The sequence below is a fragment of the Sciurus carolinensis genome, chromosome 16, assembly GCF_902686445.1.
Source record: "Sciurus carolinensis chromosome 16, mSciCar1.2, whole genome shotgun sequence".
Lineage (NCBI taxonomy): Eukaryota > Metazoa > Chordata > Mammalia > Rodentia > Sciuridae > Sciurus > Sciurus carolinensis.
Genome location: NC_062228.1, coordinates 27997934 through 28129007, shown reverse-complemented (window position 1 = coordinate 28129007; position 131074 = coordinate 27997934). Strand labels below are relative to the sequence as shown.

General features: G+C 44.7%; 3 protein-coding genes across 7 annotated transcripts; all 3 read right to left on the bottom strand.

The window, feature by feature from the left end:
• Positions 1-15088: 15088 nt before the first annotated feature.
• On the bottom strand, positions 15089-43609 carry LOC124966860 (liver carboxylesterase 1-like). 3 transcript variants are annotated; one of them, XM_047528632.1, is made up of 14 exons: positions 43506-43609; positions 39505-39712; positions 36419-36563; positions 35587-35720; positions 33761-33914; positions 32158-32262; positions 31358-31462; positions 29354-29392; positions 26207-26347; positions 25478-25558; positions 25108-25255; positions 18153-18284; positions 16830-16902; positions 15090-16567 (listed from the first exon to the last, which is right to left on the bottom strand). In XM_047528632.1, the coding sequence occupies exons 1-14, from the start codon at positions 43555-43557 to the stop codon at positions 16384-16386; spliced, it is 1701 nt and encodes a 566-aa protein (XP_047384588.1). In that variant the 5' UTR covers positions 43558-43609; the 3' UTR covers positions 15090-16383. The 3 variants fall into 3 exon arrangements, with proteins under 3 accessions (XP_047384590.1, XP_047384588.1, XP_047384589.1); XM_047528633.1 differs by having other exon boundaries at positions 39505-39709; positions 43506-43593; XM_047528634.1 differs by lacking the exon at positions 29354-29392 and having other exon boundaries at positions 15089-16567.
• A 9612-nt stretch (positions 43610-53221) lies between these two features.
• LOC124966861 (liver carboxylesterase 1-like) lies at positions 53222-85675 on the bottom strand. 2 transcript variants are annotated; one of them, XM_047528635.1, is made up of 14 exons: positions 85521-85675; positions 81092-81299; positions 78687-78831; positions 75718-75851; positions 74083-74236; positions 72452-72556; positions 71585-71683; positions 68991-69029; positions 65978-66118; positions 64382-64462; positions 64004-64151; positions 54861-54992; positions 53856-53928; positions 53222-53593 (listed from the first exon to the last, which is right to left on the bottom strand). In XM_047528635.1, exons 1-14 carry the CDS (start codon positions 85570-85572, stop codon positions 53410-53412), a joined length of 1695 nt encoding a protein of 564 aa, XP_047384591.1. In that variant the 5' UTR covers positions 85573-85675; the 3' UTR covers positions 53222-53409. The 2 variants fall into 2 exon arrangements, with proteins under 2 accessions (XP_047384591.1, XP_047384592.1); XM_047528636.1 differs by having other exon boundaries at positions 81092-81296; positions 85521-85672.
• Positions 85676-103307: 17632 nt separating this feature from the next.
• Positions 103308-129880, bottom strand: LOC124966858 (liver carboxylesterase 1-like). Of its 2 annotated transcripts, none has more exons than XM_047528630.1 (14): positions 129772-129880; positions 125684-125888; positions 122307-122451; positions 119620-119753; positions 117378-117531; positions 115626-115730; positions 114837-114941; positions 112360-112398; positions 110294-110434; positions 109352-109432; positions 108962-109109; positions 105166-105297; positions 103938-104010; positions 103308-103663 (listed from the first exon to the last, which is right to left on the bottom strand). In XM_047528630.1, exons 1-14 carry the CDS (start codon positions 129878-129880, stop codon positions 103492-103494), a joined length of 1743 nt encoding a protein of 580 aa, XP_047384586.1. In that variant the 3' UTR covers positions 103308-103491. The 2 variants fall into 2 exon arrangements, with proteins under 2 accessions (XP_047384586.1, XP_047384587.1); XM_047528631.1 differs by having other exon boundaries at positions 125684-125891; positions 129772-129864.
• Between the last annotated feature and the right edge of the window lie 1194 nt (positions 129881-131074).

Genomic DNA, 131074 nt, shown 5'->3' with positions numbered 1-131074 from the left:
CCACTCTGGAAAGCAGTGTGGAGACTCCTTAGAAAACTTGGAATGAATCCACCATTTGACCCAGCTATCCCACTCCTTGGCCTATACCCAAAGGACTTAAAATCAGCATATTACAGAGATACAGTCACATCAATGTTCATAGCTGCTCAGTTCACAATAGCCAGATTGTGGAACCAACCTAGATGTCCTTCAATTGATGAATGGATAAAGAAACTGTGGTATATATATACAATGGAATATTACTCAGCCATAAAGAATGATAAAATTATGGCATTTGCAGGCAAATGGATGAAATTGGAGAATATCATGCTAAGTGAGATAAGCCAATCTCAAAAAACCAAAGGACGAATGATATCGCTAATAAGTGGATGATGACACATAATGGGGGGTGGGAGGGGTTAGTGTTAGGGTTAGAGTTAGGGTTAGGGAGGGGGCAAGAATGGAGGAAGGAAGGACTGTATAGAGGGAAAAGAGGGGTGGGAGGGGTGGGGGAGAAGGGAAAAAATAACAGAATGAATCAAACAACATTACCCTATGTAAATTTATGATTACACAAATGGTATGCCTTTATGCCATGTACAAACAGAGAAACAACATTTATCCCATTTGTTTACAACAAAAAAAAAAAAAGAAAAAAAAACTCAATAGAAAGGATCACCAATGGAATAGGTCACTTGGAAGACAGAATCTCAGACAACAAAGACAAAATATTTAATCTTGAAAATAAAGCTGACTAAAATGAGAAGATCATAAGAAATTACGAACAGAACCTTGAAGAATTATGGGATGTCACTAAAACACCAAATTACAGAATTATTGGGATTGAGAAGGGCACAGAAAAACATGCAATAGGATTCAACAACCTGTTCAACAAAACAATATCAGAAAATTTCCCAAATCTGAAGAATGAAATGGAAAATGAAGTACAAGAGGCATAAAGAACACCAAATGCACAAAATGACTGCAGATCCACATTAAGGCACATTGTAATGAAAATGCCTAACATACAAAATAAACATAGGAGTTTAAAGGCTGCAGGAGAAAAGCATCAAATTATAGCTAAGTGGAAACCAATACAGATATCAGCAGATTTCTTGGCCCAGACTCTAAAAGTTAGAAGCCTGGAACAATATATTTCAAGCTCTGAAATAACATGGATGCCAACCAAGATTCATGTAACCTGCAAAAGTAAACTTCAGATCTGATGATGAAATAAAATCCTTCCACGATAAACAAAAGGTAAAAGAATTTACAAATGGAAAGCCTGCACTACAGGCATTCTCAGCAAAATTTTCCATGAGGAGAAAGTGAAAAACAACAATGCAAGTCAACAAAGGATAAAACTACCCTAAAGGAAAAGTCAAGCAAAGGAGAAACCAAATCAAGTTAAAAACTAAAAGCAAGCCACAATGACCAGGATTACAAATCATATCTGAATAATAACTCTGAATGTTAATGGCCTAAACTCATTAATGAAAAGACATAGACAGGCAGATTGGATTAAAAAGAAAGACCCAACTATATGTTGCCTCATATATGAGAGAGACTCATCTCATACAAAAAACATCCACACACTAAAACTGAAAGGATGGTTAAAAACATACCATGCACACAGACTCAATGAAAGAGAGGGGGTCTCCGTCCTCATATCAGATAAAGTGGACTTCAAGCCTAAGATCATCAGAAAGGATAAAGAAGGACATAGCACACTGCTCCAGAGAACTGTAACCCACCAAGACATATCAATTTTAAATATTTATGCTTCAAACAATGGCACATCAATTTATGTTAAACAAATCCTTCTCAATTCCAGGGAACAAATAGACAAGAGCACAATAGTACTGGGTCACCTTAACACAGCACTCTCATCACTGCATAGATCCTCCAATCAAAAAATGAACAAAGAAACTATAGAATTAAATGATACAATCAACAGTTTAGACTTAAGAGATATATAGAGAGCATTTCATTCATCATTGAGCAAATACCCTTTCTTCTCAGCAGCTCATGGATCCTTCTCTAAAGCAGATCATATGCTATGCCACAAAGAAGCCATTAGTAAATATAAAAAAAATAGAGATTCTACCTTGAGTTCTATCAGATCATAATGGAATGAAATTAGAAATCAATGATAAAATTAAAAACAGAAACTACCCCAATATCTGCAGACTAAATCATATGCTAGTGAATGATGCAATGGTAACAGAAGACATCAGGGAGGAGATAAAAAATTCTCACAGGTAAACGAGAACAATGACACATCAAATCAAAATCTCTGGGACACTCTGAAAGCGGTACTAAGAGGAAAGTTCATTGCATTGAGTTCATACATTAAAGGAAGAAAAACTCAACTACTAAATGACCGAACATTACATTTGAAAGCCCTAGAAAAAAGAACAGATCAACACCAAAATGAATAGAAGACAGGAAATAATTAAAATCTGAGCTCACATCAATGAAATTGAACAAATGAAACAATTCAAAAAATGGACAAAACAAAAAGTTGTTTCCCTGAAAACGTAAACAAAATTGTTACACCCTTAGCCACAGTAATGAAGAGAAGGAGAGAGAAACCTCAAAGTACTAGAATTCGTGATGAAAAAAGAAAGATCATGACAGACACCATTGAAATACATAACATAATTAGAAGCTATTTTGAAAATCTATACTTCAACAAAATAGAAAATATTGAAGAAATTGACAAATTTTTAGAGACATAGGATCCTCCCAAACTGAATCAGGAGGACATACACAATTTAAATGGATCCGTTTCAAACACTGAAATATACGAAGCCATCAAAAGTCTACCAATCAAGAAAAGCTCAGGACCAGATGGATTCTCAGCCAAGTTCTACAAGACCTTCAAAGAAAAAGTAATACCAAGCTCCTCAAAGTATTCCATGAAATAGAAAAGGAGGGAATTCTTCCAAATTCATTCTATGAAGATAGTATCACTCTGATACCAACACCAGACAATGACCCATCAAGGAAAGAAAAATTTAAACCAGTATCCCTAATGAACATAGACACAAAGTTCCTTAAGACAATTCTGGCAAATCACAGAGAAAAGCATATTAAAAAGATAGTGTACCACGATCAGGTGGGTTTTATCCCAGGGATGCAACTTTGGTTCAATACCTAGAAATCAATAAACATAATTCATCACATCAATAGACTTAAAGTTAAGAATCATATGATTATTTCAATAGATGCTGAGATAGTTTTTGATAAAATACAATACCCCTTCATGCTCAAAACACTACAAAATATAGGGATAGTAGGAACATACCTCAACATAGTAAAGCTAAGCCCATGGCCAACATCAATCTAAATGGAGAAAACTGAAAGCATTCCCTCTAAAACCTAGAATGAGGCAGGGATGCCTGATTTCACCACTTCTATTCAACATTGTCCTTGAAACACTAGCCAGATCAATCAGACAGACCAAAAAATTTAAAGGGATATGAATAGGAAAAAGAGAACTCTAGCTATCACTATTTGCCAATGACATGATTCTATATTTAGCAGATCCAAAACACTCCAACAGAAAACTTCTAGAAGTAATAAATGAAATCAGTAAAGTAGCAGGATATAAAATCAATACACATTAATCTAATGAATTTCTGTTCAGAAATGATGAATCCTCTGAAAGTGAAATTAGGAAAACCACTCTTCACAATGGCCTCAGTAAAATAAAATACTTGGGAGTTAATCTAACAAAAGACATGAAAGACCTCTACAATGAAAATTACAGAACACTAAAGAAAGAAATTGAAGAAGACCTTAGAAGATGGAAAGATCTCCCATGTTCTTGGATAGGCAGAAGTAATATTGTCAAAATGGCCATGCTACCAAGGGTCCTATACAGATTCAATGCAATTCTAATTAAAATCCCAATGATGTTCCTCATTGAAATAGAGAAAGCAATCATGAAATTCATCTGGAAGAATATGAGACCTTGGAGAGCCAAAGCAATCCTGAACAGGAAGAGTGAAATAGGAGATGTCACATACCAGAACTTAAACCATACTACAGAACAATAGTATCAAAAGTGGCATGGCATTCACACCAAAATAGACAGGTAGACCGATGGTACAGAATAGAAGATACAGAGACAAACCCACATGATTACCGTTACCTCATACTAGACAAAATGTGCCAAAAACATACAATGGAGAAAAGATAGCCTGTTCAACAAATAGTGCTGGAAAACTAGAAATTCATATGCAGTAAAATGAAATTAAACCTCTATCTCTCACCCTGCACAAAATTCAACTCAAAATGGATCAAGAACCTAGGAATTAGACTAGAGACCCTGCACCAAATAGAAGACAAGTAGGCCCGAATCTTCATTGTGTTGGCTTAGGACCAGACTTCCTTAACAAGACTCCTGAAGCGGAAGAAGTGAAAGCAAGGATCAAGAAATGGGATGGATTCAAACAAAAAGCTTTCCCTCAGCAAAGATACAATCAATAATGTGAAAAGAGAGTCTACAGACTGGGAGAAAATCTTTTCCACACGTACCTCAGATAGAGTATTAATCTCCAAAATTCTAAAGAACTTACAAAACTTTACACCCAAAATACAAAGAACTCAATCAATAAATGGGCTAAAGAACTGGACAGACACTTTATAGAAGAAGTATACAGACAATCAACAAATATATGAAAAAGTGCTCATCCTCCTTAGGAATTGGAGAAATGCAGCTTAAAACCACCCTAAGATTTCCTCTTACTTCAATTGACTGTCTTTTATTAAGAACACAGGCAATAAGAGAGGTTGGTATGGATGTGGGGGAAAAGGCACACTTGTTCATTGCTGGTGAAGTTGAAAATTGATCAGCCACTCTGCAAAATAGTATGGAGATTACTCAGAAAAATTGGAATGGACCCACCTTTTGACCCAGTTATCTCACTCCTCGGTTTACACATAAAAGACTTAAAATCAGCAAATTATGGTAACACAGCCCCATGAATGTTTATAGCAGCTCAATTCACAATAGCTAGATTGTGGAATTAACCTATATGCCCTTCAATAAATGAATGGATAAACAAAGTGTATATACACACACATACACATATATACACACACACACACAATGGAATATTATTAAGTCATAAAAAGCATAAAATTATGGCACATGGAGGTAAGGATGGAATTGGAGAATATCATGCTAAGTGAAATAAGCCAATCCCAAAAAACCTAAGGCCAAATGTTTTCTCTCATAAGTGGATGATGATATATAATGGGGGGGTGGGGTAAGAGAAAAATGAAGGAACTTTGGATTATGTAGAGGGAAATTAGAGAGGAGAGGGGATGGGGGTATGAAAGAGGGTGTAATGAGACCGACATCATTACCCTATGTACATGTATAATTGCACGAAGGGTGTGAATCTACATGTGTACTACCACCAAAATGAAAAGTTGTACTGTTGAATTAATCAAAATACAGTCTGTGAAAATTAAAAAGATATCCTTTAAAAAAAGAATTTCTAATAAACTGAATTATGTCCCCCATTGTGACTGTAGACCAAATGTCCCCTGAAACCTCCTGTCTAACATAGAAATTTTTAGAAGTGCAATAATTAGATTATGACAGCTGTACCTGAGTCAGTCCATCCTAGTTTAAATGAACTAGCTGGGTGGTGACTTCGGCAGGAGGGTCATCTTTTCTGTGGCCCTGCCCTCTCTCTGCCTGCATGAATGAAGAAGCACTCCTCCACCACACCCTTCTGCCATGATCTTCGGCCTCACTTGGGCCCAGCAATGAAGTTGGCCTGCCATGGACTGAGCTTTGGAAAGCATCAGTCCAAACAAACTTCTCACCCTCTAAGTTGTCCTCGTCGGGTGTTTTGGTCACAGTGATGAAAAACTGACTAGCATCCCCCACCAAACTTCTTCTCTTGAATTTTCCAGCTCCACTGTGCCTGTTTGGAGATGCACCATCATGGAGGCACTAAGGTTAAATAGGTCATAAGGGTCAGGTGCTAGTCAGGGAAATTGGTGTCCTTACAAGAAGAGACACCAGACCGTTCTACCCCACCAACACCACACACCCAGAAGGAAAACCAGGCTGGGACACAGGGAGGAAGCAGCTGTCCACAAGCCAGGAAGGGCTCCCTCACCAGGAAAGGAGTCACCCAGCACTTGCATCTGGAACCTCCAGTCTCCAGAACTAGGCTAAATAAGTTTTTGTTGATTAAGTTGCCCAGACTCTAGTTCTTGGTGTCAGCAATCTCACTAGGTTATCACACCTTTCCAATGACCAACATGAGCAGACTGGACCAACCAGGGCACGTTCACCCAATGAACGACTTACAGCACTGAGCGTGAGCAGGTTACACCCACAGACCACAAGAAGGTGACTCCTCCAGATCCTGAGGGAGATAAGAGCCAAGTGGTAAGAGCCCATGGTTCTGTTAACAGAAGACACAGAACTCAGAAAAATGACATATGCTGCTCGAGTCAGGACAGTGGTGACCACTGAAGAAGGATGGGCAGGGAGAGGGCAGGGCCTGGGCTGAGCTCTGGAGGCCCTCTGGGATGCCCATGGCTTTCCACTTCTTGATCTGCTGATCACGTATGGGGTCAGTTTGCAAAAACACAGTACGCACGACCATGTGGATCGCATGTATGCACATGCACAGTCATACGTTGACTGTAGGTACCAACAGACACACCGTTTAAGTTTACCTAAAACATCGGTTGAATAAATTGCCTCTCCTTTATGAAAGTTCCAAGAAGTGATCAGAGCTTCAGGTCAATTATAGGAAGGGCCACAGAGAGAAAGTCAGGGAGACAGATGGACAGATGACCTTTCACCTATCATCATGGTTATAATTTGGTGTAGACAGGGTTTGAGCATGTTCCCCAGAGATTCATGCGCTGAAAATCCCAGTATAGCTTTGTGGAGAGGTGGTGACACTTTTGAGAGGTGGTCCCAGCGGGAGATAATGATGTCATTAGCAGGAGTCTCATTTACAGAAGAGATTTGCATAGTTCTTGCAGAATTGGGGTCATTCCTGTAAAAGCAGGTTGTTCTTTTTTTATTTTTTTATTGTAAACAAATGGGATACATGTTGTTTCTCTGTTTGTACATGGAGTAAAGGCGTACCATCTGTGTAATCATAAATTTACATAGGGTAATGTTGTTTGATTCATTCTGCCATTTTTTCCCTCCCCCCCACCCCTCCCACCCCTCTTTTCCCTCTATACAGTCCTTTCTTCCTCCATTCTTGCCCCCCTCCCTAACTCTAACCCTAACACTAACCCCTCCCATCCCCCATTGTGTGTCATCATCCACTTATTAGCGATATCATTCGTCCTTTGGTTTTTTGAGATTGGCTTATATCACTTAGCATTATATTCTCCAGTTTCATTCATTTGCCTGCAAATGCCATAATTTTATCATTCTTTATGGCTGAGTAATATTCCATTGTATATATATACCACAGTTTCTTTATCCATTCATCAATGGAAGGACATCTAGGTTGGTTCCACAATCTGGCTATTGTGAACTGAGCAGCTATGAACATTGATGTGGCTGTATCTCTGCAATATGCTGATTTTAAGTCCTTTGGGTATAGGCCAAGGAGTGGGATAGCTGGGTCAAATGGTGGTTCCATTCCAAGTTTTCTAAGGAGTCTCCACACTGCTTTCCAGAGTGGCTGCACTAATTTGCAGCCCCACCAGCACTGTATGAGTGTACCTTTCTCCCCACATCCTCGCCAACACCTGTTGTTGTTTGTATTCTTGATAATCGCCATTCTAATTGGGGTGAGATGGAATCTTAGGGTGGTTTTGATTTGCATTTCTCTTATTACTAGAGATGTTGAACATTTTTCCATATGTTTGTTGATTGCTTGTAGATCTTCTTCTGTGAAGTGTCTATTCATTTTCTTAGCCCATTTGTCGATTGGATTATTTGCATTCTTGGTGTAGAGTTTTTTGAGTTCTTTATAGATTCTGGAGATTGGGGCTCTATCTGAAGTATGAGTGGCAAAGATTTTCTCCCACTCTGTAGGTTCTCTCTTTACATTACTGATAGTTTCCTTTGCTGAGAGATAGCTTTTTACTTTGAATCTATCCCAGTTGTTGATTCTTGCTTTTATTTCTTGTGCTATGGGAGTCTTGTTAAGGAAGTCTGAACCTAAGCTGACATGTTTAGATTTGGACCTACTTTTTCTTCTATAAGATGCAGGGTCTCTGGTCTGATTCCAAGTTCTTTGATCCATTTTGAGTTCAGTTTTGTGCAGGGTGAGAGATAGGGGTTTAATTTCATTCTGTTGAATATGGTTTTCCAGTTTTCCCAGCACCATTTGTTGAAGAGACTATCTTTTCTCCATAGCATATTTTTGGCCACTTTGTCTATTATGAGAAAATTGTATTTATTTGGGTTTATGTCCATGTCCTCTATTCTGTACCTCATTGACCTACCTGTCTATTTTGGTACCAACAACATGCCGTTTTTGTTACTATTGCTTTGTAGTAGAGTTGAAGATCTGGTATTGTGATACCCCCTGCTTCGCTCTTTCTGCTAAGGATTGCTTTAGCTATTTTGGGTTTCTTATTCTTCCAGATGAATTTCATAATTTCTTGCTCTGTTTCTGTAAGGTCTGTCATTGGGATTTTAATTGGAATTGCATTGAATCTGTATAGCACTTTAGGTAGTATGGCCATTTTGACAATATTAATTCTGCCTATCCAAGAACATGGGAGATCTTTCATCTTCTAAGGTTTTCTTCAATTTCTTTCTTTAGTGTTCTGTAGTTCTCATTGTAGAGGTCTTTCACCTCTTTTGTGAGATTGATTCCCAAGTATTTTATTTTCTTCGAGGGGTAGAGTTTTTACCTTGTCTCTCTGAAGATTCATCACTTATGTATAAAAATGCATTGGATTTATGAGCATTGATCTTGTAACCTGCTACTTTACTGAATTCATTTATGAGTTCTAAGAGTTTCCTGGTGGAATTTTCAGGTTCCTCTAAATATATAATCATGTCATCAGTGAACAGGGATAGTTTGAGTTCTTCTTTTCCTATTCGTATCCCTTTAATTTCTTTGGTTTGTCTAATTGCTCTGGCTAGAGTCTCAAGGACGATGTTGAACAGAAGTGGTGAAAGAGGGCATCCCTGCCTTGTTCCAGTTTTTAGGGAAATGCTTTCAGTTTTTCACCATTTAGGATGATATTGGCCATGGGCCTAGCGTAGATGGCCTTTACAATGTTAAGGAATGTTCCCACTATCCCTATTTTTTCTAGTGCTTTGAGCATGAAGGGATGCTGTATTTTATTGAATGCTTTTTCTGCATCAATTGAAATAATCATGTGATTCTTCATTTTAAGTCTATTGATATGGTGAATGACATTTATTGATTTCCTGATGTTGAACCAACCCTGAATCCCTGGGATAAAACCCACTTGATCATGGTGCACTATATTTTTAATATATTTTTGGATGTGATTTGCTAAATTTTTGTTGAGAATTTTTGCATCGAAGTTCATTAAGGATATTCGTCTGAAATTTTCTTTCCTCTATATGTCTCTATCTGGTTTAGGTATCAGGGTGATATTGGCTTCATAGAATGAGTTTGGGAGGGTTCCCTCCTCTTCTATTTCATGGAATACTTTGAGGAGTATTGGAATGAGCTCTTCTTTAAAGGTTTTGTAGAACTCGGCTGAGAACCCATCTGGTCCCGGACTTTTCTTTGTTGGTAGGCTTTTGATGACCTCTTCTATTTTGTTGCTTGAAATTGACTTATTTAAGTTGTGTATGTCCTCCTTGTTCAGTTTAGGTAATTTATATGTCTCTAGAAACTTGCTGATGTCTTTGAGGTTTTCTGTTTTGTTGGAATCTAGATTTTCAAAATAGCTTCTAATTATGTTTTGTATTTCACTCGTGTCTGTTGTGGTATTTCCTTGTTCATTCTGAATTTTAGTAATTTGAGTTTTCTCCCTCTTTCTCTTTGTTAGTGTGGCTAAGGGTTTATCAATTTTGTTTATTTTTTAAAAGAGCCAACTATTTATTTTGTTAATTTTTTGGATTGTTTCTTTTGTTTTAATTTCGTTGATTTCGGCTCTGATTTTAACTATTTCCTGTCTTCTACTACTTTTGGTGTTGGTCTGCTTTTCTTTTTCTAGGGCTTTGAGCTGTAGTGTTTGGTGGTTTATTTGTTGATTTTTACTTCTTTTGTTGAATGAGCCCCATGAAATAAATCTTCCTCTAAGTACTGCTTTCATAGTGTCCCAGAGATTTTGATATGATATGTCTTTGTTCTTGTTTACTTCTAAGAATTTTTTAATTTCCCTCCTGATGTCTTCTGTTATCCATTCATCATATAATAGCGTATTATTTAATCTCCAGGTATTTCAGAAGTTTCTGTTTTTTATTCTGTCATTTATTTCTAATTTCAATCCATTATGATCTGATAGAATACAAGGTAATATCTCTATCTTCTTGTATTTGCTAACAGTAGCTTTGTGGCATAAAATATGGTCTATTTTAGAGAAGGATCCATGTGCTGCTGAGAGGAAAGTGTATTCATTCTTTGTTGGATGGTATATTCTATATCTGTCCATTAAATCCAAATTGTTGATTGTGTTATTGAGATCTATGGTTTCTTTATTCAATTTTTGTTTGGAAGATGTATCCAGTGGTGAGAGAGGTGTGTTAAAATCGCCTAGTATTATTGTGTTGTGGTCTATTTGATTTCTGGAATTGAGAAGGATTTGTTTGACGTACATGGATGAGCCAATGTTCGGGGTATAGATATTTATGATTGTTATGTCTTGCTGATTTATGCTTCCCTTAAGCAGTATGTAATGTCCTTCTTTCTCCCTTCTGACTAGTTTTGGCTTGAAGTCCACATTATCTGAAATGAGGATGGATACTCCAGCTTTTTTGCTGTGTCCATGTACATGGTATGTTTTTTCCTATCCTTTCACCTTTAGTCTATGGGTATCTCTTTCTATGAGGTGAGTCTCTTGCAGGCAGCAAATTGTTGGCTTTTTCTTTTTAATCCCATCTGCCAGTCTATGTCTTTTGATTGATGAGTTCATGCCATTAACATTCAGGGTTATTATTGTGATATGATTTGTATTCCCAGTCATTTGACTCATTTCTGTTTTTTGACATGATTTGGTTTCTCCTTTATTTGGCTATTGCTTTAGGCTAGTTCCTTCCGTTGCTGATTTGCATCATTGTTTTTCATCTCTTCCTCATGGAAAATTTTGCTGAGAATGTTCTGTAATGCTGGCTTTCTTTTTGTAAATTCTTTTAGCTTTTGTTTATCATGGAAGGATTTTATTTCATCGTCAAATCTGAAAGTAAATTTTATGGGTATAAGATTCTTGGTTGGTATGCGTTTACTTTCAGGGCTCGGTAAATGTTGTTCCAGGCCCTTCTAGCTTTTAGGGTCTGGGTTGAAAAATCTGCTGATATTCTTATTGGTTTCCCCCTGAATGTAATTTGACTCTTTTCTCTCGCGGCCTTTAAAATTCTGTCTTTATTTTGTATGTTAGGTATTTTCATAATAATGTGCCTTGATGTGGGTCTGTTGTAATTTTGTATATTTGGAGTCCTATTAGCCTCTTCTACCTTGTTTTCCATTTCATTCTTCAGATTTGGGAAATTTTCTGATATTATTTCATTGAATAGATTGTTCATTCCTTTGGTTTGTTTCTCTAAGCCTTCCTCAATCCCAATAATTCTTAAATTTGGCCTTTTCACGATATCCCATAATTCTTATAGATTCTGTTCATGATTTCTTCCCATCTTCTCTGTTTGGTCAACTTTGTTTTCAAGATTAAATATTTTGTCTTCAATGTCTGTGCTTCTGTCTTCCAGGTGTTCTGTCCTATTGGTTATGCTTTCTATGGAGTTTTTAACTTGGTTTATACTTTCCTTCATTTCAAGGATTTCTGTTTTTTTTATTTTTTCAGTATCTCTAACTCTTTATTGAAATGATCTCTTCTTGCTTCCCATATTTGCTCTTTTAACTGTTGATTGGTGTGATCATTTAATGACTGCATTTGCTCTTTCATCTCCTCCTTCAATGCCTGCATTTGCTCTTTCATCTCCTTGTTTGCTTCCCTGATTGTTTTAATTATGTACATTCTGAACTCCCTTTCTGACATTTCTTCTGCTGTGCTGTCATTGGGTTTTACTGATATAGTATCTACGTTTGTTTGGGACATTTTCTTCCATTGTTTTCTCATCTTGGTCAGATGTGAGTGGGACTCTGAGATATTGTAGATTTCCTCTTTGGCTTATAGTGTTCCTGTAGATTTCCAGTATATCACCTCCCAGCCTTCAGTAGGCTGAGGTCTTGGAGGAACTTGATAATGCAGTGCTTCCAAAGAAAGCTGCCCCTGTCAGGGACCAAGAAGAGGTTCTCATTTTGAGAACGTCCTGACCTTTACGATAAGCAGCAGCCCAGGGAACATTTTGCAGTTTCCTTGCCCTGCACAAATACCCTGCAACTGCCAACTGACAGAATTCACAAGGCATGCCCATCCCCCCTCTTGACTGATAGTTCTGACAATATGGCGCCTATGGCACCATCCCTGCTTCTCTTCCGGGATTTCACCTTCCCACCAGCATGAACTTGCACCCTATCAGGAGCACAATAGAAGCACACAACCAACCAGCCTGCATCTCGTCATACACCTCATTTCCTCAGCATAAATACCCGTGTGAACAATAAAAATTTGCAGCTTGATCAGAACTCCTGTCTTGCTGTCACTTCCTGTGTCTCTTGTCCCTTCATTCCTTCTCTCTTAGGTTCGCCGTCCTCCGTTGATGTCCCGCGGGTCGGGACATGCCCCTAGCCTGGTACTGGTTCCAGGGCTGGGGGCTGGCTCTGTGCAGAAAGGCTCTCACTGGGTGGCCTGCTCCAAGAAGCTGGCTGTGAATTGAGCCTGTCTCCGGAGGGAGCAGGGCTGCTTGGGGAAGTCTCTGGCTGCCCTGCCCTGGTCCCAGAAGCCTCCTGCGGACTGGGGTCCACCGCTGGGTGCGGGGTTTGGAGCTGACTCTGTGTGGAAAGGCTTTCACTGGGCGGCCTGCTCCAAGAAGCTGGCTGTGGAAGGAGCCTGTCGCCGAAGGGAGCAGGGCTGCTTGGGGAAGTCTCTATTTGCCCTGCCCTGCTCGAAGAAGCTGCCCCTGTCCGGGCCTGCCACCTGGGCTGAGCTTCACCTGGTGGGAGAGTCTCACCCCACAGCTCTATGTTAGTCCGAGTCTCTCAATGCCTCCCCTTCTTGAATCCTGGGTTCTGGAGCAATGGGAGATGCAGTCACCCTCTAGTCTGCCATCTTTGATTGCAGGTTGTTCTTAAAAAGTGAGCTGCGCCCTACCCATATCACTAGCTTCCTGTGCTATGTCATCTCTGCTGCACATGCGTCCATCTGCCGTGATGTTTGCACCACAGGCAGGAAGATGCTGATATTAACTCTCAAGAGCTAATGCCAGAATATCAAATTATATAAACTTCCTTTCTTTTAAAGTAACCAGCATCAGATGTTTTGCTAGAGCAACAACAACAAAAAGAAATGGACTAACATCATCCCCTGTACAAACAGAAATTAGTGTTTCCTGCAGGTCGAGGTATAAAAGCTGTCCCCTAGGTCCCCATGATGTGCCACAGCAACCTTGTCACATGCACCCTGCTGCCAGGTGGGCTGAACCCTCAGCACCCTGCACTTCCATGGCCATGGTTCCACCTGACTGTTGCTGGCCATCCCCTGTCCTGCCCACCCCTTACGTCCAGCACTGAGCTCCACCTTCCCACCCCCATGGAGCACAGCAAGTGCTTCTTCAGTGGGCACAATCCAGTGTCAAGCCTGGCCTTCTCCCCTTGCCCACCTTCCCAGGTGGGGCCCCTCCCCAGGTGCAAGGCCTATGCATGTCCCTCTCCCCACCTCTGCCCCTGGGAACCTGGATGGAAGTGGTGACTTCCAGCTACAACCAGAGACAGAGTGGGCTTTGGGAATGGGCAACAGGTCCAGAGTGGAAAGGGCCCTCCAGGAGAAGAAGGCGCAGGAGCCCAGGAGGAGGGACTGCTTTGTGCCATTATCTGAGGCTCGTGTGACACTGGCACAGGAGGAGCAAAGATGAGTCAGATAGACATCCAGGCCCAGCCTCGGTCCTGCCTGGGAGTTCAGTCTCATCAAGGCATGGATGGTTTCTTTTCCCCTTAAGCATTAGATAAAGGAAGGCAGTGTATGGCACTGGTTCATGATTCAAGTGTTTTGGGATCATTTCTACCAGTCCAAATTCTGTAGCATCTGATCACCCACTGCCCAGGGGCCTCCAAAGGAGAGAAGCATGTTTCCCTCTGACACAGGCCAGGATGGGTGGTTTGTTCCTAAGGTGGTTCTTCTTTGATTTCATGAACCAGATACAAATTTTTGGAGGAAAGAAAGAGGCTTTATATATTTTAAGGTCAATTATTTTGCAATTAGAATGTGATTGCATATTTTTTTGTTTTGACCATGATGGAAAAGCAGACCTAGGGCATGTCCTCAGGTTGCTGATGAGCATGAAGAGGTGTGGCTCTTTAGGGAAGGAAATTTGCAGAGCACAGAAGTGTCATGTTAAAAGGTCCTTGCCTTCTTTCCCAATTTGCTCTACTGTCCACCTCTCAGAGAAGATATTTGACCCTGTGTTTTCTGAGTCTGGTTATTTCCCGTTAAAGGATGTTGTCCAGTTTCATCCATGTACCAGCAAATGTCATTGTTTCCTTCTTTTCTCTGACTAATTTAAATATTCATCTATTGAGGGGCATCTGGGATGATTCCATGACAAAATCAAGCATGCATGTATAAATGTACCAAAGGGAATTTCATTATTTATACGTAGAAAGTGTCAATCAAAAACAAATAAATAAATGTGCAAAAGGAAGCAGGTGGGAAGGGCCCTCTGTCGGGTGACTTACACATGTGCTCCCCCTAGATTGACAACAGTCAGAGTTAGAAACACGTGTGCAGGTGCCAGGCCCGCCTGAGACACAAAAATGATGTGAGCAACGTTATTTAGCATGATCTTTATTTTTTATTTATGAATTTACTTTTTGGTACAGGATTTTAATCCAGGGACACTTTACCACTCGGCCACATTCCCAGCCCTCTTATTTTTATTTTGAGGCAGGTTCTCATTAAGTTGTTGAGGCTGTCCTCAAACGTTCAACCTTCCTGCCTCAGTCTCTCGAGTTCCTGGAATACAGTCATGGGCCAGCGGGGCCAGTTCATGTGATAGGATTGTTAAAAACGATTTCAAGGATATTCTCCAGCTGTTCATTTCCCCAAATATCAACGCAGAAATTGGCAGGTTGCAGCCACAGAAGCCGAGGAATTTCCAGATTGCCTGCCTGTGTCCCGGTCCTCTCCCTAGGGCCACGGAGCAGCCCTTGAGCAGTCCCAGCGGAAAGCTGTGTGGACGCACCCACGTTCCTCTCTTGTCTGCAGGGCCTCTGAAGTTTGCTTTCTACCAGCACCTTTGAGTCCCCAGTGGACTGACCACTTCCTCTGAGGAACCTGACACAGCCCACCTGCATCTGCTGACGTCCCTCCTTGTTCCCCTCTCCACTTCCCCCAGGAGCCCAGAAATCACCTGCCCCAAAGGAGGACACTCAAATCCTTGCTCAGGGCCTGCTCCTGGGGACCCAAGTCCAAGGCATGCCAGGCCAATGTGACCACTCATACGTGTGCACACACTGAGAACTGTCCTATTCTCCTGCTAAGGTGCCCCTTTGATGTTGTGTAATGCACCTCTTTTGCTTTTGTATATTCATCCATCCAATATGAATAAAGTCACCCAATTTATTTTGTTTTCTTGGAAGAACTGTTTGGTGTACGTTTTTCTTTCTACTTTCAACCTATCTATGTCCTTACATTTACAGTGCACTTCCAAAATTTGCTTAGGTGTTGACAATGATGATGTCACACAATGTCCCCCTCAGCCACACAGGAAAGTGTGACTTTCTAACAAACATTGCTGAGGTCTCAGTCTCAGGGGTGGGGCAGGGTGGGCCTCTCCTACAGATCCAACGTGGACTTAGGAACAAAAGGGGTGGCGGGGTCATTTTATGTGGCCATATGAGCTTCTGAGGTCTTCAACAGGTGACTCCTCAGCAGTTAAAAAGTAAACAGTGACCACGATGCTGCTGTCTTCGTCTCTCTCTTTCTGAGATGATGGACAAGCACCAGATGCTGATTTGGTCTCCAAAATTTCATTTATTCTCCCAATTGAGACAATAGGTACAAACATTCCCCACCCAGGCCTCTGCCACCCGCACCACTCAGTTCTCCAGCCTCCACAGTGAGACTCCTCCGGGACCTGCAAACAGCCCTGTCCTGCTGCTCCCATCTCCCGAGGCTGGCTCAGCCTCCTGGTCACAGCTCCGTGTGGTCGCTCTGGGGGCTTTTCTCTCCTGCCACCCTGGCCCTGAGCTCAGTCCAGAAAGCCACTTCCTTGTCCTTCAGCCCCGCGGCTGCCTGGTTGGTGGCACCAATCTGCAGGTACCCTTCCTTCTGGTCGTACTCTGGCCAGTGGGGCAGCCCGTCTCCATTGGGGTTCCTGTGAACAGAACCAAATAGAAACTCCCAAATCCACTAGTCGTCCCCGATTCCTGAGATCTGCAGGGATCCCCTGGCTTATCTCTTCATAAGACAGAGTGGGGAGCTCTCCATCTCTGGGGACAACTGTATGTTCTCAGGGGACCAGGGCCACAAGCTGGGGCTTTGTCGCTCACACTTTGGATGCTACCCCTCCTCAAAGGTGGGCCCCACCCCATGCCACCCACCCACCCACCCTGCTCCCTCTTGGCCACCAGCCTCACCCATTGCGAGCAAAGTTGGCCCAGAATCTCATCACCATCCTGCTGAGGTTGGTCTCCTCCTCTGAGGCTCCCTCTGAGGGGAAGAAGGAAAAAGTGCCCGGCTACTCAAGCTGTGCTTCCTGGGCCAGCAGCAGGGGGCCCCTGGGAGCTCCTAGGACATGCAGACCTCGGCCCTGACCCCAGCTGCCAGGTCCAAGTCTGCATTCCCCTAGGTGAGCTCCTCCAGATGGAGAACGGCTGCTCTCGTGCCCAGGCGTGGCCTGCGGTGCCTGCAAAGCTGACGGCCTTTGTCTTCCGTGCCCACCTGCCCTGTCCCTCCCCACTCAGGGTCCTAAGGCCACACCTAGGGTTCCCTCTACTTTGTGGGATTGCTGACTCTTAAGTCTTTCTCAGTAGGCAACACGTGCCCACATTTTCATATCTGTAAAACATCAGAACTGCAATGCTTCTAAGAAGTTACCCAACTGGGAGATACCCAGAGGCACTAGTAATTCATGAATGGTCTTGAGGTAGGTCATGAGTCATATGAAACTGGTGAGAATTTAAGTATTGAAGACACTTGTGAACGTCTTTATTTCAATGTCATGTTATTGAATATTTTATGGATTATTTATGTTATATACACATATAAGTTATATATTGTGGGTATACAGTATACATTACATGTATTATATGTGTATTATATATGTATACACACACATTCACATGCTTACAGTTGGATTTGTATGACATTTGTGCATGCCAGTCAAGGTTAACACCTCTCCTGACCATCCCCTGATTCACAATCTCATATGCTCTTTTTTGGGAGCAGTTATTGGGGATTGAACTCAGGGAAATTCGACCACTGAACCACATTGCAGTCCTTTTTTGTATTTTATTTAGAGACAGGGTCTCACTGAGTTTCTTAGCACCTGGCTGTTGCTGAGGCTGACTTTGAACTTGGGATCCTCCTGCCTCAGCCTCCTGAGTCACTGGGATTACAGGTGTGTGCCACCACGCCCAGCCTCTCATACGCTCTTAAGATCAGGAATCAAGCAGTGACCAACCTGCCCTAGAGCAGGGTCCTGAAGGTGACTCACCACCTTCTACTGAGGTCACAGAGCAGGACTCAGAGAGTCTGTGACTTGGGACACATGAATACTCATTCTCCTTCATGCACGGAAGACAGGAAACATTCTGGAAACTGCCCAGTGTAGTTCACCCCTGTTAGGGTGAGTGGAGCAATTAAGTCAGGAGAAAAAGAGACACTTGTTCAAGGACTCCAAAACAAGGCTGGAACCCATTCCTCCTAACTCCAAACTCATATATGAAGAGAGTTGTTACCTTTTAAAAATGGAGCACCAAATACTGAGAAGACTTCATCCCCGTGGTCTCCTAGCACCGTCTGAGGTCTCAGGTCTGATGCGAAGCTTGGGCGATACTCAAACTCATACATGTAGGTGGGAGCTCCGGCATCTGAGAAGACAGGAATTTGTGCCACAGTTCGCATTACCAGAGACACAGCTGGACGGTACCCAGGTCTTTGGTATCAGCACAGGCAAGAAATAGTTTCAGGAAAGCCCACTGACTAATAAGCTTCATAGCTGGCTGTTGGAAGTGGGATTTCAGTCAGATGGTTTTTTTTGTGGTATGCTTTTAATCCTTTCTATTTTTATTTTGTGCTTTTACTCAATATTTTTGTCTGCTGCTCAACAGAATGAATTAATAAAATCTATCAAACAAATGCACTAGGTGTGTTTCATCAAGAACACATTGGCATCCATCCCTTCATTTCAAGTTTGTCTATAGCCTGGTAGGTGTCTTCTCTTTGGTCCATTTTTGAACATTTCCAGTGCTGGCTTCAACCATTCAGAGAAGAGTGAAATAAATCCAAGCTGCTTCTTTGCAAGTGAGGATACTTAAATAAAAATCTATGTAGAAACAGAGCAATCTGTGTCTTGTGTTAAACCAAAGCTTATGGAATTTCTCCTCTGTACCTGTCTTGTAAGAATTGCAAAGGAGATGTCTTTAAAATGAAATAAAAAGACTCTAGTGACATGAAACACACAAAAGCACAATGTCAATGACATAAATAAGACAAAACAGTATTCAGAATACTCTAAGAATGTAATGGTAATGAACAAAGCAATTTTATCTCCAATATGAAGGTCAAAAGACAAAACTACTACTAACAAATAAGCTAATATAAATAATCACCTATTATTATGGTTTAGATATGAGGTGTGCCCAGAAAGCTCATGAGTAGATCATGAGAGCTGTTAGCCTAGTGAGTGGATTAGTCTACTGATAAATTAATAATGTGAAAGAACTACTGTACTGGGTGATAGTTAGGCAGGTAGGGTGAAGCCAGAGGAAATAGGCCATTGGGAGTATATTATTGGGTTCACATTTTGTCCCTCACACCTCTCTCTCTCTCTCTCTCTCTCTCTCTCTCTCTCTCTCTCTCTCTCTCTTTCTCTCTCTTCTTCCTGGCTACCATGAGGGGAACACACTCTTTTCCTTTGATGTTCAACCAAACCTCAGACCCAAGTCAACTGGAGTCAGCTGACCATGTACTGAATCTCTGAAACCATAAGCCCTAAATAAACTTTTCCTCCTCTAAGTTGTTTTTGTCAGGTATTGTGGTCACAATAAATGAAAAGCTGACTAACACACCTATAGCTAAAATTATTTGTTGTTACTAAATGATATAAATTCTGATATCAAAAATATAAAATGTTTGTGGGAAGACAAAAAGCACACAATTGGTAAAATACAATCAATGTTAAGTTGTTGTCAGTTTAAAATAGGCTTGTGTAAGTGTAAAATTCGTTATATATAAGCTTTATGGTAACCACAAGGCAAAAATCTTTAGAAGCACAACATAAAATTAGGAAGAAATCAAAGCAAACCACACAGAAAACCATCAAGCTTTAAGGGAAGACTTCAAGAGAGGAAGAATTACAAAAACAATCAGAAAAAAAGTAACAAGATGGCATTAAGAAGTCTTTGCCTATTAATAATTGCTTTGAATATAAGTAGATTCAATTGGACAATGAAAAGAAACAAAGGGCTTTTAACAAGAGCTCAGTATGTATGCTGCCTCCAAGAGATTCTCTCCACCTTTAAAGACACACAGACTGCAAGCAAAGGGACAGAAATAAATATCATACACAAATGGAAACCAAAAGAGAGTAGAGGTAGTTATAGTTATATCAGACAATAGACTTTAGATCTAATACTCTGAAAAAAGACAAAAACATATTGACAAAAGGGTCAATTAATTATGAGAATTGTAAAAACATATGCACCCAATATCAAAGCACCTAAATTCATAAAACAAATATTAGATAATTCAAAAGGAAAGATAGATTGCTACAAAATAGTAGTAGGGGACAACAATACCCTATCTTTAACAAGGGGGACATCACTCTGATAGAAAACTCATAAGGAAACATTGAACTTGAACACCACTTTGGACCTAACAGACCTAACAGAAATATAGAGAACATTCCTTACTATGCCAATAGAATACATTTTCTTCATAAGCTCACACACGACATTCTCCAGAAAAGGTCACATGTTAGGGAACAAAACAAGCCTCAACTACTTTAAGAAGACTCAAATTTTAACAGTTATCTTTCCTGGATGGAATCAGTAGCCAAGATGGTAGAAGAGAAGCACTCTTCACATGACTCATGAGACAGAAAGGGGAGACTGAATTCCAAGGCAGGAAAGAGAAGAAGGACCCTAGGAAATAGTAACCAAGTGATGGAAACCTAGACGGCACAGAGAATGGAGAATCAGAAAGGCAGCCAGAGAAGAGCACAAAGCCACTCAGGCCTTCCACCCTGGCTCCCCCGGTAGGGCCTAGAAGCCAACACAGAGGTAAGCTGGGAAGTGTGAACATGCCTGGCGTCCCCACTGCAGAGGAAGCGCCCCATTCTGACGAGCTGGAACACAGTGCAGGGGTTCAGTCCGAGAGCGACCCCTCCTGCCCGACAAGCTAGTGCTGTAGACCATCAAGCACTAGCTAGTGCATCAAGGACAAGCTAGTGCTGAGTCCATCACTCAGCGACTCTCACGGGGCCCCAGCCAGGCCCCTTTGAGAAGCGCCTATGGTTAAGGCCTAAACCCTCGGGATCAGAAACCTGGCATGATCAAAAGTCAGGGTCCCTGTGGATGCCCTGCCACATAGACTGGGTGGAAGATGGCTACAAGACACAGTCGCAGCTTGGGGCAGTGTCTGACACACACCCGCTGGGAGATTTATGCAGCAGGGAGCTGGTAGGGGGCTGTGCTGGGGAAGGGAATGGAGGGCACAACTGTCAGTGACCCTGTCCATTGTGAGGAGAAGCACCACCAGCTGCAGGGGGTTCCACTTGAGGCTGGATCTGAAGGCACTAGGACCAAGGCTAGCAAAGCACTTGAGCCCTGCAACTTCCTGTACAGCACAGAACTCTGAGGTTTGATTGGTGTCCTATATACATCCTCAGAAGCTTTCCAGGGACAAGCCACAGCTTGGACATTTATCCCAAGGGAACACAGACTAAACCGCTGGGCTGAACGTATGCACACTTGGCTTAGTCCACATACTGCCTAAACTATGTTGATGCTAGACCCCTATCTCTCATCCTATACCACAATCAACTTTAAATGGATCAAAGACTTTAATGTAACCAGATACCTTAAAACTATTAGAGGTTAACATTGGGGAAACACCGTAAGATATTGGTACAGGCATCGCATTTCTGAATAGGACTCTAATAGCCAGGAAACCAAAGCAAGAATGAACGAATGACATTACAAGTTAAATAGCTTCTGTACCAAAGGAAACAATCAACAGAGTGAAGAGACAGTCCACAGAGTGGGAGAACATCCTTGCTAGTCATTCATCTAATGGAGGATTAATATCCAGGATATATAAGGAATTCAAATAAATTAATAACAAACAACCCAATCAAAAATGGGCAAATGATCTTAACAGACACATCTCAAAGGAATAAGTAGAAATGACCAATAAACATGAAAAAGGGCTCAACATATTTAGCCATCAGGAAAATGCAAATCAAAACTACACGGAGATTCCATCTCACCCCAGAAAGAATGACCATTATAACAAAATAATAAAAGCAAATGCTGGCAAAGTTATGGAGAGAAAAGAACCCAGTTCCTTTCCCAAACACACTTTGGGAATGTAAATTAGTATAGCCACTATGGAAAACAGTATGGAAGTTCCTTTAGTAAACTGAAAATAGAACTACATTGTGAGCTAGTTATACCATTCTTGGTTCTACATCCAAAAAAAAAAAATTAAGTCAGCAAACAAAGGAGATATCTGCATTTCCAATCTTATCACAGCACTATTCACAATAGTGAAGATATGGTATTAGCCTAGATGCCCATCAACAGGTGAATGAATAAAGAAAATACAGAATATATGGACAATAGAGTATTATTCAGTAATAAAGAAGAATAAGATCATTTCATTTTTCAGGAAAATGGATGGAATTAAATAATGCCATGTTAATTGAAAGAAACTAAACACAGAAAAACAAGTATGACAAATTTCTCTTAAAAATTTTCTTTCAAAATTAAAAGGATGATGATTTGGAGAAAGTAGAAGACAGACTGGTGGTGAAGGAGAAAATGGGACCAGAAAGGGGTAGTGAGGGAAAAGTAAGAGAAAATGGAAGGGAGATTGGATATGATTGCAGCATGAAATGTGCATGCATAGGAATCTTTGGTGAAATTCATTCATAGGGACAATTAATATGTATTCATGTTTATTAGTTTAAGGAAATTATCTTTTCTGACCATAATTGGAATGAATTCAAAAATCAATAATAGTATGAATTTTGGAAAATTGGCAAATTCATGAAAATTAAACAGTAGGCCCCTAAATAATCAATGAGTCAATGAAGAAATTAAATAGAAATTTAAAAACATGTTTAGACAAATGAAAATAGAAACAGAGCACAACAAAACTTGTGGCACGCAACTAAAGCAATTGTAAGAGGAAATCTTAGGCCAGTAAATACCAACATCTTGAAGAATGTCTCAAATAAACAACCGAGGGTTAAACCTCAGGGGACAAGGAGAACAAACTAAGTCCAAAGTCAGAAGGAATGCAATAAAAATAGCAGGTGATAGATAAGTTGGAGAGTATAAAAATACAAAAGATTAACAAAACAAAGAGTCAATATTTTTAAAAGATAAACAAAACTGACAAATTTTTCAGTAGACTAACCAAGAGAAAAGAGTTCCCAGCAGATAAAAAAGGAGTCTTTGGAAATGCAAAGGATCACAAGACATAGGATAATGATACATGCACAGACTGAATAACCCAGAAGAAATGGATAAATTCCTAATCCATCACAACCTAACAAGACTGAATCAAGATGAAATAGACCATGTGAACAGATCAATAGTGAGTAAGGCAATGGAATCAGGGGAAAACGTCTACCATCAAAGAAAATTCCAGGACCCAATGGCCTCACCAATGAATTATATCAAACATTTAAAGAGATCTAATATCAACCCCTCCCAAATTCTTCCCAAATTTCTTCCAAAATCAGAGAGAGTACTTCCTTTATGAGGACTGCATTACCCTGACACTAAAATAGGACAAGGATGTTATAAGAAGAGAAAAATCACAGGCCAATATCCTTCAAGAACATAGTTGCAAAACTCTTCAAGAAAATACTAGCAAACCAAATTCAACCACACATTAACAGGATAATTCACCCTCAATGAGCAGGATTTATCCCTCAGAGGCAAAAATGGTTGAACAAAGTCAAAGCAATAAACGTGGTACATGACATTACAGATTGAAGGGCAAAAGAGATATAGTCATCACAAGGGGTGCAGAAAAAGCATTTGGTAAAAGCATATGATAAAACCACCATGATTAAAAAAGTCATTGAATCCAGGATAAAAGGAATGTACCTCAACATAATAATCATATACAAAAAGCCAAAAGCTAACATTACTCTCAGTGGTGAAAAATTGAAAGTCTTCCCCATAAAATGTGCAATAACACAAATACCCACTTCTACCACTTCTTTCAACATAGTACTGGAAGTCCTTCTCAACATAATAATCATATACAAAAAGCCAAAAGCTAACATTACTCTCAGTGGTGAAAAATTGAAAGTCTTCCCCATAAAATGTGCAATAACACAAGATACCCACTTCTACCACTTCTTTCAACATAGTACTGGAAGTCCTTGCCAAAGCAATCATGCAGGAACAGAGAGAACACAGGCATCCAAAGAGGAAAGGCAGACGTTAAACTACCACCATCTGCTTATGACATGGTCTTATAGAAAACCTTCCAGATCTCACCAAAAATAGATTAAAAGTAATAAATGAATACAGTAAAGCTGAAGGATGTTAAAAGAACATAGAAAAATCAGAAGCATTTATATACACTAACAATTAACTATTCAAAAACCCCATTTATACTAGCTACAAAAATACAACATATATAGGAATAAATCTAACCCAAAAAATATATTATTGGTACACTGAAAACTATAAAGCATTGGTGAAGGAAACAGAAGAAGACACAAATAAATGGAAATCCATCTCATGGTTAGGATGGAACCCTTAATATTGTTAAAATGTCCACACTACCCAAAGTGATATGTCAAATCAATGGAGTCCCTATCCATATTCCAATGTCATTCTTTATAGCAATAGGAAAAGTCCTAAGATTCATATGAAACTAAAAAATTCCCATTTGATCACAACAATTATGAGTGAAAAGAACAAAGCTGTAGGTATCACACTACTTGATTTCAAATTATATGACAAAGTTATAGTAACTAAAGGAACATGGTGTTTGCTATATAAACACACCACACAGGTTCATGTGTGTACATGCACATGTGTGTTCACACACACACACACACACTCACACACACACACACAGTGACCAATAAGACAGACTAGAGAGCTCAGTAATGAACCCAAAAATGTACATTCAACATATTTTCAACAAAGGTGCCAAGAATATGCACCAATCTTTTTTATAAATGGTACCAAGAAAAATGGATTTCTACATGCATAAGAATTAAAATAAATCCTTATCTTACACCATATTAAAATCAACTAAGAATGGGTTAAAGACAAAAACTTTAAAACTACTAGAAGAAAAACTACACATTCCTTTTGGAATCAGCCTTTGAGGCCTGACTCTCAGTAATTTTTACATCCATCTATGCCTGGAGTTATCAGATGAGACACCAAAGCTGGTGGATCAAAGTCCTTCTAACATCCAACCACTGGGACTCACCTCTGTGCCCACGGGCCACCATCACAGAAGGGACAGCAAACATGACATCTCCCATCAAGTCCAGAAAAAGGTCTTTCTTTCTGGCAGGATCATCTGTCCCTCCTAAATACTTCTCAGTGGCCACTGAAGTCAGTTCCTCAGGGATTTCCTGAAATGCATCAAGAAAGTTACCCCCCACCTGGTGAGCAATGCAGTTGCCCCTAAAAGTCCAGAAGGTTTTGTTGATCATGAACATCCTGACTCTGATGCAAATCCCTCCTGGGGTGGTGAAGTGGAAAAGACAGAAAAATGGGAACAGAATCCTCATCCCAGTCTTTGTTCTGCCATTCCATTAGTCTCAACCAACTTTCTTGACTCCCTATACTCTTACAACAAGGGGGTAGGACTTCCACAAGAGGGCCGTGGCCGTCTTCTGGTCCAGCTTGCCTTCAGAGAGTGGAAAGCCCATTATCTGTGAAAAAAAAAAATGATTAAGCATTTGTGAATCATCAGGAATTAAGAAAAAGAACCCACTGGCCAACCAACCAATCTAGTACATGAAGGTTCTCTTTGGACCTTGGTGGTTAGGAGTTTTTCATGAGTTTGAAACAAATGGACTTAAATTCGGAATCTAAGAAATGGAAAAAGAATTTCTTAAATATACAGGCTAGGGGCACATTGGTCATCCAGGCAGTGAGGGAAATTTAGACCAGTGTAGTGTTGAAGTAAAGGGCTCAGGGAAAGAGAACAGAGGATACCCCACAGACTCAGTTGCACGAGGAAACTGAAATTCACCATTATGATTTGTTCCTTTGGTATAACCCTAAGTCCTCTAAAATGAGAAGTGCAAAATTTTCAGAGTATGATGACCCTGTCCAAACCCCACACTCAAGACCTGACCCAACTCTACCCTTTCCTCTAGTAGCTTAAGTTCTAGAATGTCCCAGGATGACTCTAAAGTCCTTATAATGCTTCCTGAGAAAGCTCAATGCTTTCGGGTGGAATACTGTCTTCCTCAGAAGAGGATTGGAGAAGGAAGAATTCATGGGAGCAGAAATCGGAGGAAAGATGGCTGAGTTTTGAGAGGAGACCTCTGTCTAACATGCCTGCATATTCTCACCGTTGGAAGGATCCAGCCAAACTCTTGCTTGTTGATGCCCACCACGTAGGGGACAGTGTTGAAGTTCTTTTCAGCTAGAATCTCTTGAGGCATCTTTGGCAGCACCACGCCATCAACTACAGTGCAGAGGGAACGATAGCTCTAGCGAAGAAAGCAGGATAATTTGTTTGAATTTATCTCCACAGAAGACACTCATGTCCCTGCCTGCCTGCCTGTCTGGGGGATTGGACCGTACAGAGATCCATGTGACTCTGGGCACAAAAACCCAGGGTCCTAACAATAGGTTCTAAGTCTTGAGACACAGAGGCCAGGACTTTGGGGAGCCGGTGGTAATAAGGTGATGGTGGTTGGAAAGTGGGGAAGCAAATTCTCACCCAAATTTGACATAACTACTGTGAATGAGCAGAACTGACTTTGCATATTGAATATATCCTGGTTATTCAGAGTAGTTATGCCCGAAGGTTGCAATGAACACTGAATCAGTAGATACTGAGTCATCGCTCCAGGGTTATTCTAGAGTCAGGTCCTTGTGGGACTTCAGGACACACACTTTGATTCCCTTTTTCTAATGTGCGGCTTCCTACTGAAAGACACATCATGTGATACATCTTTCTTACAAGGATTAGTTACATGGAATATTGATTGAGAATAAAACACCAGCTGGGAAGGACTTGCTTTTGTCCCGACCCTGAGTAACATAGTAGTAAAATTTCTCTGACTTCTGCCCCACAATAATAGTTCACTAAGCTTTTTGAAAATCCATCATCCATGGATGCATGAGCTCAGCTTCCTTCCCATCTTTTCCACAGCTGTATCACACACCACAGAAGTGACCTCACAGCCTCACCCACACTGAGGCAAATCTCCTCTTCTGTTTTTGGATGTACAGTATTTAGGACTCCTTAGCACTGAACTCACAGCCAGGGCCACTGTCACCCAAGCCTAAACGAAGCTTATCTATCACATGTTTCTTCTTCCACCGGGCACATCACGGCCTCCTCTGGCTGAGGAACACAGGAGCAAGAGATGCAGTCTCACTTCCTCTGAGCTCAGAGGGGACCTGGCAGAATGACTCAAACTTCCCACTGCTCTGTGTGTATAACTGACCACGGAGACACTGCAGCTATTGATTGGGTGGTTCAAATCATTTTACCAAGCAATTGAATTCACAAGCACAGAATCTGCGATTAGTGAGGGTCTACTGCATCTGTTTCTATTTAAACTCTTTTAAACGTTTAGCTTTGAGGAGGTATTGGGTTCAGCACTCAAGGTGCCTAAATTGAGGCTTGATTCCCTATTTGAGGGGACTAAAAGATTAAGACAGGGGCCAAATCCTGCTCCAACAGGCTGACAGCGGGGGACAGGATCTGGGTGTGAGTACTGCCGCCTTAGCCTTAGCAAGGCTGTGCAGCTCAGAGAGGGCCGCCCAGAAGCCAGCAGGAGGGGCAACTCATCTGAAGGAAGGTTCTGCAGGCCCTGTGGAGCAGATGCTGACCATCTGCATGGGCTTTCAGGACGAATGGGGAATGGCAGGAGCAAAGGGACAAAGGTATGCAGGGCTAATCCCAGGAATGTCAGAGCCCTGGGCTGGAAGCAATGCCTGGGGGAGGAGCAAGAGGCAGGGGTGCATTTTCTGTAGAACACACAGCACAGCGCTGGCACTCAGGCGTGTTTTGTTGTAAGCAAGGTCAGCGTTAAGAAGGGAGGTGACACACTCTGGAAGGGCAAGTCTTGTGATACCATGGGTCGTGGGTGTGAGGAGGGAAAGTGCAGGCAGGAAATAGTCAGAGTCCAGGAGACGGACAGGGAGGGCCATGTGGGGAGAGTGTCCTCAGCAGAACCAGAAGGACAGTAGCTGCTGCCCTCCACACAGTGGGTGACCCTGGCTGACTGTGCTGAGGGCCAGGTGCTTTGCGGTGCTCGAGACAAAGACACTGGGGGCGTCTTGCCCTCCCTTTCCCTTACACCTCAGACATGGTTGGTCCACCACCAAGGGCAGCAGGCACTCCTTCAAAGGATGTTCAGAGCCCTCGGAGCACCTCCAGACCCCTGTGGAGCCACAGTCCAAGTCCTTCCAGACCACCCCACCCCCACCGGCAGGACCTCCTCAGCCTCCACCTCCTGCCTCGCTCATTACCTCCACTCCACACATAGGACTCCTGACTCAGGACCTGGCAGTGGCTGTTCGCTCCCCAGGAACACTCCTCCTCCAGTGGTCCTGACAGCTGGCTTCCTTCCCTCCATCGGAGTGTGACTCCCAGGTCACCTGCTCATCAGGCCTCCACTGACATTACTTTCAGACCACTGGCCGGCTCTCCCCACTTCCCAGTTTACTTTTCCTCAACCCTGACCATCTCTGCGCACCACGAGTGACTTATTCATGTTGCACTGCGTTCTCCCCCACTGGAGTGGAAGGTTCCAAGCATGCAGGGAATCTTGGCTGTCGCTGCTGCATCCCAGCTGCTAAACCAGGTCTGCCACTCGGGAAGTGCTTCCTATCACTTGGGTGAAGGGCCAAATAGATCTCTTTTCCTCCTCCCAAGACCTTTAAGGGCAGGGCTAGAATCTCCAGGAGGAAGAGAGAGGACAGGATTCTAAGATGCTGCACAGCTAAAGTCACCAGCCCCTGGCACAGGGTGGGAGGGGGAAGGGAGGGGGAGATGTGAGAGCACCCTGGCAGTGTCCCTGGGGCTGGGAGGAGGAGGTGTCCTCAGGACTGAGACCTTCAGGTCCCTTCCTGCCCAGCTGATCAAACCTGTGGCCTCCCAGGAGACCTGTCCTCCTAGTGAAGCCTCCTCTGCCCCTTTTCCTGTTCGCTCTGCATCCTGAGTGTGGAAGGGCTGTTGCTGGTCCTCCCATGGGGCCTTTTGGGAAGCAGCACATGTAAACATGAAGGGGAGAGCTTGGTCCAGGGGACACAGGTGCAGATGGGAGCAGGGCACTGGGATGCAGGGGAGCGGGTTCCAGTCCTGCCTCTGGCCCACTGGCTGTGTTACCCTGGCAAGGGACCTCCCCTCTCTGGGCCTCAGCAATATGCACACAGGAGTGGCTGGGATTCCACAAAGGAGAATTCTTTCATTCATAGTGAATTGGAGCTTAAAGGGCTTAAGACTCAAAACCTGTAATCAAGGAGCCAAAGGGCCTTACCTCTCTGGGATCTTCATGTACATTAAAACTAGAATGTTTCTGTGAAGATAAAGACAGAGGATGTGGGTGAGAAACTTCCTGGTATAAAACAGCTCCTCTGACCTGTGCCCTGTAGCTATCAGGTCCTCCACCTGGCGCCTCCTTGGCTGGACCCAGGGAACATGGACTCCACTGGCAGGAGCAGAGGGTGCAGTTGTGGGATTAGGGAAGGGCCGGGCACTAGCCAGGGAAGGAGACTCCCTGGAACCAGAGTCAGGGCCCTGGGGCTCTGGGAGGACCTCTGCTGTCAGACCATCCTCCCCTCCAGTCCTGTCAACTCTTTCCCTCTGGTAACATCTGCCACACTTCCTCTTGGGAAAGGGCAACATGGTGATTGGGGTGATGGGCTATGGCAGCTCCCAAGGAGAGGGACAGGAGGAGGGATGGGCAAAGGGAAGAAGACACTCCCCTGCCTGGGTTTCCCTCTTCTCTCCTCACACCTCATAGGTTCAGGCATCTGCATGTGACCAGGGTGCTCCCTATCTCTGCACACAGGTGTTAGTGCCGGGATGGATGTAAGGCAGCGTCAGCCCGACAGAGTTCACCCCAAGTCTACTGCTGAAGTTTACAAGGTAGACGGTGTCTCAGCAGATAGGACTACTGTTTCCAGATAAACTTGGTCCTGTGCATCGTATAGAGAATGACTAAAATATTTACCTTTTTCCAGGTATTAGAAAACAATTATGTCTTGATTCTTGGAATACCTTGGTCACCTAATTTGATTCTGATGAGTAAACCAGGACATAAGCCCCAAGGCCAAATTAGACTCAATCCGTGGAGATATGGGCAGAACACAGTGCTTGGGGCCTTCCCTGTTAGTCCAGAAGTATGCTCCATGTCCAAGATCCAGAAAGAGAGGCCAGGGACTCAGGCAATGCCTGAGCTCACAGTCACACCTTTCCCCAATTAGGGAATTGTTCCCATTGGTCGTGTGTGTGTGTGTGTGTGTGTGTGTGTGTGTGTGTGTGTGTGCATATGCATGTGTGTATGTATGTGTGTGTGCTTTCTGGAAGTTTGTCATGCAGGGTTTCTCTGGGATGACAGATTGGACTACTATGAGCATCCATCAATCCTCAAATGTCACCTTCCCTGAGAAGCACCCCTGATGCTACAGTGAATGGGATCCCTCTCAGTCCTCCCACCACACTCCACTCACTAAGTATATGGCAGACTAGGTACCAGCTCCCCTGACCTCACCTTCCACACACTTAGCACGCATCCATGGGTGGATGGGGTTGGTTAATACAAGCCCTACTGGGGACCTGCATGGATGCAGGATAAATGGGTGAAATCTGGTGGTTAAGTGATGGATGAATCATCGTTTTTGGAGGACGGGGTGATGGAGTGTAGATACATGCTGGCTGAATGACAGACAGGTAAGGGACAGATTGAAAACACATAAATACAAATTTATGGATGAATTGATACTAGATGGATGAAAAGATGCTCATGAATTAGATGGATGGAATGATGGATATGTGAATGGTACCGATTGGTGAATGGATCAGTAGATGTACAGCTACACTGGAATCATAACTGAGCCAGTTTCAAAAATCTGGAAAACCGGACTTGTTGTGGTTGTAATTCAGAAATCTTCAAGTCAACCAAGATAAGTTGTGGTACCATTCTGAAAAACTGCTTATTACTCCCATTCACCTAATTAAGGATGGTCCTTACTTGGGAATTCAAGGGATGCTTACTTTCCTAAAATACATCTGAAAATGAGAAGAGCAAAGTGTTAAGTTTTGAAAGAGGGTTGATTTTTTACAATGCTCTTGGGCATTTTTGACATTTGAGGTATTTTACAATAAAGGAGAAATGAAATTCCCCAGGGTCCATAGGTTGACACTGCTCAGCAGAGGTCAGAGCGTATCCAGGTATTTTCTCTTGGGCAGAAGGTCAATTGAACTGCTGAAGCCCAGGGCCAAGTACACAGAGGGGACCCACTGGAACGGGGGCACCTACCATTTTCAACGAGGTCTCCAAGAGCTCCTCCTCGGTCTTCTGGCGCAGGCAGTGAACCATGACAGCTGATGTGGTGGTTTTGCACCCAGCAATCATAGCGATTTGCTGCAGAGCATAAAAACTAGCAGTTCAAGAGCAAGGTCCCTTCCCTCCAACAAAGTGGGCAGAGGTGGGCAATTCTGAAGGCAACAGGGGGCTGCCCCAAGTCCCCTAGACCAGAAGGTGGGGTTCAGGGTTGCACAGAGTTGCCTCCTACTGACTGGAACTGTGGCCTGAACCAGTTCCACCGCATCTGTCTCTATTCACTTATCTCTGTTACAATTGGCAAGTGTCCATCTAGAACCACATACACACCCAAAAATGTGGCACAATAATTTCAAGGTTGAATGCCTTGGGTCAGTCATTTGAAGTAGGTGTTAAGAACTTGAAAAACAAAATTCCTTTGCTTTCAAATCTCACCTCCTGCATTTTGTAGTTATTTGGCCTTGAGAAAGCCATTTAATCTCTTTGTATCTTGGCTTCCCCAAACCATAGATGAGAACAATGATGACACTTATCTTAGGGAAAAAAATGTTCCGATTTGTGAAGCCATGAGGTGTTTACCAAGCTTCCCACATACTAGAACTTGTGCAGAAATACAGGGACCCTAGCGGAATGTGGCTTAAACAGGACCCTAAAGCAGCCCTTCTGACTTTAGTGACCATTGAGCTTCTCTGTCAAATCTGACCACAAGAAAAGATCCCCAAGGATTCCAGCAGAGCTCAGGAAGGGGCACAGGAATTGTCCAGGGAGAGACCTACCTCAGCCACAAGCTTGTTGTCCTTCCTGAGCAGCCCAGGTGTGAGGGCCACGCCACTCTCAGAAATGGCCCTGTGGAAGAGGTTCTTGGCCAGGGGAGACAACACCTGGCAGGGGAGTGGAGAGGAGGAGGTTCATGTTCGTGGGGCGGGTCGGCAACTCGCCTGCTCCCCTCCCTGACCACTCACCTGGAGCGTCTGGGGGTGAGGGCTCATGCCAGCTCCTCACCTGCCCTGGCCTCTCACCAGCCTCTGCCTGGATCCCTGCTTCCCCAGGGAACTCAGCAGAATGAAGCCAGAACACAGAGACGGGGACAGAACAGGAGGCGTGTGGCAGGGGCTCACCATGACTATCAGCACTATGGAAGTTACCCACAAATTCTATACTGGTCTTTCCATTACTCAAAAGTCTTCATGAGAAAAGTGATCATGGAGCCCATAAAAATTTCTAAGAATGCCCACACAGTTTATAAGAGTAAAATTTGAAAATAACCCACATTTCTAATATGACTATCTAATAGAATTAATTATCTAATAGGATTAAATAAAAAATGATTTTTCCTTCTTACCAGGGAATACTAGACACCCTTAAAAGATAGTGTTATGTAAAAACACTTCGTGTTTAGAGAGATATTGATGCAATATTAGAGGAATGTTTCTGTATTAAAAAAATAAAGTAGACGAGAGAGAAAGATGACAGACAAAATGTAAGACAAAGACTAGACAAATAAATATCCAAAGGGCCACAGTGACTACCCTTGGGAGGTGGAAATGCAGATGACTTTTCTTCCTTCAGATCCTCTATAGTTTTCCTTTTTCTCTAAAAATATGTATACAAGCATTTTCCTCTGGGTATTCAACTATATAATCAGTTGATGTTTGAAAAGTACAGTAATCAGATTGGCTCTCCGCTCAGCTCTGAGGAAGATGGAGGACTTCTGACAGCTCCCACCCTCCAATAGCTTCCCCCATGTCCCCCGGCCCAGTCCCCACACTACAAAGGCTTCTCACACCCAGGTTGGGTCTGTGACCTACGTCCCATGTGCCATCCCTCCCCATTCCACATCCCACCCCTGCCCCGCTCACCCTCCTCCCTCAGCCCAAGTGCCCCCCATTCCCAGAGACTGTGGTCCTTCCTCTTGGTCAGGAGCAAGACATCAGAGAAACTCAGAGGAAAACCTGGCCTCCTGTTGGTACGCAAGTCCCCTCAATGTGTGGATTTGCCCTGGAGCCAAACACAACCCTCGTCCTCGCCTCTTCTCACTATCATTTATACCCACCCTGCTTCCCGACAGAAGTGAGCTGGGTCCTGAGGTTAAAACGATCAGGAAGGGAAAGAGAACTCCATCAAACCAGAGGAGGAGGAAGGTCACTATCACAGATCCAGCTGGAGGTGCTGCTGGCCCAGGACAGAGAGCTGAGCTCAGCTTCCTGGAGGCCAGGGAGGGTCTGGCCTGGGCTCCCCACCATCCAAGGCCAGGCAGTGAGCAGAGTCAGCCCTGAATCCAGGTCTTGTAACCAAAGGTGCCGATGATGGAGTCGGCTCCAAGAGGTCCCAGCAGCAGCCTCGGCAGCCTGGGGAGGGGCAGGAGCCAGGAGCACTTACGAGAACAGAGACGCTTTCTCCTCCTGCGGACTCTCCAAAGATGGTCACAGAGCCCGGGTTCCCTCCAAAGTTGGCGATGTTGTCCTGGACCCAGCGCAGAGCAGCCACCTGGTCCAGGTGGCCCCAGTTCCCCGAGCAGTGCTCATCCCCAGTGCTGCGAGAGAGGGTGAGGTGGGGACAGAGGTGTCATGGCAGGGCTACAGGACCAGAGGTGAGCTGGGGGCTCTGCATCCGTGACACAGGGGTCTCCGCCTGCCTCTCATCCCTGCTGATTGTTCTCATGGAGTCTACATTCATTCTCCAGCAATGATGTACTGAGTGAGCACCTACTATGTGCCCTGCGCTGGCCTAAGAGTGAGCGCATACCTGGGAACAAAGCAGGCAAAGTCTGACCCCACTCAGCTCACACTCCAGACCTCAGACAGATGAAATGGGAGTGTAATGTTCACCAGTGAAGGTGATGTGAGGTAAGGACAGAGCAGGGGTGGGGCGGTGGGGTGACATTTCAGGTCTCAGGACCAGGGAAGGCCTCTGTGGGGCAGTGGTGTTGGTTGAGACCAGCATGAAATGAGCACAGGTCTTCTAATGTCCAGAGAAGGGATTCTGGGGAGGAGAAGCAGCAGGTGCAAAGGCCCCAGGGCCAAGGGAACGGAAGTGTGAGGGTAGCTGGTGTGAGAGGCAGCTTAGAGGGCACCCGGGGCCTTGGAGGGGACCTCCGTAGTGACAGGACATGATTTGGTCATCGACTGACACGATCACCCTGCCTACTGTGTGGAGCGTCACCATCCAAAAGTAACAGGGTTCAAAAGTAAGTGGCTTGCATTACATTTCTGACCAGAAATACGGGACTTCAATTAGGGTGGAAGTGAGATATAGGTGAGAAGTAGCTGAATTTTTCAGCATATTTTAAAAGCAGGAGCCACGAGGATCGGCTGGCCCACGGACGGGGGTGAGAACAGAGGAGCCTCTGGGCCGCCCAGCCCTTCATCCTGAGCGCCCAGGAGGACGGAGCTGCCAGCGGCGGCACAGGGGCCTCGTGGGGAAGGGGAGAGCCTGGGCTGGGGAGGGCGTGGTGTCGAGGGCGTCTGTCCCTGTGCAGGGGAGGTGCCCTGCGCACACCAGGGGAGGGGGAGGAGGCAGCTAAAGGAGCCGCTGGGTTCCAGGGATGGGCCACAGCAGGGAGCTGGGAAGTGCTGCTGGGTCACTCAGGGAGTCAGTGGAGAGGGAAACGCAGGCGCCTGAGCATGGGGAGCAGCAGGGGCCTTGGAGGAGCTGGGAAGGAGCAGCCAGCTGGGAGGTGGCGGTGACAGTGGTGTGAGTGTGAGTGATGCGCTGTGGCTGCTGCCGGGAGGTCACAGCCTGCGCTGAGCCCCTGTGGTAACGACTGGCCTCCTCCAGAGCAGCCTGGGGCAGGGCCCGCAATCCTGCCAGCGCGGCCTTCAGTGAGCCCCTCCTTCCTTTCCCGTGAGCAGTGCGTGGCACTGGACTCGGCAGCTGTGTGCTCACTGCCAACAGGGAGGACTGCTCGAGCCGGGGCAGCGCAGGTGGAAGGAGCAGAGTGTGTCGGGTGGTAACTGGAGGGCGGGGCCTTGCAGGGACATAGGATTGGGCAGGAAGAGGGAACAGCACATGCCAAAGCCCAGAAGCAAGTGGACAAGTGTGGCTCGGAGTGAGAAGTTAGGTCTGAGGCCAGGGAGATTAGGACCTTGTCCCAGGCGCCTCCCCACCTTGATGAGCAGAGCTGATGTGAGGCTAAGGACCTGCCTTAGCAGACCAACACAGGGACTAATGTGCAAAGGTGCAGACAGGAGAGTCCAGCGCCTTACCTGAAGAACCCCCAGATGCCCAGGCGGTACTGGATGGTCACCACCACCACATTTTCATGGGCAGAGAGCACCAGTCCATCATAGGTGGATGCCCCGCCCACCACCAGTCCACCTCCGTGGATCCACACCATCACCTGGACAAGAAGGGAACGAACACAGTGGTTTTAAGAAGCAGAATTGGGAAAGTCATGAGTAGTCTGGCTTGGTCACCGACATCTTGACTGTGCTGCATGAAGGTCATTGCCCAAACTCCAGCAAGGTTACAAAAGGCAGTCTCTTTCCTCCCCAGCTGGGAGAGCCCAGACCACCACTCCACTGAAATGCACCTGCTGTTCTACCTGTACCCTTGTGCAATGTCCCCCCAGGGCCCTTCAAATGGAGAATGTCATCATGAGAGCAGCAAAGACCAAGGCTATTGAGTTCCCACAGTACTCACGCCTGAGTAATTCAACCAGCTTTTGCACAAGCTTGAAGACTAATTTACCACACCTTTCGTGTGCAAACCTGGCATTTACAAGGAAGAGGAAACTTCAAATCACAAGCCATCCTGCTAATCTGACAAGAAGGTAAGCTTCATTATGGCAAGTGTCTTTTGGGTGGGGCTTCCTGGTCTGCTTCATTGCCCCATTGATAATTATTATTGGGTACCAAATTTGGGAATGATTTCCTGAAGGAGTATCCTGGCTACTTCTTTGCCTTCTCAGTAGTCTTGGCAAAGTCAGGTGGACTCATCATGGCCTGGGATGCCCCTCACCCAAGCTGCCTTCATCTCCTTCCCATCTATACCCAGAGATCCCAGATATTGAAACAAATCTCTGGGGCCCATTCTTACCGGCAGGCTGCTTCTCTTTGTCAGGTCTGCAGGAGTGTAAATATTTAGGTAAAGGCAGTCCTCAGAGAACTTGAGGTGAACGTTCTCCTTTCTATTGGTAAGGAGATCTGAGGTCATCTGCCCCGCCGCTGCATCTTGGGAACACCTGGGAAGGGAAGAAAGGAGGGCTCAGAGATTCAAGGAGATGGAGGCAGAAAGTGTCACCTGAGACCAGACCTGGCACTGCAGGGTTAAACCTCTAAGTGGAGCTGCTATCACTGGACTTGAGACACTGGAGTGGGTGAGAAGCTCACTGGGGGTTTGGTGGGGACCATGAGACTCTCTTAAGTCTCCCCAGCCCATGCAGAGAGGGACTTGGGACCTCTTCCCATCCTGAGCCTGTGGAATCCTCTGGGCTAAGAAAAGGGGGCTGTCCATAAACTCACCTACCCTGAGAGATGACATTTCCTGCACTCCTGGACTTGGGTACATTCTCTGCTGGGTTTCAGGGATACTTTGTTTCTCCACCAGGCAAACTTTCATCAACTAGAAGACCTCCCTTAATGGCAGACATTCAGCCCTCAGAAGGTGGGGAGTGGCACTGTTGTTGAACAACCTCAGCAGAACAGTAATCTTCTCCTGCCTCGGTCACTGAAATGCTGGGTGACCGTGGGTAAATTCCTGTCCTGCTCTCGGTTCCAGTCAGTCATATCTAAGTGAGGCGAGTGTTTTCTTTGACCTCTTGCAAACCTAGTATGCTAAGATTCCAACATCAGCTTATCCCAGGTAGTCATTTTTGGCTGCCCTGAGAGGAGGCCTCCAAGATTCAACTTAGAATGGAATTGGTAACATTAGAGAGTTCTCTCGATGTGCCGAGTCCTGATACGAATTCTTCTCAGGTACTCACTTCTTTCGGCCTCAGATTATTCCTAGGGCCTGGGTTATATTATTATACCCCAATTGCAGATCAGAAAACAGCCATGAAGGCATTATACAAGCTGCCCAAAGTCTCATAGCCAGGAATTTCCATGCTGTGTAGTTTATGTATTTCAAAGATTATAGGTAACATTCCTGGATCTCAAAGGACCCAAAGGGCAGGCATCTCAATGGTTCCCAGTATGCAGAAGTGACTGAGGCACTCTGGTGCCAGAAGGACATAGTTGTCAAGTAGCAGAATGGACCCAAAAAAGATGCCTTCTAGATTTCCATCCTTGGAAATCCTTGGAAATCTTTGCTCCCCAGAGCAAAGGAGATAAGAATCATAATGACAGAAATTTAAAATTAAGACATAAAAGGAGTCGTCCAACTTCACTAGCATTTAGATAGATACCAAAGAAAGACTGAAATTATGATTATCTTATAATGATTATTATATTCCTGTTTTGCATACCCAATAGTCAAAAAGCATTCATTGAGTGAACCCAAGACTGGGCCTGCTGCCTGAAGGTTTTCATATATCAGTAGAAGGAGGAGTGAAACATTTCTGGAAATATTTCTGGAGGGAAAATTGCCAAAATGTGCATCTTCTTGATTTCTTAGAAATGATCCTAAAATATCCATGAATATGTGTGATGATTTATTTACACCATGATGATCCGTGTTAATTATAATGTCAGGAACATCAAAACAACTTAATGACCCTACGTAAGAGATTAGTAAATTGATTGCTTTCAATACCCAATTAAACACAGCTATTTAAAGTCAGGCTGGGATATTAAGGGCGCAGAATGAGGTTGATGATGTACTGATCAGTGAGCACAACAGTCACGCATGTCATCTCCATGTGTGATCTACTGTCAAGGGGGGACATAGGCAAAAGAGAAAGACTGGAAACATGATCTGTGATGGCGTGGATACGAGGTGGCCCCAGAGCTCCTGTGCAGAGGCTTTGCACACTCAGAGGTGAAACGACTGGATGGTGAGGGCTGTAACCTCGTCCGTCCATCCTAGATTGAATGGACTGACTGGGTGGTAACTGTGGGCAGGCCTGGCTGGAGGAGGTGGGTCACTGGGGGTCACCCTGGAAAGGTGCATCCTCCCCGTGGCCCTTTCCCCTTCTGTCTTCCTCTGCTTCCTGGCTGCCACACCCTTCTGCCATGATGTGTTGCCTCACCTTGGGGCCGAGCAATGGAGCTGGTCATCCATAGACTGAAACCTCTGGAAACAGAAACCCCAAATGATCTCACCCTCCTCTAAGTTGTTTTTGTCACATGTAGCTTGGTCACAGCCATAAAAAGGCTGATTAAAACAATCTCCAATAGGAAGAGGAATATTCTCTGGGTGGTAGAAGTACACAATTGTAGTTTTCTTACTTTGCTTCCCTGTATTTCCTAACCTTTCTGAAACACACACACACACACACACACACACAAAATCAGGAAGTAAGAACAGTGCATCTTTTAAGAAAGGCAAAGAAAGAATGCAGTCAGAAGTGGGACATCCTGGACATCCTCAGAAGTACCTTGCTGAGGAGATGAACCATGTCAGGACTGACACTTGCACATGTCTGCGAGTTCTTGGGTGACTGTCATCATCAGGAAGGATTGGGTTTGTACCCAGGTGGCCAGGGTGCCAAGACACACCATCATTTGCTCAGTCCGTGACTGGTATCTAGACACGCCCGGGAGCTGAGAACTTGCCATGTCAACCCTCCAAAGCACGGTGCCCCTCCACACATGTTTTCCTAGTCTGCTCCCCGATCTCGCCACAATGTGGATGAAATGACAACTTCTTATCTCCCTCACCTACCCAACTCCCTCTTTATCAAAGCACAACTCATACTCTAACATATGACCTAATTCATCTATTACCTTGCATATTATTTATTATCTCTCTCCCCCTCTAGGAATGGAAGCCCCACGGAGGCAGAGATCTTTGTCTTGTTCACTAATGGACTCTAAGAGCCCTCAACATGCCTGGGAGGCGATGGTTGCTCAAGAACCACGTGCTGGATGAAGGGCTCTTGACATCCCCGAGAGGTCCGGGCTGTCTCAGGGCTCCGCCGTGTTCTCGAGCATTCCAGAAGAAGGCAGAGCCAAGCAGAGGACGGCCTCCACCCCTTCCTGCAGCACTGGGAGACCACCCCCGAGACAGGCCACCCCACTTACATAGGAGGGTAGGAGGTGGTGTTCTTCACGTAGCTCCAGGGCTCTGCAGGCTGCGGCGGAGCAAACCTCAGGGATCCCAGAGGGGGCTTGGCAAAAGGGACCCCCAGGAAAACGGCCACAGGCTGGGCAGATCCCTCCAGGCTGACGTACTTCCCCAGGACTTTGCCATGCACGGTGTCCACCACGGGTGGCGAGGACGGGTGTCCTGCTGGACATGGGTGCAAATGAGGACATGAGAGGGGAAAGGCTAGTCCTGGTCCCAGGTGGGTTTTGCCACATTCTAGCATGTGACATTGAAAAAGTCATCTATACCCTCTAGGCCTTAGGATAAGGAAAATAATCCAGCCCAACTAAAAGGGTTTAGTGAAGGACTGAGGATTAAGGTACAAATGTGTCCAGACAAAAGTCAATGAAAAAGGAGAGCTTCTGGGAATGAACAAAGCCTTTGTTTCCCTCATAGAAGTTTCTAGAAGCATGGACCCACTAGGCTCCTGGTGCAGAGCTGCATGCTGGTTGAGGAGATGACCACAAGGGGGCCCTGTTCTCAGGAGGGCTGACCTTCTGGGGAGAAGGAGCCCCAGACATACTTGATTTGATGCTGGAAAGAAGGAGGATGTTCTGGTGGGGGGACCAGCGAGGGGCTGCAGGAGGGAGAAGAGGGAGCGAGGCCTTCTGATCACAGGGAGCTGGGACTTGCAGAGTGTAGGGGAGAATGAGGGAGATGGAATGGGGGCTAAACAGGAATAAGAGAGAGTGCAGAGTCCAGATAATCAGAGACAGGGAGACACAGGGCCTGGCTGGGAACTGGTGATGGGTGTGGAGACAGGGGGAGTCCAGGTGGAGGGGAGCTAACTCTGAAATGAGCAGAGGCTGGTCAGGAAGGGCCTCAAGTGCCACTAAAAGGCACTTGGGTGAAAGTGAAAGCATTGGGTTTCACTTAGTGGACAAACAAGCCGCAGGAGCAATTCTGGAGTAAAGGACTCAATAAGTTTCTAGAACATTGTTTTGGAGGATTTGGCAGGGTCACCAAAGGGGAGAGAGACTGGGCATCAGTTTGTGTCTGCTCTGTTCTCTCTGTTCTTGTGGAAGAGATCATTGGTCCTCATCTCCCTGCACCTTCTCCCCAGACCTGGTTCCACCTGCTGTGGACTCACCTCATCTTTCCCAAGGCAGGTAGATTTCCATCATTCTATCATGGTCACCCCTGAAGTCGCCTCTTGTCTGGCCTCGATAACCTGAATTTGTCAGCATACCCATCACAGACATGGTGACCTTCCTCTTCTCCTCCCAATTAATCCCCTTTAGACACAGACAATATGTCAACACTTCCCATAAAGGGAATGGCCAGAAAAGAAAAAATTCTTAGTCCAGATTTGGCCTAACCAAAGAGTCAATGGTCTGGGAAAGTTTTTATGGGAAGCCAGTTTACAAAATAGTGTCCACATCTCATGGTATCAGCGACCAGTTCCACTCTATGGACATTTAACTTTGTTCTTGAGGCTAATTATTACAAAAAATACCAGGATGAGCTTTCTGCAGACATGGACATATGGTCGCCAACTTAAAATGTTCTGACTTATGGGCTGTTTTGATTTTATGATCATGTGCTTGTCAAGGCATAACAGCACCTTAAGGGAGGAGCACTTGAAAATCAAGAGAAATGGCAAATACACAGGAAATGCTATATGGAATGCCAGGTTACAAAACCATTTCCATGCCTCATGTGATAAAGAACAAACCTCATGATTGTTTCCTTTTGTCATTGTGGTTAAGTATTACCAACAACATCAAGATATGCTATCTGGGAATCAAGCATATCTAAATGTCTATGGTTGATGGGAGTGCACATCGCTGTTTAAAATTTTTATTATTTCTTTTTTTAATTTTTATTATTTCTGACAACAAATATATATATATACATATATAATTATGTTATATGCAGATGCCATTGCTTTTTAAATTTGTGCATGCAAAGATTTCTGTGCTGAAGATACATTTCTTTTTTATAATTAGGAGAATATTTTTATGGAGATATATCTGAGGAATTTGAGGAGGACTTGGGAGCTGACCAGATTATGAGGGCAGAGGAAGGGAAAGAACACTGAAGAGTAGGCGTGTGAACCTGGCTCGGTGTTAGGCAGGGTCCCAGGGGAAGTCAGTGAGATACCCTGGCAAAAGGCCACAGGACCAGGGCACCTCCAGACTGGAAGGAGGTTGGTGAGGGAGCAGGGGGTCGTCCCCCTGAAGGTGAGGGTGCACACCATGGCTGTGTGTGACTCACTGCAGGGGCCAGGGTGAGAGGAGAGCAGGAGCTGAGAAGGAAGCACAGAGGCAGCTTCAGCTGAGATTGGGAGCACCCTCCAGAGAGGTGGCAGGAGGAGGGCGGGGCCTCGGGAGCCCAGGGAGGAGGGGGAGGGGCTGGGTGGGTGCTGAGTGCTTTAAGGACATGGAGGAGGGTGAAGTCTGAGCAGAAATCACTGGGTGTGGCCTGAGTTAGCTCGGTGATAATCTTTTATCCAAATGTACAGGGTAGAAGCCAGATTGCCCAGAGTGGAAATATGGGTAGGTGGACTGGCATAAATAAGCAACCCTGGTTATTTCAAACATCTTGTGGAATGTGCACACACTGAGCACTTATGGTATGGTGTGCCAGATGTGGACTCTAGTTCTTTCACGTTATTCCTCAAAACATCTTGCTAGGTAGGTGTTAATATTCCTAATTAACAGATGAGCAGACAGGATTTGGAAGCAGCCAGTAGGGACTTCCTAAATATGGAAATGAGGTGGCATTCCCATGGGTAAATAGCACTGAGGGAATGTTCTTTTTCTTACTCTGCCTTGCCCTCAGTTCCAGACCTCTCACAGTGTCATGTAGTCAGAAAGAAGATAAAGTCCAGACCAGACTTGGACTGTCAGGCCACCATGGCCAGAGCTGGTTCTGGATTAAAGAAAATTGGGGCACGATTTGCCAGCTGAACTTGGGAGAATGTATTTCCCTCTGGGTCTCAAATCCTCTGCCCATGAAAAGGCACAGATGTATGCCGTGGTTCTTTGCTGCACCAGTGTAACAAACACTGATTTATTTTCTGTATATAATGCTTTGACCTATAAGTCTTTGCTCATCCTGAAAGAACTGTCTTTCCAGGGTCCAAACACTAAAGAGTTCACACACTTCTATCTGGTTCTCATACCTTGGGCCTGTATCCACCTGCTTACACCACCCAAAGCCAGGTACGGACACCCAGAGAAGTCCTTGTGCCCCAAATAACCCCAACTAGCCAAATCTCCTGTCTCACCTCTTCCTTTCAGGAAAAACCACAACAGAGGCCCTCCCCCACTGCCCCTTTCTCTCTCTCCCTCCAGCCTGACCTTGGTACATCTCCTTGTGCACCCCCACCCCAGTGGTCTTTGGAAATGTGAGTGGAAAACTATCTTTTCAATGGCCAAGGGCTCCTGGTCTGATATATGTCAAATTTCCTAATAAAACACTGAATTTTAGATTGATACCTTTACCCCTTTTCCACCTCCTCCAGATCAAGCATGTTCTAAGTGCTTTAGAAAGAAGCATCCATTCTATCTTCCCTATAGCCCAATGAGTGAGGTTATTTAGGGGTGGGGTAACTCAGGCACAGTAAAGTTAACTACCTCACCCAGTGACACCCAGCTCTGGCCAGATTGAGACTGACCATCCAAGGTAAAAGAAACTGAACTCATTAATTTCCCATGTGCGAAGCATGACATTTTCTCTTTGTTCTCCTGCATCTGACACCTGTAAATGGGGTCTCCCGATGTTTATCAGCCCCTCCACTGCATCTCAGCACAACCAGAGCTGGCTGGCTTTGGCTGCTCCCAAGTCCAACTCCAAAGGAAGAGCTGTAGGACCAAACACTCATGCCCTTTGCTCTACATGCATCTCTACCCACTTGGGTCCAGGACAAGGATTTTCATATATGACCTCCCCTGCCCTACCCCACAGATATTTGTATTTCAGATAGACTCACCCCAAGCAGTGCAAGCAAAGAGAGAGGCCAAGAACACAAAACAGAGGCACATCCTGGAAAGGCAGCAGCTTCTGAGATCAACAAGGACTCCATGTGACCCAGAAGTTGTGCATTGGCCCCACCCCAGGGCTGGAGACCCACCCTGAATCTTGCCCATCCAGCCCAACTGCATAATCTAAAATGATAGGCCTCCCTTTTTAAAAGAGCTCCCCTTTCTCCAATTGTGACTGCTAAGCCACGCCCAAGCAGAGTTTGTCCTTTTTTATCTCAAGAGTCCCTACCTAACTCTCAAATTATAGATGGCCACAAATTTTTCCAACAACTTATTACACATGGGTTTCTTCCTTGAAGAACTCTAACCTCAGTGCACTGGGAACTTCCCTCTGCACACAGGACTCACCAGGGGTAGTGGCAACAAGGGGAGAGACTTCCAGAAGCCAAGGAAAAAATCCTCAGAGAAAACCACCCTGCCGGCACCTTGATCTTGCACTCCAGCCTCCAGAACCATGAGAAAATAAATTCTGGTGATTTAAATCACTTAGTCTGTGGCATGTTGCTATGGCAGCAAAAGCAGACTGCAGCATGATCTCAACCCAACCCTTTTCTTCTTGCTCAGAGGAATCTCAGGTCCAGAGAGGAGTAAGGTTGCCTAAGTTCACACAGCAACTCAATGTGAAAGTCAGGACGAGAGCTCAGGCCTTTCACTTCTACTGGCTGGGGGCCAGTAACTACTTCTCAGGTTTAATGCACCAGGGAGCTGTTCAAACTCACAGCCTAATCACAAGGCAAAATACTTGGATTTTGAACAGAGTGGCATTATCTGTTCATTGACCCAGGATAAGGCTGGCAGGGTTGAAAGTTTACAAAAGGCCAGAGCAGGTGACAGGACCTAGGCAAAGTTCACTTAGCAAGCCCACCGTTGCCCAGGGCAGACCAATATTGACATAAGAGGTGCTGGGTAACCAACAATCAGAAAGCACACGCCAGCCCCAGATCAGCTCCTGGGCTCCTGCCCAACACCACAGGCCAGGCCAAAACAAAGGTTCTGGAGACCCAGATTCAAACAGAGATGCTCATTCCACCCCTGTGGCAGGAGGTGAGGAAGCCCTCTGTGGAGGGGAGGGCTTTGGGACACTAGGATGTGTCCCCAGAAGTGACTGACTCTTACAGAGGTTAACCTGGGTAGGGGTTCCTCCCTTACTTTTATCTGGGAAAGAGGTATAGTTCATAAAAAAATCCTAATCAAAAGCTCCCCATTCCTGTCCACGTGGGGTGATCTGATGGGTCCTTCTAAGTAGACAACAAGGCTGTTTCCAATTTCTGAGCACAACACACACACGCACACGCACACACACGTACACACGCATTTACCATCCTACCTTTTACACACACACACACACATAAACACACACATTTACCATCCTACCTTTTACACACACACACACACACATGCATTTACCATCCTACCTTTTACACACACACACACACATGCATTTACCATCCTACCTTTTACACACACACACACACGCATTTACCATCCTACCTTTTACACACACACACACACACATTTACCATCCTACCTTTTACACACACACACACACATTTACCATCTTACCTTTTACACACACACACATTTACCATCCTACCTTTTACACACGCACGCATTTACCATCCTATCTTTTACACACACACACACACATTTACCATCCTACCTTTTACACACACACACAAACACGCATTTACCATCCTACCTTTTACACACACACACACACACATGCATTTACCATCCTACCTTTTACACACACACACACACACACACGCATTTACCATCCTACCTTTTACACACACACACACACATGCATTTACCATCCTACCTTTTACACACACACACAGGCATTTACCATCCTACCTTTTACACACACGCACACACGCATTTACCATCCTACCTTTTACACACACACACACACACATTTACCATCCTACCTTTTACACACACACATTTACCATCCTACCTTTTACACACGCACGCATTTACCATCCTATCTTTTACACACACACACACACACACATTTACCATCCTACCTTTTACACACACACACAAACACGCATTTACCATCCTACCTTTTACACACACACACACACGCATTTACCATCCTACCTTTTACACACACACACACACACACACGCATTTACCATCCTACCTTTCACACACACACACACACACGCATTTACCATCCTACCTTTTACACACACACACGCATTTACCATCCTACTTTCTCTCTAGCCAGCTGCCCTTTGGAACCTGGCAAGGAGCCCTGACCCTCAGCCTGTGAACCCTGTACGGTGCTTTCCTAGCAAAACATCAAAGGCAGGACTGGATTACTCTCCGGATCTCCTGTTGAATGCAGGCCTGCTGGTGGCTCAAGCACACACAGGCAGCCTCTCCTCGCCCTCGCCTGCCCTGGCTGCAGCCCGATGCCCTGGCTGGCTCATGATGACTCTGCTGAAATGAGGGCTGAGCGGGAGCCTCCCAAGCCTCATGCCAGCTCTCACTGTCCCTCAACAGGCCTAATTCCCCTGAGTCACTTGAGCTACAGGCGACTCGTCCCTGTGTGAAGTTGCAGTTGGCTGGGGTCCGTGCTTTTCCTTTGGGGGATCTCTGAGCTGTCCCAGGTGGAACTATCTGACTGGGAGAACAATCTTCTAGGAACAATCCTAACGTCCTAAATTGTCGAGGAAGACTTTGGAAAATATTTGCTTCTCCAGGTTCCAAATTAACCCCCCATATCTTCCCACATCCATTAATTTACTCAACAAACATGGAGTGTGCTGAATAGAACAGGCATCAGACAAGAGCAAAGCCATGTCCTCCTGGACCCTTCACCCAGCCCTCCTGCTAGTCATGGGGTCAATGAGTTGGGGACTGTGCTGGAGAACCCTGCACTGGGAGACCAGAAGACTGGGAACCCACCAGGTGACACTTGGGGATACTTTCTAAGCAGGAGCTCAGGGGAGGGTAGCTCTGCACACGCTGCTTTCGCGCACACCTTACACCATGGCTGGAGCGCTGCGAAGCCAGAATCCCAGGGCGTCTCCCCAGGGAGCCCAGGAGACACAGGCCGTGTTTCCGGAACCTGCATTCTCCTCACACTAATGTCACATTTGTTTGCCATCCTGCAAGTTGCCAGATTCTAAATGGAGTCACTCATCTCAAGTCTCGACAAAATAAAATAAAGTAAAATAAAATTATGATAGAAAAGGAAAGGAACGAAAATCAAATAGCTGAGGAATTGTGAAGGGGAGGATCTTACGCCTGTGTGCCCAATGACAAGGGCTAACAGGAAAACTCTTCCAGAACCACAGGGCTGCCCAAAGGCCACCAAAACCTCATGCACAGAATATGCTGTAGCATCCCAGCCTGCTGCTGTCTGCCCAGCCCTGCCCTGGTGCCGCCCTTGACATTGGCCTTGAAACCTCTGTTGCTCATGCCGTGGTCAAAGACCATTGTTTCCAGAGAGCATGCGCAACCCTCCTCGCGTTGCCCTGAGTCTCCCTCCACCAGCCTCCATGTGCCACGCTCTCCACGTGGTGCTGGCTCCCACTGCGCTGCGCCCACTCGTGCCAAGCACATGCTATCCATTTAAGAGTCTCGCTCTCTGTTTATTTAAACAATGACACCATGTCAGTGTATTGTCTGTGGTATGGCTAGTAGTTTCTAAAACAGGTTTTCATTTTTACTTTATTTTAACAAGAGTCGTTTACACCATTTCTGTAGGTGGAAGACCTCTATTGCTTGCAATAAATTAAAGGTCAGCATGGAAAAAAAAATTTTTAATTAAAATCATGGTAAAATCAAAGGTAAATAAGGAATTATAAGTAATGATATATTTAGTTTACAGAAATGTAGATCTGAAAATGAGTCACTCGGTATGAAAAGGGAACTGCTAATGGTCATTTATTAACATAGACGGTGACGACTGTAAGGAATTTCCACGGGACCACGCCAGACACAGGAAATCACATAAGGGAATGTATTAAGCAAAACAGTGTCTCCCTGCAGGGTAAGAGGGAAAATGAGAGGAAAAGAGAAAGGAAAAGAAAGGGCGTGCGCTAGAGAGAGTGGAAAGCCAGGAAGATAGAGAAAAGTGTGTAGGATAGACAGAAGGATGAGGAAAGATGGCGGGGAAGCTACAGTAAAACAGTTGAATTCTGCCGGGCTAACAGGGGACCAATAAGGGAGAAGGATACTTGCAAGCTGACTGATGAACCAATAGCTAGCCAGGATGTTCACAGATTGACAAGTGGTTGGGAGGCGGGCAAAATGGTTGTACCTGGTGGGCGGGGTGGGGGGGGGGGAGGGAGCAGCTTTATACATTACAACAACCTTGACCACCATCATGGTGACATACTAGGTGACAAGTCTGGTTTTGTTGAGGGGTCTCATCACAGCAATCATTTCCTGGAGCTTTGGGAACTTCTTCCTGTTGACATTCAGATCATCAGACTGAAACTATATGGCATTTCCACCTTCCAATGCTCTTGATGCTGCGTTATAAAAAGTGGGTCAGACTCCCTGGGCTCAATCCAGTTCTAAGATTGTGTCAGAGTGTCTGAGAGAAATTTGAGCCTATAGGAGGAGGGGGAGCTGCACTCCTTATAACATCCTGAAGGACACAAGCTCCTGGCACTCAGTAAGAAGAAGGTATGAGTCAGAGGAGGGTCAGCTACAGTAGCAAATAGGCCCAAATTTCAGTGGCTTATTTGGCCTACGTGAAGAGCTGGAGTGCTGTGGCACCCCCCATGTGGTCATCATGGATCGTGACCCGGGTGCTGGCAGGCTTCCTGTAAAGGGAAGGTGGTAAATATGGAGGTTTTGAGGGCCACGCAGAGTCTGTGGCCACTCCCCAGCTCTGCTGCTGAAGTGCGAGCAGCCCTAGAGAGCACGCTAGCACATGGTCAGGGTGTGTTTCCATACAGCTGTGTTTTTATAAATAGACACTGGGCCAGATTTGGCCCTTGAGTTTCAGTTTGCTGACCCCAATCTAGTGACTTTGCATCTTTAACTTATCATTTCCTCCACTGTCATGGGTGGTCACTGCAGTCAGCTGGAAGCAGAGGAACATGGAGGAGCAACCTTGGGGGCTCCAGGGTCTGACCTGAATAAGGCTCTCTGGCCTGCCAATCACATCCCGTGGGAGGGACCCATCACAAGGGAGGCTGGGAAGTGTGGTCTGTATGTGGCTAAAGAAATCGGGACAGATTTAGTGAACTCCCAGGAATCCTTGCCACAAATATACATTAAATGATGGATTTCATATTAGGAATTGTTTTTCTAATACACAACAAAATAAATGCATATCCCTTATATTTAGTCTGTAGACCATCAGAAAGACCCTGCCAAACTCCAGGAATAAAGGCACTGCACTTTAATAGACAATGAATTTTCTATTTGTTTGAATCAAATCACAAGAACCTGATTGTAAAACCAGAGTTGCTCTCTCAAGGTTTTCTTCAGCCTTTTAATACAAAAGGAAAAAAAAAAAAAAAGATAATTGAGCAAGACATGCAAAAATTTAGATCTATACAAACCAGGATTGAATTGTAACCCATAAAGGGTTCCATAAAAGTTGACTGTATATTATAAACATCTGGGTCAAAAGTGTTCTCGAAATAAAAAAATGTTTTGTGTGTTTTCTTGCCCTGGTAATTCATCTGTGTTTATATTTGTTAATGCTCAAAACTGTCTATGATGTCACCTGAGGGTACTGGGGGGGAAGGGTTGGGAGAGATGGGAAGGACTTGGGAGGAGTAGAGAGGAGAGGACATTAGCAGTGGTGCAGGCAGCCTTGGGCACTTTCTGGGGGGCCAGTTGGACTGGAAAAATGAGAGATCTTGAATGCCAGCCTGTGAACAGACTTCATGCCCAGACAATAGGGGAACATTGAATGGCTTTAATTCAGGGATCTACAAGATGAAAAAGGGTGTTTCCAAAGGCAGCTTCTGGCAGAAGTGAGCAAGACTTTTGGAGGCACCAGCAGAGGAACACTAGACACTCACTGGGAGGGGGAAGATGAGCCCGCCTTTTCAAAAAAGGTTAAGTCCTCTGCGTGGGAAAGCGTCACTTTCGGCTTGCACAAGACTCAACAAGAATAAATGACATTCTCTTCTCCTAAGTTAGAGTGCACAAAAGTGCCTAATCCGGGATCCATTGGTGCTGATCGCTTTTCACTTTGGAAGGTCACAGGGGTGATGAAATCTCCAGAACATTTTGCAGGCTGATTGACAGTTGAGAGAGAATGCAACCCTTCCTAGATTCTCTAATGTGCTGTCTGTCCCCACTTTGTCTTCTATGGACACAGGCCATGAGCACCTCTGTGTCGGTATAGGGTGGTTGAGGGGAATGGTGGTCACTACACTCTCTTACTGCATCCTGTCCAACACGGGAGGTCCTCAAGGGTCTTCAAGTTACTCACGTACTTTTTTTTTTTTTTTTTTTTGAGATGGGATCTCACTATGCTGCCAAGGCTGACCTTGAGCTTCTAGGCTCAAGTGATCCTCTTGTTTCAGCCTCCTAAGTAGCTAGAACTGCAGGCAGGTATTGCTGGACCCAGACAAAACGTCACTTTGCCCAGCCACTAGCATACACACCAAGTCGTACAAATTCAAACCAGTTACTCAAATTGCACCTGCTGAACTGGCAAGAATTTTTTCCACTACTCTTGTCAGTCCTGGTGCCAAGTATTGACAAGAGTATGGAAAAACATACTTTTGAGGGGGCAATTTGGTAAAGGGGCATCTTCTTTGTGCAAGATAACTGTATTAACCATGTTCTTTATTTCTCTCTTCTGATGTTTTAATATCAAAATGCTTGCTGACCAAGAGTTGGCTAATTCCTAAAGACAGAGAATCTCTCACTTCCAAGCATTCCTTTTCTGTACAAACTATCCAATCCAGGGCCTTCATCTTTTATCAGGCTCTCATCCTCTGGACCACTGCCTGCCTTAACCACTATTGGGGTAGATACTGGATGGAACAGCCTCTATGTCCCAGAACCCATTGGAATTATTCAGTCTAACAAATCCTAAGCCTACTTTTCTCACCAAACCTCTCCCTCTCTCACAATAAGGCCTCTGGTTGACAGCCCCCCCCACCCCCGCTGTATGACCCCATTGCTTTCACATGTGGCCCCCTCCCCACGTGCACAGAGTGCCCCTTGACTTGGGAACCGTGAGTAACGAACTCTCTGTTCAACAGCAGCATCTCCAAGGTCTTGCCATGTCTACAAAATAATTAAACCTATATTTCAAAACACTGTTGAGAAGTATAATTCTGAGTGAGTCCAGTGATGTGTCAGATGTTCACACGAAGGAGATTGACAATAGCAAATAATCTGAACTGTTCTCAATGACCAACGACAGTAAATGATGGGATAACTTGTTGAGTATTCACACTCTGGGCTGCAATGTGGCTGTCAAAAATGCGAAGAAACATTGTTTTGAGATATTATATTAAGAAAACAAGTCACCATTTCCTATGAAAGAAGGGGTATCTGTAGATTTCTGTCCCAAGAAAGTAAAGTTTTTAGAAGTACAAACCCATCTGGACAAACAATGAGGAGACCATGACAGCATTTTGGAAGCTGGGAGGTCAATGGAGCAACCAGGCTAGAGCAGAGAAGGTGAAAGTCAGTGAGTGGGAAGGAGGAAGACCGCCAGCAAATACAAATGTAGAATGGAGACAGCAAAGGACTCTCTGGATTGCAAGGTAATAGGGACCCATATAAATGGGGGTGCAAGTAACACCCACACACTGGGGTGAGAAGTGCAGCTCTCTCCTTTGAGATCTACCACCAGGGCAAAGCCCCTCAGGCTCTCTGCTCCCCAGTCCCAGAACAGGCTTTTGAAACTCTAACCATCTAATTATGTCCAAGCATCAGTAATCCTCAGTAGGGATCAATATAATGTGATTCCTGTCCAGAGATCTGAGTTTCAAAATAAAGAAGTTTCCTGAAGTTCAAGGACATGGGCCGCAGTAACGATGATTCTTGATGAATTTCATGCCTGGTCACCTTGGTGGTGGTCATGATGATGGACAAGGGTGTCCTGATTCTTAAATTACCAACCAACCATCTGTGATCCTCTTTTCTAAGTAAGTGACCTTTTTAGGGGCATGCACTTCTGTAAATTAATTGTTTCATACAATAACACTAATCAAGGAGATCTACAGTATAAAAAAGAATCAAAGGGCAGCAGTTATTCTGAGAACACCAAGTATTGACAGCCTTATCAAATGATTCTTACTTTGCTGGTAGAGGGAATATTGTTGCAAACCCTTTAGGAGAATTTGGGGAGTGGTCTATGCCAGAGTAAATGTATGGAGCAACTCTGACCCAGCAAGGCTACTCTTAGGTATTTATCTAAGGGAAATAATATATGTATGTTCTCATTTGAAAATATGCTCTAGAATAATTATGCCATGATTTGTAATAACCTCCAACTAGAGACTATCTGTAATAAGCTAATTATGTATCCTCCTCAAATTCCTTTGCTAAAGACTCTAACATGACTGTATTTGAAGATAGAGCATTTATGGAGATAATTAAGGTTAAATGAGTCCTAAGAATGTGTCCGAATCAAGTGGAATTGATGTCCCTATGAAGAGAAATGACACCAGAGGATCAACATTAGAACCATATTTGAGGATGTTGGAACTGCTAGCAGTATATAAATGATGTACAAAATATCACTTAATATGATAGTATCCTTTTAAATGAGGTGAGTTCCATTTCCTAGTTGTTCATATTTCCCAGTATCAACGAAGCCTTCTGTAGCAGCAGAGGCTGTGGAATTCCCAGTTTGCCTGCCTGTGTCCTGGTCCTCTTCCTAGGGCCACAGAGCTGCCCTTGAGCAGTCACAGATGAGAGCTGGTATATACGCACCTGCCTCCTCCCTTCTCTGCGGTGTCTCTGATGTTGGTTTTCTATCATCTCTTGTGGGTCCCCAGTGGGCTGACCTCATTCTTCCTCTAGGAACCTGCATGTCACCCCTGCATCCATGGACTCCCACATGCCCCTCCTCCTTTCACTCCTTCCTCAGTGCTTCCTGAAATCACCTCCCAGAATCAACAACACTCAAACCCTTATCTGAGGGTCTACTCTTGGGTAAGAGGCCCATTATGCTGGGCCTCTGTGACACTGTTATGAGGTGTGTCCACATTGAAGATTTTCACCTATTTATGATGAATTGACCACTTTGTTTTCCTTATTTTTCTTTTTGATATTTATTCATGTGATATTAACATAGCCTCCCAACTTTCCTTTTGAGATCTGTGTGGTGTGTCTTTTTCCTTCTCCCAACCTGCCTGTGTCCTTACATTTACATGTATTTCCACAAAGTTTGTTTTGGAAGTCAAGACTGATGATTCCATTGGATCCCCAAAAAAGTGTGAGCTTTGTTACATCATTGTTGAGGTTTCTCTGGGGCCAGGGCAGGCCTCTCCAGCAGCTCCAACATGGCTTCAGAGAGCAAGGGAAGGACACTGGTTCCGGGGTTATGTGGTTAGGGTAAGGGATATGGTAGGCTTTAGGAGGCCTAGATTTTCTGGAGTTAATCATTCACCAAGCCACCCCTGCCCAGGCAGCTTCCTGTAACAGCACCTCCCTCTTCATCCTTCTCTCTCCGAGAGGATGGACTCATCTCCAGTCCAAGACACAGACATGGTTTTGGCCTCCAAAAGAATATTTATTCTCCATAACGAAGCCACAGGTACCAACATCCCTGCTCCCTGGCCTCTGCCCACTCCCCTGCACAATTCTCCAGCTGCCCAGAAGATGCCTTTCTGGATGGTTTTGGTGGAATGCACTGCCTGGTGACGCCAGTCTCCTGAGGTTGACTCAGCCACCCATTCACAGCTCCACATGCTCTCTAGTGGGAGGTTTCTTTGATGTCTCCTTGGCCCTGAGCTCAGTCCAGAAAGTCACTTCCTTGTCTTTCAGCCCCGCGGCTGCCTGGGTGGTGGTTCCGATCTGCAGGTACCCTTCCTTCTGGTCGTACTCTGGCCAGTGGGGCAGTCCCTTTCCATTGGGGTTCCTGCAGACAGAATCAAATATAAATTCCCCAAATCTGCTATTGGTCACCACATTTCTTTGAGATTTACAGGAATCCCTGGCTTATCTCTTCCAAAGACACAAACACATACAGAGATGACTATTTCCTCATTTCCTGGTGCAGCCTGTAGATTCCTTGTCAGAGGGCTCTAGTGACAAGATCTGGGATTTGATCACTTTCCATTAAATAGGCCCCACCACACTCAACCCCACTAACCCTGCTCCCTCTTGGCCACCAGCCTCACCCATTGCGAGCAAAGTTGGCCCAGAATTTCATCACCATCTTGCTGAGGTTGGTCTCTGCTTCTGAGGCACCCTCTATGGGGAAGAAGAAAAACATCCTTCATTATTCAAAGTGTGCTTCTTGGACCAGCAGCAACAGCAGCAGCTGGGAGCTTCTATGAAATGCAGAATCCTGACCCTGACTCCATAACTACTGAGTGGAGAAGACCCTGCCACCTGGTGTGCACTTTCAGCTTGAGAACAGCTGGGCTGGGACTCAGCAATGGGTGAGCTGCCTCTGTCTTCCCTACCCACCTGTCTACTCCTTCCCATTCAGGGTTGCTATGCTACACCCTGGAGTTTCCTCTATCTTGAAGGATTGTTGGCTCTTAGCTTCTTTTCTCCCTTAATATTCTACAAAGTTCTGAAAAATATCAGAATTTTCAATGTTCTAAGGAATCATCCAACTGGGCAATGTCCAGAGGTACTGATGTGTCATGTTGAACACTCATGAGAAAGCTCAAAAGTCATATGCAACTGGTGAGAGTTAATTTGTTAAAGACAATTTGTGAAAGGTTTTATTTAAACATTATAATTGTTAAATATATTCTAGACAAAAATATGTGGATTTTAGACATATCAATAGATGAAGACTCATGACACTGGATTCCAGGTTAGCAACAATTCTAACCTCCTCCTCACATTCTAATCTGCTCTTCTGAGTAGAAATCAAGCAGGACTATTTTTGCCATTGAGTAGGGTCCTGAAGGTGACATACAACCTCTCTTATTGCTGCCACAGACCAGGATTCTGAATGTGACTATGGCTCAGGGCACATGAGTACACATCATCTTTCATGCATGTTAGAGCAGAAAAAAGGCTGGGAACTGCCCCATGGAGCTCAATCCTGATATAGTGAGTCAGAAAACTAAGATCAGAAGAGAAGGACAAATGAGCTCCAGGCCACCAAACCAAGATGGGAACCCACTCCTCCCAACTCAAAGCTCATAGTCAGAAAAAGTCATTACCTTTTAAAAATGGAGACCCAAATACTGAGAAGAGCTCATCCCCATGGTCTCCTATCACTGTCTTGGGCCTCGCGTCTGATGCGAAGCTCGGGCGATACTGAAATTCATACATGTAGGTGGGGGCTCCAGCATCTGAGAAGACATGGATTTGTGCACAGTTCCTGTTATCAGACACACAGTTGGATGGTCTCAAGGGCTCTGGCTGTGCAGGAAACCCCTGAGTATCAGCATGGGAGAGGATCAGAGTTTCTAGAAAGTTCCCCAACTCAGTGCTGCAGAACTGATGGAGGAGGAAGTGGAATTTCAGCCATATTTGTATTGAATGATTCAATGAATGAAAACAATGCACCCAATAGATATACTGAATGTATTCATTGATAACACACGATTGCACATTCATTTCAAGGATATCTACAGTATAATAGGTGTTTTCTATTTCAGCCTAATGATTTCCAGTGTTATTCTCAATCATTCAGAGAAGAATTGGGTAAATCCAAGCTGCTTGTCTGAAAATGAAGATGCTTAAATACAAATATACATGCAGAGATGGAATATGCTCTTGTCTCTCGTGCTTCAGGAAACAACAAAATTCAGAGATTCATATTTCAGTTACCTTGCCTATCCTGCTTCCTGCTTCAACCCATAGAGTGTTAAGGCATTAAATTGATAAGTCAATTTAAAACTTGGAAGGGGTGAGAGAGGGCAAACTTGCCTCTCCTCACCTCTCTGCTCCTCCTCTTCCTTACCAGGCTCTACTAAAGCCACACTGTCCAAGTCCCAAGAAGACACCACTTTTCCGGCTGACTGGATCATCCAACACACCAATCCCTGCTTCTGCAGACTTATTCAGGGACCCCTAGCCTGAAAACCTTGATGCATTGGTCATAATTGCTCACAGAGGAGTGACTCAAGGAGAGGAAGAATTAGGCCCCAAATCAGGCTGTTGGAGAAATTTTACAACTCCGTGCCCCCATGGATACAGTAGGAAAATCAAAAAATGCAGAAAAAGTAAAAAAGGAAAACAATACTTATAATCCCATCACTCAGACAAAGCTGCTTCTGTATTTTAACACACATGCCTAATTGTGTAATATTATATAGGTTATTTTATAATATGACATAATCATTACTTCCTATTATTAAATATTCATCACCAAATGTATTTAACAATAGATGCTGTCACTATATAAGGATGAAGAATAAGTTACTTAATCATCACTCTTAGTCTGTACCACTGCACCCTTGGTTCATCAAGAAGTACTGCTTAGAAGAAGCATTATTCTGTGACTCTGTAATCCACTTAATGAACATCTACTTCAAGGTCAAGCAGAGCTTGCTGAAAGGAAGGTGTAACCTTGCCTCAGTCATTTGATCATTTTAGACAGGAATTCAGAGCTTAACCAGAAATGAATAAACTTTTGTGAATGAGAGAATTTACCGTAGGAAGCATACTTTGCCTAAAAACACTGATATTTATAAAATTCCTATAATCACAATGTAAGTCTTCAAAGGAAAATTGATTTGGGAAATTACCATTAGGAGCAACAAGAGAAGCAAAGACAATGGAACACTATCAAGAGGCTGTGGCCTTAGAGGGGTTGCAGAAGGAGAAGAGAGGGGAAAGGGCCCAAAAAGCATGTTTCAAGAAATGATTGAAAACTTCCCAAATCTGGGATAGATGCCAAAACCTAGATATGGAAATTATAGACGTCTCCACTCAACTTGAACCAATGCACGAAATGATCAAACAATCAAAAATCAAAGACAAAAAATATTCCAAGAGCATGAAGAGATGAGAAACAGGTCACATATGCAGATATGCCAAAACAACATCAGCACATTTCTTAGAAGAAATTCTGCGGTCAGAGGAGACTGATGGGAAAAAAATACCAACATAGAGTAATTTACCCAGTAAAAATGTGTTTCAGAAATAAGGGAGAAATAAAAAAAGTTGGAATAGATGAGGGTGAAGAGTCACAGACTGAAGGTATAGAAAACCTCTTTAGTGAAATAATAGAAGAAAATTTCCCAAAGCTTGGGAAAGACATGGGCATCCAGATACAGAAGGGTTTTAGAATCCCAAATGAACAGGACAGAAAAGAACCTCTCCACAGCATATAGTTAAACTGCCAAAAGTAAGAAACAAAGAAAAAATGTTAACATTTGCAAGAAAGATGTACCAAGTCATATTTAAAGGCAACCCTGTCAGAATAACAGTAGATTTCTAAGCAGAAACTCTTAAAACTTTAGCAAAGTAGTAGGATACATAGTCAGCATACCAAACTTAGTAGTTTTTCTATATACCAATAATGAACTTGCTGATAAAGAAATCAGGAAAATAATCCCATTAACCATTGCATAAATAATGCCTAGGAATAAACCCAACCAAGGAGGTGAAAGATCTCTACAATGAAAACTTTAAAACACTGAAAAAATTGAATAATACATCAGAAGAGAGAAAGAACTCCCATGTTCTGGATTGAGAATCAGTATAATTTAAACAGCCAAGATATCAAAAGCAATCTACAGATTCAATGCAATCCCTTTCAAATTACCAATGTCATTATTCAGAGAACAGAAAAAATGATCCTAAAATTTATATGGAATCACAAATAAACCCCAAAGAGCCAAAGCAATCCTGAGAAAAAGAGTAATGTCAGAAGCACCACAATACCTGATTTCAAAATATATTATAGAAACATAATAACAAAAGAGCAGATATTGGCTTAAAGATAGACGTGTAGACCAATGGACTATAATAAAGGACCCAGAAATAAACTTATGCATCTACAGCCTTCTGATACTTGACAAAGCTTACAAAATTCTACACTGGCAAAAAGACAGCTTCTTCAACAAATGGTGCTGGGAAAACTGGGTATATATGTGTAAAAGACCGAAAGTCGATCCATTCTTTTATTTTGTTGTTGTTGTTGTTGTTGATACAAAAAAATCAACAAAAACGGATCAAAGACCTTATTGTAAAACCTGAAACTTTTAAACTACTAGAGGATAACAGGGGGAATGCTGCAAGATCTTGGCACAGGCAGTGAATTCTTGAATAGAACTCCAATAGCTCAGAAAACAAAACCAAGAATTGACAAGTGGGATTACATCAAGTTATGAAGCTTCTGCACAGCAAAGGAAATAATCAACTGAGGGAAGAGATGACTCATAGAGGGAGGAAGTCTTTGCCAACTTTTATCTGACACAGGACAATATCCAGAATATATGAAGAACTCAAATAAAAACAATGAACAAGTAATCCAATCCAAAAAATTTCTGAACAGATACTTCTCCAAAGAAGTGAAAATGGCCAATAAATACATGAAAAAATGCTCAACATCTTTAGCCACCATGGAAATGCAAATCAAAACTACATGGAGAATCCATCTCCTTCCTAGACAGAATGTGTATAACAACAACAACAACAACAACAACAACAAAACAAACAAACCCAAATACAATCCTGGTGAGGATTTGGAGGGAAAGGAACTCTCACACACTATTGATGGGAATGTGGAAAACAATGTGGAGCTTCCTTAGAAAGCTGAAAATAGAACATACCATATGATCTGGTTACACCACTCTTGGGTATGTATCCACAGGAACTGAAGTTAGGACACAACTTAGATTCCTGCATACCCACATTTACTGTAGTGTCACAATACCCAAGATATGGAAACAGAATAGATTCATCAACAGATGAACTGATGAAGAAAATATGGTATGTGTACACAAAGAGGAATGATTCAGTCATAAAGAAGAATGAAATCATGTCATTTAATGGAAATTGGGTCAAACTGGAGGACATCATGGTAAATTAAATAATCCAGAGACAGAAGAGAAAGCATCATATGCTTTCACTTATCTGTGGAAACAAACAAACAAAAAAGACCTGAAAGTAGAAAAGGAACTGTTATGGAAAGGGAAGAGGAACGGAAGAAGGAAAAGAGAAGGCAGGGTAAGGGAGGGTAGAAAGGGTGGGTATGATCAAAGCATGATATATACATGTATGCATGTATGGAAATGTTGCCTTAAAAGCTATGAATTTGGACAATTAATAGGCATTAATAATTACAACTTTAAGAAAAGTATCTTTCATGACAACAATGAATGAAACTAGAAATCAAATTAGAAGAAATGAATAAATTCCTAATTCAGTACAACCAAACAAGACTGAATCAAAATGAAATAGATAGTCTGAACAGATTGATAATGAGTAAGAAGACTGAATGAGGGATAAAAAGTCGTCAATTAAAGAGAAACTCAAGACCAGACGACTTCACTGATGAATTACACAAAACATTTAAAGAAGAACTAATATTATTCCTTCTCAAATTCTTCTCAAATTCCTTCAAAAATCAAAGAATGCTTCCAAATTTTACCTGACACTAAACTAATACAAGGACATTATAAGAAAATCACAGGCCAATATCCTTCAAGAACATAAATGCAAAAATCTCCAATAAAATACTAGCAAAACTGAATTCAACAGCACATTAAAAGAATACTCCGCCATGATCAAGTAGGACTTATTCCTAGGATGCAAAAATGATTGAACAAATGCAAATAAATAAATGTGATACATCATATCATAGATTGAAGGACAAAATTGATCATCTTATTTGATATATAGAAAAAGTGTTTGATCAAATCAACATTCTTTCATGATAAAAGATTTTATCAAATTAAAGATAAAAGGAATATTCCTTGACACAAGAAAAACCAGATGAGAAGCCCCCATTAATATTAAACTCAGTCTTGAAACATTGAAAACCTTTCTTATGAAATCTGGAATAAAACAAGATGTCTATTCTTATGACCATTAAATTCAACACAGAAGTGGAAGTCCTTGCCGAAGCAATTAGATAAGAGAAAGAAATAAAAGGCATCTAAATAGGGAACATAGATATGATGTTGTCATTGTTTGGGGTCAACATAGTATTTTATACAGAACATCCTACAGACTTAACCACTGATAGAGAGTACAGTTGCAGGATACAAAATTAACACAAAAATCAGTAGCATTTCAATGCACTAACATTGATCTATCAAAAAAGAAATCAAGAGAACAACCCATTTTTACTAGCACAAAAATGTGAAATATCTAGAAACAAATTTAACCAAGACATTGGTTTAATACATTTACAATGAAAGCTGTAAAATAAAGATGAAAGAAATTGAAGAAGACAACAAATAAATAGAATGTTCATGGACTGGAAACGTTAATATTATGATGTTCATACTACCCAGAGATCTACTGTTTCAATACAATTCCTATCCAAATTTCAATGACATTCTTCATAGAAATAGAAAAACAATCTTAAATTAATTTGAAACCACAAAAAATCCTGAGTCACATATACAACCATAGAAACGAAAAGTTGTACCCATTTGTGTACAATGAATCAAAATGCAGTCTGTAAAAATAAAAAAAAAGAATCCTGACTCATCTAGGTAATTATGAGCAAAAAGAATAAAACTGGAGATATTACATAACCTGATTTCCAACTATATTACAAAACTATGGTGATTAAAACAGCATAGCATTGGGCACACACACATACACACACACACACACACACACACGAACCAATTTATACAGAATTGAGAACTCATAAAATGAACCCAGGCATATACAATCAACTGATATTCAACAAAGTTGCCAAGAATAGCCGAGTGTGGTGGCACATGCCTGTAATCCCAGCAGCTCAGAAAACTGAGGCAGGAGGATCCCAAGTTTAAAGTCCGTCTCTGCAACTAAGCGAGGCCCTAAGAAATTTAGCAAGACCCTGTCTGTAAATAAAAAATTTAAAAAGGACTGGGGATGTGACTCAGTGGTTGAGTGTCTCTGGGTTCAATCCCTGGTACCAAAAGAAGAAAAAAGAGTTGCCAAGAATACACTACACAATGGGGATAAAATAGCCTCTTCAATAAGTTGTGTTGAGAAGACTGGATATCGACAAGCCTAAAAATGAAACTGCACTCTATCTCACACTGTATAAAAATCAAATAAAAATGAATTAAAGACTTAAATGTAAGATCAGAACTCTACTAGAAGAAAACATAGAGGAAAAATTACATGACATTGGTCTGAGTCAATGACTTTTTGGACTTAAAAACTGCCAAAATGCAGGCAGTACATGTGAAAATAGACAACTGTAATTATATCAAATTAACAAGCTTCAGCAAAGCAAGGAAAATGACTAACACTGTGCAGAGACGACCTGCAGGTTGGGAGAAAATATTTGCCATCCTACTGTGATAGGAAGTTATAAGACAAAATGTAGAAGGAATTCGAATAATTCACCAGCAAGAGAACCAGCCAATTAAAGAATTGCTAAGGGATTTGAATAGACATTTCTCAAAACTGACAATATGCCCCTGTATAAATGGACCACAGATATATTAACAAATGCTCAATGTCGCTACTGATTGCAAAAATGCAAATTGAAATCACAGCGAGATAGCATCTCACACTGCTCAGGATGGCTCTCATCAAAGAATGAAAACAAGGATGAGGAGAAAAGGCATCCTTCTACACCATCGGTGTGAAGGTAAAAGAAAGCAGTTTCCTTGCAGGATGAAAGGTTTGATTGCCATATGATTGAGAAATCCCACTACTGAATTTTTACTCCAAATGCTTAAAGTTGGTGTGTTGAATGGTTGTCTGCACCCCAACATTCACTGCAGTCACAGTAGTCAAGTGGAAGAATCAACCCAAGTGTCCATCAACCAATGAATGGACAAGGAAAATGTGATATTATAGATGCAATTAGCCTTAAAAAGAAGAAAATCTAGATAATTGCCATTCTGATTAGAGTGAGATGGAATCTTAGAGTAGTTTTGATTTTCATTTTTCTTATTGTTAGAGATGTTGAACTTTTTTTCATATATTTATTTATGAATTGTATTTCTTCTTCTGTGAAGTGTCTGTTCAGTTCCTTAGCCTGTTTATTGATTGGGTTATTTGTATTTTGGGTGTTAAGTTTTTTACCTTCTTTATATATTCTAGAGATTAATGCTTTATCTGAGGTACGTATGGTAAAGATTTTCTCCCAATCTGTGAGCTCTCTCTTCACATTATTGATTATTTCTTTTTGCTGAGAAGAAGTTTTTAGTTTGAATTCATTGCATTTATTGATTATCGATTTAACTTCTTGGGCTTTAGAGTTCCTTCAACAGATGAATGGATAAAGAAAAAAATATATACATACACTTATAAATACATATACAATAGAATATTACTCAGCTTTAAAGAAGAATGAAATTATGGCAAATGAATGGAGTTGGAGAATATCAATGCTAAGCAAAATAAGCCAATCCCAAAAAACCAAAGGCCGAATGTTTTCTCTGATAGGCAGATGCTAATTCACAATAAGTGGGTGGATAGGGAAGAATAGTTACTTTATATTAGGTAGAGGGAATGAAGGGAGGGGAAGGGGTATAGAGGTCAGAAAGATGGTAGAGTGAAACAGACAAGATTACCTCATGTACATATGACTGCATGACTGATGTAGTTCTGCAATATGCATAATCAGAAAAAAGAGAAATTATACTCCATTTATGTAAGATTTAATAAAATGCATAAATGCATTCTACAGTCATGTATAACTAATTAGAACAAATAAAAAATTTTTTAAAAAGAAAAAAATTCATTTGTGACAATGTGGGTAAAATTGGATAACATGAAATGTCAGATACAGAAAGATAAAAATCACGTTTTATCACTCGTGTATGAAATCTAAAACAATTGAACTCATAAATGCATGAGAAAAAAGAGCAGTTAGATTGGTGAGGGGAAGAGGGAGATGACGGGAAAGGATACCAAATGTCAGGCTAATGCTCTCTTTTTGCATTTTATCGTGCAGTGTGGTGAGTACAGTTGATAATAAAGGACCATCCATTCAAAATTGCTAAGAGAGGAAATTTCAAGTCTTCTCAGTGTGAGAAGCATTAGGACTTAAGGACCTGGTATGTCAATCAACTTGATGTAATCATGCTACACTGGATTCGTGAACTGCAGTGTCACCCATGCCCTGTGAATTCATACAAATATATTTTGTTGTTTTGATTTTAAAGTTCTGTGAGGGTCCCCTCTCTTTCTCTCTCTCTAAACACCCTGCACCCTCTTCACCGTACTTGGCCTTCTTATTTGTGGTTGCTCTCAGATAACTGCAACTGCAGAGAAACAGTGAGAGTGGGCAATCAAAAGGGGACACCCCCCAAAGGAGCTCACGCATCCCTAACCTCACACCACGGCAGCCTTGGGTCCATGTTGGGAGGCCCTGGGCTAGCCCCCACGGGCACACCCCAGGGTAGGCAAAAGCCAGCACAGACATCGAAAATCACCGCCCCTCCCCTGCTCTTCCTGCTGACCCTTTCTTTTGTCCTCTTGTTCCTGGACACCTTCCTGATCCTGTACCTGGAGCCTACTGTTACCCCACCTCCACTGGTTAGCCCTAGTTCAGAACAAGCCTGACCCTGAGAATCTTCCAAGACCCATCCTCCGACATTCACCCTCTAGACCCACATCCCACCAGAAGCTCAGGGAAGGAGCCCTGCCGCAGACGCTGCCAGGGCCTCACTCAGCCTGTTCCTGGGCAGGCTGCCCTGACTTCCTCCTCCAGCATCTATAGCTCTTTGCTCAGGTTTTTCTCCCGCCGTTAGAAATACTCTGCCCATGTCTTCAGGAGCTCATAGCACCCCAGAATTAACCCATGGAACAGCCTCCAACCAATGCCAACTGTTTATTGGAGACAAGCACCCAGCTCTCGTCCATCAACAGGACACTCCCGAGGTGTCTGTCTGCTTGTTTCCCAGAGCTCCCAGCCCCACTTGTCCACAGTGGACATGGGCACGGCAGTGCATCATTGATGGCTTCCATCTCTTCTGCCTCAGTTCCTCATCTGGTGTCTGCTGGGCTCAGTTCCCATATTAACTACCTGCATTTGGATCCTCTTCTCAGAGTCTGCTGCTCTGGTCAGTACCCCTTCCCAGGCCCTGTGGAAAATCAGACGGAACCCACCCAAGGCTCTGTGCTGACCTTCAGCAGTTTCCACATCTGTCCATGCTGGGAGGTGGCAGGTTGAGCACTGAAGTTGGTGGGCTAGTCCGCCTACCGTCCAACCTCTGGGACTCACCTCTGTGGCCACGCGCTATCATCACAGATGGGACACCAAATACCACGTCAGCAATCAGATCCAGGAACAGGTCTTTCTTTCTGACAGGGTCGTCTGTCCCTCCTAAATACTTCTCAATGGCCACTGGAATCAGTTCCTCAGAGAGGTTCTGAAATCATCAAGAAAGAGACACCCCTGTCCAGTGAGCAGCACAGCTACCCAGCCAGTTAAGAAGGCTTCCTCCATGAGACCCTCCTGGGTGGCGAGGAGGGAAAGGCAGGAACACGGGATGCAATCCCGGGTCCTAGGCTTTCTTCTGCATTGAATTGGTCTGTAATTTGGGGCAACCGCCCATCCCTCTGTTTCTCAACCGATTCCCATGATTCCCTGGAGCCTTACAACAAGGGGGTAGGACTTCCACAAGAGGGCCGTGGCCGTCTGCTGGTCCAGCTTGCCTTCAGAGAGAGGATAGCCCATCATCTGTGAAAAGATGATTTAAGCATTGTGAATCATCAGGATTATCAGAAAGAACCGAACTAAAAACCAGCCAACAAACGATAAAGAATGAAGGCTCTTCATTGGCTTGAGATGTTCATGGGTCTTTCATGAGTTTTTAAAAAATCAAAAAAAAAAAAAAAAAAGAACTTATACACAGAAACTCGAAGAATAGAAAGAAGAAGCCTTAAATAAATATGTTTATCAGGCAAGGGGACACAGCGTTCATCCAGGCAGTAAGGAAAACTGAGACCAGGGTAGTGTTGAAGCAGAGGGCTCATGACAAGGCACAGACTGTACCCCACAGCCTCAATGGCCAAGAAGGACGACTAAGTCCACCATTATGGTCTGGTCCTTTGTCATAACCTCTGAAATCCTCTGAAGTGAGAATAGCAAAACTCTCCACATGTTGACGACTCTCAGCCTCTGCACTCAGGACTCGACCCAACTTCAGCCTGGCTTCTAGTGGCTTAAGAGCATGACCCAGAATGACCCCTGTTCCCTAAAATGCCTTCCTGTGAAAGCACAATGCTCTCATGCCTAAATATGGTTTCCTCTAGCCCAAACCTGGTGATGGGCACAGAGGCCCATGAACCCTTCTTAGAGCAGTTACTTTAGAAAGCCTACAATTATCAATACTTTCTCTTTTCCTTTGTGATGAAGGCTTCTTATCACAAACTGTTTCCTTGAGAATCAGAAAGCCATTAAAACAATTTTTAAGAAATTTTTTGAAATGTATACATTTAAGGAGATGACTCCTTTTGCTTTTTTATTTTTTTATTTTTGTGCAGTACTTTAGGGATGAACCTGGGGCACTCTACTACTAAACTACCTCCCCAGCCCTTTTTATTTTTTTATTTTGAGAGCATCTCACTAAGTTGCAGAGGCTGGCCTTGAACTTGCAATCCTCCTGCCTCAGCCTCCCAAGTTGCTGGGATTATATGTATGTGCCAGTGTACCTGGCTGAGAGAGATAACGCTTAAATCTCCTTTCCAATCCTGGTGGCAGGATGAAGGCCTAACTTCAGTTAACACCTCTCTTTCCTCTCATGAAGAGAAGTCTGTTTCTCCTGCAGATGAGCATGCATCATGAACTGCTGTGCTCGAGACAGGTGGACCCACCCTTCACACCCAAGCTGCCTCCTCAAGCACACCCCAGTCTTGAGATGTCTCCAGCCTTTGCTGTCAGGGATCTGAGTTCGGGTCATGCTTGGATCTTTTTGCTATTACAGTCCTGTTACTGAATAAAGCCTGTCCTGTTTCTTTGACCAGGGTCCAGCTTTGACTCTTGCTGTGGGTTTGCAATAGACAGTTTATATATGTAAGCCAGTTTCAACTCAAGAAGAAGCAAATCCTGCTGAATCTTTCCATCAGGTGCCTGAGTGTGGGACCCATGAGCCCATGCCCCAGGTGAAGGCTATTGCACCCCAGATTTAACTGTCCTGAATTCCCCAGCACCCCCTTTCCAGAAAGGCTTCCCATATGCACAGTTATCTCTCACCATCGGAATGAGCCAGCCGAACTCTTGCTTGTTGATTCCCACCATGTAGGGGACCCTGTTGAAATTCTTATCAGCCAAAAGCTCTTGCGGTGTCTTGGGCAGCAGCTTTCCGTCAATGACGGTGGGGAGGAAAGGATAGCTCTAGGGAGAGAGCGGACAGTGTGTGTTGTCACCCTCCCGGGACACCTGCGGTCCTCTGCCTGTGTGGGAACTTGGCCAGCACTTAGACCCTCGTGGCTCTCAGCAGTGACCACAGAATCTCAGGGTCCTAACAAGAAAGTCTGAGTCTATGAGACACAGAGAAGAGAGTTTAACTGGGGAGCTTTAGTGATAAGTGTGGGTTTTATACACATATAAATGTGATTCTGGCTCATAGCAGTTACCTGTCACGCTCCATGAAGCCTGAATGAGTGGATACCAAACCTCCCAAGGATTGTTCCTTAGTGAAGGTCTCAGGAGTCTCTGATCATAACATCTTCATCACCCTGGTTGTGTGTGTAGGTTTCTATTTAAAGATGCTTTATGTAATACAGATTTCTTATAAGGAATTAGTTGCAGGTACTATTTATTGTAAGACACCAGCTAAGGAGTGCTTAACATCTTCTCGATCCTGCAGGGTGAACTGACATTTCTATAGCTTCTGTCTCACAAATCTGCTGTCCACTATGCTTTTTTCAAAATTCAGTATCTCATGGATGCACACAGTTCCCTGCTTTTCCATCTTTTCCACAGCTGTATCATACACCATCAATGTCATATCAGCACTTTTGAGCATGGCCTCACCTATGATAGGCACATCTCCACTTCCTCTCTGGATGGACTGTGTTGTTGACTCATTGACTCTGAACTCATGGCCAAGAGCACCATCCACCACATGCATTTTCTCCCCAAGGCCCATCCCAGCCTTCCGTGCTCAGCGACACCAGGCAGCACTTCTTCACTACACTTGAGAGTCATTGTAAATAGAAAAATCACCAACGAAAGAAAATAGTGCAAAAGATGTGGCAACCAACACCTCACAGAAGGGACATGTGTCACGAGGAGAGAAGATGCAAGGAGAGCATTTCCTTGTTTGGCCTTGGAGGGGAACAAGGGCATCGTGGGACCCAAATGCCTCACTGCTGTGTGCATATGTTGCAAATGGCCACGAGCGTGCCACCAGTGTTGATTTGGTGGTCGCAAGTACATTTTAGCAAGTCAACAAATTCACAAGCACAGAGATCACAATGGATGAAGGCCAAGGGCATACGCCTGCCTACATTTAAACATGAGCTGTCTCAGGGAAGAGGTTAGCTTTGAGGAGACATTGACCTCACCCCTCCAGGGGCCTGCACTGAGGCTGGAGCCCCAGTTGGAGGGAAATACAAGATAAGAGCCAATCGTCCTTCAATAGCTGACGACAGCAGACAGCAGGATGGAGGTGACCCTACTGCTGCCTCGGGAAGGCTGTGCAATCAGAGGGCTGTGCGGGGAGCCAGCGGAGGAGAGCTCCTCTGAAGGAGGGTTCCTGCTGGTCCCCGGGACCAGGGCTGGCCGTCTGCCTGGACTCCGGGAGCCAACGCTCTAGACCAGCGAAGAAAAGGCTGGGAATGTCGCACAGCAGGAAGGGCATGATCACATGATCGCGTCAGTAGGCAGGCCTAACCCAGGAGCCTCAAAGAGATGCGGTCGTGGAACATTTTCTGCACTATATCTGGCCCATCCCTGGCACTCAGGTGCGTTTGGAAGAACCAACTCCAGGGGGGCAGGCGGATTTGTCTTGGAAGCAAAGTCAGGCTGTTAAGAAAGGAGAGGACACCTTCTTCCTTGGGTTCGGAGGGCACATCTGCCATGGGACATAGAAGAGGGAAGAGAAAGAAGAGACAGGACAGGATAGAAATCCAGAAGATAGATGAGGGCCTGGGAAGGGCAGCCCCTGGGAGGGGAGGAGTGGCATCAGCAATTGCGAGGACCATAGTAACTGCCTCTGTGCACCAAGGGGGTTCTAGGGGCTGCCCTGTGAGGGCCGTGTGCTCTGCCTGCCAGGCCGGGTTCAGAGAACCCAGGGGCATCCTCCACTCCGCTCTTCTCACACCTCACTGTCCATGGCAAGTCCTGTCACTGTTCCTTCAAAAACGTCCAGACTGTAACCACTCCTCACCACCCTGCTCTGGCTCTGGTCTAAGCCACCAGGATTCCTTGCCTGGGTAGTTGAAGTGCATTGTCCTCCCAGATGGTCTCTCTGTGCCTCTCAGTGAAACAGACCTGGGTAAAGTCTACAATCAGCTCACTGCTGTTCCAGCCCTCTGAGCCCCTCCCAACTCCTGCCAATCAAGTCTTTCCAGGGATCACCCCACCCCACCTCCATGACCTCCTTGGCCTCCAGCCTGCTCTCTCAGCCCCACAGCCTCCACTTCACACACAGGGGGCTCTGCAGCTGCTGTTCCCTCCCCCAGGAACACTCCTCGTCCTGTTGTCCTGACAGCTGGCTTCCTTCCCTCCTCCAAGTTCACCTGCTCACCAAGCCATCCTCTGAATCTGATATTTATTTTCAAACCACTGGACTTTCTGTCCCCATTCCCTAATTTATTGTTTGACCTTAATTCTGACCACCATCAACACATCCCTCCCTGCACAGCTGATCAAACCTGTGGCCTCCCAGGAGACCTGTCCTCCTAGTGAAGCCTCCTCTGCCCCTTTTCTGTTCACTCTGCATCATGAGCATGGAAGGGCTGGTGCTGGTCCTCCCACGGGGCCTTTTGGGAAGCAGCACATGTAAACATGAAGGGGAGAGCTTGGTCCAGGGGACTCAGAGGTGCAGACTGGACTGGGAGTCAGGGGAATGGGTTCCAGTCCTGCCTGTGGTCCACCTGGCTGTGTTACCCTGGCAAGGGACCTCCCCTCTCTGGGCCTCAGCAATATGCACACAGGAGTGGCTGGGATTCCACAAAGGAGAATTCTTTCATTCATAGTGAATTGGAGCTTAAAGGGCTTAAGACTCAAAACCTGTAATCAAGAAGCCAAATATCCTTACCTCTCTGGGGTCTCCAAATAAATCAAGGCTAAACATATTCTGTGGAGACAAAAGTAGAGAATATGGTTGAGAGAGAAGTCTCCCTGGCACAAAAGTTGATCCTGTGAGCTGCGCCCCACAGATATCAGGTTCTCCCACCTGGTGCCTCTTTGGCTGGGCTGGGAGGAAGTGGACACTGCAATGTGGCACAGGCATGCACACAGGTAGCGTTGTTGGGGGAGGGGAGCAGGCACCAGCCAGGGAAGGAGAGAGCTGGGAACCTGAGTCAGGGTCCCTGGGGCTCTGGGAGGACCTCTGCTGTCACTGCCATCCTCCTCTTCATCCTTTGCCCTACTTGTTCTGTCTGGCAACAACACCCCAGTTTTCCTCTGACAGAAACATATAAACAAGATGGCAGCCTTGACAGAGACGGGTCAGCCTCAATGGGAGATGGGGCTGGAGGTGCAGTGGGCCCCTGGGAGAAGGCAGTCCCCTCCTCTCACCTCCCACCCCAATTCCCACTTCCCTACTTCCTCTGCATGCATGCAGGTCTCTAAATGTGACCTGGGGTGCTCTGTGTCCCTGAACATACAGAGTACCAGGATGGTACAAGCCAGTGCCAGCCCAAGAGTTTACACCCAACTACACCCGAAATTGTTGAGTTAGGCAGTTTCTAAGAAGATGGGATATGAGTCCGAGGTACTTATAAGCATTAAGCTCCCCAGGAAACAAGTCTACTTCAGAGAAAAGCCAACAAAGAAGAATGGCAGACTGAGGCATAGAGGCAGGCTGATCGTCCACACTACCTTCAGAGCAGCTGGAGCCATCTGCTCATGAGCTCTTCACTTACCTGAAGACACTGTTACTATATATATATAAATATTTTTTTCCTCCCCACCAAGGGATCTCGAAGTGGGTTTTCTCATCCTGGGTGAGAAAATCTTGATTCAAACAAGCTTGAAACTCATGCCAGGCTATATTTGTCTTTGCTATGTTCACCAACATTGCAGCAATTGAAAAGCTGTGCTAGACCTCTCGGGTCTGACATACATGTGGGAAGGGAGCACTAGGGATTTCTCCATCATGGTTTGTAGCCCTCCAGGAAGGGATGAGTGTGTGTGTGTGTGTGTGTGTGTGCGTGCGTGTGTGTACACCACGAGTAGCCAATAATCATGGAAGCATGTCTACAAGGAATTCAATGATCCAACAATCTCCAAAAGAAGTCCTCAGATCTTAGGTTCTCTAGATTTTCCTGAAGTCACTATCAATTCCCATGTTAGCTTGGCTGCTTTGTGCTGGAATGAAAATGAGTGGACTATTTGCCTCTTTCCAGGTATTAGAAAACAGCTTTATCTTAATCCTTGAAATACTTTGGTTACCTCATTTGAGCCTCATGAATCAGAACCCAAGCCCTGGAGCCACACTGGACTTGATACACAGATACCTATTCAGAACACAGTTCTCGCAGCCTGCCCTGCAGGTCCAGAAGTATCCTCCGTGTCCGAAGTCCAGACAAACAAGCCAGGGGCTCAGATGACTCTTGAGCTCATAGTCATACCTCCCCACACTAAGGGAATAGTTCCCCTTGCTCCTAATTAGAGTTTTATCTGGATATGTGTTCTGCAGAACTTCTCTGTGATGACAGACTGCTATGATCATCCATCAATCCTCAATGTCACTCAACCTGGGAAGAACCCCTGTTGGTTACAAAGAATGTTTCCCTTCTCTGTCTTTCCACTACACTTTTCCCATTAAATATGTGGCTGTGTTTCTCCTTGGATAGTTCTTTTGAGCAGGCACTATGCTCATTTTACATATGCATCACCTCTCCTGACACCAGCTGTCCATATTTTTTGGGTAGATGGATGGATGGATGGATGGATGGATGGATGGTGGTTAATATAAGCACTATAGTTGAACTGGATGCATATATGAGAAAATGGATGAAAGCCAGCAGATTGGTGATGGGTAGTACATTGCTTCTGGAGGACGGGATGATGTAGTATAGACATATGTTGACTGAATGACTCATGGATAATGAACAGGTTGAAAATGAAAAGCTATGGATGGATTGACACTAGGTTGATGAGAGGATATTAGTGAAGTGGGTGAATGGGTAGCTGACAGATGAATGGATGGGCTATTCTGGAGTCCTAATTGAGGCTGAGTCTTATCAAATCTAGAAAACTGGTCTATTACTATGTTTTAATATATGAAGTTTCTCAATCAACCAAGGAAAATTATGACATTGTTCTAAAATTTTTTTCAGTTAATAGTCTCATCCCTAAAATTCAGGATGACAGTTACATGTGGATATATGAACTGTTCAGTTTCTTAAAATACATGTGAAGAGAAGAATGGCAAAATATTAAATGTTGAAAGATCTGGAGGACATTATGCAATTTTCATCATATTATTGTTGGACATTTTTGACATTTGAGGTATTTCACAATAAAAGTGGAAAAATAAATTTCTCAATTTGGATTAGGCAGCTGACACTGCTGCTGAGATGTAACACACTGTCCAGGTAGTTTGTCCTGAGCAGGGAACAGCTCAGCCAGTGAAACTCAGGGCCAAGTGCACAGGGGAGGAGCCACCAGAATGGAGGCACCTACCATTTTGGTCTCCAAGAGCTCTTCCTCTGTCTTCTGGCGCAGGCAGTGAACCATGACTGCTGACGTGGTGGTTTTACACCCAGCAGTAATAGCAATTTTCTGCAGAGATCACAGGTAACAGCAAGTTGAAGAGGCATATACCTTCCCTCCCACAACCTAGGCAGAGGAGTTTCATGCCACTGTCAACTTCTTTAAGGAGGTAACTGGCAGCCAAAAATACCTTAGACCTGTAGGTGTGGGTTCTGGGTTCCATGAGTGTTATCTCTATTAGTAATTGGAATGGTGGCATAAGACTCTTGCATAACATCTCAGTATCTTCCACTTATCACTATTAAAATGAACACAATATCCATTCCCAGCACGATAAAAGTGAATGAATAACTAAATAAATCAGGCACCATGTGCTCAGAGTTCAATGCCTCAAAATAGGCTTTGTGGTTGGGGATTAGGAACTTGAAATAGGAAATTCCACTGTCAAATCCACCACCTCCCTTAACTTGCTACTTGACCTCATGCAAGCCATTCCGTCTCTGTGTGCCTCATTTCCCCCACCCATAAATGATGGTAATGATTACACTAATCTAGTAAGAAGAGTTCATATATGTGACATGCTGACATTTGTACCATGTCTCCTGCATGCTAGAGCTCATGTATAATTGTAGGAACTCTAGATGGGAAAATCCCCATGAAGAGGCTTCAAAACATGTGCAAGGTGATTTAAATATGAATTCTAAAGGAGGCCTTGCTACTCAGTCATTCTCGCTTTACTGCTGCTTGGAGCATTTCTGGTGAGCACCACAGGAAAGTTCCCCAAGGAATTTAATAGAGCAGAAGAAAATTCCGGGAGATGTCCAGGATGAGACCCACCTCAGTCACCGGCTTGATGTCCTTCCTGATCAAAGCAGCAGTGAGGGCCACGCCACTCTCAGAAATAGCCCTGTGGAAGAGGTTCTTGGCCAGGGGAGACAACACCTGGCAGGGGAGTGGAGAGGAGGAGGTTCATGTTCACAGGGTCAACAATTCACCTGCTCTTTCAGGCTCCCTCTACTTCTTCCTCTGCCCTGACCATTCACCTGGAGAGTCTGGGGGTGGGGAAACAGCTCCTCACCTATCCCAGCCTGCTAACCAGGCCTGCCCTGGGGCCAGCTTTCCTAAGAGAACCTCTGCAGCATGAAACCAGAGCACAGAGAGAGGCACAGAACAGGAAGTGTGTGGCACAAGCTCATCGTGACTATCAAAACAGTTGGAAGACAGCTGGGCCTTCCTACCCACAAACTCTCTTTTGGCATTTCTGTTACTCAAAATGTGTCTGAAGAAAAAGGATCGTGGGAGCTCACCAAAGTTTCTCAGAATGCCCACACGGTTTATCATAGTGACAATTGGAAATAATCCAAAATATGTTTTAATATGATGAGATCAGATAAATACATAATTTTTATTCTTTACCATGGAATACTAAACAATTATTAAATTATTAATTAAAGATAATACTATGTAAGATATCTAATATTAAGCTAAATCTTCATGTTACCCTAGAGCATTATAAAAATTTGGGGGGTAAAAAACAACAGATAGATGACAGAAAGAAAGAAAGTGAGAGTTGATGGATGGATGAAAGAGACAGAGATGGAAAGAGATAGAAAACTGTGGTTAAAAAAAAAAACAAAACAGAAATACGTGTCAAAATTTCAACAGTAATTGCCCCTGGGTAGGAGGATTATAAACTATTTTCTTTGGGCTTATGTGTATTTTTCCTTTTTCTCTACTTTAAAAAATATGTAGACATTTTCCCCTGAATATTCATTCAACTAGGAAACCAATATATGTTTGAAAACGGCAGAAATCGGGCTCACACTCGGCTTAGCTGAGAGGGGAAGGAAGGTTTCTTTGGTCCCTGCACCTTCTGTAGCTTCCGGGTCCACACGGTCTCTTTGCCAACACTACCAAGACATCTTCCATCCCTGGGTTCTTTCCCTACCCACATCCCAGGTGTTATCCCTCCCCCATTCCATTTCAAATTCTGCCCTACTTCTTGGGCAGGGACAAGACATAAGAAAAACTCAGAAGAAGCCCTGCCCTTTCTTGGCTAACAAGCCCCCTCAATGTGTAGATCCTGCCCTGGAGCCAAACGAAATCCCGTCCTCGCCTCTTCTCACTGTCATTTATACCCACCCTGCATCCCAACAGAAGTGAGCTGGGTCCTGAGGTTAAAACGATCAGGAAGGGAAAGAGAACTCCATCAAACCAGAGGAGGAGGAAGGTCACTATCACAGATCCAGCTGGAGGTGCTGCTGGCCCAGGACAGAGAGCTGAGCTCAGCTTCCTGGAGGCCAGGGAGGGTCTGGCCTGGGCTCCCCACCATCCGAGGCCAGGCAGTGAGCAGAGTCAGCCCTGAATCCAGGTCTTGTAACCAAAGGTGCCGATGATGGAGTCGGCTCCAAGAGGTCCCAGCAGCAGCCTCGGCAGCCTGGGGAGGGGCAGGAACCAGGAGCACTTACAAGAACAGAGACGCTTTCTCCTCCTGCGGACTCTCCAAAGATGGTCACAGAGCCCGGGTTCCCTCCAAAGTTGGCGATGTTGTCCTGAACCCAGCGCAGAGCAGCCACCTGGTCCAGGTGGCCCCAGTTCCCCGGGCAGTGCTCATCCCCAGTGCTGCGAGAGAGGGTGAGGTGGGGACAGAGGTGTCATGGCAGGGCTACAGGACCAGAGGTGACCTGGGGGCTCTGCATCCGTGACACAGGGGTCTCCGCCTGCCTCTCATCCCTGCTGATTGTTCTGCATGGAGTCTACATTCATTCTCCAGCAATGATGTACTGAGTGAGCACCTACTATGTGCCCTGCGCTGGCCTAAGAGTGAGCGCATACCTGGGAACAAAGCAGGCAAAGTCTGACCCCACTCAGCTCACACTCCAGACCTCAGACAGATGAAATGGGAGTGTAATGTTCACCAGTGAAGGTGATGTGAGGTAAGGACAGAGCAGGGGTGGGGCGGTGGGGTGACATTTCAGGTCTCAGGACCAGGGAAGGCCTCTGTGGGTGGTGGTGTTGGTTGAGACCAGCATGAAATGAGCACAGGTCTTCTAATGTCCAGAGAAGGGAATTCTGGGGAGGAGAAGCAGCAGGTGCAAAGGCCCCAGGGCCAAGGGAACGGAAGTGTGAGGGTAGCTGGTGTGAGAGGCAGCTTAGAGGGCACCCAGGGCCTTGGAGGGGACTCCTGTGTAACCTGGGAGCCCTCAGCAGAGGCAGGGTGACCTCAACCTGTGCCTCCCGTGATCTCTCTGGCCACCGTGGAACAGTCACCATGTCCAGTCACAGGTTTGTGAATATGATCATAACCGTGATCCAGGCCAGAGACGTGGGCAGCGACGCGGGAGTGGTGAGAAGTAGCCGGATTCTGAGCACATGGGGCAGGAGCCATGGGAATCGGCTGGCCCACGGACGGGGGTGAGAACAGAGGAGCCTCCGGGCCCCCCGGCCCTTCATCCTGAGCGCCCAGGAGGACGGAGCTGCCAGCGGCAGCACAGGGGCCTCGTGGGGAAGGGGAGAGCCTGGGCTGGGGAGGGCGTGGTGTCGAGGGCGTCTGTCCCTGTGCAGGGGAGGTGCCCTGTGCACACCAGGGGAGGGGGAGGAGGCAGCTAAAGGTGGCCCCTGGCAAAAGACGCCATGGGTTCAGACGTGACAGAGCTGGGTCTAGTTTGCATGTGGTTCACCTCAGGGTTCATGTGGGACAGCCTCGGTCCCTCGTGTGGCAGGAGGTGTTTGAGGCTTAAAAGGTTCAGCCTAGTGGAGAGTGAGCAGCTCACTGGGAGGCAGTCCTTGGAAGGACTAACGTAGAGCTACAGACCCCTGGTCAGTTCTGGAGAGAGGGAGCTGTGGAAAAAAGATTGTGATGTCTCCTCTCTCTTCCCAGCACATGACCTCTCCTGTACCCTGTGGATTCCCTTTCCGTTTCCCCCACCATGTAGAGCCCAGGGACCCACACCAGAGGCCCATCTAGTGAGACCACCAACCTTGAATTGGGCTGAATGAATTTATGTTCTTTATATTTATCCAGCCTCACGTACTTTATTATATCAATAGAAAACAAATCAATGCAGGGGCCCCTGTGCAGAGAGGGGAGTCCAGCACCTTACCTGAAGAACCCCCAGATGCCCAGGCGGTACTGGATGGTCACCACCACCACGTTCTCATGGGCAGAGAGGGCCAGTCCATCATAGGTGGATGCCCCGCCCACCACCAGTCCACCTCCGTGGATCCACACCATCACCTGGGGAAAACAACAGTGCAGCCATACATGTGATAGGAAACAGAAGGACTCCAGAGGGTGTCTGGTTCGGTCACCCACATCTTGGCTGTGACTTGTGGAGGCCATTATTCAAATTCTTGTAGAACCCAGCAAGGTTGCAAAATGGGCCACTGCTCCACCCAGCGCACCTGCCTTTTCTCCAGATCTATGTGCCCTGTCCCTCCTGAGTTGCTGAAAACTGAAATGTCGACAGCGCGGGGCAAGGATGCTGTGTTCTCCCCTTCACCCCGCAGTCCTGTTGCTTCACATGACCGTGGGCAGCACTTGTATTTCAGCATCATCTTGGGTAACATTTTGTGAGGAATTAAACTTCTGTGTGTGTCATCCTTGGCTTCTAGGAGAACAGTCAAACATCATGTACCTAAAATGCCCAATTTTGTTCCCAGAACCCTGCCAACCGGGGAACGATGAGAGCTGGCCTGGGCCAGACTCCTAGATAAGCGCCGTCTTGAAGGGCCCTGGCTTGCTCTCACACATGCCAGCGGGTGCGTGTCGTCCGGAGAGCTGCTTTCTTGCAGGCACGCCAAGTTCCTCGGGATGCTGGTCATACAATGGAACAAAGTAAGCTCAACTAACTTGCTCTGAACCTTAACCTGCAGAGCCCCCTCCCTGTGGTGACTAAGGAAGAACAGAGTGCTTGTCCAGCTGGCCATCACTGGACAAAAGGTTGCCATGAACTCAGATGCTCCTTTCTAGAGAAGCAGAGTAAGCACCAGTCCAGTCCATGGCCACTGGAATTTCTAGAAAAGTATATACCCAACAGGACCTTCCCAGGAGGTGTTTTTTCAGTAAACCTTATATCTCACCTCCTATCTCTGGGGGTCTCCTTTGATCTCAGCAACCTACCCCACTGGCCTGGCCCGACTTGGGCTGTGGGTAGTGAACTTCTCAAGGCAGGAATGGTCATTGTGGAAATCCCATGCAGCTCCAATGGTACACCTTCCTGATGTGACTCCCTCTGCCTCTTCTGCAACCCCAAAGGCACCCCAAACTCCTAAGCCCACCTCACATCCACCTCCTCCAGGAAGCCTTCAACCATGCCACGAACATTACCTGAGGATCCACCATGGGCCAGGCACTATGATGAGACTTAAAGAAGAGAGTGGACAGTACAGTTCTTAATTCATGGTTCTTGACTTTAAAGAACTCACATGACAGGGAAGAAATGAGAGTGGACACAGTGATGTTGTCATAATACTGCTAACAAGAAGCAAGTGCGCGCAATGGGAAATGGGCAAGAGAAACTGTCCTAAGTCCTAAAAATAACTTATCCATGCAGAACGTGTTAATGCTGTGCTATTTGACAGGAAAGCTGGGTCACTTCACCTGCCTGAGACTCTGTAGCTAATAAGTGCAAGCGCGACTTGAACCAGACCAAATGTTCCCAGAGGCCACATGCTGAGCTGTTAGGGCAGGAGGAAGGTCCCGCTGCAGCTCTGAGCCGCGTTCCAGGAGGCTCGCTCTGCGCACTCAGCCAGCCCTGAGGTGCAGCCTGACCATCAGCATCAGATGCTCTCAAGGGATTCTTGCCACTAGAGGAAGCAGAGGCCGAGGGAAGTTGAGAACTTGCCCAAGACTCTCAGCCAGGCCAAGGCAGACCCAGGATCTAAACCCAGACCCTGAAGTTCTAGAACCTGTGTCCTCAACTGGAGGGTCTCCTGCCTCCAGGGGCTGGACTGAGTCAAGTTCATCCATGAGTGAAGGCTGAGCCCAAGGACTAGCTGGCAGTGACATCACGGAGAAGCTATAGTGCTCCTGTGCAGAGCAGATGGCAAGACCCTGGAAGGCAGGGGCTGTGTGGGAATGGTTCCACACCCCTCCTTTCCCTGACCCCAAGTCTAACCGTGGCCATATAGAAGAATGAATGAATGAACAAACAAGGGAATCGCTGTCCCCACCTCCTTGTGACTTACAAAGCTCCTGTAAGACCAACTTTCATCCCCAAGTTCCAACCTCCTCCACCACTCCTGGGAACCATGCTGGGGGGTTCCTGGGGGCCTGGCTGGGTGCTGACGCCCCTCCTTCTTCTATCCCAGGTGTGGCTTCTTTACCAGCAGGTCCTCTCTGCCTGCCAGCCTGCACCTGGCAGCCTGCCCCATCTCTGGCCCTCCCTTTGCTGGGGAAATGCTGACTCATGGGCATTGGACAATCAGGAAGGGAATGAGCTACAGGAACCTTCCAGATGTTTGGCCAAAGGCGAGGAATGGGCTTCCGAGACGGTCCCAGGCTCTGCTGCCCATGCTCCTCTCAGGGGACAGGGAAGTGGTCCACAGGGGTTTTGCTGTGAAAAGGTGACCCACGTGCTGCACTTCCAAGTCTGTGTTCAGGGACATTGGTTTAAAGATGAGGAGCCCGAGCTCCTGTCCTGTCACCCTTCTATGTGACCTCCCTCCCCCATCCGGGCCTGTTTCTCTACCTGAAAAGGAGGGTTGGGTTGTTTGAGTTTTCTCCAAGGTCCTAAAGCTCTGACTTATTTGAAATTGTCTTATCTGCCCTGAGGTTCAGAGTCTTAATCTAGTGACGAAGAGTAGCCATTCTTGTCTTTCTGTGAGTGTGAGAGAACATGGAAAGATGGAGATGTGCATTCCTGATGTGCGGCACTCTCCCCCAGACGCTGAGGTCGCCGGGGAAACCAAGGTGAAGACAACTTGTCTTTCCTGTAGTGAAGGAAGCTTGGGACCCCTGACTCATCACGGCCCGGGGTGCCCCTCACCCCAGGCCTTCATCCCTGTCCTGCCTGCACTAGTGGCTCCCCAATGCTGGGGCTCACAAGTCCTGGCGAGGGGCCACACTTACCGGCAGCCTGCCTCTCCCTGCCAGGTCTGCGGGAGTGTAAATATTCAGGTAAAGGCAGTCTTCAGAGAAGGTGAGGGGAATGTTCTCCTTTCTGTTGGTAAAGAGCTCGGAGAGCACCTGCCCCGCCACTGCATCTTGGGAGCACCTGGGAGGGGAGAAAGGAGGATTCAGAGATTCAGTGAGGTGGAGGCAGAAAGTGTCACCTGGGGCCAGACCTGGCACTGGAGTTTAAGCCTCTAAGTGGAGCTGCTGTCACTGCACCTGAGGCACTGGAGTGGGTGAGAGGCTCACTGGGGGTTTGGTGGGAATCATGGGACCCCCTTGAGTCTCCTGAGATCATGCAGAGTGAGAGGGGCCTAGCATTTCTCCTCTTCCTGGATCCTGTAGGACATTCCGGTTGCCTGCTTCAGCCACTGATGTGCTCTGTGACCTTGGATGAATTGCTATCCTGCTCTGTGTCCCCTCCTGCTCAGAGTAAATGAGGAGAGTGCTTTCTCTAAGGATCCTGCAACCCTGGAATTCTAAGATTCTGTCATCAACCTATCCCAAGCAACCATCCTGTTAAGAAATCTCTAGAATCCAACATAGAATGGAGTTGGTAACATTTGCTGAGTTCTCCCAGTTGCCAGGCACTGACTGAAGTTCTTCAGATCTAAAGTTCTTCTGATCTACCAACTCCTTGAAGCCTCAGATCAGCCTTGGGCATGGGTTCTATCACTACACCTATTTGACAGAAGAGAAATTTGAGTCACAGGGAGATTACACAACCTGCCTGAGGTCAGGTAGCCAAGAACATCCACTCTGCATAGGACTTATATTTCCAAGTCCGTTCTAAGCAGGGTCTCCCAATCTCAAAGGATCAGAAGGCAAGTGTTGCTACCCCCTGTAAGAAGAGGTAACTGAGCCACTTGGGTGTCAGGAGGACACAGCTGTCAACTGGTAGAAGCGGAACCAGCAAAAGTAATGTCCAGATTTCCATCCTCAGGAATTTTTCCTAGATCTCCAAAAGCAATGGACGTAGGATTTGCAAAGATTGAAATTCAAATGTCAAAGGAGAGGAATCACTAATATCTAGATAAATGTAAAATAAAGACCAACATTATATTTATCATTGTTATTACATGTTATTATTTTGTTGACCCAAGAGCCAAAAGGCATTCTTTTATAAACCCAGGCATTTGGCCAGGGTCTCCTGAATGAAGGTTTCCATATGTCAGTGTAAGGTGTGTACACAGTTGGAATATCTCACAGTTGGGGGGAATTACCAAAATGTGCAGATGCTTTGACTCAGAAATGTCACTTCTTGGGACTTATCCTAAAATATCCATGAATGCATGTGATGATTTAGTTACAACATGTTCATTGTGGTGGTATTTATAATGTCAAGAACATTAAAAACAACTTGATGAATCCAAATCAAATGTTAATTTAATCAATTACATTTCAATACCCAATTTTATGCAGCTATTTAACGTCAGACTGAGATACTTAAGGGCGCAAAGTGATCTTCATGATTCATGAGCAAGGTGGTGATTCCCACTGTGTGTACGTAGGATCTGTTTCCAAGGGAGGAAGGATACAGCCAGTGACAGACTGGAAACGCGACCAAACACGTTGGGAGCAATTCTCCCTGGCAGGTGAAATTACATGTGAATTTCCTGCTTCTGCCCTCGCTTCTCTAAGTTCTTCTCTAACTTATCTGGAATGTGTATGTAGCACCCTTACAACTAGGAAATAAAAACAGTGCATAGTATTTTGTAAAGAAAGATAAGGGAAGAAGGTGCCCGGAAGAGGGAAACTGGACACCCTCGGAAATACTTGGCTGAGGGTCTGAGTGCTCTGGGGGTGTCCGGGAGGCCATTGGAAACCTTGGAGCTTCTGTGCCCAGGTAGCCAGAGTGACTGGGCAGACCAACCACTGCTCTGTCATGACTAGGCCTCTAGATCAACCTAGGAGTTGAGAAGGTGTCAAGTCAGTGCACCCTGCCAGTGCCTTCGCCCACCCCATGTCCCCACCAAACCAAGAAGAAACAGACTTCACGTCTCCCTCACTGGCTCAATAACTCCTTTTACAAAGCACTAATCACATTCTAACATAGCACATGATACACTTTTTACTTTGCACATTGTTTATGAGCTGTCTCTCCTTTCCGGAATGCAAGCTTCACCAAGAGAGGGATCTTCCGTCCACAAATGGATTCTAAGAACTGAGAACAGGGTGACACAGAATACTCAAGAACCACGTGCTGGATGAAGGGCTCTTGACATCCCCGAGAGGTCCGGGCTGTCTCAGGGCTCCGCCGTGTTCTCGAGCATTCCAGAAGAAGGCAGAGCCAAGCAGAGGACGGCCTCCACCCCTCCCTGCAGCACTGGGAGACCACCCCCGAGACAGGCCACCCCACTTACATAGTAGGGTAGGAGGTGGTGTTCTTCACGTAGCTCCAGGGCTCTGCAGGCTGCGGTGGAGCAAACCTCAGGGATCCCAGAGGGGGCTTGGCAAAAGGGACCCCCAGGAAAACGGCCACAGGCTGGGCAGATCCCTCCAGGCTGACGTACTTCCCCAGGACTTTGCCATACACGGTGTCCACCACGGGTGGCGAGGACGGGTGCCCTGCTGGACATGGGTGCAAATGAGGACATGAGAGGGGAAAGGCTAGTCCTGGTCCCAGGTGGGTTTGCCACATTCTAGGCATGTGACATTGAAAAAGTCATCTATACCCTCTAGGCCTTAGGATAAGGAAAATAATCCAGCCCAACTAAAAGGGTTTAGTGAAGGACTGAGGATTAAGGTACAAATGTGTCCAGACAAAAGTCAATGGAAAAAGGAGAACTTCTGGGAATGAACAAGGCCTTTGTTTCCCTCATAGAAGCTTCTGGAAGCATGGACCCACTAGGCTCCTGTTGCAGAGCTGCATGCTGGTTGAGGAGATGACCACAAGGGGGCCCTGTTCTCAGGAGGGCTGACCTTCTGGGGAGAAGGAGCCCCAGACGTACTTGATTTGATGCTGGAAAGAAGGAGGCATGCTCTGGTGGGGGGACCAGCAAGGGGTTGCAGGAGGGAGAAGAGGGAGCGAGGCCTTCTGATCACAGGGAGCTGGGACTTGCAGAGTGTAGGGGAGAATGAGGGAGATGGAATGGGGGCTAAACAGGAATAAGAGAGAGTGCAGAGTCCAGATAATCAGAGACAGGGAGACACAGGGCCTGGCTGGGAACTGGTGATGGGTGTGGAGACAGGGGGAGTCCAGGTGGAGGGGAGCTAACACTCTGGAATGAGCAGGTGCTGGTCAGGAAGGGCCTCGAATGCCAGGCTAAGGCATCGGGTTTCACTTAGTAGACAAGTAAACATTAGGAATATTTTTGAAATGAAGGACACAAGAACTTCTAGAATATTCTATGAGTTCTAAGACGGGCCATTTGTAAAGAGAGAAAGACTAGGCATCAGGTTGTCTGCTCCATTCCCTCCTTTCTTGGACAGGAGATAAGTGCTCCTCATCTCTCTGCAGCCTCCTCACCTGACCTGGTCCCACCTGCTGTGGGACCAGAGTGAGCTAAGCTGTGGCAGGTGGATTTCAGACACTCGACTGTGGCCACCCCTGGAGTCCTCTCCTGTCTGGCCTCAATGACCTCAGGTTCTCAGAGCACCCATCACGGGACACAGTTACTACCCTCCTGTCCTCCACAATGCTCCTCTTTGCATACAGATGTGTCAACATTCCCCTCAAATGTGTGGCCAGAAAAGAAGAAGAATCCAGACTTGTTCTAACAGAAGAAAAATTAATGGAAGTCTTTTATGGGAAATCCACTTACAATAGCATCAATAGCCAGTTTCATACTGTAATTTTTGTTGTACACATAACACCAGGATGAGCGTTCTGGAGGCATGGATGTACAATTTACAACGTCTTAGGATTTTTAAAAATGTTAAGATTATGAGTTTTCTTATATATCAAGATGAATAACTAATAGCACTGGGAAACTTGATGGAAATCAGGATACGAAACCACGTGCATGTCTCATGTTGTAAAGAGCAAAGCCCACACTTTTTCCTTTTCACATGTAACTAATTATTACCAATGACACTGAGATGTCCTTTTAGGGAAGCTTATTCAGGGAGATGTCTATGGATACAGACTGTGCAGGTTGCTTTTTTCTTGGCGCATAGCCAGATTTCTGGACTGAAGATAGATTCCTTTTTTATATTTAGGAGGAGAAAAATTATAAAGAAATATGGAGACACATATGAGGACTTTTGATGGAGGACTTGGTAGCTGCCAAGACCAGATTATGGGGGCCATGGAGGGAGAAGACTGAAGAGCAGGCGTGTGAACCCGGCTCAGTGTTAGGCAGGGTCCCTGGGGAAGTCAGTGAGATATCCTGGCAAGAGGCCACAGGACCAGGGCACCTCCAGACTGGAAGGAGTTTGGTGAGGGGGCAGGGGGTTGTTCCCCTGAAGGTGAGGGTGCACACCATGGCTGTGTGTGACTCACTGCAGGGGCCAGGGTGAGAGGAGAGCAGGAGCTGAGAAGGAAGCACAGAGGCAGCTTCAGCTGAGATTGGGAGCACCCTCCAGAGAGGTGGCAGGAGGAGGGCGGAGCCTCTGAAGCCCAGGGAGGCGGGGGAGGGGCCAGGTGGGTGCTTCAAGGAGGTGAAGGAGGGTGAAGGCTGAGCAGAAATCTCTGGACTTGGTCTGTTACCTCAGTGATCACCAGATGAAGTGGGTAGAAGCCAGATTGTCCAGGATGGAAATATGGGCAGACGGGGTGGGAGGCATAAACAAGGTAGTACACCAGCAGGCACCTCTTACGTCATATGGAATGTGCACATACTGAGCACTTTCTTTGTACCAGATGTGCACTTTAGCTGCTTCACATCATTCCTTAAAGAAGCGTCACCAGGTGTTACAATGCCCACTGAACAGATGAGCAAACAGGATTTAGAAGGCCTATATTAACTTCCTAGATGGAAAGGGGGTGGCATTTGCTGGGGTAACCAACATAATAGCTAAACTATGAAACCAACCTAGGTGCTCTTCAACAGATGAATGGATAAAGAAAATGTGGTGTGCATATGCAACGGAATATTACTCATCTTTAAAGAAGAATGAAATTGTGGCATTTGTTGGTAAATGGATGGAGTTGTAGAATATCATGCTAAGTGAAATAAGCCAATCCCCCAAAAATAAAGGCTGAGTGTTTTCTCTGACATGTGGATGCTAATTCACAATGGGGGGTAGACTAGGGAAGAATAGAGTTACTTTAGATTAGGTAGAGAGGAGAGAAGGGAGAGGAAGGGGTATGCAGGTCGGAAGGACAGTAGAGTGAAACAGACATTACCTCATGTACAAGTATGACTGCATGACCATGTGACCCTACAACGTGTACAATCAGCAAAATGAGAAATTATACTCCATTTATGTATGATTTATCAAAATGCATAAATGTATTTTACTGTCATGTATAAATAATTAGAACAAATAAAAATTTAAATAAAAAAAATGTATACAAAAAAAAGAAATGTTCCACTCCAACTTTGGATCTTTTCCTCCTCTGCCGAACACTCATTTCCTAGTCCTCCTAAATGTCACACAGCCAGAGAGAAGATAATACACAGACGGGGCCTCAGTTGCCAAGGCACTGATATCCAGAGCTCTGGTTCTGAATGTTAGAGCCAGAAACAGGCCAGCACAAGATTTTCCAGGTGAACTTGGCAGAGTACATTTCTCTGAAACTCAGTTTCTCTGTCCATAAAATGACCCAGACGTATGCTGAGGTCCATTGCCGAACCACTGTGTGAGCCATGCGTTTGTTTTCTGTATCTAATGCTTTGATTTGTGAGACCTTGCTGGTCCTTGTGGAACTACTGCTCTCGGGATCCCCACCCCAGTCACCTCCTTTATCATGGTCTCACACCCTGGGCCAGTACCCTCCTGCTCAAATCACCCAGAACTAGGAATCAGACAGATAGAACAATCCCTTTGCCCCAAAGTCCACTAAAATAATTCCCACCAGCCAACCCATACCAGCTTCCTCTGTCTCTTCCTTCCAGACAAAACCACAGCTTTATACACAGTGGCCCGCTCTCCCTCCACCTCCTGACTGAACTCAGTGGGTCCTTTGTGTGTCCTCTCATCCCAGTGGTGTGCCCAACCTCCTGGGAACTGTGAGTGATGAACTATCTTTCCAAAGGTCAAAGGCTTCTGGTTCTGATATTACCATATGTCAAATTTCCTAATAACACGCTCCATTCTAAATCAACCCTTTCATCCTTTTTCTGCTTTCTCTAGACCAGACACCGTTCTAAGTGCTCAGAAAGCACCACCACTTCATCCCCACTGCAGCCTGATAAGGTGGGTCCTGTTTCATGCCTATTTTAGAGACAGGGTGACCCAGGCACAGCTAAATTAAGTATCTGACCCAAGGACGCCCAGCTTGGAAGTGCTGAGCTGGGATTCACTTAGTCGAGTTCCTGAGTTGATGCTTTTAATATTCTGCTAAGCCACTCTCCATGGGCCAGATCTGCACTCACAATGGAGGGGGAAACCTGTGCTCTCTTAATTCCTCATGTGTGAAGTTTCGAGTTTATCTTATTGCCCTCCTGACCCTGATGCATGCAGCAGGTGGGTCAGGGTGTTTATCCTCCCCTGAGTCTTGTTGTGGCCAAGGCTGGCTGGGCTGTGCTACTCCAAGTCTATTTTCAAGTCCAGGTCCAAGTCCAAGTCTAGAGGGAGAGCAAGGCTGTGGAACTGAAGCTGCAGGTCTTGGCCCTTTATGTATCTCCACCCAGGACAAGGATTTCCAAAAGTGCCCCCTGGTATTCGTATTTCAGAGGAACTCACCCCACGCCGTGCAAGCAGAGAGAGCGGCCAAGACCAGAGCACAGAGCCACATCTTGGAAGGACAGCAGCTCTGAGGCCAGTGCAGTCTCTGTGCTGCTTGGAGGTAATAAACTGGTACCACCCCAAGCTCAGGACCTGCCCCTGAATCCTGCCCGCCCAGGCCAGTTGCATAACCTAAAATGACAGAAAAGCTCTCCCTGGCTCTGCCATCCCTTGGGACCTCTAAGCCACGCCTTCCCAGAGCTACCCTCTTGTTTCTGAACAGTCCGTACCAAACTCTCAGATTACAGATGGCCACAGACTCGTCCAACAACTTCTTACATAAGACCTTCTCCCTGGTAGAACTCTAACCTCTGTGCACTTTGAGCTTCCCAAAGGAGGCACCAGCAAACTGAACCCTAAAGCAAGGCAAAATTTAGGTCTGAGGACCTCAGAACAAGCTGGGACACTTTAGAGCAACACCCAGCTCCAGAGCTGCTCAGCTAGGAGATCGGGACACCATCTCCTCGCCTCCCTGGGCTGCTGTCTCCTAGCTCCAGGCTCGGACTTTGGAAGGGATCTTACACTTCATCCAGTCCTCTTCTGGTGTCTAAATTAGCTTTGCAATGTTTCTGCATGGTGATCCAGGTGTCCATCACCCACAACCGTGGTCAGGAAACTCACTACCTTTCGGTGCAGCAACTTTGGGGTAAAATATTCTCCCAGGAAATGAATTCCATATACCTCAAATCCTGCAGTCATTCATTTTATCCATTCCTTCTTCAAACATTAACCCACCTACCTGGTAAGTACAGGTAAGTACAGAAACTGGGAAAGCAAAACCTTCAGGCTCCACTCTCTGCTCTGTGAGAAACTTTAGCCTTTGCAGGTCATGGCTGCTTTCCCCGATTACAGAAGTTACAGAGGAAAAGGACGACATATAAAATACTGGTTTCTGTCTGTCTGAAGTCTACCTGATCAGCAGCTCCAGAGCCTGAGTGGAGATCGGCTCGTTATCCCTGTTACAGTGCTGCCCCCTGCTGGACATTGGTAAATGACACAGGTGAAGATTAGTCTGGTTTTTCCCTAAAGTTTTTTGCTGATTTAATTTAATGAATCCAATCAAAGATTGGGGGCAGGAAAGACACTTTCTGAAAAATATTAAATTGTTTACAATGAAAGTAATGATAAGATGTTTGAGGTTATTACATTAATGGAAAAGCGGAGCCGACTTTGAACTGTGACACTTACTTGCGTTACTGTTGCATCTGAAGTGACGTGACTCTTCAGGGCAGTGAATATATAGATAGAACATTTAAAAAGTAATTTAAAAAGGACCTGGATTTATTTATTTTTAAAACTTATTTATTTTGATTCATTGTACACAAATGGGGGTACAACTGTTGTTTCTCCAGCTGTACACAAAGCAGAGTCCCACCATTTGTACAATCATACATGTACATAGGGCAAAATGATGTCTGTCTCATTCTGCTATTTTTCCTCCCCCCACCCCTTCCCCACCCCTATTTTTCCTCTATACAATCCATCCTTCCTCCATTCTTGCCTCCCTCCTATCCTCCCCCCATTATGTATCATCATCTGTTTATCAGAGAGATCATTTGACCTTTGGTTTTTTGGGATTGTGTTATCTCACTTAGCGTGTTACTCTCCAACTCCATCCATTTACCTGAAAATGCCATAATTTTCTTCTTCTTTATGACTGAGTAATATTCCATTGTATATATATATACTACAGTTTCTTTATCCACTCATCTATTGAAGAGCATCAAGGTTGATTCCACAATCTGGCTATTGTGAATTGAGCAGCTATGAACATTGATGTGGCTGTGTCACTGTAGTATGCTGATTTTAAGTCCTTTGGGTATATATAAACCAAGGAGTGTGATAGCTGGGTCAAATGGTAGGTCCATTCCAAGTTTTCTAAGGAATCTCCACACTGCTTTCCAGAGTGGCTGCACTAATTTGCAGCCCCACCAGCAATGCATGAGTGTACCTTTTTCCCCGCATCCACACTAACACCAATTGTTGATTGTATTCTTGATAATCGGCATTCTAATTGGGGTGAGATGAAATCTTAGGGTAGTTTTGATTTGCATTTCTCTTATTACTAGAGATATTGAACATTTTTTCATATATCTGTTGATTGCTTGTACATCTTCTTCTGTGAAGTTTCTGTTCATTTCCTTAACCCATTTATTGATTGGGTTATTTGTATTCTTGCTATAAAGTTTTTTGAGTTCTTTGTAGATTCTGGAAATTAGTACTCTATCTGAAGTGTGCATGGCAAATATTTTATCCCACTCTGCAGGCTCTCTCTTCATGTTATTGATTGTTTCCTTTGCTGAAAGTTTTTTAGTTTGAATATATCCCAATTATTGATGCCTGCTTTTATTTATTGTGCCTTGGGGGTCATGTTAAGGAAGTCTGGTTCTAAGTAGACATGATGAAGATTTGGATCTACTTTGTCTTCTATTAGGTGCAGGGTCTCTGGTCTAATTCTGAGGTACTTGATCCATTTTGAGTTGAGTTGTGTGCAGGGTGAGAGATAGGGGTTTAGTTTCATTTTACTGCATATAGATCTCCAGTTTTCCCAGCACCATTTGTTGAAGAGGCTATCTTTTCTCCATTGTATGTTTTTAGCAACTTTGTCTAGTATGAGAAAACTGTATTTATGTGGGTTTGTCTCTGTGTCCTCTATTCTGTACCACTGATCTATCTGTTTATTTTGGTGACAATATCATGCCATTTTTGTTACTATTGCTCTGTAATATAGTTTAAGTTCTGTTATTGTGAAACCTCCTACTTCACTCTTCCTGCTAAGAATTGCTTTAGCTATTCTGGGTCTCTTATTCTTCCAAATGAATTTCATGATTGCTTACTCTATTTCTATGAGGTACATCATTGGGATTTTAATTGGATTGCATTGAATCTGTACAGCACTTTTGGTAGTATGACCATTTTGACAATATTAATTCTGCCTATCCAAGAACATGGGAGATCTTTCTATCTTCTAAGATTTTCTTTAATTTCTTTTTTTAGTGTTCTGTAGTTCTCATTGTAGAGGTCTTTCACCTCTTTTGTTAGATTGATTTCCAAGTACTTTTTTTTTGAGGCTATTGTGAATGGGATAGTTTTCCTAATTTCTCTTTCAGAGGATTCATCACTTATGAATAAAAATGCATTCGATTTATGAGCATTGATTTTATATTCTGCTACTTTATTGAATTCATTTATGAGTTCTAGAAGTTTTCTGGTGGAATTTTTCAGCTCCTCTAATTATAGAATCATGTCATCAGCAAATAGGCAAATAGGGATAGTTTGAGTTCTTCTTTCCCCATTCATATCCCTTTAATTTCTTTGGTCTGTCTAATTGCTCTAACTAGAATTTCAAGGACAATGTTGAATAGAAGTGGTGAAAGAGGGCATCCCTGCCTTGTTCCAGTTTTTAGGGGGATTGCGTTCAATTTTTCTTCATTTAGAATGATGTTGGCCATGGGCTTAGCATAGATGGCCTTTACAATATTGAGGAATGTTCCTACTATCCCTATTTTTTCTAGTGTTTTGAGCATGAAGGGATGGTGTATTTTATCAAATGCTTTTTCTGCATCTATTGAAATAATCATGTGATTCTTCAAGTCTGTTGATGTGGTGAATTACCTTTATTGATTTCCAGATGTTGAACCAAACTTTCATCCCTGGGATGAAACCCACTTGATCATGGTGCACTATCTTTTTAATATGTTTTTGTATGCGATTTGCTAAAATTTTGTTAAGAATTTTTGCATCTATGTTCATTAGGGATATTGGTCTGAAATTTTCTTTCCTCGATGTGTCTTTGTCTGGTTTGGGTATCAGGGCGATGTTAGCTTCATAGAATGAGTTTGGAAGGGTTCCCTCCCTTTCTATTTCATGGAATACTTTGAGAAGTATTTGAATTAGTTCATCTTTGAAGGTCTTGTAGAACTCAGTTGAGAATCCATCTGGTCCCAAACTTTACTTTGTTGGTAGACTTTTGAGGACTTCTTCTATTCCATTGCTTGAAATTTATCTATTTAAATTCTGTATGTCCTCCTGATTCAGTTTGGGTGGATCATATGTTTCTAGAAACCTGTTGATGTCTTCGAGATTTTCTACTGCTGGAGTATACATTTTCAAAATAGCTTCTAATTATGTTTTGTATTTCAATAGTATCTTTCAGGATATTTCCTTTTTCATTCCAAATTTTAGTAATTTGTGTTTACTCTCTCCTTTTCTTTGTTAGTGTAACTAAGGGTTTATCAATTTTGTTTATTTTTTCAAAGAACCAACTTTTAATTTTGTCTATTTTTTGATTGTTTCTTTTGTTTCAATTTCATTGATTTCAGCTCTGATTTTAACTATTTCTTGTCTTCTACTAGTTTTGGTGTTGATCTGTTCTTTTTCTAGGGCTTTGAGCTATAGTGTTAGGTTGTTTATTTGTTGACTTTCCTTCTTTTATTGAATGTGCTCCATGCTATGAATTTTCCTCTTAGTACTGCTTTCATGGAGTCCCAGAGATTTTGATATATTGTATCTTTGTTCTCATTTACCTCTAAGAATTTTTTTATTTCCCCCCTGATGTCTTCTGTTATCCATGCATCATTCAATAGCGTATTATTTAATCTCCAAGTGGTGGAGTAGTTTCTGGTTTTTATTTATCTTTGATTTTTAATTTCACTTCTTTATGATCTGATAGAACACAAGGCAGTATCTCTATTTTTTTGCATTTACTAAGGGCTGCTTTGTGGCATAACATATGGTCTATTTTAGAAAAGGATCCATGTGCTGCTGAGAAGAAAGTGTATTCGCTTATTGATGGATGGAATATTCTATATATGCCTGTTACATCTAAATTATTGATTGTGTTATTGAGATCTATGGTTTCTTTGTTCAATTTTTGTTTGGAAGATCTGTCCAGTGGTGAGAGAGGTATGTTAAAGTCACCTAGTATTATTGTGTTATAGTCTATTTGGTTCCTGGAATTGAGAAGGATTTGTTTGACATACATGGATGAGCCATTGTTTGGGGCATAAATATTTATGATTGTTATGTCTTGCTGATTTATGCTTCCCTTAAGCAGTATGAAATGTCCTTCTTTATCCCTTATAACTAATTTTGGTTTGAAGTCTGCTTTATCTGATATGAGGATGGATACTCCCACTTTTTTACTTAGTCCATGAGTGTGTGGTATGTTTTTTCCCATCCTTTCACTTCTAGTCTGTGGGTATCTCTTTCTATGAGATGAGTCTCTTGAAGGCAGCAAATTGTTGGGTCTTTCTTTTTAATCCATTCTGCCAGTCTATGTCTTTTGACTGATGAGTTTAGGTCATTAACATTCAGGGTTATTATTGAGATATGATTTGTATTCCTGGTCATTTGGCTTATTTTTGTTTTTTTAACACAACTTGGTTTCTCCTTTATTTGGCTGTTCCTTTAGGGTAGTTCCTCCCTATGCTGACTTACATGGTTGTTTTTCATTTCTTCCTCATTGAATATTTTACTGAGAATGTTCTGTGGTGATGGCTTTCTAGTTGTAAATTCTTTTAGCTTCTGTTTATCATGGAAGGATTTTATTTCATCATTAAATCTGAAGATAAGTTTTGCTGGGTATAAGATTCTTGGTTGGCATACATTTTCTTTCAGAGCTTGAAATATGTTGTTCCAGGCCCTTCTAGCTTTTAGGGTCTAGGTTGAAAAATCTGCTGATATCCATATAGGTTTCCCCCTGAAAGTAATTTGATTCTTTTCTCTCACAGCCTTTAAACTTCTGTCTTTATTTGGTATGTTAGGTATTTTCATTATAATGTGCCTTTGTGTGGAGTTGCTGTAATTTTGTACATTTGGTGTCCTCTAAGCCTCTCGTATTTGATTTTCCATTTCATTCTTCAGATTTGGGAAATTTTCTGATATTATTTCATTGAATAGATTGTTCAGTTCATTCCTTTGGTTTGTAGCCTTCCTTAATCCCAATAATTCTTAAATTTGATCTTGTCATAATATCCCAAAATTCTTGGAGGTCCCATTCATGATTTCTTACCATCTTCTCTATTTGGTCAATTTTGTTTTCAAGATTAAATATTTTGTCTTCAATGTCTGAGGTTCTGTCTTCCAAGTGATCTAACCTATTGCTTATGCTTTCTATGGAGTTTTTAATTTGGTTTATTGTTTCCTTCATTTCAAGGATTTCTGTTTGGTTTTTTTTTTTTTTCAGAATCTCTAAGTCTTTATTGAAATGATCTTTTGTTTCCTGCATTTGCTCTTTTTTTTTTTTTTTTTTTTTTTTTTTTTTTGTGGTGCTGGGGATTGAACCCTGGGCCTTGTACTTGCAAGGCAAGCACTCTACCAACTGAGCTATTTCCCCAGCCCTGCATTTGCTCTTTTAACTGTTGATTGGTGCATTTGCTCCCTTATCTCATCATTTGCTTCTCTGATCATTTTAATTATGTACATTCTGAACTCCCTTTCTGACATTTCTTCTGCAATGCTGTCATTGGATTTTATTGATGTATCGCCTAGGTTTGTTTGGGACACTTTCTTCCCTTGTTTTCTCATATTGTTCATGTATCTTCCCCTCTAGGAGTGGAAATCTGAGGTAGTGCAGTTTCCCCCCTAGAGACTTATAGTGTCCCTGCAGGTTTCCAATACCTCACCTTGAAGTGTGAGATCAATATTAGCAACACACCATACAAACAATGTGCATCCTTAACTCAAATAGTCCCTTTTAAGATATTAACCATATTGTCTTAATAAACAGAGATTATGAGTCCAATTATTATCTACAGCTTAGCCAATAGGTTTTCAATAAAGACCACAATTTCTATTGGTGGACAAAGAGGATAGGGAGGGATGTAGGATATAATGTTATTGAGATAAGAAGTGCATCTATAGAGGTACTATGTCATAGGAGTAGTGAAAGTGGAATCAAAAGAAATTGGTTGTTAGCATGTGAAAAGGGAAAAAGAGTCTCCAAGGAGACAGATAGATAAGAGGAAAATAGAGAGGATGAGAAAAATACTAATAAAAGAAAAGTAGGAATAATAGTAGGTATAATAGGAATAATTGTAATATTACTACTAAAAAAAAATCTTCAATAAAACTATACAATACTATTCAAACTTCCTAGTCTTCAGTAGCCTGATGCCTGGGAGGAAATTAATAATGTGGTGACCCAAGAAGGGTGATGCCCCTCTAGGGATGGTGGCTCTAGGTGGGATATAATTCCTGCTGGTGGGCAAAGGAACCTCCACATGTTGACAGATGGTTAACTGCAGCTTGGGTGCTAGACAGCAAGCTGGGGCCCGGCTGGGCTGGGCCTGGTTTTCTGGGCCAGGCCTCCTAGTCATCGGACCTGGATTTAATCCAACTCCATTTTCTTCTGAAAACTCTTGATTCCATAACTAATATTTAAAAATTGTCAAGTAAGGTGGTAGATAAAATTCTCAGCTAAGATGGGCAATCTCTTCTCAGAAGCACACCAAGTTGAATAGCTATTTGTGCCTTCTCCAAAAGTCAAGAAAATTGGGTGAAATATCATAGTGCCTACTTACCGTATAAGAAAATGAAAATACATTCAAAAAACAAGAAGGATTATGCTACCAGCAACACCTTTTCCCAACTCCAAGTAGCCTGGTGTGGAGAGAGGCGGCTCCCATTTGGAGGAGTCTAGAAGCACAGGACCAGTTCTTCCATTGTGAAATTTGGCAGTGGGCCAAGCCCCACAACTCCTATCACTGAGCTGAAACCCACAGATTGAACTTCCAAAGCTGTTCATCCAAGTGATTTACTGCCTCTGCAACCAATCAACTAAGGGTACTTCGCTTAAATTCATTAAAAAAATCACAAATAGGCAAAGTGAAGCTCCCAAAGTGTTGACAGCTCTAAGCTTTGAGGGCCTAGCAGCTCTCAACTCTTAATGTTAGGAACTCTTACTGCTGATCTTGTTACAGCCAGAGTTGATAGCAATTCTTGTAGTTCTCCTAGCAACCAGAGCTAACAGCTCTCTAGTTTGTCTTCTAGTCAAGACAAGCAGCTCCCTCACAGTTTTCCTGCAGCTCTTGGCAGCTCTCTGGCTTGTAACCATTCCCAAGTCTACCACCTCTTAGTGTTACCAGCTGTTAATGCGACCAACTCACCTTGCTCTGCTTGAGATAGAAATTACAGAAAAAGTAAAACCATATGAAAAAGACTTTATTAGGACTTAATGCTGCAGCATTAAGGGAGCAATACATGGGAGGGAGGTTTACACAGACCAATCTGATGAGGGTGAGAAGAGGGATACTTATACAGACCAAAAGGGTGGGTTCATGCATTCACAGTCTCCTGTCTGCTAACTTCAGAAGTTTTGCACAGTCATGCCCATCTTTCCAGATGTATTGGATCCACCTGCCCTGGCTGTCCTCGATGGGGGAGGTGCTCCTCACAGACCCAAGTGGAGACATCTGAATGGGCTACGGAGGGGAAGAATCATTCAGAGAAGTTTTAGAGCCTCTGAAACTACTGCAGCCAAAGCAAAGGCTCCCAGAACATTTATGGAGCATGTGATGGGGCCATATCTGTTGTGATAGCAGCCTGGCTGGACTGCTAAAGAAGCAGTCACCTGACTGTGCTTCAGGGCAGGAACTGCATTCAAGTGCCTGGATGTTGAGGGGGGTTGTGAAGGCTGTCAGGTATCAGCTGAGCAGGCCAGCACACTAATACCCATTCCCTCAGCCCCAGGCAGCTTCAGCCAAGAGTTAAAAAAAAGCATTAACATATATACAGAAAGCATAAACAAAGTGATATCAGAAAACATGCTTTAAGGAAGATTTGGACTTTCTAGTCTTTTTCATGTCCATTGCCCCTCCTCTAATCTTGAGGACAGAGCAGGGAGTAGGGCACAAAAGCTAGCCCAGGGCTTTGTCTTGGAGCCCAATTTTAGGCCTTCCACCCTGCAGAAAGCAAAGTCCATACACAGGACAGAGCTCACAGAACCTCTAGACTGGTTCTAGCATCAGATGGAGACCTGTGCCCCAGACCCACACTTTGACCACATCAGTTCAGCCTCTGTGTGGGCCTGGGGCACACTGCCCTCCTCCCAAGACTGCACAGGCTCCCACGGCTGTGAGACACAGGCATAACCCAGCTGAGATCCAGACTTTATGGCCAATAGACTATTGCCCAGCATTGGGCAATAGCTATCGCCAGGCCAGTGCTTGCAGACAGTGTTCTAGAACTCCCTTGGCACCAGGCAGAGACCTGTGTGTCAATGGGACAGACTCATATTTTGGCCTGTGCCACCATCAGCTAGGGCATAGTGAGGGTAAGAGAAGGGATGCTCATACAAACCCAATGTATCCTTGAGAATGTGGAGGTTCTTGCAGTTGTGAGATTCAGGTATGAGCCAACTTAGCACCAGCCTAGAGAGCCAAGGGACTATCTTCACCAATTTTACCCCAACCTCAGGCAGCATAGTGTGGTGCAAGAACATATTTCATGGGGATAAGACAGGGTAGCAGGCACAATAATTTGTCTGGAAACTTAGTACTGCACTGATGAAACCTAACGAGAATATCCTAATAGCTCCTGTCTATTGAATTTCTATTCTAGTTGTTATCACTTGTGACTGGTTAAAGCACTCTTGGCCATGAGTCCACCTCAGAGATAGGCAGCCCACAGAAGCATAGGCCTTGGTCATGACACAATGTTATGGGGATCTTGATAGGCTGTGAACTCGGCATGTGACACAGTTCGGTGCATTGGTGCTCATAGGCATGACATAGGATTCTGGGGCTGGTCCACCCAGTGACTCTGCCCAGATCCAGCAGAATCCTACAGTGTTAAACCACAGGTTGATAACTGTAGATAAGACATCTAGGACTACCCTAGACCCAGGGAAAGGCTTGCGAGGACAGACTACTCTTTCTAAGTACTCTCCTGTTTCTTTCTGACCAATATTACAACAGTCTATTTGGGACAAACCTGGCCTTGGACCACCATCTAGTACTGAAACAGTGACAACACATCAAAAGCAAACTCGCAGCAAATCTGGACAGGGACCTCATCTAGTGCTGAAATAGAATAAATGACCACAGGCTCAGAGAAGTAAACCCAAGAAAATTTCTGAAAAGTCAGGCACAAATAAGTCATATAAGGAAGACTAGAATAAATAACTAATCTTCAGTACTCAGATGATGTTGCATATCGAAAAGTATCAAAAGCTTTCAGGTGCCCCAAACTGACCAGGCAGTAATTAATATGGAATAACTCTCACAATGTAAGATGATTTGTTTTAAGGAAACCCAATAAGCATGGGGTGGGGGAGGAGAAATATTTCAATACTCTAACAGAGAAATTTAACAATGAGAAGCAATTTACAAAATCAAACAGGAATCCTCAAACTGAAAACACACTTGGCAAGAAGAAAGTATCAATATCAGGATAGATCAAAGAGACTATTTGAAAATATACAACCATGAGAGCAAGAAGAATGAAGAAAGTATATGGGAACTCTAGGATAGTATTAAAAGAGTTAATATTTGGGTTATTGGGGTTCAAGAAGAACTTGAAAATGCCAAAAGGGTGGGAAACTTATGCAAAGAAATAACATCAGAAAATTTGCCAAACTTTGAGAAAGACACAAATATTCCAGTTCAGGAAAGTAAAAGATCACTGATTAAAATAGCTGAAAAACACAATTTTAGAAGAGGAAAAGTTTATTTTGGGGACTCACAGTTTCAAAGTCCGTAAATAGCTGGCTCCATTCCCTGGAGCTTGAGGTAAGGCAGACCATCATGGTGGAAGAGTGTGGTGGAGGGAAGCAGTTCCTATGATGATCAGAAAGCAGAGAGACTCCACCTTGCCTTATACAAAATATATACATTTGAGATATAGATTCCCCCAGGGACCCCCTCCTCCAGTCACACCCTACCCACCTTCAGTTACCACTCAATTAAACTTGTCAGGGCACTGATTCACTGATTGGGTTAAGGTTCTCAAAACCCAATCATTTCTCCTCTGAACCTTCTTGAATTGTCTCACACATGAGCTTTTGGGGGACACTTCACATCCAATTTCTTTATTATGAACATTAAAAGCAAAATAGTTAAAATAATAGTAACTACATTGATATGTTCAGCAATAGGTAATTAGAAAGTTGTAAAATGGAATATCAAAAATGCAAAATTCAAAAACATAACTGGAGAACTTTCTTATTACTTATTACTTATAACTCTATTTTCTTGTTCTTTTGTTTGTTTCTGTTCTTATTGTATGATGTTAAGTTGCTATTATTTTGAAATAGATTGCTATAGTCAAAAGATGCTTTTAAAACTTTATGGTAACCACAGGCAAAAATCTACAATAGACAAAAATAATAACAAACAAGGAATCAAAACACTCTACTAGAATAATTCATTCAACCACTAAAGAATATAGGAAGGAATTATAACAAAACTAGAGAACAAATTACATAATCCCTATAGTAAGACCTTACCTATCAATAATTATCTTAAGTGTGACTGTATTAAATTCTCCAATTAAAAGACAGAGAGCAACTGAATGGATTAAAAAAATTAAAAAAAAAAAACTAAAACCCAACTCTATATTGCTTACAAGAAACTACCTTCAAGGACACAGAGACTGAAGTGAAAAGATGCAATAAGGTATTCCATGCAAATCCAAACAGAAGCAGAAGTAATTATACTAGTATAGCAGAAAACAGGTTATAAATCAAAAGCAATATAAAGAGACAAGAAATATCAGAGTACTCTTGCAAAGTATGATAAGTATAGATAACAATAATATATGGTACATTTCAAAAAGTTGGAAGAAAAGATTTTGAAAATTTTCACCTTAGAGAATGGAGCAAGGAAGGACTGTATAGAGGGAAAAGAGGGGTGGGAGGGGTGGGGGGAAAGGGGAAAAAATAACAGAATGAATCAAACAACATTACCCTATGTAAATTTATGATTACACAAATGGTATGCCTTTACGCTGTGTACAAACAGAGAAACAACATGTATCCCATTTGTTTACAATAATAAAAAAAAATTTTCACCTTAGATAAATGATAAATGTTTGAGGAATTAAATGTGTTTAACCTGATTTAAACATTATGTAATGTATATGTGTATGGGACATTACACATATGTGGTACTCCATTAATATGTATAACTTCTGTATTTTTGTAAGTTAAAGTAAATTAAAAATGAAAGTACTCATTCTCAAAGTTTCATTAAAGTATGTCCTTAAATGCCACAATATTTAGGAAGATTTTATTTATTTCTTTAGAGCACCTAACAACATGGAGAGTACATAGGTCACACTGTCCAGAGATCGTGGCTCTTAGCCATGTGTGCATCAGAATGACCACAGGCTGAAAGTATGGATGTCTGGGTCCCATCCAAGAACATCCTGCTTCATTTGGACTGGGGTGTGGCCTGGCCATTGGAATTTGGGGGAAGCCTTTTAAGCAATGACTCCATATAAACCCCTGATGGAAAATCTTGATTTAAATGAAAAACAAAAAGCAAACACTGTATTCATTTACATGCCAACTGTAACTCTGAAACATCTGGTTACCTGTAGACAGGAGGAGGGAGGGAAGAAGGCCCTCTGGAAATGGGTTCCGCCTGGCAAGATACCTGCTAGAATTGCAAGCATATTCAAGGATCCTGGAACTGTGAGCCATACATACACAATGTGTGTAATGTCATTTTTAAAATGGGTTGACTGATGATTTCCATTAGTTCCTAAGTATCAATGTGGAAGTTAGCCTACTCAGCTGCGGAAGCCATGGAGTTCCTACCAGTGAGCACCTGTCATGGCTCCACTTCCTGGGGTGGTAAAGCAGCCTTTGGTCAATGACAGATGGAATTGGTGTATCGATATCCACCTTTCTCCACTCTCTACGGAACAGCTCTGGGTTGGTTTTAGACAGTCTCCCGTGGGTCCCCACTGGGACAGAGTCCCAAGTGTCCACTAGGAACCTGCTCACAGCACACTGCAGCTGCTGGCTCCCTGCCTGTCTCTCTTCTCCTTTCTGCTCTGAGTGCTTCCTGGGGTCACCTTCCCCCTGAAAGTGGCTGTGCTCAAATTCTCCCAGCACCTGTTCTTAGATGTATAAAACCCAAGAGCCTCTCCTTAGGTGTGTCTTCGTTGAGAATAGTCACGTCTTCTCAGTGAACTGACCCCTTTGTCATTACCTGAAGGGCCTTTTTATCTAATATTCACCTCGTGCTAGTTCTAGAGACACCCAGCTTTCCTTTTGAACATCTATGTGGTGTATCTGTTTCTTTTTAGCCTATTTATGTCCTTACATTTACAATTCCACTCAAAGTTTACCTGGAAAGTCTGAGCTGATGGTGCTACTCCTCAGCCCTTAAGTAAGAATGAGTTTGGTTACTTGCATGATTGAGGTCTGTCATGGCTTGTTATGTTCGGTGTGAGGTGTCCCTACAAATGCTCCTGTGTCAATGCAGGAATATTCAGAGGTAAAGTAGCTGGATCTTGAGAGCTGTAATCCAGTCAGTCCATCCTAGTTCGAATGACTGTGTGGTGACATCAGCAGGTGGGACATGACTGGAGGAGGGTGGGTCACTGGTGCAGGCAGGAGGTGCATCGTCCCTGTGGTCTTTCCCCCTGCTCCCTGGCCCTGCCATGATATGAGCAGCTTTCCTCCACTGGATCATTTACCCGTGACGTGCTGCCTCACGTTAGGCCCAGAGCAATGGAGGTGACCCTCTTTGGACTGAGACCTCTGAAACAGTGAGCCCCAAATACACTTTTCTTCCTCTAAGTTGTTCTCGTCAGGAATTTTGGTCACAGAAACACCAAAGATAACTAAAACAGAAGTCAGTACCAAGAAGTGGGATCACTGCTGTGTCTGATTTGACCGTGTGGTTCAGAAGAATTTGGACCTGGTTTGTGGAAGGAATTGTGAAGAGTTTAGAGATGCAGGTTGGAAAAACTTCAGAATGTTCTAAGCAGAGCTTAATGAGTGGTTCTGGTGGGAGCTCAGAGGAACAGAATGCTGATAAGAACGCAGACTGTGCTTGTAAGGTTTCAGAGAGAAACAAGACCCTAGGAATTAAGAGATGCCAGTAACATGGTCTGTCCACCAAGAAAAACTGCTGATTGCAGAGAAAGCCAAGCTGGAAGAGAGGCCTTTTGCACGGTAACCAACAGAGCCAAAGGGGCGGGGCTGCCCACATCCTTTGACAATAACATCAGAGCCAAGTGTTCTAGAAGCTGGTGTGGGAGTTACAGGACCTGTTTGCCTGGCTGGGTTTGGTCCCTTTCTTTTTTTGGTTGCACACCTTCTTTCTATGCCCCTATGTCTCCTTTGCAGAAAGGGAATGTTTAGTTTGTGCCATTGTGTATGGAATATATCTAACTTGCTTTTGATTTTTACAGGGACCCACAGTCTTGAGTTTGCCTTAGTCTCAGGTGAGTTTGAACTTGGACTTTTGGGCAATATCTAAACTGTTGAGACTATGGGACTCAGAGAAGGACTACCTGCATTTTGCACTGTGAGACGGACATGAAGGTTTGGATGTGAGTCGACCTCCAAAGTGTTCCTGTGGTGCAGGAATGTTCAGAGGTAAAGTAATTGGGTAGCGAGACTGTAACGTAATCAACCTTCCTAGTTTGAACCAAATGACTAAGTGACAACTGTAGGCAGGAGGGATGTAACTGGAAGAGTCGGGTCACTGGGGCGTTCCCTAGAAGGGTGCATCTTCCCTGGGACTTTTCCCTGTCCCCTCGAACACCTCTTCCCAACCTTGCCATGAGCTGAGCAGCTTTCCTCTGCTGGACCCTTCCCCCCATGATGTGCTGCCCCACCTTGGGCCCAGAGCAATGGAGTCACCATCTGTGAACTGAGACCTCTGAGACCAAACAAAATTCCCCCCCTCCCCAAGTTGTTCTTATTGGATGTTTTGGTCACAGCCACCTAAACACTGTCTAAACCAAGGTCTCTGCAGGGCTAGGATGGGCCTCCTAAGAAAGTCCAACATGGCCCAAGAGAGCAAGAAAAGGACACTGGCTCAGGAGCCTTGTGTGGGTGTGGTTAGGGATGGGGGCCATCACAAGCTTTATGAGGTTTAAATATTCTTTTGGCACACATGCACAGACCAAGAAAAAACAACAGCACCTGCACCCAGTCTTGCTTATCAGCTTTTCCAGATAAGGGCAAGAAGGGTTGGGAGAGGCAGGTGGCTTAGAAGCTATCAACAGGCAAATACCAGAAAGGAGAGTCAGACACCTTATTATACAGCACATGGTTGGGTTTTGCTTTTTTAATTCAATCTGCCAATTTCTTAATTGTTGTGTCAATTATTTTTATTTATTATAATTAGTGATGTGGTTGGATTAAGCTCAGTCATCTTAGCAGTACTTTCCTTCTTGTTTTTGGATTAAAGATTTTTATAATCCCATTTTTTCTCAACTATCAGGTTATTATTCAGATCTCTTTGGGAAAGTCTTCAGCAGTTATCCTGTGTATTATTCAATATTCATCCTTGAATGATTATTCAATATTCATCTTTGCACAATCACACTGTACCTTCAAACAACAATCTCAGCTACAAGTATAAGAACCTTAAATTTCCATCTTGAAACCCCTGCACTATTTCAATGTAATTTTGCCCTTACATATGCTCCAAACCTGCAGCTCATTGGTATCATTTTGCTTTAGAGAGTGCTTGATGACAATATGGACTACTACGAGTTATAAACTAGTTCAAATAAAATAAAAATTCTCAAAACAAACTAAGGAAGAAATAGAATATGTTAATAGATAATAATGACAAGTAAAGAGATTAAATTGATTAGAAATCTTCATGTAAAGAATACTCCAGAACCTTTGGGCATCACTGAAATATTTAGCCAACCTTTGATGGAAAGTAATACCTATCCTTCACAAACATTCGAAACTGTTAGTAAATAGAAAAGACAAGAACACTTCCCAGTCCATACCACTGTGCCAGACAGAAGAAATCCTCAATATAATACTAGAAAACTAGACCTGACAACACACAAAATCAACTAGATCTCATTAAAGTTTCAAAAACAATTACTGTAATATACCATACTAGTAGAATAAAGGAAATTTTTAAAAAACTCTTTGTCAACTGTGATACTTTTCTTTCTTTTTCTGTAGGTATTTTTTTTTCTCTCAAGCTGTCTTCAGTGTTTTCTCACTGGGTGTCTGGACATGTATGTTGTTCTTGGTTTTTAACTCCTACTCAGCATTCTGATCTTCTTGGATCTATGCTTTGATATCTTTCATTCATTTCAGAACATTCTCTGCTATTATCCTTCCAAGAAAATTTTTTTCTGCCCCTTTTTTCTCTGTTTTCTTTCTGAGATGCAAGTTACAAATAAGTTAGACATTTAGTTATTATCCCACAGTTCATTGATCCTCTTTCCACTCCTGTTCTTCCTTTTATTTAAATTGTGTAATTTACATTGACTAAAATTTACCTTTACTTATCTTATGGTTCACTCATTCTTACCAAGCCACAGAAAGTATATTGATAACTAGCTACCTTAAAAGAAGTTACCACCCGTTTCTATTGTTCTTAATTTCTAACATTTGGACTTGCTTGTAGTTTTTCTGTCTCTGCTGCAAATGTCCATGTGTTGGTGTACATTTCCCACATAGTCATTTTAAATTCCCGGTCTGTTCGTTCTGACACCTAGGTCATCTCTGAATGTAGCTCTGCTGATTACTTTGTCTCTTAGGAATGGTTTTCTCTTGCTTTTTTTATGAGTTTGTAATTTTTTATTTATTACTTGACATAATGCCATGTGTCATAATATGAAATACATGATATTAGGAATTGAAGTGAGTGTGAGTTAAACTGGTGCACTCGTGCACTTGTGTGTGTGTGTGTGTGTGTGTGTGTGTGTAAGTATATGTGTGTGCATGCGCATGTGTGTTGGAGGAGTTGAATCAAACTAGAACAGGAGATGAGCAGGGCGTGGGTTTTGCTATCGCCTTGGATAACTTAAGTGCACCACCTGCTTCAACTCTCCTGGTGTGACCTTGCACTCTACTTGTTCTAGAGCACTAGTGTGAGGAAGGGTTTCTGTTTGTTTGTTTTTAATATCCTGTCCCAACTACAGCGTCAGACCACCTTGTGCACCTGCTCTTCATAGGGGGGCCTCCACACTTCCACTCTCCCCCAGCAGATTTCTGGTACTTGGTACCTTGTATCTGCTGACTCAAGGTACATTCTAGAATGGCTCCAGGCCCAGGGACCCTGTGATCCTCAGATGTGGAGATGTGGAGATGGGGTGTTCTCAGTGATGCTGACCCTTCCGGGCAGGAAAAGATCTCTAAAGATCTCAACCCAGGACAGTTTCCTGCTGGTTTTCCTACAGATACAGATTTTTTAAATTTTTCTTTTCTTTGATCTCAATAGAATCACAGGGATCTTGAAGGAAAGTTCATAGTTTTTCTCCCTAATGGTTATAGGACTTAGGATATGGAAGGCAGGGTGGTCTGAGCAGGACTTTATGTCTCCACCCCTGGAGATAGGCCTTCTCTAGTTTTACAATCTGTCCCCAGTCCTTCTTAAGAGCCCCTGGAGATGTCGTTGGAGATGAGTCTGTGGGAGTGAGCTCCCCCATGGGACTGTGGCTTCCCATGATTTTATATTCTCATATTAGCCCACATTTGGCCTTTAGCACTGGACTAAATGTTTGACAGTGATTCTTCTCACATGTATGATGACATCTGAGAGGATGGACTCATCTCCAGTTCAAGACGGACTCTGTTTTGGTCTCCAAATGAACATTTATTCTCCAAATCAAGGCCGCAAGTACAAAAATTTCCCCTCCCAGACTCTCCTCGCCCACACCACACAATCCTCTAGCATGCACAATAAGATGTCTCTTAGGTCTACACACGCCTCCTGCAGAATACCCCTGTTGTGCTCCTCTGGTCTTCCAAGGCTGGCTCAGCCTCCATTCACAGTTCCATGTGTCCTCTCTGAGGAGGCTTCTGGACCCTGAGCTCAGTCCAGTAAGCCATTTCCTTATCTTTCAGCCCCTGGGCTGCTTGGGTGGTGACACCAATCTGCAGGTACCCTTCCCTCTGGTCATATTGTGGCCAATGGGGCAGCCCCTCCCCATTTGGGTTCCTAGAAATGGAATCAAACAGAAATCACACAAAGTTGTTAGTGGTCCCAACAATATTCTGACACTTGCCTGGATCTTCTGCCAAGAGGCACAGGCACCTCCAGGGACAGACAGCTCTCTATCTCTTGGAGCAGCCTATGCACTGTCACCATGCTGTGGTCACAGGGTCAGGGATTTGGTCAGTCAAACTTTAAAAGCCACTCTTTCCCAATGAGTAGGCCCCACTACAGGCCACCCCACCCCCCAACCCTGCTCCCTCTTGGCCCCCAGTCTCACCCATTGCGAGCAAAGTTGGCCCAGAATTTCATCACCATCTTGCTGAGGTTGGTCTCCTCTTCTGAGGCTCCCTCTGAGGGGAAGAAGGGAAAAACTCTTTGCTATTTCAAGCGAGCTTCATGGGCTAGCAGCAGCAGCATTACCTAGGAGCTTGTAGGAAATGCAGACTCTTAGAAGAAGGGGGGGGGGAGGAAGGTACTAGGGAATGAGATTAATCGAATGATGTTATGTGCCTACATAGATATGGCATAATGCACCCCACCATTATGTATGAGTATAATGAGAAAGAAAGAAAGAGAGAGAGAGAGAGAGGGAGGGAGAGAGAGAGGGAGGGAGAGAAGGGGGGGGGAGGGAGGAAGAGATGAAGGAAGGAACGAAGGAACGAAGGAAGGCTCTTTGCCTCCTGAGTCAGTCTGTATTTCAGGAAGACCCCGTCACCTGGAGTGCACTTTCAGCTTAAGAATGGCTAGTCTGGGACTCGGCCACAGGCATGCAGTCCATCTGTAAGCTGACCGTCTTCTGTGCCCACCTGCCCTGTCACTCCCCACTCAGTGTCTAAATGCCTCTACTTTGAAGGATTGCTAGCTCTCGGGTATTTTCTCAGTTTTCAAAACACACTCACATTTTCATGGAGTCTGAGAAAGATCAGACTGCAACGATACTAAAGAGTCACCCAACTGGGGGACCCCCAAAGGTGCAGGTGTGCCATGAACAGTCATGAGGTGGCTCAAAAGTCACGTGCAGCTGCTGAGCGTTCATTTATTTAAGACACTTGTGAAGTGTTGAAAAGGTGTTATACTATCAAATATAGGTAATAATGTGCACAATTGGATATATTAAGACTTACTGACAGATACATATGGCACTGGATTCAAATTGAGCACAGTTCTGACCTTAGCCCCACTCACATTCTAATATGCTTCTTTGAGTGGAAAACCAAGGAGTGGTGTTCTTGACCTAGAATAGTGCCCTGTAGGTGACCCACCACCTCTCTTATTGATGTCACAGGTCAGTATTCTGAGAGTGACTCTGGCTCAGGGTACATGAATACCCCTCCTACTTGCACAATAGTAGGAGAAAAGCTGGGAACTGCCCTGTGTAGCTCCGCCCTGTTACAGTGAGTCAGAAGTGAAGCCTGGGACAACGGGAGAACTTGCTCAAGGCCACCAAAGCAAGACTGGAACCCATCCTCCTGACTGCAAGCTCACAGCCAGCACAGAGCTGTTACCTTTTAAAATTGGGGCCCCAAAGACGGAGTAGACTTCATCTCCATGGTCTCCTATCACAGTCTTGGGTTTTATGTCTGATATAAAGCTCGGACGATACTCAAACTCATACATGTAGGTGGGGGCTCCAGCATCTGAGAAGACATGGATTTGTGCACAGTTCACATCACCAGACACAAACTGGAGGGTCCAAGGTCTCTGGCTGTGCAGGAAACCTCTGGGTATCAGTGTGGGAGATAAACAGTTTCAGGAAAGCACAGTGACTTACTTAGGGCTGCAGAGATGGTTGAGGTGGAAATGGAATTTGGGTCAGATGTTTCTGTAGGGGTATGCTTTGAAGTCTTTGTAAATTTTACTTTGCATTTCTGCTAAAAATTTTTGTCTGTTGTTTTACATAACGGAAGTACATAATGTATCAACTAAAGACTCTGGGTGTGTTCACTGAAAATACACTAGAGCTCATTCATTTCAAGACAACCTGGTAGGTGTCTTCTCCTCAGCTCCATTTTGAGCATTTCCAGTGTTGTTCTCTCCCACTGAGAGAAGAGTGAAACAAATCCAAGTTGCTTATCTAAAATGAGGATATTTAAACGAAAATACATGCAGAAATGCAATAATTCATTTCTTGCATCTCAGGAATACTGTGTCCAAGAAAGTCGTCTTTCAGAAATGAGGAAGAAAGAACAACTTTTCCACACAAAAGCTTATGGAGTTCATCACCTCTGGATACACTCTATAGGTTGTGTACAAAACAGTTCTTGAAACTGAAACAAAGACACTATTAAAATAAAATATATGAAAGTATAAAAGTCAATGATATAAGTAAAATGATAAGTTAAATAAATTATGACAAATTCAAACATAAAATTCATATATGAATTCTGATATCAAAATATAACGTGGGGATAAAGTACAGAATTGTTATATGTGATAAAAGTTATCTTAAAATAGGCTGGTGTAAGTGTAAGATGTTATAAATAAGTTTTAGGGTAACCACAAAGCAAAAATCTTTAATAGAAGCACAAAACAGAAATAGAAAGAATTCAAAGCAAACCACAAAGGAAAATCCTCAAGGAATAAAGGAAGACAGTGGGAGAGGAAGAAAGAAGAGGATATTTTAAAAACAACCATAAAAACAACTAACAAAATAGACTGAGTAAATCCTTCCCTATCTTTAATTGCCTCAAATATAAATGGATTAAATTCTCCTACAAAAAGGTCAGGGACTGGATTAAAATACAGGAACATATATATGTTTCCCACAGGAGACTCATCTCAGCTTTAAAGATGTATGTAGCCTGAAGGTGAAGGGATGGAAATAGATATGAAACAAAAACCAAAAGAGAGTAGAGGCAGCTCTCATTACATCAGAAAACAGACTTCAAATAAAAACCTAGAAAAAAGAGACATCCTACCAGGAAAGACAGATATAAAACCGTTTCTGTTCAATGATGACATGATTTTATGTGTAGGAAACCCTACAGATTCCCCTGAAAGATGGTTAGAGCTAGCAAATACATATGGTAAAATTGCAGGATACAAATTCAACACGCAAAATTCAGTAGCATCTCTATACCCTCGCAATGAACTATCCAAAAAGAGAAATCAAGAAAACAATCCCATATATAGTAGTTACATAACACCAATGGGAATAAACTTAACTGAAGTACTGTTTTCTGTACGCTAAAATCTGTAAGACATTAATGAAGGAAACTGAAAAAACACAAATGCGAAAAAAGATACTGAATGTTCAGGATTTGGAAAAAGTAAGATCATTAAAATATCCATGCTACCCAAAGTGATCTACTGGTTCCATGCAATTGCTATCAAAATCTCAACATCATTCTTCAGAGAGATAGAAAAAAAGGTAAAATTCATATAAAGCAAACAAAAAAACTGAATCAAGGTAATCACGAGTGAAAAGAACAAAGCTGGAGATATAACACTGATTGATTTCAAAGTACGCTAAAAACTATGATAGCTAAAATAGTATGGTATTGGAAGAAATGGAAAAAAATCTACACATTGACCAATGGAACAGAATAGAGAGCCCAGATATGAACCCAGGCACACACAGGCAACTGATTTTTGACAAAGGTATTAAGAATACAAAATGGGAAAAGACAGTCTCTTTGATAAATAATATAGGAAAACTGGATTTTGACCTGCAGAAATAAGAAATTGAACTCATCTCACACCATAAACAAAAATTACTAAAAAAGTAAAGACTTAAATTTAATCTCAGAAATTCAAAGACTGATAGAAGAAAACAGGAAAAATTCTATGACATTAGTCTAGGCAATGACTCTGAATTTGATTTCAAAATTGGGGGCAACACAAATGAAAATTGACAAATGAGATTTCATCAAACTGTACAGCTTCTTCAAGTGAGGAAAACAAGTAACAGTGGGCAGAATCAATCTGCAAACTGGGAGAAAAGGTTTGCAAGCCATACGTGCATTAAAGAGTTAAATACAAGTTATGTAGGGCTTGCAGACAAGAGCAAGGAAAGCAAAACAAAACACCCAATTAAAAAGTGGGTAAGGGACCTGTATAGATGTTTCTCAAAAGAAGATGCATAAAAGGACAACAGATAGATGAAAACGTGTTCAACATCACTAATCACTAGAAAAAAAATTATAATCACCATGAGATATCATCCCACTCCAGTCCCAAGGACTTTTATCAAAAAGAATGGAAGAGGAAAAAGGTTGACCTGGCACAGTGGTGCACACCTGTAATCCCAGCAGCTCAGGAAGCTGAGGTAGGAGGATTGCAAGTTCAAAGCAAGCCTCAGCAACTTAGCGAGGCCCTGTCTCAAAATAAAAAGGTCTAGGATGTAGCTCAATGGTGGAGCACCTCTGGTTCATTCCAGGTAGCAAAAAAAAAAAAAAAAAAAAAAAGAATAAAGAATAAAGAAAAAAGATGAACAAGAATGAAAAGAAAAGGGAACACTTTGGTACTGTTGGTACAGATGTCAAAGAAGATGGGGGTTGTTGAAAAACTAAAAACGGAATTACCTTGCAATCCAGGAAACCCACTTCTGGTGCCCAAAAGATTTGAAAGGAGTTTGTTGAAGAGATGTCTACAACCCCATGTTCACTGAAGAACCACTCACAAAAGCCAAATTATGAAATTAACTATGTCTATCAACAGATGAAAATATGGTAGAGATACGTAATGGAAGACTATTTGGTCCTAAAAATGAAAAGAAAAATGCCATTCGGGAACAACATGCATGCAAATGGGGACCAATATGCTGAGGAGATAAGGCTCAGAAAGACAAGCACCATAGGTGACCACTTACAGCTCGAACAGAACTAGCAAAAGAAGAACAAAACGGTGGTAACAGGTAAGAGAGGAGGAAAGGAGGGTAATGGTAGAGTAAGAAATATCAACTGGAGAAAACTTTTTCTTTTTCTTTTCTTTTTTTCTCTGTTGCACAGTATGGAGAACACAGTTAATAGAGTGTTTGGCATTGAATTGCTACTGAAAGGAAATGTCAAGTGTTCTCAATGCAAAAAAACAGCAAGGATTTGAGGAGATGGATCTGTTAGCCAGTACGATGGAATGATTGAAGCATGTATTCGAACATCTTAACCACACTGCACTCATACAAATGAGTACACGTGGTGTCAATTTGTGATTTTAAAAAGTCACATGAATGTGTCCCCCACCCCCAGCCCCTCTGAACAGCTTAGTGTACTATACTTGCTCACCCTCCACTTTCTTTGCCCTTAGGTGACTGAATGTTGGGAGGTGGCAGTGTCCCTCTCCTATGCCACCTCTGTGACTCACCTCTGTGGCCACGGGCCACAGTCACAGATGGGATACAAAATATCACATCTGCTATCAACTCCAGGAACAGGTCTTTGATTTGGACAGGGTCGTCTGTCCCTCGAAAGTACTTCTCAGTGATCACTTGAGTCAGTTCCTCAGGAATTTCCTGAAATGCATCAAGAAAGAGACCCCCACCCCATCTGGAGAGCAATGCAGAAGGCTCACTTGATGTGAATCCCCCAGTCCCTGGGCAAATCCCTCCTGGGGTGTTGAGCAGGGAAAGGCAGAAATATGGGGCTGGAACCAGGTCTCAGACTTTTTCTGCCACTGAGTTGGTCTGGGACTCGGGCAAGGACCCAGCTGTTCGTTGTTTCTCAGCCAATTCCCATGACTCTTTCGACTCCTTACTAGAAAAGGGCAGATCTTCTGCATGAGGGAGGTGGCCGTCTTCCGGTCCAGCTTGCCTTCAGAGATGGGAAATCCAAGCATCTATTAAAAAAGGGGTGACGCATTTGTGAATCATCTGGAATTAACAAGAAGAACCAAGCAAGCCAATGCCTGTGAAGATTCTTTTGGGGGTCTTGATGTGCATGGTTCATTCATTAGTTTGAAAAAAAAAATCAAAAATCAAATGGACTTGTATATAGAAACTCAAGGCGTACAAAGGGAATGGCTTTATACATATACGAGGCTGGGGAGCACAATGGTCATCCAGGTGGTGAGGGAAATTGAGGCCAGGGTGGTGCTGAAGCAGAGAGTCCAGGAACAGAGAGCACAGACCACACACCACGCACACAGATTCTCAAAAGCCGAAACCCATCGTGAAGAATTTTTTTCCTTTGGCATGACTTCTGAAATTCTTCTGAAGTGAGAACTGCAGAACTCTTAACCTGTGAAGATCCTGTTCAACCTCTGCACTCAGAGACTTGACCCAACTCTAACCTGGCTTTTCCAGCCTAAGGCCATGGCCTAGGATGACCCTAGGCCCCCTAAATCGCCCACCTGAGAAATCTCCATGCTTTCAAGTCAAAACAGGATTTTCTGCAGCCAAAACCTGTCTTTTAGGAGTCAGTTTTAACTCAGGCACAAGCAACTTCTTCTGACTATTTCCAGAGAAGTACCTGAGAGCAACCGTGGAGATCTCTAGGGCCCATGAATCCGAGCCCAAGGAGGAAGTTGCTGTGCCCCAGATTGAATCTTCCTACTTCCCTGCTAGACGTCAGTTTTTCCTTCTGCACAATTATCATTTCCGCCCTCCCATTCTGGACATTTCAGTATTCTTTAATAGGAAGACAATCACGGAGTGTTTGGGGAGAAGTGTGTCCGTCTGAGAGATCTGAACATTCTCACCATGGGCAAAACCCAGCCGAACTCTTGCTTGTTGATTCCCACAATGTAGGGGACAGTGTTGAAAGTCTTCTCAGCCAGAATCTCTTCTGGTGCCCTGGGCAGCACAACTCCATCAATCACAGTGGGCACGAAGGGCGTGCTCTGGGAGAAAAGAGCAGAGAGATGAATGAGATTCTTCCTCCACAGGGGACTCCACGTCCCTCTCTGCCTGCCTGAGGACTCGGCCAGCACCATAGACTTCCGTGACTGTGGGCAGTGCCCACAAAACTCAGAATCCTAGCAAGAGACCTAAGTCTGTGACACACCGAGGGCAGAAGTTCTACAAGGAAGCCAGGGATAGTAACGTGATAGTGGCAGGGAAAGGGGAAATCCTCACCCAAAGTATATAGTGCATTAAATAATTATAATATCTATTTCAATTTGAAATACACATTCAGTCATTTCTCACACTAGTAGTCCTGTTTGTCAAGTTGCAATGAGTGCTGAATTACTAAAAAACTGGGCCATTGGTCCTCAGGGAACTCCAGAATTGAGGCCCCCTGAGCCGCTGGCCACAACCTTCTCATCACTCTTGTTTTCATGTGGGTGCCTGTTTAGACATGTCATATAATACAGGCCTCTTACAAAGAATTTGTCACATGCAGAATCCATCTATAATAAAACACCAGCTGGGAATCACTTAACGTTTTCTCAGTCTTGGGTAACATAACTGCAAATTGCTTCTGCCTCACAACACGGCTGTCCACTCTGCTTTTTGAAAATGCAGCTGCTTCTCCATCTTTTCCATGGTTGTGTCTCACGCTAAAGATATTATATGACAACTTTCTAGACTGACCTCACTTACATTCAGGCACACCTCCACTTCTTCATTGGATGTACTATATTCTTGATTCATTAATACTGAATTCATGGCCAAGAGTACCATAACCCAGCCTGAACAAAGTTTATCTGTCACATGTATTTTCTCCCCAAGGACACAGCTTCCTCTGCCTAGGAACACCCTTGGTCTGAGTTGACCTGAAAGGAACATGAACCTCATGCACCTCAACTTCTTGCCACTCTGCACACACAGGGCATCAGGGCCTTTGCCGTGATTGTTCCCTCTCCCAGGAACACTCCTCCTCCTCCAGTTTTCCTGACAGCTGGCTTCCTTCCCTCCATCAGAGCTCACCTCCTAGGTCACCTGCTCATCAGGCCACCCACTGATGAGCATATGCAAACCTGATGTTTATATGCAAACCATTGGCTGACTCAGTCCCTGTTTCCCAATTTCTTTTTTTATCTTAACTCTGACCATCCTCCAACACACCACCTAGTTTATTGATTTTTCTATTGCAATCTCCCCCCACCAGAATGGAAGGCTCCAGGAAGGCAGGGAATCTTGTCTGTGTCACTGGCATGTCCCTGTTGCTAAATCATCTCCTTCAACAGATTAAGTGCTTCTTAACACTTTAATGAAAGTCTGAATAGATGTCATTTCATCCTCATAAGATCAAGAAAAGTACTAGGATCCCCAGAGAGGGAGGAGAGAACAGGAATCGCAAGATGGCGCCAAGCTAAGTTCTCCAGACCCTGGCAACTGTTGAGAGGTGGGAGGGGAGGAGGAAGGAGATGGGAGGAGACCTTTGAGGTTTCCTGGATCCTGGGAGGAGGTGGTGTCCTAAGGCATGAAATCTTAGATGTCCCTCCTGCATAGCAAATTTGCCCTGTGACCTCCTAGAACATCTGTCCTCCTTAAGGAAGGTTTCTAAGCCCCCAATCCATTCATCTCTGCATCCTGAGAGTGTTCTAGAGTAGACTTATCCCACAGGAAATGTAAATGAGAAGAGGGTAGCTCGTCCCTGCAGATATATAATGTGTGACTGGGAACACTGCACTGAGAGTCATAAGGAGTGGGTCCCAATCCGGCCTCCTCTCCTCTGGGCTGTGTTACTCTGGCAAGTGATTTCCACTCTCTGGACCTCAGCAATGAGTCCACAAAGGAGAATACTTTCATTCATAGCAAATTGGAGCTTAAATGCACTAATAAGATTTGAACCTGTAATTAAGAAGCTGAAGGTCCTTACCTGTCTGGTGTCTCCAAGCAAATCAAGAGTAACAAATTTCTGTGAAGATAAAGGCAGAAGATATGGGTGAGAAGCTTCCTCGTGTAAAAGCTGATCCTTTGAACTGTGCCCCTGAGCTGTGAGGATCTACCACCCAGAAGAAGAGGACACTACACAGACTCCACTGGGCATGAGCACAGGGCAGAATGGTAAGATGGGGGAGGGGCAGGGACCAGCAAGGGAAGGAGAGACTGGGAACAAGAGTCAGGGTCCCGGAGCTCTGGGGAGGGCCTCTGCGTTCAGTGCTGCCTCCTCTTCATCCTTTCCCCTACTTGTTCTTACTGGCATCGACACCCCTGTTGTCCCCTGGGGGAAACATATGCATTGGTCCATGGGCACTGGTGTGGATGAGGTAGCTCCAGAGCAGGATGAACCAGTGGGAGAGGGCATTACTCCCTCTTCCCCACTTCCTCCCATGACTTCAGGAATGTAAACGTGACCTGGGGTGCTCCAAGTCCCTGAACATACACATGAGTACAAGGATGGGTACAAACCAGTGTCAGCCCATCAGAGTTTACCCCAAACCTGTTGCTGAAGCTTTTGAGACAGACAGTCTCTAAACAGGTAGAACACATGTCTAGAGTGCTATTGTCTTTAACCTTCCCCAGGTACAAGTCTACTTCAGAGAGAAGCCAACAAGGAAGACTGGCAAGCTGAGGGATACAGACAGGCAGATTCTCAACACTATCTTCAGAGCACCTGGATCCAGCCATGCCTTAAGCCATCTGCTGGTGAACTCTTCACTTACCTGGAGATTCCCTTACTATACGTATTCTGTTGTTGTTGTTGTTGTTCAAGTCACCCTGAAATGCCTTTTCTCATCATGCAGTAGAAAACTACCATTCAAGCAAGCTCACAGAAGCACATTCAACACATGCTTTCCTTTGCTGTGTTCAGGAAGATTGCGGGTGATGGAAAGGTTACACCACACCGACTGGCCTGCCCTACATGTGGAGGGTCCACTGGGGTTCCTTCATTACAAGCTGTAGCCCTACCAGCCAGAAGTGGGGTGTGTGTGTGTGTGTACATGTGTGTGTGTGTGTGTGTGTGTGTGTGTGTGTACGTGTGTGTGCATGTGTGTACTGGGCCAATAGTTAATCATGTAAACAGTTTCACAAAATTTCAGAAGACCTCAGAAGGATGTCCTGGAATTCCAGGATTTTAGGTCTCTTGGTTTCTCCAAGGTCACCATCTCTTTCCATATAACCTTGTTCCTTTGTGCCACATAGAGGATGGCTATACTATTTGATTCTTTCCAGGTATTATAAAACAGCTATGCCTTAATTTTTTGAAAACTTTAAAGCACTGTGCTAGCAGCCTACCCTGTGGGTTCAGAAGTATTGTCCAGTGTCCAAGGTCAAGATGGAGAGACCAGGGACTCAAGTGCCTCTTGAGCTCACAGTCACACCTTCCCCTCCTTAGGGAACAGTTCCCATTAGCCCTGCATGCCCTTTCCTCTGGATGTTTGTCCTACTAAGTTCTCTGTGATGACAGACTGTCATGATGATCCATCAATCCTCAAATGTCACTTTCCCTGAGAAGCACTCATAATGACTGTAAAGAATGTGTCTCCTCTCTATAATTCTGCCACATCAAATCACTAAAGATATGGCTGCATTTCTCCTTGTATTGTCCCTTTTGAGCAGGAACAATGTTCAATTTATGTCTGTATCACCTCTCCTGATGTTGCTCTCCCACACACTTAGCATGGAGGGAGGGAGGGAGGAAGAGAATGAGGAAGTGAGTTGGTTAATACAAGCACTCTTGGTAATTTGGATGGACACATGGATGAAAGATGAAAATTACCAAATAGGTGATAAGTGGATTGTTGCTTTTGGAGGACTGGATGATGAAGTGTAAGACGTATGTTGGACAGATGATTCGTGGATGATGGACAGATTAAAAATAGATGAAAAAGGTAAGGATGGGTCAACACTAGACTAATGAAATAATATCAATATACTGGATGAATGGATGGATGGATGAATGGATGGATGGATGGATAGATGACAGGTGATTGTCTTGAATACTAAAGGAAACAGAGTCTCAGAAAATCTAGAAAACTTGACTACTACTGTGTTATAATTAAAACAGCTTCTAAATCAACCAAGAAAAATTGTGACTCCTTTCTGAAAACCCCCCAAATTCAGTGTGGTTGTTACTTGTATTATTTCTTAATACACATCTGAAACACCTATGGCGAAATATTAAGCTTTGAAAGAACTTATGGATTATCATTATCTTGTTATTATCAAACTTTTTTTTTTTTACATTTGAAGTCTTTCATAATAAAATAGAAAAAAATGAAATTCCCAACTTGGATCAGGATGGGTGGGAGAAATTATCCCAGTTCATTTCCCCTGGTCAGGGGGCAGCTCATCCAGTGAAGTCCAGGGCCCAGTGCACAGCGGAAGGGCCACCAGAATGGAGGCACCTACCATTTTCAGGGTGGTCTCCAAGAGCTCTTCCTCCGTCTTCTGGCGCAGGCAGTGAACCATGACTGCTGACGTGGTGGTTTTACACCCAGCTGTCATAGCAATTTTCTGCAGAGATCACAGGTAACAGCAGAGTTCAAGAGCCATGTCCCAATACAGACAGAAGAGTTCCATGGCAGGTTGACTTCTGAAGGTGACCAGGAGCAGCTGAAAATACTCGAAAATACTCTAGAACAGCTGGTGTGGGTTCTGCTCTCCATAGAGTGCTGCCTCTGTTACTAACTGGAATTGTGACACGAAGCAGTTATCTATCTGTGTCTCCTCTACCTTATCCTTGTTAAAATGGGTGTGATGTTCTCAAAGTTATGTCTAAAGAGAGTCTGAGTGGAGCGGTGGTGAGGTGCATGGAATCCAGAACACCACTCTGCGATTAACTCCCAGCTCCACCACTTACTCATCCCTGGGACTCAGTTTCCCCACCCAAAGCTAAGGCTAATGGTTGCACTTGTCTAATGAGAAGAATTAATGTATATGACAGGCTTAAAAGTGTGCCACGTCCCCACACACTAAAGCTTGTGCAGAATTGACAAAGGCCTGCATAAGACACTTGGCCCTTCAGAGAGCGCAGAATGTTTTTTAAATGTGGTCCTAAAGGAGCTGCTCTCACTAAACCATTCACAGGTATGGTAGCCTGTGAGCATGACAGCTGAGTTCTACAAGATAAAGAAAGGACCCTGAGGATTCCAGGAGAACACAGGAAAGGGCTTGGGAGCTGTCCGGGGTGAGACTTACCTCAGCCACGGGCTTGATGTCCTTCCCGACCAGACCAGGAGTGAGGGCCACGCCACTCTCAGAAATGGCCCTGTGGAAGAGGTTCTTGGCCAGGGGAGATAATACCTGGCAAGGGAGTGGAGAGGAGGAGGTTCATGTCCACAAGGTGAAGGTCAGTGACTCATGTGTCTTTCAGGCTCCCTCCGACTGCTCCTCTGCCTGGGCCCATTCACTCGAAGACTCTGGCACTCCTTGGACGTGACACTTCCTCCCCTATGCTGGCCTGCTTCCCAGGCTCCTCTCGGGTCCCCCTTTCCTAAGGGAAACTCAACAGGAAGAGGCCAGATCCCAGAGTTAGGAGTGGGACAGCAAGTGTATGACACAGGCCCATCATGACATCAAAGTACTGGGGAACCAGCTGGGTAACTCATAGCCACGTTACATAGTAGCATTTCCACTACTCAAAATTCAGCCTCAGAAAAGTGATCACAGAAGGAAGAGCTGGGGGTGTAACTCAATGGCAGTGCACATGCCTGCCAAGTCCATTGCAAAAAAAAAAAAAAAAAAAATTACGGAGGTACACAGAGATATCTACAGATGTTCGTGCTTATTAACATGGCAAAAAAAATGGAAGCAACCCAAAGTCCAGGATTGTGAAATTGGGTAAACAATCTTATGATAGAATGTTTTATGATTATAAAAAACTAATATTACATAAGAATGTTTAATATTAAGGGAAATATTCATGTTATGCTAATATGTTAAGGGAATTTTCTGTGAAAAAAAAAGCAACCTGAACAGAGAACAGAAAGAGAGGAGGGGTAAAGATGATGGATGGATAGATGAACAGATGAATAGACAGATAACACTGTGGAAAAATACATGTCACAATGCCCACAGTCACTATCCTTGGGTTGTGGGGTTGCAGGTGACTCTTTTCTTCTTATTTTTATCCATGTTTCCTTATCCTCTTCTTAAAAAACATATAAAGTTTTTCCTGTGATTATTCAACTATGAAAACCACACTTATTTGTAAAATCCAGTAACCTGACTATGTTCTGCTCACCTCTGAGGTACTGAAGGGTTTCTCACACCTCCCAGCACCACCTATATCTTCCCCCAGTGTCCCCTAGCCCTAGTCCCCTCACCAGCAGGAAATCTCAGAACCCAGATTATGTCTGTGACCCACATCCATGCTCCATCCGTCCCCTGTCATCTCCCACCCCTGCGTCCGCTCACCCACCTCCCCCAGTGCAAATTGTTCCAGAGTCCCAGAGATTGCTGCCCTCCCTCTTGGACTTGGGCATGTCACCAGGTCACCTTAGGAGAAGGTCCTGCCTGCCCTCGGTGCTCCAGTCCTCTCAACATAGACATCTGCCTTGGAGCCAAGGATCCTTTATCTAAATGATATCTTTGGTCCTTCTCATTGTAACTTATACCCACCCCTATTTCCCAAGAGAAGTGAGGTGAGCCCTAATGTCACAGTGATTAAGAAGAGGAAACAGAACTCAATTAAATCAGAGGAGGAGAAAAGTCACTGTTGCAGACTGGCTGGAGATGCTTCTGACTTGAGGACATAAAACTGAGCTCAGTTTCCTGGAGGCCAAGGAGGGTCTGGGCCTGGGCTCCCCACCATCTGAAGTTGGGTGGTGAGCAAAGTCAAGGCTGAATCCAGTCTTGTGCAAGGGGCCTGTGGTTGGATCGGCTGGTCTCCAAGAGGTCCCAGCAGCAGCCTCGGCAGCCTGGGGAGGGGCAGGAGCCAGGAGCACTTACAAGAACAGAGATGCTTTCTCCTCCTGCGGACTCTCCAAAGATGGTCACAGAGCCCGGGTTCCCTCCAAAGTTGGCGATGTTGTCCTGGACCCAGCGCAGAGCAGCCACCTGGTCCAGGTGGCCCCAGTTCCCCGGGCAGTGCTCATCCCCAGTGCTGCGAGAGAGCAGGGTGAGGTGGGGACAGAGGTGTCATGGCAGGGCTACAGGACCAGAGGTGAGCTGGGGGCTCTGCATCCGTGACACAGGGGTCTCCGCCTGCCTCTCATCCCTGCTGATTGTTCTGCATGGAGTCTACATTCATTCTCCAGCAATGATGTACTGAGTGAGCACCTACTATGTGCCCTGCGCTGGCCTAAGAGTGAGCGCATCCCTGGGAACAAAGCAGGCAAAGTCTGACCCCACTCAGCTCACACTCCAGACCTCAGACAGATGAAATGGGAGTGTAATGTTCACCAGTGAAGGTGATGTGAGGTAAGGACAGAGCAGGGGTGGGGCGGTGGGGTGACATTTCAGGTCTCAGGACCAGGGAAGGCCTCTGTGGGTGGTGGTGTTGGTTGAGACCAGCATGAAATGAGCACAGGTCTTCTAATGTCCAGAGAAGGGAATTCTGGGGAGGAGAAGCAGCAGGTGCAAAGGCCCCAGGGCCAAGGGAACGGAAGTGTGAGGGTAGCTGGTGTGAGAGGCAGCTTAGAGGGCACCCGGGGCCTTGGAGGGGACCTCCCTAGTGACAGGACATGATTTGGTCATCGACTGACACGATCACCCTGCCTACTGTGTGGAGCGTCACCATCCAAAAGTAACAGGGTTCAAAAGTAAGTGGCTTGCATTACATTTCTGACCAGAAATACGGGACTTCAATTAGGGTGGAAGCGAGATATAGGTGAGAAGTAGCTGAATTTTTCAGCATATTTTAAAAGCAGGAGCCACGAGGATCGGCTGGTGAGACGGGGGTGAGAACAGAGGAGCCTCCGGGCCCCCCGGCCCTTCATCCTGAGCGCCCAGGAGGACGGAGCTGCCAGCGGCGGCACAGGGGCCTCGTGGGGAAGGGGAGAGCCTGGGCTGGGGAGGGCGTGGTGTCAAGGGCGTCTGTCCCTGTGCAGGGGAGGTGCCCTGCGCACACCAGGGGAGGGGGAGGAGGCAGCTAAAGGAGGCCGCTGGGTTCCAGGGATGGGCCACAGCAGGGAGCTGGGAAGTGCTGCTGGGTCACTCAGGGAGTCAGTGGAGAAGGAGACGCAGGCGCCTGAGCATGGGGAGCAGCAGGGGCCTTGGAGGAGCTGGGAAGGTGGCGGTGACAGTGGTGTGAGTGTGAGTGATGCGCTGTGGCTGCTGCCGGGAGGTCACAGCCTGCGCTGAGCGCCTGTGGTAACGACTGGCCTCCTCCAGAGCAGCCTGGGGCAGGGCCCGCAATCCTGCCAGCGCGGCCTTCAGCGAGCCCCTCCTTCCTTTCCCGTGAGCAGTGCGTGGCCCTGAACCACTGGGCTGCAAGCTTACTGACAGCAGAGAACCGCGCGTACTGGAGCAGCGCAGGTGAAGAGCGCGAGCATTCCAGAGACACCCCAGCAGGAGGCCTGGGCCTTGCAGGATGACTAGGCGTTGGACGGCTAGCGCAGCCACGCCAGGCAGAGGGAACTGCACGTGCCAAAGCCTGGGAGCAAGTGGACGAGTGTGCTGGGGAGTGAGAGGGTAGGTGGGGTCCAATAATGAAGGGACTTAGCCAAGGACACCATGAGCAATGACATGACTAGAATTGAGTCCTCACTTCTTTGCTTGGTGGCTTCTGTGGTTTGGTTGTGGTTTGTCTCCCAGGGGATCATGTGCTACAGCTTCTGCTCATTTTTGCGTCAATGTCAAGCAGTTATGGAACCTCTAACAGAGGAGGTCTGGTGGAAGGTGATTGGGTCATTGGGGTGCCACTCTTAGAGGGGGTAACACAGAGCTCACGGGACCCGGTTAGTTCTGGAGAGAGTGAGTTGTTACAAAAACAGCAAGGCTGCCGCATGCCCCACATTCTGGCTCCCCAGCTCACTGGTTAGTTCTGATGTACAGATTCCTTTATGTCCCTCTCCCATGTTGTGACACAGAATAACAGGGCCTTCTACAGAGGTCAATCCAATGAAGGCCCTCAAAACCGTGAGTGAGATGAGCCTCTTTTCTTTACACCCACCCTAGCTATTTTGTTCTATCAACAGAAGGCAGATCAATGCAGGGGCCCTTGTGCAGAGAGGAGAGTCCAGTGCCCTACCTGAAGAACCCCCAGATGCCCAGGCGGTACTGGATGGTCACCACCACCACATTTTCGAGGGCAGAGAGGACCAGTCCATCATAGGTGGATGCCCCGCCCACCACCAGTCCACCTCCGTGGATCCACACCATCACCTGGACGACAGGGACACAACCATACTAGTTATAGGAAGCAGAATTGCAGAAGACCTCAGAGATTTGTCACCTACATCTTGGCTGTGACTCATGGAGGCCAATAGCAAGACCCGCCAGAGTCCAGCAAGGTTGCAAAAGCCAGTCTCTCTCCTCCCCAACTCCCCCAGCTCAGGCCCAGGGACCACCCGACTCCGTGCACCTGCCCTGTGCCAGACCCATGTGCCATGTCCTCCCTTAAAAGTCACGTGAGCCCCTGTGGGCAACGAACAGCCTGGGGGCATGGCCCGCTGCCAGCTGCCAGCACGGCCTTCCCTGAGCTCCCCCTGTGGCGCTGACCTTGCTTCCTTTCCCATGAGAAGGAAATGCAATGTCATCACCTGTAACGACCAAGAACACCGAGTTCTCCCCGGTACTTCCATGGTCCTTGCCCCTGGACCATCCAACCAGCTGGACATAAGCAAGGGGCTGCGTTTGTACCTGAGCTTCATCTCGGCTAACTCCAGTGAGGCATTAAACTTCCCTGTGCAGGAACGATGATCTCAGACATCACAACCCCACCCGCCTGGTGACCCTTCCTATGTGCCTGCCTCTGCCTCCCCTGCACATCCAGATGTCACCCGTCCCCTAAGAACACCTCGCATCCACCTACTCCAGGGGGCCTTCAGTCACTTGACCAACATTATTCAAAAGCTCGCTGAGGGCCAGGACTGCGAGGGTAAGAGTGGGCATTATAATTCATAGTTCATAACTCTTGCATTTAAAGAGTTCATACAGCAAGGAAGAAAAGAGAATGGACATTATAATAATACTTGTAATAAGAAAAGAACTCATAACATGAACTATGTATCAAGTACTGTTCTAAGTACTTTGAAATAAACTATCTACAAGGTAAACACTCATATTGACTAATATTGTTTCATTGGACAGGAAATGTGAGGATTCCCCTGCCCAAAGTCCCACAGCTAATAAGTGGTTGATCCAGACTGACTGGCCCCAGAGTCCACGTGTCGAGTTGCCCAACTTCCTGCAGCCCCTGGCCACAGCCCCAGCACTTGAGTCCTCTGGAGGGCAGGAGGAAGGTCCCGCTGCAGCTCTGAGCCGGGTTCCAGGAGGCTCGCTCTGCACACTCAACCAGCCCTGAGGTGCAACCTGACCATCAGCATCAGATACTCTCATGGGATTCTTCCCACTAGAGGAAGCAGAGGCTGAGGAAGTTGAGAACTTGCCCAAGACTCTCAGCCAGGCCAAGGCAGGTCCAGGATCTAAACCTAGACCTTGGAGTTCTGGAACCTGTGTCCACAGCTGGAGGGTCTCCTGCCTCCAGCTCCCAGAGCCCATTTCTCCTGCACCTCTGATCCCTGCTTCCTCCAGGGAGGGACTGAGTCGGGGTCATCTGAGTGAAGGCTGAGCCCAAGGGCAGGTCAGCAGAGACAGGCTGAAGAAGTCAGGGCGTGTGCACCAGAGGGCAAGATCTGGAGGGCAGGGGCTGCTGGGAAAGGCGCCATCTCCTGCTCTCTCCAAGCCCAAAGGTCAGTTGTGCAGATGGGGCCACGGAGCACATAACAGCAGCATGAATGAAAAAGTGTATGAATGAGGGAACCCATCCTACCTCCTGTGTCTAACAAGTACACGTGGGACCAACTTCAAAAGTCCCAAGTTCAAACCTCCGCCCCAGCTCCTGGGAACCATGCCAGAGTGTTCCTGGGGGACTGGCCTGACTGGGAGCTGAGTTGACACCCCTCTTTATTCCAACGCAGGGATGGCGTCCTTTCCAGCAGACCCCTCTCCCTCCGGCCTGCACCTGGCAGCCAGCCCCACGCCCCTGGCCCTTCCTTCTTGGAAAACGCTGACTCACCGGATGTCAGCCTGAGCAAAAGGGAACTAGTGAGGAAAATGAGCTCCAATAAAACCCCAGATGCTTGGCCAAAGCAAGGACAGTGCTTCCGGGGTCATTCCAGTCTCCGTTCCTCCCCACCTATACCTCTATCAAGGGACAGTGACAGTGTCCAGGGGACAGTGGAAGTGGTCACGGGTTTTGAGGTAGAAAGGTGACCCACGTGCTGCACTTCCCAGTCTGTGCTCGGGGACGTTGGTTTAAAGATGAGGAGCCCGAGCTCCTGTCCTGTCACCCTTCTGTGTGGCCTCCCTCCCCCATCCGGGCCTCAGTTTCTCTACCTAAAAAAGGAAGAGTGGATTTCCTCTAAGATTTCTTCCAGCTCTAACTTATTTGAAACTATCTGCTCTGAAGATCAGATTCTTAATCTAGAAACCAATAGTAACATCCTTGTCCTTCTGTTATTGTGAGAGAAGTTGAAAAAATTGAAATGTGCCTTCCAGATATTGCTCTGTTCTCCCCAGAGGCTGAGGTGGCCAGGGGAAGCTCCGGGAAGAGCCTCCTGTATTTCCTGAGTGTGGTCACAGGAACCGCTGGGTCCGGAGTCACAGTGGCCCTTGGTGCCTTTCACCCAAGTTGCCTTTGTCCCCTTCCTGTCTGCACCCACAGATCCCAGACACTGAAACTCGTAAGTGTTGACAAGGGGGGCCCATGCTTACCGGCAGGCTGCTTCTCTTTGTCAGGTCTGCGGGAGTGTAAATATTTAGGTAAAGGCAGTCCTCAGAGAACTTGAGGGGAATTTTCTCTTTTCTGTTGGTAAGGAGATCTGAGACCCTCTGCCCTGCTACTGCATCTTGGGAGCACCTGGGAGGGGAGAAAGAAGGGGCTTTGAGGTTCAAGCAGATGGAGGCTGAAGTGTCACCTGGGGCCAGACCTTAAGCTTTTAAGTGGACTGGACTTGAGACACTGGAGTGGGCGAGACGCTCACTGGGGGTTTGGTGGGAGCCATGGGGTTCTTTTGCGTCTTCCAAGATCACGCAGAGTGAGATGGACTTAGCCATTTTTCCCTTTCCAGAGCCTGTGGGATGGCCTGGGCCAAGGAAAGGAGGCTGCCCCTGTGCTGACCTGGCCTGGGAAATGACATTTCCGGCACTGCCAGGACATGGTCCCCACTAATTTGGGGGCTGCAGGATGACTGAATTCCTCCAGCAGGTAACCGTGGGAGACTTCCAGCAACCAAGATAGAATACATTTATCCTGAAACTGGTTAGGGGTGACATCCTGGTGGGACAACCTCAGCAAAACCACAGTCTAGTCCTGTTTCAGTCCCATGTGCTGGGTGACCTCGGATGAATTGCTATCCTGCTCTTGGTTCCAATGTACCAAGTCTAAATGATGGGAGTGCTTTCCCTAAGGATCTTGGAGCCCTGGCATGTTAAGATTCTATCATGGACCTACGCCAGGCAATCACTGCTGGCTGCCCTGAGAAGCGGTCTCCAAGACCCAACTTAGAATGGAATTGATAACATTATTGAGTTCTCTCAATGTGCCAGGCCCTGATTTAAATTATTTTCATGTACTAATTCCTTTAAGTTTCAGATCAGCCCGAAGGTATGAGAGTCTATTATCCCCATTTTACAGATCAGAAAACTGAGTCACAGAGAGGTTACACAACTTGCCCAAGGTCACAGAACCAAAAAGAGCCATGCGATGTAATGTTTATGTTTCCAAGTGCATTCTAAGCACCATCTCTGGATCACAATGAACCCAGAAGACAGGCACTGCGGTCCCTCGTGTGTAGAAGAGGTCACTGAGGCACATGGGTGCCAGGAGGACACAACTGTCAAGTGGCAGAAGTGGAGCCAGAAAACAATTCTCAGGAGTTGTTCCCAGATCTTCAAGTGCAACAGGAATATGACTCAAAAAGATAGAAACTCAAATGTCAAAAGGAAAAGCGTTCAACTCCACTAGTAATGCAAAATAAAGACCAGCTGCAAGGTATGCAAAATAAAGACCAGCTGCAAGGTATGCGAAATAAAGACCAGCTGCAAGGTATGCGAAATAAAGACCAGCTGCAAGGTATGCGAAATAAAGACCAGCTGCAAGGTATGCGAAATAAAGACCAAAATGATATGCATCGTCATCATGATGAATCTATTACTACTTTGTTTACCTAATTGTCCAAAAGCATTCTGTTAATAAATCAAGCATTGCTAAGGGTATGCTGCATGGATGTTTTCAAATATCAGTGGTAGGAACATTCATAGGCTATTTCTTGAGGGAAATTTAACAAAAGGTGCACAGTCTTTGACTCAGAAATTCCATTTTCTTGGAACTTACCCTACACTATCTATAAATGGGTGTCATGATTTAGCTGTAGTGTTGCTGATAATGTCAAAAACATCAAAACCAACTTCATGACTTCAAACAAGAGATGCAGTAAATCAATTGCATCTCAATGCCAAATTTAATGCAGCTATTTAATGCCAGGTTGGGATCTCTAAAGGCACAGGAAGTTGATGACACACTGGTGGATGAGAAAGGCCGTCATTCCAACTACCAATATGTTTCCAGCCAGAAAGGATGCAACGGGGGAGACAGGATCTCCAAGATTAACAGCAGTCTTCCTGGATAGTGGGACTGCATGGATTTTCATTTATTATTATTATTATTATTAGTTTTTTATTTAGCTTTTAATTTTTTACAGATTGCATTTTGATTCATTGTACACAAATGGGGTATATCATTTCGTTTCTATGGTTGTGCACGATGTAGATTCATACCATTTGTGTAATCATACATGTACATAGGATAATGATGTCTGTCTCATTCCACCATTTTTCATACCCCCCTCCCTCTCATTTCCTTCTACATATTCTAAAGTTCCCCCATTCTTTTCTCATTCCCCACCCCCACCCCCATTATATATTATTCTCCACTTATCAGGGAAAACATTCAGCCTTTGGTTTTGGGGGCTTGGCTTATTTCACTTAGCATGATATTCTCCAATTCCATCCATTTATTTGCAAATGCCATAATATTATTCTTCTTTATGGCTGAATAGTATTCCATTGTGTATATATACCAGAGTTTCTTTATCCATTCATCTGTTGAAGGGCATCTAGGTTGGTTCCACAATCTAGCTATTGTGAACTGAGTTTCTATAAACATTGACGTGGCTGTGTTACTGTAGTTTGCTGATTTTAGGTCCTTTGGGTATAAACCGAGGAGTGGGATAGCTGGGTCAAAAAGCGGGTCCATTCCAAGTTTGGATTTTCATTTTCTTACCTTCACTTCTCTCGATTTCCTAGTGTATTTGCAATATGTATGCATGACACTTGCAGTCGGGAATTTAAAAGACTGAATATTAATTTTTGGAAGAAAGGAAGGAAAGACATCAGCTGAAGGTGGGAGCCTGGACATTCCCAGAAGTACTATGAGGAGGAAAAGAAGCACGTAGGCTCTGACACTTGCAGGTGTCTGAGGTGCTCTGGGGTAGTCGTGAGGATGTCTGGAATCTTGGGCTTGTACCCCACTGGCCAGGGTTCCAGGGCACCAAAACCTTTGCTTTGCCCGTGGCTATAGTTAGATACCCCCTGGGCATTGAGAACTTGACAAGGTGGCCCTCCAATGCACCCCAGACACACAGCTTCAACCACCCCACTCCCAGCCTGCCAAGTTCAATACAAAAAAGATGAGGTCACAACTTCTTAGCTCTCGCACCTGCTCAATAGCTCTTTTTCCAAAGTACTGACCACTAAGCAGATTCTAGCACATCGCACACTTCACTTTTTACCTGGAGCATTTTTTACTATCCCACTCCCTTCCCCTCCAGGAACGTAAGCTCCATGGAGGGAGGATCTTTCCTTGGTTCATTGAAGGATTCTAAGAACTGAGAACATGCTGGGCACAAATTAGATGCTCAAGAACCACGTGCTGGATGAAGGGCTCTTGACATCCCCGAGAGGTCTGGGCTGTCTCAGGGCTCCGCCGTGTTCCCGAGCATTCCAGAAGAAGGCAGAGCCAAGCAGAGGACGGCCTCCACCCCTCCCTGCAGCACTGGGAGACCACCCCCGAGACAGGCCACCCCACTTACATAGGAGGGTAGGAGGTGGTGTTCTTCACGGAGCTCCAGGGCTCTGCAGGCTGTGGCGGAGCAAACCTCAGGGATCCCAGAGGGGGCTTGGCAAAAGGGACCCCCAGGAAAACGGCCACAGGCTGGGCAGATCCCTCCAGGCTGACGTACTTCCCCAGGACTTTGCCATGCACGGTGTCCACCACGGGTGGCGAGGACGGGTGTCCTGCTGGACAGGGTGCAAATGAGGACATGAGAGGGGAAAGGCTAGTCCTGGTCCCAGGTGGGTTTGCCACATTCTAGGCATGTGACACTGGATAAGTGACCTAAACCTTCTAGGCCTCAGATTTTCTTATGTACAATAGGGATGAGGAAGGTGACCAGCCTAACTAAAAGGGCTGATAGAAGGGTTAACTAGAATTGAGGTAAAAATGCATCCAGATAAAAGTCAGTGAAAAAAAGAGAGATTCTGGGAGTGAACAGGACCTTTGGTTTCCCTCTTAGAAGCTTCTGGAACCATGTACCCACTAGGATCCTGGTACTGAACTGCATGCTGGTAAGGAGGATAAACAAGATGGGGCCCTGTTCTCAGGAGGACTGATCTTGTGGAGAGAAGGAACCACAGACTTTCTTGACTTCATTCTGGGAAGAAATGGACTGTGTCCTAAGGGAGGATCCAGCGAGGGGCTGGAGGAAGGAGAAGAAGAAACGAGACCTTCTGATCACAGGAAGCTGGGACTTGCAGAGTGTAGGGGAGAATGAGGGAGATGGAATGGGGGCTAAACAGGAATAAGAGAGAGTGCAGAGTCCAGATAATCAGAGACAGGGAGACACAGGGCCTGGCTGGGAACTGGTGATGGGCTGTGGAGACAGGGGGAGTCCAGGTGGAGGGGAGCTAACATTCTGAAATGAGCAGGTGCTGGTCAGGAAGGGTCTCAAATGCCAGGCTAAGGCATCAGGTTTCACTTAGTGGACAAACAAGCAGCAGGAGCAATTATGGAGTAAAGGAAATAAGACTCTTCTAGAATATTCTACTAGCTCTAAGCAGAGTCACGTATAAGTGGATAGAGACTGGGCATCAGGTTCCTGTCTGCTCCATTCCCTCCATTCTTGTGGAGGAGGTAAGTGTTCCTCATCTCCCTGCAACTTTCTCACCTGACCAGAGTGAGCTAAGCTGTGGCAGGTGGATTTCAGACACTCGATCATGGCCACCCCTGGAGTCCTCTCCTGTCTGGCCTCAATGACCTCAGGTTTTCAGAGCACCCATCGCAGGACCCAGTTACTACCCTCCTGACTTCCACGATGCTCCTCTTTGCATACAGATGTATCAACATTCCCCTCAAATGTGTGACCAGAAAAGAAGAAGAATCCAGACTTGTTCTAACAGAAGCAGAATCAATGGCCTTGGAAAATCTTCATGGGAAGTCAATTTCCAAAACAGTATGCATGTCTCATAGTTTCATACTGTGCACACTCAGGCTGTTTTTGTATTTGTAGCTCATTATGTGATCCTGCACTATGTATAGTCAGAAAAATGAGAGATTACACTCTATTTATATATGATCTATCAAAATGTATAAATGCATTCTACTGTCATGTACAACTAATTAGAACAAATAAAATTTAAAAATTAAAAAAAACAAAAACAAGAATGAGACTCTCTCAAAAAAAAAAAAAAAATAGCACCAGGGTGAAATTTGTGAGGACGTGGACATTTAACCCCCAACCTACAACATTTTGACTTGTGATTCTTTTACATTTAAGATCATGAGCTTATCAGAACATAACCCCTCCCTTTAAGTGTAGGAGCACCTGGGCATCAAGAGGAGCAGCCCAAACCACTGGGCACTCTCATGGAAACCGGGTTACACAACCTTGTCCACGCCTCATGCTATTAACAGCTTACCCCAGGCTTGTTTCCTATGGCAGATGGCTAATTGCCAGCAAGCTGTCCTTCCAGGGAAGCTTGTCCATGGAGATGCAGTCCATGGATGCAGGCAGTGCAGGTTGCTTTCATCTTGGTGCATTCTAAGATTTCTACACTGAATATAGATCGCTTTTTTATAATTAGGTGAAAGTTTTAATGGAGATATAAATGAGGAATTTGTAAGAGGACTTGGTCATTAACCAGATGGGACTGTTTGTGAAGGAAAGCAGACTGAAGAGCAGGCGTGTGAACCTGGCTCCGTGTTAGGCAGGGTCACTCGGGAAGTCAGTGAGATAGCCTGGCAAGAGGCCACAGGACCAGGGCACCTCCAGATGGGAAGGAGCTCTGTGAGGGGACAGGGCGTCATCCCCCTGAAGGTGAGGGTGCACACCATGGATGTGTGTGACTCACGGCAGGGGCCAGGGTGAGAGGAGAGCAGGAGCTGAGAAGGAAGCACAGAGGCAGCTTCAGCTGAGATTGGGAGCACCCTCCAGAGAGGTGGCAGGAGGAGGGCGGAGCCTCGGGAGCCCAGGGAGGAGGGGGAGGGGCTGGCTGAGTGCTGAGTACTTTAAGGACATGGAGGAGGGTGAAGTCTGAGCAGAAATCACTGTGTGCAGCCTGTTATCTCAATGATGACCTTCAACCCAGATGAAGTGGGTAGAAGCCAGATTGTACATGATGGAAATATGAGCAGATGGGATGGAAGGTATAAACAAGAGGCTAACAATGGTAGTTACTGTTACATGCAGAATACACATAGTGAGCACTTACTGTGTTCCAGATGTACATTCCAGTTCCTTTACATTACTCCTCAAAAAAAAAAGTCTTGCTAGGTAAGTGTTTATATGCTCACTAAACAGATGTGTAAACAGGATTTGAGAGTGGCCTGTGTGAACTTCTAAAGATGGAAATACTTAACCAGCATAAAGGAATATTCTATTTCAAATTTGGTTCCTTTTTCACTCTGCCTTACACTCAGTCCCGGGAGAGAGAAGATAAAATTCAGATATACCTGGACTGTCAAAGGCACTGATGTCCAGAGCACCAACCCTGGATTCAGGAGCCGGAGTTAGATCAGTGTATGCTTTCCAGGTAAACTTGGGAAAGTACGATTCCCTCTGAATCTTGATTTCTTTGTCCATAAAATAGCACTGATATATGTTGAGGTACCTCACTGAACCCCTGCATTAACCATGGATTTATTTTTTGTACCTGATGCCTTTAAGGAGGGACCTTGCTAATCCTAGAGGAACTGTCACTTAAGGGTCCAACCAATCCAGAGCCCACACCTCAATCACCTCCTGTAATTGGGCTAGGATCCATCTGCCGAATCACCCAGAGCCAGGTTCCAGATTGCCAGAGATAGTCTCTGTTCAAAGTCCCCCCAAAACCTCCAAGGAACCAACCTGCTTACCCGGCCTCACCTCCTTTTTCCAGGAAATCACAACAAAGGCCTCCCCCGCAGTCCCCACTCTCCCTCTGCCCCCTGACTGAGTTCAGTGTTGTGACCAACCTCCTGGGAACTGTGAGTGACAAACTATCTTTTCAATGGTCAAGGACTCCTGGTCTGATTTTTACCCTCTGTCCAATTTCCTACGAACACACTGCATTTCAAACCATCCCCTCTATTTAGCAATCCCTTTTCTGTACTTCTCTGGACCAGGCACCATCTAAGTGCTTTAGAAAGAACCATCCATTTCATCCTCACTACAGCCTGAGGAGGTGGAGACGATTTCATTCGTATTCTAGAGACTGGGTAACCAGGCACAGCTAAGTACAGTACCTGGCACAAGGACACCCGGCTTGGAAGTGCTGGGCTAGGATTCCGGCCCTGACTTCATCCCTGAGTTGATGCTTTTAATACTGTGCAAAGGTATCCTTTACGGTCTCCCCAGATCTGGACTAATGATCCAGGCAAAGGGAAATGGCTCTCTTCATTCCTCATGTGTGAGGCCCGAGGTTGGTTTCCCATTGCCTCCCCGTGCCTGATGTCTGCACCTGGGGTCTCAGGGTGTTGAGCCTCCCATGCACCTGGCCCGCCCAGGCTGGCTGGGCTCAGCTGCTCCACATCCAGAGTGTGAGCAGGGCTGCAGGACAGGAGCGACCATGCCTTTTCCCCAAACGTATCTCCAAAGGGATTTCCAAAGGTGGCCCCTGGTGTCTGTATTTCAGAAGGACTCACCCCAAGCTGTGCAAGCAGATAAAAAGGTCAACACCAGAGTATAGAGCCACATCGTGGAAGGACAGCTCTGGGGCCAAGGAGGTCTCTGCACTGTTTGCAGGCAACACATTAGTCCCAGCCCACAGCTTGAGACCCACCCCAAGTCCCGCCCACCCAGCCCAATTGCATAATCGAAAATGACAGAAAAAAACTGTTCCAAAGAGCTCTTGGGACATTCAGTCAGACCTCCCAGCCACTCCCACCTGGAGTTTATCCTCTCTTATCTAACACTCCCTACCCAACCCTCAGATTACAAAGAGCAACAATTTGTCCAATGATCTCTCACATGAGAATTTCTCCCTTATAGACTTCTAACCTCAGAGTACTAGGATGTTCCCATGGTTAGACACAGCAGGCAGAGGTCTTCAGACAGGGCAAAGCTTTGGTCTGGGGTCTTCAAAACAAGTTGTGATGTTTTAGAGCAACTCACAGCCGCAAATTTGCTCAGTTGGGAAATCAGCACAGAACTCTTGGCTTTGGCTTTGCTGGGCTTGTATTTCCTAGAGTTCTAGGCTTTCAAGTTTGGAAGTGGTCCAACACTTCATCCAATCTCTTTCTGATGCTTAAATTAGCTTACAATATTTCTGCCAAGTAGCCCAGCCTCCTGTCACACACAACCAAGACCAGGGAATTCACTACCTTTCAGAGTAGGGATTTGGGGTAGAATATTCTTATCGTAAATCCATTGGTTTGCTTGTTTTTTTCACTCTTCTAACATTTGCTAAAATGCTTGGCCCTTGCCGAGGTGTCAAATGAACCCTTGGTCTACCTTTTGGCCAGGTAGCAGACAAGACAGGTGTGGGGCGGGACAGGGATGGGGGACAGCGATCATCACAACACATGTGGAAACCCTGAGTTAGGAGGATACAGAAGGCTTCGGGTTCACCTGGGAAAGTTGTTTAGAAACTGCTGAGGACACAAGGAACATGTTCAAGGCCTCTTTCTTGGATCACTGAATGCCCCAACATTAGGAATTTATGTAAATGCACTCTGTTACAGCTGGCTAAGGAAATGCTTCATATTCCAGCAAAGTGGGATGCACAGCTCTGTGTGGTGACATGAAAAGATGTCAGAATACATGGTGAAGGGAGAAAGCACACATTATAAAACTGAAGGCTGCTTCAGAGACGTTTGCCAGTTTCTCCTACAGTTAAACAGACTTCCCACATGGCCCAGGGATAGAAATCCTAGGTATGCACCCAAGAAAATGGAAAATATGGGCTAAAATTACCGCTCAGCAGTTTTGAGTGTGCTAAAAAGTCGT

Bases quoted from the DNA above. Each gene is read 5' to 3' on its own strand.
- LOC124966861 (XM_047528635.1), bottom strand. From the start codon at position 85,572: ATGTGGCTCTGTGCTCTGGTCTTGGCCGCTCTCTCTGCTTGCACGGCG. The intron at 78,832-81,091 runs GTAAGTGGGGTG...CTCCCCTCCCAG, and splicing joins ACCACCTCCTACCCTACTAT to GTGCTCCCAAGATGCAGTGG. The intron at 72,557-74,082 runs GTAAGTGCTCCT...CTCCCCTGCCAG, and splicing joins GAGAAAGCGTCTCTGTTCTT to GTGTTGTCTCCCCTGGCCAA.
- LOC124966860 (XM_047528632.1), bottom strand. From the start codon at position 43,557: ATGTGCCTCTGTTTTGTGTTCTTGGCCTCTCTCTTTGCTTGCACTGCT. The intron at 32,263-33,760 runs GTAAGTGCTCCT...CTCCCCTGCCAG, and splicing joins GAGAAAGCGTCTCTGTTCTC to GTGTTGTCTCCCCTGGCCAA. The intron at 16,903-18,152 runs GTAACAACTCTC...TCTTCCCCTCAG, and splicing joins TGGTGCTCCATTTTTAAAAG to AGGGAGCCTCAGAGGAGGAG.
- LOC124966858 (XM_047528630.1), bottom strand. From the start codon at position 129,880: ATGTGTTGCCTGCAAACAGTGCAGAGACCTCCTTGGCCCCAGAGCTGT. The intron at 122,452-125,683 runs GTAAGTGGGGTG...CTCCCCTCCCAG, and splicing joins ACCACCTCCTACCCTCCTAT to GTGCTCCCAAGATGCAGTAG. The intron at 117,532-119,619 runs GTAGGGCACTGG...GCTCTCTCGCAG, and splicing joins GGCATCTGGGGGTTCTTCAG to CACTGGGGATGAGCACTGCC.